At 39.4% G+C, this 144,179-nt stretch overlaps 3 protein-coding genes across 7 annotated transcripts; 1 reads left to right on the top strand and 2 right to left on the bottom strand.

Moving 5' to 3' along the window:
- Nucleotides 1–2,219: 2,219 nt before the first annotated feature.
- Nucleotides 2,220–15,680, bottom strand: ndnfl (neuron-derived neurotrophic factor, like). Its single transcript, XM_012863947.3, has 4 exons — nt 15,429–15,680; nt 12,769–13,021; nt 8,096–8,220; nt 2,220–4,347 (listed from the first exon to the last, which is right to left on the bottom strand). Exons 2-4 carry the CDS (start codon nt 12,936–12,938, stop codon nt 2,897–2,899), a joined length of 1,746 nt encoding a protein of 581 aa, XP_012719401.2. The 5' UTR covers nt 12,939–13,021; nt 15,429–15,680; the 3' UTR covers nt 2,220–2,896.
- Nucleotides 15,681–31,684: 16,004 nt separating this feature from the next.
- On the bottom strand, nt 31,685–40,945 carry LOC105927272 (SPARC). Its single transcript, XM_012863951.3, has 9 exons — nt 40,413–40,945; nt 39,891–39,961; nt 39,250–39,322; nt 38,024–38,135; nt 36,971–37,089; nt 36,729–36,883; nt 34,295–34,407; nt 33,254–33,348; nt 31,685–32,151 (listed from the first exon to the last, which is right to left on the bottom strand). The coding sequence occupies exons 2-9, from the start codon at nt 39,945–39,947 to the stop codon at nt 32,087–32,089; spliced, it is 789 nt and encodes a 262-aa protein (XP_012719405.3). The 5' UTR covers nt 39,948–39,961; nt 40,413–40,945; the 3' UTR covers nt 31,685–32,086.
- A 6,823-nt stretch (nt 40,946–47,768) lies between these two features.
- ccser2a (coiled-coil serine-rich protein 2a) lies at nt 47,769–120,081 on the top strand. 5 transcript variants are annotated; one of them, XM_036126819.1, is made up of 12 exons: nt 47,769–48,349; nt 64,823–66,272; nt 66,353–66,573; nt 81,978–82,071; nt 86,294–86,402; nt 86,645–86,825; nt 89,091–89,156; nt 89,276–89,401; nt 94,947–95,090; nt 104,740–104,824; nt 107,195–107,234; nt 111,560–111,726. In XM_036126819.1, the coding sequence occupies exons 2-12, from the start codon at nt 64,865–64,867 to the stop codon at nt 111,618–111,620; spliced, it is 2,535 nt and encodes an 844-aa protein (XP_035982712.1). In that variant the 5' UTR covers nt 47,769–48,349; nt 64,823–64,864; the 3' UTR covers nt 111,621–111,726. The 5 variants fall into 5 exon arrangements, with proteins under 5 accessions (XP_035982712.1, XP_012719483.2, XP_012719482.2 ...); XM_012864029.3 differs by lacking the exon at nt 107,195–107,234 and having other exon boundaries at nt 47,770–48,349; nt 111,560–111,752; XM_036126818.1 differs by lacking the exons at nt 47,769–48,349; nt 104,740–104,824; nt 107,195–107,234 and adding exons at nt 57,445–57,663; nt 57,781–57,822 and having other exon boundaries at nt 111,560–120,081.
- Nucleotides 120,082–144,179: the final 24,098 nt, after the last annotated feature.

The following is a 144,179-nucleotide window of genomic DNA, read 5'->3' as shown; positions in this document are numbered from 1 at the left end:
ATTTGTACTGTGTATACAGAGGTAAAACCAGCTAATAAAGTGGGATGTGCTCTGCTCGGATTGCTAGGTGACGGGCAATGCCTGCTGATTGTGACGTAATAATGATGAGGGTTTTGAAGCGGTTTGTCTTCCAGACACCAACTTACTTACACCAATTTACTTATTGCCAAAAAAAGTTTGGGTGTTTTTTAGTGCTTGGAATGTTTCTAGAATCTGTAAATTGCATTACAAAAACGTGCAAAGAGTGAATGTTGCATAATACGACTCCTTTAATAAATATTTACGGAAAAAAGAAGGTTTTTATTCTCAAGCAGAGATGGCGTATCAGTAGAAGGCGTTTGCAGGAAACTGTGTAGACACAATAAACATAAATTACAATTTTGTTTTACATGTTTTGTGTTAAATACATATGTTTCATTGGTAATGGGCACCCTGCGACAGACTGGCGACCTGTCCAGGTTGTACCCCGCCTCTCGCCCATTGAATGCTGGAGATAGGCACCAGCAACCCCCACGATCTCATGAGGGACTAAGCGGGTTAGAAAATGGGTGGATGGATGCTAATGGGCACTTGAAAGATGAGTGCGTTATATGTCTAAATCCTTTTGGCTTCCATGTGACTTCATCCTGGTCTCTAATTGGATACTTAAAGATTCTCCTCAGGCCGCAGCTCTCAGTGCGGCGTGAATGTAATTTAAATGCAAACAAGAGAGTGAGACAATAACAACGTCAGATGAAAATATTATTTACAAAATACTAATTCATTGAGGGTTTTTTTGGGAGAAAAAAAACAGATACAGGAATTTAGCAGTAGCCTAACCATGGAGGGCTTTATCTTTAAGCAAAGTTTATTGTTATAATTCCCGTACTGGTGCCCCCCAACCCCAAGACTCAAACCAGTTTCAATCTTGTACATAACATAAAACATTTCTGGAAACCAATTTCACATTTTATGTCTAATACATTCTGTATTCCCATAATTTTGTAAATGCAACCTTCAACTTTTTATTTCCAGTTGTGAAATACATTGGTTGATTAGGATGTGTTATGATTTTGGCCATTAGCTGTGTTTGAAGTCCCCAGCTCTCTTTTTTCTGAGAAACCTTTTTGTAGTCTTTCTCATAGATGCAAGCAAGGAAATGAAAACATATATATGAATTACAGAAATGTTTTGTTACAACAACATGCTTGAACATGCTTTCTTTTTAGCTAAAGTTACCGCAACAAGAATAATTAATATTAACAGTACTTCTGGATACAAAATGTAAATTTAGCACATCTGAACAAATTTCTAAACAAACCCAAAATCAATAAACAAGTGCAACTGAAATTCGACTTATAAATTAATAAACTTAATTTATGTAAATCTCTGGAGTTTATTGAGTGCCATCAGTTCATCAATAGAAAATTGCCATTACCAAAATTCTCTGTTGAAGTCTGCAGCATAGCGGGCAACGCTGAACACTGTTTGTATGCTAATCCTATCCAGGACCCATACAAGAACAAAATCTCCTTTCTGTCCTACCATCACAAACATAACAATAAACAAACACTCCAGGTGGATTTAATGTGATAACCAAAGATGAATGCTGTGTCTGGAAAAGCAGTCATGCCCATTATAAAGTGTAGTGGGATATCTGTGATGTGGCACTAGGACCTGTTTCTCTTCCAAAAGTCAAAGACAATATTGTTATCATTTCACCATAAACACTATTGAAAATTTTAAAATGGGTGTTCAACTTTTTTTTCCCAACCAGATAGTTGCCATATCAACAAGGAAATAATTTATCAGAAACAAAACTAGCCTTCCTCAATGGTCATGACTGTCTCCAGATCCTACAGAGAAAGAGGAAAAATAGGGAGATTTTGCAAAGAGGAAGGATCCCTCTCCCCCTGTCTGTACCCCCACTGAGTAAATATGCTCAAACTAAGGGATGTATTCAGTATTTTCAGTGTGAGAATGTGTAACCGGGATAAAACCTGAATTCAATTTCTTTATCAGGACTGACAAAAAATGCCGTACCCTGTCCAAATGAGACACCTAAAACCGAGTATCTAGATGTTTCATCTCTCTTACAGCATATTTGTTATCACCAGTTGCAATCGTTCTGAACTGCTCCGGCCAGAACAGAACAGGTAAAAGTTAAAAGCTAAATTGAGCTGTTTGTTAACGGATTTCAGATTCTGGGGGATTATGCACAATAATTCATCACTCAGTTGTATACAGATACTTTAGTATTTATTGATGACTTTGAAGCACCACAAGAATACATCAAAGACAATGAGGCAAGTCACTAGAAATTTCACACTGCTTCATGCAAAAGCAGAACACAAAGACAAACACGGACTGAATTTAGCATCTTCTGATCGTTTCCACCTGTGTTTATTAGCCTGTACAGTATGCAGCTCTGGAGAAAGACGCTGCGAATCCCTCCGTCTCAGATCTTCTATTCATTATTGCCCCATCTGCTTCTGTTGCATATTTGGCACAGTCTCCTTTGTTGTTTTTATAATGACTCTTTGCCATTGCAAACCTTGTCCGCTCCCTTGTACACGGACACAGAAGAGAAGCACTTGAGCGACTGGCATGTCATTATGATGGCCAACAACAAGAAAAACAAAATGACAAGAGCACAAAAGTTGTTTTGGAAATGTTATGAACTTTTGCTGGTGTATACATCCCTCCAACATTCTTGCCATCCCCTTGCACTGATAAAGTGGAGTTTGAATGTGACCGCTGTTTCTTCAAGAGAACATTTCCCTATTTTTGAAAAAATGTCTCCCAACAACAATCAAATGGCTTTGAGCTCTTGGTCTGTCTTTACAGCATGTCCGGGGGCTGATGCGCTTTCCCATGAACCGGGACAATTTGTAAGCCTCCTCTAGGGGGCGGCAGCTCAGCATTCCTTTCTGGTCTTCACCATCTTGCTGGCATACTTGATAGGGATCCCCCAGCGTCTCATTAGATAGACATCAAACACGTAGGCCACTCCTGGCTCCAGGCCCCCGATCACAGCTGTGGTTACGGCCCGTCGAGGATTCAGCTCTTGGAAATACTTGCAGAGAACCCTTTCAGTGTCAGAGCGGGACTCTGGGCCCAGACAAGGGGCAGTCAGAGCCGATGCTCCCCCAGCCTCTTCATCAAAGCTACTGAGCTTTCTGCGATACACACAGTACAGGCTTCTTTCCTCTGTACCCATCCAGGCCAGGGTGACGCTGTTGCAACCGCGCAGCCGGTTGAAAGACTTTATCTGCAAGGTGGAGGGCAGAGATGGGACCCCTCTGCGGTGGTAGGCGGATGAAACTTGCATCTTGACGGACGCATTCAACCCTCCTAGCCGAGCGGCGTCTGTAACTGAAGTTCTCTGGCTAGTGGTGGTTCCTTCTTGTTGCAAGAGGATGAGATAGGAAGGACTTCCTTGGAGCCAGATGTGGGCTAAATCTGCTCCCACTCCCTGAGAGGTCAAAATTTGTCCCTTACTGGACACAGTTACCGTCGTCTTTTCGCCGCCCCCACAGCTCTGCAGGGTGAGAAGGCCGCTCTGCTGCCATCCCCGGGGACGGAAACTGAAGAACTGCTGCGAGTTGGAGCCCCCGTCCTGAAAGTCCACCCACCTTAGCTCTCCTTCTCTTAGGGGAACGACTGCAGCTCGAGCTTCCTCGTGTGTCCTCGCAAACGCCCCCTTGTACGCTGCGCTGGTCCCGTTCACCTTATCTATCACAAACACGTCAAAGTAGTACGAAGTGTCAGGCAGGAGCTCAGAGACGGTGCAAACGTTCTCTGTGCCCTGACACAGGCACTGAAGATCATCAAAATCATCTGTGAGTGAGGAGGGACCAGTCTGGGGTTCAGGGTAGCTGTCCCACTGCTCCCACCACCAGTCTTTTAAAACCGGCCATGGTGTCGCTTGCCTCTTTTTCTCCTTCTTCCCTTGATTCTGGTCTTGCTCCTCTTTCTTCCTCTCTTTCGCGGCACAGAGGCTGGGGTAGTTCTGCAGAGAGTTAATGAGGACGCAGTAATCGTAACCGTCGTTTGCTTTCGGGAGGCTTGTTATTGAGGCACTGGGTGCCCAGCTGAGGGTGACACTGGTCATACCCACACCTAACGTATGAACCCGCGGGTCTGCTGGCAGTAGAGGGAAGACGCCGAGGGGCCCCGGGCCTTCGTGGAGGAACACTGTGGCTTTAGTGGTTTGCTGTTTTGAGCGCAGCCTCAGGATGTAAACGGAAGCACGGGGATGGGAGGGGCCGCTGTAGGTGTCCACCGTATCACCGGCAAAGCTGTAGATTTTCTCTTCTGTGCCAGGACCCCGCCACCACACCTCAGGCGTGCTCTTCTTGGTGCTCCCTAGGAGGAGAGAACATAAGTGTCATTCTGCACTGAACTCCAACTCATGCCAAAAACCTATTTTGCTTGTTTTGAACCAAATTATGACTTGTCTTAACTGTTTTCATGAACACTAAATATGTAAGACTACTGAGCATTTCAGTGCAACAAAGAATGCCATTAATTAGCTTAAATATCACAAAGTCCACGCATGTTAGAACAAAAATTGTTTGTATCATCTCTGATAAGTTGGCCCAGAAGGTTCAACAAAATACAGAAGCCAACCATAACAACAAAAGCTTCAACACAGCACAAACCACAAAACGAAAGCTGCAACACAACAACATAGCTACAGCAGACCAACAAGCTCTATTTCATTGAACCTTCTGGGCCACCATAACAGTCATTATTATTATGTCTCAAATAACTCTTTTCTATTTTAGGCTTATGATATGTTGTTCTCGTCCATCCAGTCACTACTCATATGTCTTAGCCACTGGCATGTATTACTTCCTTGAATTTGACTCTATTATGGTTTTTGGTCCGCATGTCACCAGGGCCCCATTTCACAAAGTGGGGTTTGTGGAAAACCAGAGTAAGTTCTGGGGTAAATTCCTGCATACCCTGGCTTCTCTGTTTCAGAAAGCTTGGAAGCCGTGACCCTGAGTCAAATTATGACAACAAATTACTCCATGAAACAACCCTGCCTGGTAGCAGAGTTGTTTCAGGGTTGCTGGAGCGCAAATCCTCCACAGAAATCTCTGTCAGGGGAGTGTGACCAGATCATGATTAAACGTCTTATCATATGTTGGAGCGTTACTGTTTTTTTCTGCAGTCAATAATTGATCTTAATACTCTCAGCTGCACATCGCTCATATAACACAATGAGCGGACACTCTCAGTTCTGAACAAAGTCTTTGTGCTGCACTTCAGCTTTTTATGTAACGTAGGTGATACAGAACATCTCTCAGAGGCAACTGTATGTCACGCTGTCAGGACTGTTTCCGTTGCATACTGTACAATTTACAGTCACAGACCCACAAGAATAATAAAATAGCTACACAGAATTGCAAATGTCAGTGAAAGCAATAAGTTATTCCATATCAAATTTTGAGACTTCAAGCATTCATTTTCTTTTCATACATTTTATGATTTCCAGGCATAAATTGCTGCATGGGTGGCACTCACAGTCCTATCACTGCTACTTCACTAAGTAGCTACTTTCATCATTAACATGCTGCCGGTGGTCAGAGGGCCCGGTGGCGCCAATGTATGGCAACTTAGCTTCTGTCAGTCTGCCCCAGGGCAGCTGTGACTACTAACATAGCTCACCTCCGTCAGGGTGTGAACGTGGGCGTGAATGGGTGAATGACTGACTGTAGTGTAAAGCACTTTGGGGGTCATTGGACTTGATAAAGCGCTCTACAAGTAGAGGCGATTTACCATTTAACCAGATAAACCTTAACCCAACAAAGCGTTCATTGGCTATATTCAACATATGCGATTAATGATGGGATAGTGTGAGTTACTGAAATAACTGAGATGTTCTGGCTCTATGACAGCCATCCATCTGAAAAAGTAGTTGATGCTGATTTTCTTGCAGGTGTATTATCTGTGCAAACCTCACTTTTATATTAATTTAACATATAGATTTTAATATATATATATGTATATATATATATATATATATACACACACACACACACACACACACACACACTGCTACCGAGCAGGGTTGTTTAACGGAGTAATTGGTTTTTGACTAAGGGTATTGACTTCCTAGCTTTCCGAAATGGTAAAGCCATGAAATGCAGGGGTTTACCCCAGAACTCTGAATTTCCACTAACCCCACTTTGTGAAACGGGACCCAGAAGAACTTTAGTGCTTCAGTGAAGGTGTATAGAAGGAAGGGTATAGTTCTTAAAAACAGTATGATATGGATAAATGTCTGCTGAAAAAAGTCTGATTTCTAAGGTAAAGGTATCCACTCTGATGGGATATTGTGGCAATAGGGTAGACCAGGGAAAAGGGGGTGCAGCTGGCCACTCTACCAACTGTACAGAAGTATAGGTGATGTAATCTAAATAAACTGTGCGCAGCAAGCTTGATCTATGAATTTTTGTGTGCACAAGTATGGAAATCTAAACCAACAGGTTTCTCTCTATTCAAAAGAATTTGGCAAAAAGTAAATTTTCTCTACTTTGTTTCCTTCCACATCAAATAGCTTATTTTCCTGTTATGACTGTGATATAAAGTGGATGATTGGAAACTTAAATCTGCACCCTAAAAACGGTCAAACCGATTGACACCGTGTCCTGCAAGACTACTGAAGGCTATTGCCTCCTGTTTATTATCCATTTGCATACTCTTGTTGTTGTCGTATTGCCTCTTATAAAAGCCCAATGTATTGTTGTTTACCATGTTTGTACCCAAAGGTAGGGTTTTAAAGAAAATATAATAGCAGCTATACCTGGACACTGGCTTGAAATGTAATCAAACACTTACTGTGTACATATCCACAACATGCCTACTTATCTTATAAAAGCATAAGCTTAGCTGCAAACCCTCTTCAAATTGTATAAAGCACGTTCATAACCTAGATGTAGAAAACCTCCCCTGTACCTAATTAATGAACCAAAGCATAAAATGTCAAATGCCACTTCAAAAATTATTGCCTTTCATTCAGACAAAAGTGTTTTTGTTTTGGACGACGCAAGCTCCTCATCTGAACGATGCAATGGACAAACAGACAAGCGCAAAAAATAAAGCAAACAACGCCACTTGTTTTCTCAGTTGATATCTCCTGGAGCTGAAAAATCCCTCCTCTGTCGAGACCAAATGTTACAGAATCAAAGTGAATAATTCACGCTGGCGATGGGAGACCCACAAGCTCACAGTCTGAATGATTTATGTGTCATTTTAGAACTTCATAATGTCATTTTTCGCATGTGGAAAAGCTTGTTTAGGTAACCTGGAAAGACGCGCTTGGAAAACAAAATGAAGCAGGTTTTTTTTTTTTTTGTCTAACAAAGTTTGCCTGCTTATGATCAAAAGATGATTTTTTAAAAAATAGTTTTGGACTCCTTGATTGCAGATCTTATCTAATGTGGACTTCTGTTCTGTACTATCCTCTGGGTTTCTTTATTAACCAGTTTGCTTTGCAGAATCTTGCAGCATTGCAGAGCACGGTTGTAATTCATTGCTCTAGCAGAATTGGCTTCAAAACGATGGTAGCCGTTTCCAGACTATGTTTTATGATGCCTTAGAAATAGCAACCTGGGGTAAAATATACAACAAAGTGACACCCAGATATGATCATGCAATCACTGTCCCTGTCTTTGAAAGAGTAGATTGCACTTTGAAAAATGTGTACCTTTACTCCTGTTTCTAACTTGAACGATTGGGCAGAATTCACTGATAAGGACCCAACTGGAAACAAAGATTTTTGGAGACAATCACTTTTGAAAACACGCAGAAGTAGCTTGCCGGCTACAGAAAAATGACCGTGATGTAGTGGTAGCAGCAAATAAAAGCCAGGATGTTAAACAATGTCAGTAAAAATTATGCTTATAATCCTTAGAGCAATGGCTCTAAGAAATTCTCCTTCCTAAAGTCACCTCTCTTCTTCAAACACAACTCAGGGTGAGATTAGATGCGTTCTCCAGTAAGCCCATGATAATGCTCATGATAATATCTAATTGATCATTTCAGCTTAGTCAGATTTGGTGACGATCTTCAGGCTACGGGAGGGTGCCGTTTGTGTACTCACATTGCAGGGTTTTGAGCGGTTTGTCCTTCAGGGTGCGAGCGGTCAGCCTCCATTCGACGGGGAGGTGACAGGGGCTCACGGTCACCGACATCGTAGAGGTCTTCTTCTTCAGAGTGAAATATAACCTGCGACCAGGTAGCAAAAGATACCCACAAGACTTGGTTTCATTCCTCATGGCGAATGTCAAAAAGAGATAACATCTTGTTTCAGATTCAGCTGCAAACACGAGATATTACCCGGTGAAGGCTGCGTGCAATATTCTTTCACTTTGGTAGATGGGTTTCTGGTGAGTTAGGCTAGTTTTGTTTTTAATTAAGCAAAGCATGATTTGATGTCACAGACTTTTTAAGAAGTTCCACTTGTAAACCTGTTGTTTCCATTTTTCTACATCCAAATTAAAACTATCCAGCATAGTCCATAGTCATAAATCATAGTCAAATTAACCATCTCCGCTAATAAATTCACCAGAAACCAGAATACATTTTTTTGTTTTGTTTATATTGATGTCACTTTAAAACAAAGCCATACACTATAATTTATGTTTGGTTAGTTTTGCTTAATGAGAATCTATAACTGCCTCAGTGATTCCTAATAAATATTTGTTCTCCTTAAGCAGAAACACAATTATTTATGATCTCCCGCAGATGGTAGTTACTTCCAAACAGATGTGAGACAATGTCATTTGCAAGGGCACTTAGTTGCTTATTTAACAGTGATTAATTTCCTGAATCTGTTTCTCTCCGTTATTTGCCGTCCGGTTCAGCATGACTGCACTGGTGGACAGACTGCAGCACACGGGGAGACATCACTTTCAGCTCCCGGCTTTCAGAAAGCAAAGCGGGAGCTCTGTTATGAAGTGTTCAGACCAAATGGTTTCCTCGTCTGTCTGCTTTCTTTTCTGTAAAGACGGGCGGTTATCGACGTGTGTCCAAAGAGTATTTTCTTTGATAAAACAGAAGACAGTGCAAAGATTGTAAACTGTATAACTTAATAGTGCGGAGAAATGAAATTCACATTGAATTTGGATCACCAAATGAAAATAATTATCAAACACAGGGGGTACAGCTTGGATTGGCATTTGCTTAATTTAGCAAACAATGAATTTAATATTTTGGGGTTTGAGGATAATTTTCTGACAAACTGATTTTAAGACCCAAGCTATTTTCAACAACAGAAATGGACAAGTCTTCTTTTGGCAGTTGCCAGGAGAACGATACTTGTCTGGATATATTGGGCCAAGTGTAACGTTTGGTGGAGGTGGAGCTGGGCTTGGTCCCTTAGCTCCACTGAAAGGATCTCTAAATGATTTAGAAGACAAAGAGATTTTGGACAACTCCACGCTCCCAACTCAGGGGGACCAGTTTGGAGATGAGCCCTTCCTCTCCTAACATGACTGTGTATCATCGCACATGGCAAGATCCATAAGGACATGAATGGGAGAGTTTGGTGTGGATGACCATGAATGGCTTGCCCAAAGTCCTGACCTCAACTTGACAGAACACCTTTGGGATGAGTTAGAGTGGAGACTGAGAGCCAGGCCTGCTCATCCAACAACAGTATATGACCTCACTTTTGTGCTTCTAGGAGAATGGTCAGAATTTCCTATAAACAAACACCAGAACCTTGACACAAGTTGCCGAAAAGAGCTTTCTCCAGAGGGTGACTGGGCTCAGCGTTATCGATAGGGTGAGGAGCTCTGTTATGCAGGGGGAGCTCAAAGTAGAGCCGCTGCTTGTCTGCCTCTAAAGGAGCTAGTAAATGTGGTTTGGATGCCTCCCTTTGAGGATTTTCCTGGCGTGTTTCATGCACCGGAAGCAGACCCTAGGGAAGACCCAGAACACTGGTGAGACTATATATCCCTGGGAATGCCTTGGGGTCCTCCGGAATGAACTGGAGGATGTCGCTTGGAAAAGGGAGGTCTGGATTTCTCTCCTGGACCTGTAGCTCCTGTGACCTGATCGGATACAGGGAGAACAATGGATGGATGGCTGGATGTTATTGCTGCAAAGAGTGTACTTGTTATGGACCGATGAGCAGAGAACCTAACATTTGAGCCAGACGCACTGTTTGGCTTAAAAGGTTTATTAATAAAACAATTAATTAACCCCTGGTGCATGCAGGGAACCGTCTGCAGGAATGTTGAGGCTGAAAGTAGATAGGTAGACAAATCCAAAGGGCCTAGCAAGGTTCATGGTCGTGGTTCATTCCAGCTTGTGTCCAGAATACAGAAGGCCATGAGCTGTCCTTGCAAGGGCAAGGTGAGACAGAGAAGTTGGCAAACCAGGCAAGGAAGAATGCTGGACATTTACTCACCAATGGCTTTAAAATAATCTGGCCAGAGGAGGCTGTGGGATCCCAGTATATAAAGGCAGGTAAATAGTTGCAGAGCAGAGTTGAATGAATTATAGTTATAATGGTGCGTGAGGAGAGTGAGGCAGCAGCCAGACAGCCAAGCCAGAATCATGACAGGACAGACGTCATATTGAACCCCATGGCTTAGCTACAGGATGTTACTTAAGTTCAAGTCAAGGCAGGGTATTAAATGCTTTTGGCAACATACTGTATATTTGAAAAGTACTTTTAATCTAACAAATGCGCCTGATTGGATCACATATTGTAATTTATTGAATATGACCATATTATAACTTTTACGGCACTTTTCATTTCCTTGCTTTTTTTGTACTGTCTAAATTGTTTTATAAAATTGAAACTTTACTTGTAGTAAGCAAGATTTTAATCGTATGGTTTGTTTGATAATAAAATAAATAAATTTGTATTTAATATATATCGTTGCAGTGCAGTACTGCATCTCATGAGACAGGTAGTTGTGTTCTCACTCATAACTTGTGGGAAAGTGACTTTATGTAAATGAGAAGCTTCATGTGAGAGCATCATATTACTCCGAACTGGAAACAAACCAGATGTTTTTTTGATTTTATTTTAGACAGACACTGCTTCCACGTAGCTTATTTCTAGCCCCAAGCGATTTTGGATTTGCATTGTATTGACCAATTTCCACGATGCAAAAAAACAATATAGGTTTAAAAATGTTGACAGTGAGATTTGAAAGCAAGTAGATTGTGAGTGAGGGTATTTACCCAGTCCTTGTGTGTGAGTTCGTTTTTTATTGCTGCCTCAGGAAGGAACGCCGCAGGTTTATCATATTCCGCACATTAACTTGTGTTCATCATGAAACTTCCAGCCAAAAAAAACCTAATGTCAACACATACTGCTGTGTATATGTAGGGGCTGAGTTGCCAAATTTTGTGATTTCACACTGAATCTATATGTCATAGTTTTGTATAATTATTATTATTTATTTTTTTAAGAAGTTTATATGTTCTTCTATTTTGATTATTTTGTGTTTTATGCAATGTTTCATTGGTGCCCAGTGTTTAATGTTCTTATTATGTGTCTTCATGGAACCTGGTTTGTTTCACATATTTTGGTTTTCAGGTAAGAGTTCACTGATAGGTTATGTTGTTCCTGCTCTGTCAGTTAATCACTCACTCAATATATTCTTAGTTTCAAGTTTTTATCTATTTTTGGCCAGATTTTCTGTGTGCAAAATTTGGGACCTGTGGTTTCCATGATTTTATTCTTAATCAGCAATTTTGGTTTGGTTGTGACTGAAGGGAGAAAACAAGCTTTCAGCCAAGTGTCACTTTATTTTTTTCAACTTTTCAACTCCTAATTTGTGTTCAGTAAAGATTTGTTATCTTAGAGATTGTTTAAGGGTAATAAATTGCTTGTTGTTTAGGTGCGTTTATTATCATTTCAATATTATTTGAATAAATACTTTACCAGTTACTTTGAGGAAAGATTCAACAATGAAGTATCAGGGAATTTTGTTTTAAACAATGATAAAAAAATAATTATGATTAGAATTTTTTTAATTATGATTAGAACTCGTCGATCTGTTTCAGGTCCACCAATGTTATTTATTATTAATAAATCGTATTAGTTTTGCAACAGACTGTCATTCATGCAGCAACATGAAAAATGTTACATTCAGATCAAATAGTTGTTTGAAAATCTAGGATGCCTCTGCCACGGCATTCTTCCACTAACACAAGGATGAGGTTCAACTGAGAAACAGTGACAAACTTAAATGCCTCTTGTAAATGTGAATCTACAAAAATGCCTCCCTATTATAGCTGGCATCCTCTAGTCGGCAGCTGACCAAGGCGTGGTTGGAGTCCAGTAATCTGTTCTGCCTTGATCAGTGCTATTAATTTCTATCTTAAGGCCAAAGTAGATAAGTTGGAAGTGCTTGTAGGCCACATAGGTTGGATTTATTTCTATTGTCCCATTAAAAATAAAGGCATGCAACTTTTACATGAACATTTTTGGGATTGATCTTCAAGATTAAACTGCCTGTTTCTAGATTTTTCAAGCTCGTCATGGGAATTTAGAGGAATAAGGCAAAGAGATTGCTTGTTTTCTATTTTTAAAATTCTGCATCTTCTTTGGTGTTGCTGTGAACAATCTTTGCCAAACCTTGGTAATCGTTCCTTCAGCGATGTGTGATATGTTGGCAGCCTTTTATATGGCTAAACTCGAAATCCACACCCCCTCCTTTGCTGTTTTGAACATTGACCTAATGTCTATACATTCATTTCAATTCCAAGTCAAGTTTCCAGTGCCTTTGTGATCTGCGTTGTGCTTGTTACCTTCGAGTCCGCCCTTTAGGAAGAGTTACTGAAGTGATCTTTCCTTCCGGTAACCATGTCGTTGGGCGTAGTGGCACCTCGTTCTCAGGTGCCAGTGCCGGGTGAACCGGGGGCAACAAAGATCCCCAAACCAGCATCAAAGTCGCCCAGAGACACAAGGAGAGTGCCATCGCTGATTCTGCGTCTCCTCTTTGACCCGGTATATTTTTTTTCACCGCCTGCACTGTGGATATATCTCCCCGGCTCTGAAAATCTGCAACAAAAAGGTCAGGACCATCAATCAGAGCCCATCACCAACACACACACACACACACACACACACACACACACACACACACACACACACACAGCAATGCACTTAGTTAAACTTCTACACTACCATCCAGCCAGACCCTAAAGAGCTGCACTGGCTGATGATTCACTCATATGGAGAAACATCCCATCCTGTTCACACAGAATTATTCATGTCGAGATTCAGAAATTGCTGTGCTTTATTACTCTGGGATATGTGTGTAGCACAGCTTGACATTCGCTGTAAAAAAAAAGGGGAAAAAAATCATCACACCACTTCTCAAAGTGTGAAGTGGGTAGCTAATACGACTCAGAAGTCGATGCCTTTATAGCTCTATTTCTATTTTTAGTTGGTGGATTCAAATCAGGTCTACTGTTCAAGCATCTTTCATTACGGGCATTACGAGGGATACGCAAACGCCAGCAGGGGGTGCTTAGATGGCTTCTTGTTTTTTGCGTTTTCTTTGTTTTGCTCCCTTTATATTAGTGTTTCAGCCTTCTCTTTTATGTATACTGACATGTGCGTGTGGTTCAGCGATAGCAGATAATTGCGGGTCTCGGCGTGTTTCCTTTTCTCTGGAAAAAGCGCATTTGTTCAAAGTCACACAGTCTTCACAGAACACCCTCCCTGCCTTCACCTAACAAGGTGGATTATGTCAGTGTGTGTCCCCCTCCTCCCCATGGATCAGAAGACAATCGCTGTGGAATCACGAAGGCAGCGACAGAAAGTACATCAGAAGCTCCTGGGCCCCGGGACGCTACGACATCCAAACTCGCAAAACAGTCGCACAGCTACAAAGTCGCCGAGAAGCGCCTTGCTCATTATTTCACAGAAAGAAGGGAGTGAACGACCCATAAAGCTTTAACTGAGAGAGACAGACAGACGGAGGAGAAACAGATTTAGAGGACGGGGAGGCTGAGGGAGGGAGGGAGGGATGTGGAGATGAGGAACAAGTAGAGGATGTTGGAGTAATTAGAGGGAAGAAGACAGAGACGGTCAAAGTGGGGGAAAGTGACAGTGAGAATTGTGTACAGTGCAGTAGCCATGGCAGTGTAGCAGACATATGAAGCCCGCTGGTGTTTACTTAAGCCCCTGTGCCAAATGTCCAGTGCGCCACACATCACCAGACGGCTTCACAACCTCGCATCCCCTCTCACACACTCCCCCTCATTCAATCTTGATAAAGATGAAGATGCAGAAAAGGCTTCGCCGGGGCCCGTTTCTTCAAAACGCGCCGCTGATGAAATATGCATACGGCTTCTCGGCAAATTATGGCCAACTGAATTTTTATAAGGCAAAAAAAAAAAGAAAAAAAAAAGTCTGGGTCTTTTTGCTTTAAGAGAGGGAGCTTAGTGAACTTAACTACCGCCCTCTATAAATAAATACACACTCCACTTTAAACACAGGCGCTCCTGATGGTGCTTTGATGGTCCTGCTCACTCACAGCTCAGCTCTTTTTTTTTTTTTTCCTCAGTTCCCCTCTCTCCATTATGTTTATCCCAGACTCTCAAATGTCAGCTTTTATTCTGGATACTGTTTGGGTTTTAATTAACTCTCACTGCGCTCCGTTTGGCCCCCAGAAGCCGTGGCTCTTTTTCTGTCTGCTCTCCACTTTTCTCCCCCCCCCTCCTCTTCTCGTTTTGGAAGTTGATGCAGGCTCAGTTTCAGAGGGAAAGGTTTATCCGTCTGCACAATGTATTAGTGATCTTATATCTTCCTGGACTCCAGCGGGACCATCTGCCTTCTGTTATCTGTGAGCAGGGACAGATTAAATGGCATGGGGTGGTCCCTGCAGGATCCGTTGTTCTCTACCCCCCACCTCCCCACCCCAACACCACAACCTCAACAAAACTACAACGGGCAAAAGGACTGGCCTTTGATTCACTGTGGGGGTTGACGAGACGATGGCGAGGAAACAAGCAATGTCACTAGAACTTGATAGGATTTCACGGCTGGTTTTCTCTCTCGCCACAATAGATTGATCCTACTTCTCACCGTCCACACGTTTTGTACTTGCATATCTCATTCTCCTTATGACTTGTCCAAACTTTTGCACAGTATTAATACATTTTTGATATTGAATTTGCTGCTGGGTGGACTCACACAACCTTTAAAACGACATCATACCGTGAATCTGTCCGGACAGACCGAATCTTGCCGAATGGTAAAAGCACCTTGCATCTTTTTCAGCGCTTTTAAGCATCCTTGAGAGACCGCAGACGCTCTTTCCCCAACGCAAAAAAATACCTGGCTTACGGAAACAAGTTCCAAACCAACTTGCCCGGCGTAAATCTGAGAAGCTGAGGCACTTAAACAAACACGTTCTGCATGAACAATGTACATGCATGCATGCATTCATCCCCCTTACCTTCTCTCCGCTCCCGCTCTCCCTCTGTGGTGCAGGGAGTGAGGGATGGGATCAAATGCGAGACGGGGAGAGGATGGAGGAGGAGGAGGAGGAGGAGGAAGAAGAGGAGGAGAGGGGTGGGGATGAGAGCCGGTCGCGAGGAGAGGAGGAGCAACAGCAGGTTGTTGTTGTGGGAGTTCCACTGACTACTCTCGTGAGGCTCTTGCTTGCTCCTGTAGTTCAGAAGGTGTTTCGTCCCAGCTCAGGTGGGACGAGTCCTCCCCCACCCCCACCCCCACCCCCACCCTTTCCTAGACCCCCACACTCAGGCTCATCCTCCTGAACGCTGTGTGAATGTCACCCGGTAGGCAAGGCCTCCATCCTCACTGCCTCTTCCCTCCCCCCTGTTGTTTTTTCCACTTGTTCCCACCTCCTCCTGTTTGTGAACACAGCTCACTTGCAATTCTAATGGGCTTCATGTGTGACAGCGTGTGTTTGTGTATCTGAAAATCCTCCAATCTGAGAGCGAAGGAAAAAAAGGGTGGATGAGTTGGTGGGGGCTGACGGTGAGGTTTGGTGAACGGGGGTTGGCGATGAGAAGACAGGGGGCGGAAATATTGTCTGGAGCAGCATTAAGGAATAGCTAGTTGACGGGAACGTTGGGTGGATTTTTGTTGCCAGTGTCCTGCTGATGTCTGACTGCTCAACAGTTTGCAAACGATTCTCTCTGAACCAAAGAGGCAACAGGTGTGTTGAAACAACACAGCTGAACCATAACAAGAAGAAACAGCACAGACTCACATTTAAAAGCTATTTAGAGAGGTCAATTAAGCTTACATCTTTTGCGACGGAGGAATGAAACCTGAGTATCTAGACAGAACAAGAAAAGCATAACTTAAGTTTTAAAAATGTTTTGTTATTCTTTTGTGAGATTGGTTTTTAAGGGTATTAATGGTCATGTCGTTGACATTGTTAAATGTATGGTTCAGAAATGTCACAATCCTGGCTCAAGTATAAGGGGAGCAGTAAATGGAAACTGCAGACCATCCCGATGTGAAAACATCTTTTGGACAGAGCACGTTTGCTGTGAAAGGGCCACACACCTGGAACACAATACCTGCTGAACTAAAATCTTTTCCCCCAGATCTGAACACATTTAAGGGTAAAAATCAAACAATAGCTCAAATCAAATCTGTAAACATTAATCTAGGGTTTTATTGTTTTGTGATATTATTTATTATGATTGATAAATGTTTTTTTCATGTACTAGGGACCAGGTCCAAAAATTAGCTACATGGCATCGGTTATTGTAGCAATGCTTCTTGTTCTGATTTACTTTATTGAGAACTCTGGCAGATTAAGAATTACATTTGTTTTCATTGAGAAGTAATACTGGCAATAATAAATGTAAAAGCAGTTTAAAATAAATAAATAAAATGATTCATGGTCTTCTCAATTTATTGCCATTACAACAATACAATTACTAACCAACATTTTCCTTGTTTCCACTGTTATTTTTTGATGATTTATCTTTGGTGCTGAGTGTCACGTCTGTAGGTGTGAACCTGAAATCCAGCCAACACAGAATATGTTTTAAAAGGTTTATTGAGACTTATATAACAGGCAGACGAGGCAGGCAGGAAGGGGAAGGAGACCCCAGAGGATGCAGACACACCAGGAGGTGAACACCTGCAGTGATGAGTTTGAGCCGGTGGCGAATGTAGGAGGTGACTGGAGCAGACGATGCAGGCCAAAGGTTCACCAGAGCAGGTGGAGCCAGCAGCAGGACCTCAGGGTAACAGAGCAGACAAGCAGCATGCAGACTCTGTGGAATCCTTCTTCGGTCTGGGCTGAACACAGGCAGAGTTTCCACATCCAGCAGGTTGCACACACAGGACTGGGAGCATTATGATGGAGGAGCACATGTTAGGAGACCAGACAATCCGGCAGTGAGTGGGTGAGGCAGGTAAATGAAGGCTGGGGAACAGGTGAGCAGAGTAGGGACTGATTGGTGGCAGCAGGTGGAGCTGGTCTGGACTGATGACTGGTGACTGAAGTAGGTGGGGGTATGCACCTAAAAGCTAAGGTTGCAATCTGCCATTAAACAAAAAGAAGAAGAAGAAGAAGAAGAAGACTGGTGGCTGAGGAGTGGAATGAGATAATTGGAGGGTTTCTGTGGCCGAGAGGTAACAGAGCTGATTCTAAACAAGTCTGGAAATGCACAAAAAAACAAACAAAAAAACTAAATAGTGACACTGAGCTCCAAGTCATTGAGGTTGGAAGGCCTCATTCCCATCGCTCTAATCTTCAACACAATTCACATTATCTAGATTCAAGTCAGGACTCAGGCTAAGCCAGTCCAAAGAGCAATTGTTGCCTCTGGTCATAAGAAACATGTTGGCAAAATTAAAAGATAACTTTCAACCTACATTTGCAAGGGGTATAACAAGGTTAGGATTTAAATGTAGCAGCTTCATATGCTCTGAAATCTTCTTTGCAAAAAATTTCCTTAGACACAAAGACCTATGGAGACCATTGTTCTTTAAATAAAACAGGGCACCCACTCACACCTGACTACCATCCAAGTAATTAAAACCCATAACTATAATTAAACGAGGTGTTTAATCCTTCAGCTTCCAGCAATTACTTTGTACTGGATCTCTTTTCTGGTTTCATGTATAAAGACAGTAAGATTTAAGATTCTCTAATGTGCAAGCAATATATTTCTAGCTTTAGTCACATGTTTCAATATTATTATAACTTTAAGCTCAAATTTTGATTTTCAAAAATGGATAACCATTAAAAAAAAGAGAGAGAGAGAGAGAGAGAGAGAGAGAGAGAGAGAGAGAGGATTTCAATGTAGGTGTATCTCTGTGGTTATGTACTTGGAATCTGTCATTGTCTGTGGATGCATTACGATTACAGTCTGTCCTCCCAGAGCAAAGGTTGCAAATTAATCTTCTGTGAATTCTGTAGTAGGGTTAATTCCTGATTTTAGGGATTTCAGTGAGGTATGACTTCAAAAAGGTAATGTCTGATTAACACATAAATCTGTTTGTATTTTAATATCCTTTTCTCCAGATTAGTTGAGTTTGAAGGTTCAGTGTAATGGCTAATCCTTGATGGTTTAAGATAACTTCTACCATCTTAAAACCACTTAAATTGCAAAAATATCACAAGGGTTCAGGGTTTACGCATACTATTTTATGAACCTTTTAACACTCTTTATGTTTGAACTGGGAGGGTATTTATGGAGACCACAGTGATTATTTATATTGGAAATAAAGGAGATGGTGTACTACCAATGAGCGTAGTCAGAGTCTTAGCAGTCAGAGTAGCAACCTAAAACAACATTAGCTATGCTTACATGGACCATAGTAATCGGAATAAAGAGCAGATCAGAATAACAATGTGACTTGTAAACACGGCAATATGAATATTATGATCAGATTAATCTCAATTTTAAGGAAATTGTATCTGGAATAAGGGGTGGTTCATGCCGATGGACAATCCCATCGCCATGCATGTAAACACTTATTCTGAAATAATAAGTGGTAATCTGACCTAAGTGTGCCCCATGTCAACGTGATGTATTTCTGCTTTGTGTGGCTGGATGCTGTGTTGGGAAGCAAAACTGTCTGTGATCATGATACAGCCTTTCTATTAAAAACATTAAAAGAGCTCAAAATTATTACTTATTCTGTAACGTCTCATTTCAATGTCCATTGCTCTGGTGTCTGTTCCTATATTTCCCTCTGGTTTTATTGAACAAGATTCTTTTGTAAGTTTCCTTTATTTTTCCTACCAAACATACAGTCTGACTTTAGTTCATGACAGAGGCAGAGAACAGGCACAAGGGGAGGACTGCAGCAGAACACACATGCAATGCTTGACAATGAAAAATAGCAAGATATTATCTAAGTTATCAACACTGCCTTCACATGAGAGCCAATTATGCAGTAGTCATACTTGGGATGTATGACTACTTCATCAGGGGGAAGGTTTGACACACATAATTTAAAGTATTTTATCTAAATGTTGCCCTGTCATTTCTCTGTGATTATTTCCCAAAACGAGACAGTATTTTGAACCAGCTCCTTGAAAGGAACAGATCCAAAAGATTTAGCTCCTTTTAAATAGCTGTAAACTCCGTCTCAAATCAAGATGCCCAGAAAGTTATGAACTGCAGATAAGCCTTTAACTGCTAACCTTGTAATAGAACTGCACTTTGAAAACCATTACCTATCTCTCTGAAGGCCAATTAAGATTCTGCAGGAACAGATACATCTGTTGTCTCTTCCAGAGCCACAAGAACAAAATTACATCATTCTGTCCTTGATGGTTTGGATGTTCTTATTGAGACATCTGGGCAGAACTTTCATGGTGTCTGAAAATGATCATATACAAAAGCTGAAAACTATATATAAAAAAAAAAAAAACAGTTCTGGTGAAGTATGACATATACCAGCCTGAGTGAACTTTGTTCTTGTTTTTGCCTCTCAGTTGAAATAGAACAAAATAGAAAACTATAAAAATCTATTTTTGTCCCACAGTGGGGAGGTTCAGTAGTACCAGTGATACGCATAAGAATAAATACTGTAAAATTATCAGTTATTGAAAATAGCACACTCAAAAAATTCTAACCCTAACCCTAAGTGTGCTGCTGAGTAAGGTGATTTAGAAAACAGCAAAACATGAATGTATGTTTATGCTTAAAAACATCAGCCTCATGCATAGGTGGGAGACATTGTCCAATAGTGATATTATTTTTGCTAGAGTCCTCCTGTCCCCTTCCACCTGCATTGGATCAAGGGGGCATCCTAGAGCAGAGCTGGCCTTTCTGAGGAGTCGATTCTTTCTGCACAGCTCTCAGCTTGTTTCTTGGTCCAAAGTTTTTGTTCATTTCTTTGAGAGCCTTTATTTAAGGGTTGGTCCAGGGCTTGTTCGTGGAGAAACACTGTCCCTTCATAAGGGACACCATGTTGTCCACTCAAAAGTTAATGTGGATCATGATGCATTCTTTGATGCTGTCAATATCCTCTCCATAAGAAGCATAGAGCTTTCAGAGGGTCTTCAGTCTCCTCAAACCTTTTCCAGTAATGAATGTATCTGTTCTTGTAACGTCTGTATTTGCCATAATACACACCCGTCTCTGAATACCTGACACTAATAAATTTTGTGGCGTGCCACTGCTGATGACAGTGCCCAATCGTTCACTGCCTTGATGAGCTGGTGGCTACCTTTGCCGTGCTAATCTACAGCCGGTCTGAGTTACTGAGGCAGAGTTAGTCGGTGGCCAAGCACTATCAAACAAAGATCTGCTGGATGGCCAACTGGGGAAGTTGATGAGATACAGCCAACCGGGCTCTTGACAAGGCAGGAAAGTCAAGAAGCAAGGCAGAGAAGGCAGCATCAGGCACCTATCACTGCCGTCCGTAATTCAGGTTAGTTCATTAAGTCACAAACTGGATGATCTACATTCACCAGTTGAAGTTGGTTTGAGTTCAGTGAATCTGAACTGATGCCGTTTACAGAAACCTGGTTCAATGAGGATAGCTTTATAAAAAAGATAATAGGTTTACACACACTTGGACGTAAAAGTAAACTCTGGAAAAAGGAGGGTGGGGTCTTGTTATACACCCGGAACAGTGGTCACAGTAACTTTGCTATCAGAAACATGATGTGCAGCTTTGATCTGGAGCCCCTTTGTGTTACACTGTGCCCTTATCGTCACCCAAGAGAATTTACCAAAATATTTATGTGCATTGTCTTTATTCCTCCAACGGGAAAGATTTCAAATTTCAGACTGTGTTCCTTTCCATTTACAAAATAACCCTGATGCCCCTATGTTCGTCCTCTGTGATTTCAATCATTGTAAATTAGATAAAACCCTGCCTCGCTTTTATCTGTGTTAAATGTAGCACTAGGAATAGCAATACTCTTGATAAGAGTTACGGTAACATATAGCATGCTTAGACAGCCAGGGCAAGACGTCCTCTCAATGACTCAGACTATAATGTGGTTCATCTTCTTCCCTCCTATTGGGTTTAATCAAATAAACTGGAACTCCACATTGTTCAAATGTGGTCATCAGACAAAATAGAGGAGCTCAAATGATCCTTTCTATGTAAAGACTGGGGCATTGTCTTTAAGGATATAGATATGGCTACAAAATCAATTACTGCATTTCTTTCTTCCTGTGTGGACTTAAATCTACTTTGGTAATCGTGTTCAGAAACACTTTTTTTATATATTGGGTAAAATGGTCCTTCCATCCTAAAGGTAGTCAATACATTATGTATTTAGAAGAAAGGAGGTTTAAATATGATCTCTGTGGAAATGTACTGTGAAAACTATGACCAATCCCTGCTTCTGTCTGAAGGGCAGGGATTGGTCATAGTTTTGGTCCTGCTCTCACCCCCCTCTGTCCATCAAGTTCCAGGGGTATCACTTATTGGTTGTCCCACATGCCAATCATTCTGACACATTCACATAACGCTATTGTGCATGCAAGTTCCTTGTTTCTTTCTGCTGGCTGTACATGTGCACTTCTAGTGTTTACGTATCCGGTTAGCTTAGCGGTTAGCTTCGCTGTTAGCCATTCATAGCTCCGCTGCTCTCACCATATATTTTGAACATGGCTGAGAGTTGCGAGTAGCAAACTGCGTACAAGTTTATGAGAAGAAGAGGAAGGCTTCAGTAGAAAGAAATAAGACCAGAGTGGATTTGGGAGATTTTTTCCACACCCTGAGGAGTGGAAGAGCAAGGTAAGACGGTCTTGCGCATGTGCAATTATTCAAAAACGGACTTGGAAAAACGTCCGGATCAGAGCTATACAAACGACTTAAATCAACAGATGAGAACGGCCTGATTACAATCAAAGGAGCATGTGGAGAACAACCTGTCTAAAGTTGACAAAGAGACTGTAGGAATCCATATGTGGCATAACCAACATGGAAACAAAAAGAAAACCTTTGTCTGCCCCCAATGAAGTCATTTCAAAAGAGCTAAACAACTTTTGCTGCTTCATCTGACATGAATGAGGACAGAATTTGAATTAAACCAGATTCTGTAACCAAAGTTTTTAACGCTGCACGCGTTAAGAAGGTGACTGAGCCAGACAACACGTCTGCATTCTTCTTAAAAACCTTTGCAGAGGAAATCCCTCCTGCATGGCATCAACTTCTTCAGTTTTCAGTTGACACGACACTGCCAGAATGCAGGAAGAAATTCATTAATTCAAAAAGTCTTCCAAGAGAATAATGATCGTGGTTCTGAACTTCCAATGTTACGAAATCTTTTGAGCAACTATAACTACATGTTCTGCATTCAGATGTTGAACCATCCCTTGATCAATATCAATTTGCCTACAACACAGTACCAACTATGCCATTTTAACAATAATGCATTTGGTTCCTAAACACGTTGAAAGCTCCTCTTCAAATTGTAGATTCTGTTTACTGATTTTAGGGCTCAGGGATGAGTAAGTTTTCTACTTTTGTTTACATTAAACACCAATGACTGTGTTAGTTCTAAGTCCGACCAATATGTGGTTAGATTTTCAGATGATACAGTAGTTCACAGCTTTTTAACAGCTGGCTCCGTTACAGGCAGCCAGAAAGCTGCAGCGGTCAGATTTGTGGTCTGGTTTGATGCTCTTCGACTGCATATTAACACAAATAAGACAGAGGAGATGTTGATGGACCCCAGGTCAATAGGCGACTGAACCCCTGTGGTCAGACATGGTGAAAACATGAAAAAGGTTGATCCATGTAGGTGGTCACATAGTTAGAAAGGTTGTGACTCAGCAGGGGAGACTAATAAGAGACTAAGAAATCTTGAGTCTTCAAACTCTGCACATGAAAAAAAAAAAAAACATTTTTAAGTCTGCCCAGTCTGAGAACAAAAGACCTGCCCCTACACAATTCTTCTGTTTTAAGATACAGACAGCTATTTTTTTCCCCATAATGTGGGCTATATTTGTTGAATTTGCTTGTCTCCATACTACTTTTGCTGTTATGGTGTCAGAAAGCCAATGGTCCTTTACCACAACATTGTAGCAGTTAAAAAGTTAAAATAAAATCAGTCAAATTATGACAAAGTGATCTCGTCCGCCAAGTTTTTGTATCCCGAGAGATGTTTCTCTTGCCTTTGATTTCTCCTCCTTTTACCCCTAGTCTCAGTTATTAATCTGTTAGTCATTATTTCCCTCACTTCCCATGTTTCCGTGTTTTTCCTGTTCAGTTGGAGATTCATGTCATAATACCTGCTAATGTAGTGGTCACAGTGCAGAGACAGTTCTGCTTTCTGTTTTTGGATTCTCTTCCTTTGGCAGCGCATATAGATTCTTAAAATAAAAATGTATTTTGGTCAACATTAAGTCATCTGCCTCCTAGTTCTTGAGTCCTGCCATTGGGTGTTCTTGAACAACAGACAGTGAAGTGCAAAAGTATACTGTAGCAAAACAGGAAATGCAGATGCATAGCGGTACGTTTAATTTACTGGAAAATTTATACTACAGAAGCCTTGTATATTATTTTCTAGGAATTTTCAAAAGTGTTTTTCTATTTTAAAAAGAATAAATTAATCTTGGGGAACAAAATTTCCGTGTTGTCCACATTGAAAGCTAGAGCCACCAAGTTAGTTTAACAATTAAAAAACATGAAAGATAAAAACCAGAACCAGTTAAACCTAAAGAGTTAAAAATAAGACCTTAAAAAAAACAAGATTTTTTGCCATGAAAAATAGTAATTTTGGGTTCATATAGGATAATTTAGCTGAAGTTGAAAGTACAAGCCCCGTTTCTTGTCATGTTTGAAAGCTAGCTTCTGGTGCTAGCATAATACTAACTTGAATAACTGGTAGGGTATTATTACTATATTTTATAGGTAAAGCATCAACTTTCTTAAGTACTTTTCTTACATGGGGTAAATTGTTAATGCATACTGGATATTGTTTTAACCAAATATAGTTTTTCCTAATTCTGCTGAATTTCGGAATAAAATATCTCCTTCTGAGCACTTCACATCTAATTTGTGCATAATGTAATAAACTACTAACCTACAAGCTGGAGACATTAAACATCTTTAAACAGAGTAGCCATATGGAAAACTCTGGTCCTCAACATAAAGGTCAAGTAGAAATCTTGGAGGACTTGAGACATTCCCATCAGTGGCCCTCCAACCCCATCCAGCCCTCTCATCTTCACACAATGGTGGGCCTCATGTGTCCAGCTCTTTCTCTTGAGCTCTTTAATCAATATCATAAGGAAAAGAGAAAAAAACTGTGAGCTAAATCCCCCCTTTCCACTTTCTGATGGGCCCTTTTCTCACTCTTTCACTTCGCACTCCAGTGTAGGGCTATTGAGGTCGCTCTGAATGGGACCCACTCCACCCAGAGGGAATATTGTCTAACCGCAGACTAGAGTCTGAGAGACCCCCTCTCTCCCTCACTTATTCTCCCCCTCTCTCTCTGCCTGCCCCATCACTTCAAAGAAGAATAAAAAAAAATGTGGCACATGAGCACTATTAATAAATGCATCGCTTCAGCTGCCCTTTTTTGGGTGATGACCCTGTGCTGCTCCAAAGCCACCAGTCTTTCACGGTATGGCTTAGTTTCCGTGCCCTACTTTTTCAGTCTAAGAGGTTCTGAAAGTTAAATAACTAGTTAGTAGCAGTTGTGTGAACAAAATAGTAAAAGGACTGAATTTACATAGCGCTTTTCTAGTCATACCTACCACTCAAAGCACTTTACACTAGCGCAACATTCACCTAATTGCTTTGACCAGCGGCACATCCATGACAGGAGGAGGCTGGAATTGAACCCAGATTTTCGGAATGCAAGATGATTACTCCTCCCACTGAGCCACGGTCATGTCTTGTTGATGTCAGGGGTCAAAGGAGAGTGGGCAGACTGGTTCAAAATGCTAGAAAGACAACAGTAGTTTAAATAAACACTTGGTATGGCCAGGGTGCGCAGAAGACCATTTCTGAATGCACGCCATGTCTAACCTTGGACCAGATTGAAAACAGTGGCAGAAGACCACACAGGGGGTAGCTCCTGTCAGCTAAGAACCTGAAAATTAAGTCGCAATTCATGCAGGCTCATGGAAATTGGACAACAGCATATCGGAAAATGAATGCCTTGTCCATAAGTCTCAATTTTAGCCTTATCGTTCAGATCGTAGGGTCCGAATTTGGGTAAAACAACAAGAAAGCGTAGTATCAATGTAATGGACTGGTGGTGGTGGTACACGGTGTGGTTGCCATTTTCTTGGCACAGTTATGGCCCCTTAGTACCAATTAGGCATTGTTTGAAAACCACTTACTAGCTGAGTGGTGTTAGGTGTGTCCATTCCTTAATGACAACAATGCACCCATCATCTGATGGCTTCTTCTAGCAGGATGGTCACCATGTCCCAGCTCAAACTGGCTTCTTAAGGATGACAATGAGATCCCTGTTATCCACTGGTCTCCACAGTCACTTGATCTCAATTCAAGTAAGCCCCTTTGGGATGTGGTGGAATGGGGGTTTTCTTTTCTGTTTTTATGGGGGTGCAGCAAACAGTTCTGCAACCACTGCGTGATAGTGTCATGTCTATTTGGAGCAATATCTCTGAGAAATGTTCTCGACACACTGTTGAATTTATGTTTCCAAGAGTTAAGGCAGTTCTGGAGGAGAACAGGGGTTCAACCTGGTAATAGCAGGGTGTACCTCATAAAGTGACCAGTGGGTGTATACAGTACACAGTTCAATTACATGTGAGATTTAACACCCATCATGATTTTTTTTTTTTACAATCGGCATATTTTTTTAAGCTACCTCAACCAAGAGAACTAACCGTATATGGTCATAGTAAAGAACTATTTTCTATTTTTGAGAGCAAAATGGAAAAAGAAAAGAACAAAATGGCAATGGGCGGATATAAAATCAGGGTGCAGACTTCATAAATATCACTGCTCCCAACCAAATAAAAAAGCTCACATTCCTGCTGCTTTATGCACAGTTTTTCCGTTTTTTTGGAAACAGGCTGTTGTTTTTAATACACCAGTATATGTGTCCATTTTGTACACTTTCATTTATCACCCTGCTCAGTTGCACATTTGAACTAATGTAGGTATGCCCATTTTGATAACTGCAGTGTTCTCCTTCGCTATCATTATTACCCTTACTTGCTGCTGATACACCTGAATTTCCCCTCTGTAGGAAACCACTATTGGGGAGTGGCAGCCTGGTGGTTAGAGAGCAGGGTGCTTGTGCCCCGGACAGGCTGCAATGTTCCTGGTTCAGCAACCACATATTGCCACTCTGGGTCCCTGAGCAAGACCCTTAGCCCCAAAAAGGGTCCCTTAGGAAGCCGAAGGCCGCACAGTGGCATCCCATGGCACCCTAACGGATGGGTTAAATACAGAGGACATATTTAATTGGAATGTACGTTGCAATGATTATAAAGATTTATTTAAATTATTTCTATTCTACAAATTGGTGAAAGCTCACTGTTTTTTTTTTTTTTTTTTTTTTGTAGACTGCTGACATCTGTCAGCCAATTCTCAGACCTAGATTGGCACATCTCTTCTGTTTCATCACTGCAAGCCTGGATATTTCTTTTCATCCAACCCCTCCACACTGTGTTTAAATAATTTAGCAATAAAAATGTAGAGAACAAATTTCAAAAGTGAGGGAAAGTGAGTGTAAAAATTTTATTTGGCATAATTTGTCCCAAAAAAACCCCCAAACAAACAAACAACAACAAAAAAAAAAAACTGCAAAACTGGCTCCTTTATCTATTATTGATGTGTTCTTACAAGCCAGGCATAATGCAAGGCTCTGTATGTTTGAAAAGCCTTGTATTAAATATCATGTGAAGGAGGTTGGGGGAGATGGGGGGGTTGTGTCTTGGGCTGCAAGCTTTAAGTGGTACGGTTAGTTGATTTCATAGTGTCTGAGTAACAGCCTCCACGGGTAGAGTTGCAGACTAAAAGCACCAAAAGAAGAAGGGACTGGTGGTGTGAGAAGACGATGAGAAGAGATTGACAGGAAGAGATAAGATGAGGTGAGGGGACGCGAGGGAGGGAGGGTGCGCTAGCTGACAACGGGTTAACAGGAATCTTTATTTTTAACAACATGTCATCACTAGCCGCCCATCTGGTCCTGTGCTGTCACAGTCCCTTGGGAACATGAATGTGTGTGTGTGCGTGTGTGTTTGAGAGAGAGAGAGAGAGAGAGAGGGATGAGAAAGGGAAAGATGTAAGCAATCCCATCATAGATCGCATCAGTGATGAGTAGCCAAACGAGAAACGGGGGAGAGGACAAGGTTAGAGAGGTGGGTGGCACACGGCTATCTGGCTCATCTAATATCCAAGGTGAGCTGCTGTGTGTCTGTGGCTTATTGAGATTAGTTGGGTCGATCTGCCACTGCCCTTTCTGCGTTTGGATGGGGGATGGAAGGAGGTGGAGATGGTGGATACGAGGTAATGAGAGGGAATCTGTTAGCACTGGGAAGGAAGGGGGGATATGAGGACACACAAAGGCAGAAATTTGACGGTGGAGCTCCAGGGGTGGCCCCAATAACTCATCTTATTTATTTCTGTCAGGATAAAATGAGTTCCTGCAGGCGGTGGGAGTGATTGCAGAGAGATGTTTACTAGTGGACATAATCAAGGAGGGAGAACTAGCTGTTTTACGTACAGCGGTCCTTCGTTCTCTTCAAAGGTCTGGAGGAGTGTGTACTTTAATTATATCACATGTCAGGATAAATATGTGGAACAGAAACCGATGCAGGAAAGCAATCTGTCTCATAATCTGTCAAATTCCTGTCAAGAAGAGAAATATTTTATTTATCCCAAGAAATATTTTTTGTTACATATTTAAAGAAGCAAAGCGCCCTAGATATTTGTAGAAACTAGGATTTATTTAATCTTTCAAAGTGGTAAAGGATTCTATTTATTATTAATCACAGTAAGGACTACTTCCTAGGAATTTAATGAAGTATAAGAAGCACAAAATTACAAAAATATACAAACATTATTTTTACTTACCACTAAAACCAAAAGGGATATAGGTTTTTATCTTTAACCGACTAAATGTTTTAAATATTTTCTGAGCTGAAAGAAAAGTCTTAAAAGTTTTACTGACTCTGGAGTTTAAAGAAAGAGCTTTGAACCTTATTTTGGGTGATAACATATAACGCTAATTTGAGTTTGGGTGAAGAGAAAACAAGAAGTTTCTGAGACAGCGAGACATGTCAGTTTCTGAGCGTGGAGCTGCTGTAGAAGAACGTGAATGCTGTACTGTGATACAGATCCTGTTGTGTTACCTATCAGTCTCCTGGCCTGCCTGCTCGCCATCCTCAGCGTTTCTCTCACAGCTGACAGGAATGTCAACATAAGAGCTGTTCGAATGGCCCTAAAGGTTGGGCTGCGGTAAGGAGGTAACTGCTGAGTTATCTGACCCAGTTCATTTGATGTTTTGGTGGTTTACCAATTTGGATTGTTTAGGAACCAAATTCAATTTGAAGAAGAAAAATGCTCCCAAAAAGTCCCTTAGTGATACTTAGGACATCAAGGTGTAATGGAAAATAAAACAACATTTACAGGAATTATATTAAAAAAAACTAACAAAAAAAGCCACACAATTCACAAAAATGCCTATTGCAATGCAAATGTTACAAGTTGAGCATTTTTGGTTTTGATTCTGGTAGGTAGATGGACATCACCGGCCAATCAGAAGATGGATGGATCGGAAGATGGATCAGAAGAAGATGGTGATGGGTGGATGTTGAGTGACACAGCCAATAAGATAAATGTAGTCTGTTTGTTCATTGTTTTAATACATTGTTTAAACTCAGACAGAGGAGAATGTAATGCATACAATTGTTGTAGATAAAATGGCCTAATACTAGAGCTGTTCACCCCATTCATGTTTCACACAAGCGTAATCATTCATTGACATACATTATTATTTGTTTAAGTCTATAAAATATGAATTTTAGAAAATATGTTTTTTTTAACCCCTCAAATAGTAAAATTAGGTTGATAAAAATAATAAATACTTTGAAACATATTCACAGTTATTTATACAATACTTCTTCAGAGCTTGATACTTCAGGGCTATACAGAAAAATCATTCATGCATTTCAAGATTCACAGGCATCATCAGGATGATATGTAATGTAGTTGAAGAGATAGTTAAATGTTAGTGAAAGGTCATGTTAGGTTTTCATGGGCACAACATATAGGGGAAAATAATATTCAAAAATGTGTGTTGACAGACCTAATTCCTCATTTATCATCTAAAAGACAAAACAAAAATTAAATGAAACACCAATAAAACACTACTAATTATATTTTATAATTAATTATAAGTATATTTAAGTTATGCTTCAGTATACCATGATATTTTGAGGAATTCCATTCTTCTAACTTTGTGGGAACAATTTGGGGATGGTTGATTTTGGTTTCAGCATCCCTGTAAACATATGCAAAAAAAGTCCATGAAAAAAAAAAATAGCTGAGCAAGTTTGGTGTTGAAAGACTAAACTGGCTTGCACAGTTTCCTAACCTCAACCTGGAAGAACATTTTTGGGATAAATAGGAGAGTAGACTGCGAGCCAGAAATTTGATCCAGCATCAGTGTTTGACCTCAGAAATGTTCTTCTGTAAAGTAAGATTCTATTATTTGCTGTGTAAACGAAAACAAAGACCAGGATGTGTTCAAAATGTTACACTCTGGAATCTGTTTTCCATACACAAATAGCAGAAATGCAACAAGAAGCTTCAGTTTTGTCATGTGCATAAGGCCTTAAAGCTATAGTGGGTAATTCTGTTCAGGAACACTTTTTATTATACTGGGTAAAATCTTCCTTCTATCCTGACAGTAGTAAATACATTATGTACTCAGAAAAAGGAGGTTTAAATTAGTTTTCTGTGGGAGCTGCAGGGCTGTAAAAACCAATCCCTGCTCTTCACTTGCTCTCACCCCCCCCCCTGTCCCTCAGGTTCTGGGGGTATCACCTTATCTAATGGTTGTCCTACAGGCCAATTATCCTGATGCGGTTAGGTTAGCGGTTACCTTCTGTGGTAGCCGTTCATTGTAGCTCCGCTGGTCTCGCCGTATACTTTGAACATGGCTGAGAGTCCCAAAAAGCAAACCGCGTTCATGTTTATGAGAAGACGACCAAGGCCTCAGTACAAATAAGACCAGAGTAGATTTGGGAGATTTTTTTTTCACACGATCCCCCTGAAGAGAGGAAGAGCAAGGTAAGACGGTCTTGCGCAAATGCAGTCATTCAAAAAGGGACATGGGGAAATCGCCAACTCTAGCTTTAAAGTATTTTTCAAGTTGCTCTTGATTCTACTCACACTAAATTTCCTTTTACAGCCTTAAATCAGATTTTTTTAGGTTCCTGTTATTTACATTGATTTATCACATCATCATCGTGCCTGCCTCTTGTGTTTAATTTGGTCCTGAACCACTTCATCCCATGGCACTGTTGCCTTTGCATTCCAAGGCAACGTTGATCTCCTCCGTGGTAATGATAAACTAACCTTTTGTTGTTAAAACATTTACAAGTACGATTAGCCATCACGAGCCACATGTCTGGGCTGAAACTGCATCTCAAACCGAGAACTTAAAACTCTACTTCTTCCGTTGTCTCTCTTTCTTCGTCTGGTTTTACAGGCGGGGAAAAGTTGAAGGCTAATTAGTCCAGAGAAACCAGTTATCCCTGAAAAGTCTCCTGCAGGCCAGACACTTCCTCCACCATCTCAGCCTCACAGAAACTTACACTCAAAGTGTTAACAAAGTTGCAACAAGAGTTTTGAAAGCACTGTTTTATATTTTATTAATGGTGTGCACACACACATGAAAAGTCAGTTAGCTTGAATTATGTAAATAAAAAGCTTTCTTAGAGGTCAAGCGTTTAAAATGCTCAGCTTCATACTCCGAGACACTTTTTTGCAGAACAGACTGGCAGCAAAGAAAACGTTTTGCAGCATTCATGATTGTTCTTCTTTTCTTGGATTTGGTGTCCCTTCTTTATCAGCCACCACCACCTCTCTCTCACTCTGTTCTCAGTCTTTCCCTCATTTCTGATCCATTTTTTATGCATTACTCCATTACTCTCACTCCCATTTACAGTGCATTACCTCTTCCCATCTTTCACAAACGCACTTTCTCTCTCCTTTTCCTCCTGCTCTTTCCTCCCTCGCTTTCCCTTGATGCACCGTGACTCTTTTCAGCATTTCTCTTCTTAACCTCCTTTTATTATCCTTTTATTCTTTTCTCTGGCCACGTCACCTCACACGAAGGTTTTTCTCCTACACATATCTTTGTCTTCCATCTAGCTTCTTGTGTCTTTCTGTGAACACCACTGCGGCTGCCCTTGCTTCTAATTGGCTATTCGAAGCATGCCAAGTTCATTTGGTTTCAATGTTACCCATTGTCTTCGCTCTTTTACAACACAATTGTACAAATGTCAGCAAAAGTAATTAGCAGTAAATGTAATTGGGAGAGGAGGCCTGTTCGGGCATTTAGGGCATCCTTACTATGAACAGACAGCAAATAGCATCAGTGTGATGAATCACCATATTATAAGCAGTGAAATGGATAAGTGAGCATTGTTTGTTGAGATCCTGTCGTTTTATTTCTTTTTGGTATCGGGTAGCTGTAATGATGCAAGTTCAAAGGAGACGCGGGAGTCCATGTTTGGCTGTAGGACACAGCTGGTGGGATCCCATTTCCACAGCTGCGGACAAGGTACAAAAAATATCATTGTGATTGGCACTGTGAACAATAAAAAAAAAACATGCTTTATTTTTCAGCTCAGCAATGAATGGATAAAACTGATCTCATGTTGCAGGACTTGTGAAAAATTGTTTCACTTTTGACACGGATGTCTAGCCTCCTTCTCAAGCCTTCAATTATGTAGGATTTGTTCCCTCGACACCTGAAGCTTCGTAAAACATGAGGCTGATGACAAGCAACAGGCCGGTGAACTGTTTGAATGTCCTGTTTGCAAAAACGTAGTTTGTTCAGATTTACTGATTGTACCTCGCTTAACGTAGCCCCGGGGCTCCCTAGCTGAGGGGAGATAGGACATCACAGGTTTTATTGCACCCCAATCCCACTTAATTGACACCAAACACAGATACCTCCTGAAAACCTATCCAAACCCAAGAAATTCTTTGAAATAATGCATGGCAAAAATGCTGTGTAGCCCGGTCATGTGACGTGCTTTCTCTGCGAATTGCAAGCAGGGTGTGCCTCCTAAACACATGGGGGCGCAACCTCCACACTGATTGCACATAAGACACTCATTTCTCATTCAGGATGCAACTGAAAAATCTAAATACTTGTTTTTAATTGGTGCTCATGCACCCTCTTTCTGAATGTCACCCTGTGAAACTGCCCATTTTACTCACATCAAAAACTGCCACTGCCCCAAATTCATACCTATGCACTGCTATTTCTCTCTAACCTACCTCTGTTTTAAATAAGTAAACAAACAATTGAATATTCGTGTATTTAATTCTTGCATATCAGATCATCAGTATTTTCTTAAATTCTGAATAGAAATAATCATGACAGAGCTCAAATTAGTGCTACGCCACACAACGGCAGCAGTGAGGATTTAACACGGGGCACAATGGCCATCCTTACAAACGTACTGTCTCTGTCCTCTTCCCCCTTGGCCAAAACGTCCTGCATGCATTAAATCATTTATGAAAATTAAATTCAACAGATCAGCACCCTTCTGACGAAACCTGTATGCCTGTTTGTCTCTCTTGAGTTTCTTTTTTTTTTTAATCAGCGCTAACTTGATTTAAAAGAAAAGAGTTCTAACTAACACATGAAATTATAAAACCAGGCCTCAGAACGATCCACCAGACAGGCTGTCCACTCTTTCACAGTAACCTTCTTGTTCTTGTTGCGATCACAGGACCTGCAAGCACAGCACAATATAGTGACTTCAGAACATGCCACTTTTCACAAATTTCAGCAATGTTGACGCCTCAGATTTCAAAAACAGAACCAGAGATTTGCACGGAGAGACAGGGAGGTGTGCTTTAAAGAAGCATCGGTGCAAATCCGACCGAGATGGGGGGAAAACACAGCTGCCATTGTCTTTGAGTTCACTGTGCAGCGTTATCTCTGAAGGGTACTCCTTCAATTTGTGCTAATCCGTGAGCGGCGGGGGACACAATGGGTAATAAACATTATCATTGCTGGGAATGGCTTGACATTGACACAGACAGTCCCGCTGCCACAAAACCTGTCACTACAGACTGGCAGAGAGGGGCCTGGGGGGTGGAGGGAATGGGAGAGTGGATTGTGGAGAAAAATAGCACATGGAAAGATGACAGAAGAGATAAAATGAAGGACAGAATGACATAGGGAGAGGATAAATGTATGAGTTAAAAGGCAAGCAAATGGTAGGTTAGAGCAGGAAGTGGAAAGAGGAAACGGTAAAGAAAGAGTAAGTTAATGGAGAAATTGTGTGGTCATATGAGATCAGCAGGGAGGACGAGACAGGAAACATGGCCCGGCATGGAGGATGGACGGGTGGATAGATGGCATGCAGAGAGAGCAGCATGATGGGAGGTGCAACTTGATCAGAGTGGGGGAGAAACATCGCCCCGTGACATATTTAAACCTTGTCGTTTTGGTGATTAGCTGAAAAATAACATATTGCAAGAGACAGAAGGTTTCCACCATGAACCTCTGTGTGACATGAGATCATGGCAGCATGAACATATGAGCCAAGTTAAATGACCACCATGTTGCTTTATAAAAATAGATCATCATTAGAGACATTTTGCACTGATCTTAGCTGATTGCTAAATATCTGTTTGTTTTACATATTTGTAAAGGGTAGAGATGGGACTAACAAGAAAAATGGTGTAGCACACTGCTCCAAAGGCATCTTCTTGTAATATAGCTTCCTCAGGTCCCTCCAGCTCAACTTTCCATCTTTGTTCTTGTCCAGTAAGGTAAATCTTTCCTAAAGATGGAAAAAGATAGATGTTGAAATAAGAGGCTTATCATTGTTGGCTGCATATCATTAACTATTAGAGTTAAATAAAGTTTACATAGAAGGTAGAGCACATTTTATTAAAAGTGGTGTATCTCAAGGATATATTCTTAGACTGCTGTTCTTTTTATCCTCATTCATTTCTACTGAGGAAACAAAACAAACAAAAACAAAAAAAGAAAGCAGTTTCAAATGAACATCTGAGCTAGAATTGTTCTATGAGCAAATGTAATTTCTTATTTTTTTTTCTAGTGGATTAGAAATTAAAAAGTGTATTTTTCTGGTCTGTAAAATGACATTAAAAGCAGTTGGTATTCTAAGTAAAGTTAATTTATTCATGAACTGTTTCATCGTGGAAGTATTTTGACACAGTTGTATGCATCATTGTATCAGCTGTTGTAAAAACATCTTGTAAAAAAGCCTTCAGCTGATCCAAAATCCTGCAGCAAGAGTTGTGATGAAAATCAAGAGGAGAGATAATATTTCTCTTATTTTAGCTTCTCTCCCCGTTAAATCCAGCATTTATTTTAGATTTGTCTTTCTCACATATAAAATCCATACAAATCTCACAGTATAGCAGAGATGGCTTTAATGGCTCCATATGCTCCCAAAAGAGTACTTGGCTCTTGGTTCCTAGAGTTTCTAAAAGTAGAATGGGAGGCAGATCTTGTAGCTTTCCGGCTCCTCTCCTGTGGAACCAACTCCCACTTTAAGCCTGTGAGGCAGACACCCTGTCTACTTTAAAAACTAGGCATAAAAGATTCCTTTTTGATAAAGCTTATAATCAGAGTGGCTTTGGTTATCCAGAACAATCTCTGTAGTCAAAACGCTATATGCTTTGGGCTGCTGGAGGACATAGTGACCACTTTTTGTCACTTTGGTACCTTCTACTAATACTCTCCAAATAAGCATTGTGTGCTCTTATTGCTTCCAATTAACTTTGTCCTTTCTCTGTTTTTTTATTTTTTCTCTACAAAGAAATTACACCTAGTTTGCCGTTTCCGCTAGCTGTGACACTTTCTTGGAGAAGGGTATCACCGTGCTGTTGGTCACATCATCTTTTCTCTCAATAGATGATGCACTTGAAAGGCATTCATCTCCATTGACGTTTTGTACGTTTTTTCACATAACAGCCACACATTTCAATGTATTATTTTGGGATTTTATATGATAGACCAACAAAAAAGGAAAAAATGTGAATTAAATGAAAAAGGATACATGGTTATCCAATTTCCTTTTTTTTTTTAAAGTTAAACCTGAAAAGTTTAGCGCATTGACATCCATCCCCCCTTTACTCGTTAATTAAATCCATTTCCACAAATTGCCTTGTAAGGTTGCCTACTTCATAAATAGAGTCTATCTATGTGTGAATCACTCAGTGTAAAGTTGTTGTGTGAAGTTTTCAAAGGTTTATGAAAGAACCTTATCAACCTTAAACCCAAGTAAAGTTGCTGAGACATTTAAAGTGGGATTGGGTTACGAAATAATATCTCAAGCTTTGTATGACTCACAGACCACTGTTTGACCCATCATCAACAAATGCAAAGAATATGGCCAAGGGTGCAAAAACAAAAACAACAACAACACAAAAATACACCCCACACATTTCAGATTTCAATTTATAAAAATATCCTTTTTCACGCACTTCCAAACTATGCACAACCTTGTGTTGGCCCATCACATCAAATCCTATTAAAATACAGTTCATATAATGTGACACTATAATTTGAAAGAATTACCTCAAATCTTACCTGCAGCTTTGTAATTAACGTAAATAGTAGTTTGAATGCTCCAAATACTTCTGTTCTTTCACATCAAGTATCACTCTCCATATATTGAGAATAACGCATAGGTTTTCACTTAATTTATTTGAGGCTCTAGGTCAAGGTTGCCAGAGAGAGGTTGTTAACTTATCCTTCTTTCATCATCTTACTGAATAATTCAATGAATATTGACCTAGCCCTACTTATACACTGTGTTCCTGAGAGCCCCTATCTCGGTTTGTGGGCAACCAGGCCACAAGCAACAGAAGAGCATGCCTCTTACAGTATGTTGTTAACATCACTCACAAGGCACTGCAGAAAAGGCACCAGCATAGTGGTGGTGTCTGCTTTAAAACAACAACTTTGTGTTCGGCATAGGGTTACACTGGGTGGGAAAGCGATCTCTTAGCGTGTCGTTCTTCCCGTTTTAGTTCCTTAAGCAATCCAATGTGAGGTGGATATTGATTTTCATTGTGTCATCATTGGCTGAGTCTCATGCATTTGGTCACCAAAAGCACAAAGTTTGACCTCTGCCAGTTGGGTCCTCTGGGCATGGCTGAGACAGGTTTGCGGCAGAGCTGCGGGTGTATAGGACCCCCCCATTCGCCTCAGGAGAAGAAACCAGTCCAGGAGACGGTATGGAAACTGGCCTAACTCTTCTCCGGTGCATTCGCTCTTGGGGACTGATAAAGGGGAGTAACAGATCAGATTTAGAAAGCTGGAGAGCACTGTGGAAATTGTGCGATTTGTTGCATGTTGTGTGTGTTTACCCAGACAGGGTCCGGTGTGAGCCAGTCTCGTGCGGTGCCTCCTCCTACAGGCGTCTTTGTGAAGCAAGCACTCATTCCCGTAGGTCTTACCCAGAACACTGCACACTGGGGCCTTCTGCCTGATTGAACAAGTCAGCGCCCACATGGATGACAAAGTGTGCAGATAAAACACTTGTAAACACAAAGATCTTGTGGCTCTTTTATCGTAACTGAAATGGTGTTTTTGTGCAGTGTATCCATGCATTTCATACATTTCTGTCTCGTCGCAGCTGTAATCTTTAATGTTCCTATTGGGATTTTATGCAATAGACTGACAATAGGATTGTCCACAAAGTAGTGGACAATCAAAAGTGGAAGGAAAGGGATACATGTTTTTTTGTTTTGTTTTTTTACAGTAAAAATATGAAAAGTGTTGCCGAAATATTTATTTAACCACCATTTAATATAAAACCCCTAAATGTGATCTGGTCCATCAAACTAAAACTAACATTAAATACACCACCCCTACAGTGATACAATATAGTGGCAGAATCATGCTTTGGGGATGCCTTTCTTTAGCCTGAACTGGGAAAAAGGTCAGAGCTTATTTGAAAATTGACTGAGCCAAATACACGGTAATCTTGGTAAAAAACCTGCAAAAAAAAACAAAACTTGAAACCTGAGTGGAGGCTCACTTTCTAGCGGTGCGCTGACCTTAAACATACAACCCAAGCAACAAAGAATGGTTTAGATTCAAAAATAAAATAATCAATGTCCAGATTAAGATTCAGTTTAAAAAATGGCTAAAAGCTCCAGGTGTAGCAGCTTGTTGAGGCATACCCCTAAAGACTCACAGCTCTAATTACAGTGAAAGATGATCAGATACAAAGTGTTGACTGAGACTGAACACTAATGCATGCAATGCCACAATTCAGTTTTTTTAAATACATATCCTTTATCTTCCAGGTCACAGTTTTGCAATAGCACATGGAAAGACGGACGGACAGACAGACAGACAGACAGACAGACAGACAGACAGACAGACAGACATATATACATACATACATAGTTTACCGTGGGCATGACCGGGGACAAACACACTTGGGAATGAGAATTCCCTTTTCCTGAACTACCTGGCACCAAGATCCCACCGGGCTGTGGCATTTAAGCAGTTCGCAAAGCTTTTCTGAAACAGTAAAATGAATACATTAGGTATTATTTACACACCTTTTATTTTTTTCTGTATAATATAAGTTGACAGTTTTATTGACATACAAGGTTACTGAGCTTTCAGTGCTGATCAGCGAAGTCTTGACCAAAGTGTGTCAAGATTACGTTGGAATAAATAGTGTAATGACTATAAAGTCGAGTAAAGAAGGAGCAGCACAAAACAGCATTATTTTCATGTCTCATCATATGAAAGTGTGCTCTTACCAAACAATATTAAACAGAAATTGGAGGTTGAAATAAATAATACTAACACTTTCCAAGATTTAAAGGGTAACTAAGGCAGTTCTAGGGGTTCGGGTCTCCAAAAAACAACCGTAGAATTAATGGTTTTGTTCGATGATCCGAAACATTTTAATGTTACAACAAAGCAAAAACAGAAGAGATCTGTAAAGCGGACAATCCTTTTCCCTTTGCTCATGAACCTTTCTAATTTTAGCAAGACAATGGCCTTGACTATTGGTATTTTTAATGTGCGCTCATCTCTCTTTTCTCTACAAATGTATTTCACTGATTTGTTTTCGTCTGTGGGGGATAGGTAAAGTGCTGATCTTTCCTGACTCTACGGGTTATTACAGCACAAAGACCAGCTAGGTTGAAAATGCAGTCAGTTCTGGAGGACATTTATCAACAAAGACTTTGCTCTCATGCTCCAGCCATCATTAACTTCTCCCTTCTGGGAGGTGCTATCGAGCAATTTAAATCGGGGACATCGCATCACCAATAAAAGCTTCTTTCCTCAAGCTGTGATTAATTGAAAAACAAAGACTCTATGATGACTGTTAAAAGCGCTTTTAGCTCTTTGTTTTATTTTATTTATTAGGGTTTTAGTATTTGTTTTCAATTTTCTTTTTAATGCGCCCCTCTCATCATGTTTGATTGGGCAGCTATTGTTTTCGTCCCTTTTTTTTGCGTGAATGTCGAACCGTGCACTGGAGCTACTTCCTTCTCTTTTCCAATAATTTTTTTATGCCACAAATGACAAATAAACGGAATCTGGTAAACTTTTAAAACTTGAAGGACTTTTTCATAACTGACATGTCGTCACAAACGGGTCCACAAATGGGTCTCACCTGGGTCCACCCTGCCGATGTATGGCGTCAGCCTGTCCTCCGCCTGTCTCTGTCTGCGCTGAGCTCTTCCTCCCTGGACCATGAAGACACACAGACAGAGATCTGAAAGCTCAGTATAGAAAACAAAAGGTTCACGAGTGTCCATTTAATTTCAGATGCACCAGAAGCAGGAATATGTAATAATGCAAACACATTGTAAAATTATAACCTAACCTGCACATCGGTTTGTATACCTCAAAAGAAATGTTTAAAACCACTATGAAAATAGTAAGTATTCTATCTTGATCAGATGAATTTCAAGAGTCTTTGTGCTTTATGCCAGGACCACATCTGCCCCCCAAAAGTTTCCCCAGATCATATGTGTAACAGGTGGCCGAGTGCTTGAGCCAGGCTTCTATAACGCTGGCATTTTGTGTCTTAAAACCTAGAACCAAACAGTCTTGGTTGCAGAATCAGCAAAAAATTGTTTTCATTTGCGATCTTTGATAAACAGTCTTCTACCAGTAATTGTGGTTGTGATCATAGCCTTGAGTACGCAAGTCGTTTTCACTTTCCAAATATAACGTGAGCAAAACTGACTGTTTCTAAATCATCCGAGAAAATCCTTCCTTTGATGGATAATCATATTTAGGAAGACTTACCATGGCCGCACAAGGGTAAATAAGGAGAAACAAGGCAAGCATCAAGCTCAGCTTCATGACTGAGGCATTAACTGCAATAAAGAGGGACAAATTAGGAAAATATCACCACAGAAGGAAGATAAACTAAGACATAGTTCACTGTGTTCTGGTAAATACGGACATGCTATAAAAGAACCGTTATCTAAAGACTGCATTGAGAATGCATCTGAGTTTGGAGCAACACAATTATGCTGCGGTCTGAATTTGACAGTTTAGTGCGGTGAATAGATGAGGGCTTCTATTTTTCTTCTGCTGTGGTTTAATTTACCGATTATTACGTCAATCTGACATTACAGCAGGAAACAAAGTGGCACTCTGAGGCTCCAGAAAACAGAAAATAAGTATTTTTTTTTTTCCATCGCAGAGGAATTAAAGCATTGACTTACACTGAGAGCACTCTTGGCTGGGGAAGTTTTTACAGTCAAACAATTGAATTTCTTTCATATTGTACTGCTTTGATAATAGAGAAATAAAGAAACTTACCGGGGCCCTTTGTTCCACCTTTTTCTTGCTGCTCTTCTGCCTCACCCTGTCTCCAGATACTTCTCTTCTCTCCGTTTCTCCCCTCCTCCTTTCAGGCTGAGTTGAAACTTGCCTCTTTCGTCTCTGTTTGATCCATCTACACATATATTTTTCACATTTCTTCTCTATCTAAACACCTTTCTGCTTTGATGTGTCAATATAACCCTTTCCAGAGAGAGAAAGTGAGGAGACTGCTTTTATGAGCGGAAGATGGCATTCATTGAGGTTGGGACTGGTCCACAGAGTGATTTATGTACCTGAGAAAACTTTTGAACACACTCCGTTGTGCTTTGTGCTCTTAGTTTAAAACGTCTAATATATTCCAGATAGTCAGAAGTACGAAGGATGGCACTAAATGGAAGGAATGTGAACAGGAGGATGCTGAAAATTTTGACTGGCCAATAAAGCTACCATGCTGCCACCTAGCGGTCATAGTTATGTATAACAGCTTTACAACGACGAGAAAATATTCTCATATCTTTGCTTTGTTTTACTTTCACGCTGTAATGGGAGTTCCTTTGGCTTTACTATTGGCTTCACTGCTTCTAAAAAAGGTTGAGTAAGTGTTTACATTGGACCAAAAAAAAAAAACATATAAAAAACAAAATAAAAATAAAATAAAATAAAAGTAATTAACAAAAAAAAAAGTAAACCAAAATAAAAGAATTAAATATAGCCAAATTTTCTTTGGAAAATGTTCTGTATCTTTTGCTAACAAAAAACATATAGAGCATGCTTTGCTCAGTATGTGTCATTAACTAATTATGTCTTTTTTTCTTTGTGTTTTAACCCTCCCAGAACACCCAGTGAGGTCAATAACTAGTCCAGGACCCTGGGTTTCAGCAAACGGCCAGAACGGCTAAACTTGGACACTGTAGAACGAGCCCCGAACATCCTGCCCTGATGACGAGGTTGAGGGCGACAAGGCGGGGCTGAAGAAAGGTTGAACTCTGATGGGCGAGGGTCTCTGGAGGGAGGAGAGCATTCCATTAATACTGTGGAGGGAGTCTGGGCCGTTACCTCCTGGTCATCTGCCAGGACATGAGCGTGTCTGAGCCTGTCAATACAGACTGTCTCTTTACGGATTCTGAAAGGGCCATCGTAACGAGGCTGTAGTGGTGTTCTGTGTGCATCATGTTGAACAACTAAGCTCTTTGGGACAAATGACTGGGGCAAACAACGGTGTACAGGGCCAGGAACATGAAAAGAGTCCCCCTTGAGGTTAAAAAAACATGTCGCACAGGTGTAGTGAACTGTGGTGAGGGGCCCTCAGGTAAAAAAATCCCCAGAGAATGCTGATTCCTCCAAATGTCCACCAGGTTCCTAGATTTCAGTAAGTTGTTCAACAGACGCACAGATGCAAATTCAGGTGGAGGCCGTGAAGAAAACCTGTCTAAGTAAGGATCTAAATAGCAGTTCAAATCTCCGGCAATTATTATGTTTGAGTCACTGTCATCTGGCAACAGGTCCAAAAACTTCCTGAAAAAACTTAGGATCATCAATGCTCCCTCCGTAAAGATTAAAAAGAGTTAAAAGAAATGTATTAACACTACCAGAAACCAATAGACATCTACCAAGAGGGTCAGTAACTACAGAAAGTATGTCTTTTTTATTTTTATTTTTTTGACAAGTTATAAAAACCAACCCACTGAGGTTATAGGATGCCTGTAAGTGCATATATTTAGATTGTTTTCATTTGATATCTTGTAAAGGTTCTGAACACTGGATCACGTGTGGAGAGCCAGAAAACCCCAGCAACCTAAAACAAAAACAACTGAAGTGATGGATGACAACTTATCTTGCAATACATAACATTAAAACACTACAATCATAGCAATGCAAACTATAACCTACGAAACGTCTGCATTTCTAAAGTGGTTTAAGACAAAGACGTCCATATTCTCTCAGACTTTTTCTCTCATCTTTGTAAACCAAACTTGATCATCTGCCAGTCCAGGTGTATCATCACATCTCTCAACCAGTTTGTGAAGGTCGGAGGCTCTGCTTGCTTCCAGTTCAATAAAACACTCTGCGTTCTGGCATATTTTTCACTTATCTTAGAGTTTACTGTTCCCAAAATTGCAGTTCGAGTGTTTGGGTCAATAGGTCTGTGTTGCACATGTGATGTGACAGTAATAAATATCTGGCCAAAAGTTAGATGGCTTAAAGCAACTTCAGAACATGTGGGTCAGAGTAGCTGGTGCTTGTTTACAACCTATACACAGAGGATGAATGTCTGGAAACATCGCTCAATTTATGTCTAGACCAGTGAAGCCTGTGCACTACAAGACCATGTCTAGTGCAGATAGAGGCCCAGTGTACACAGCCAAGGGCTCTTTACCACTGCTCATCTGAAATGTTCATGCCTAGTTCGTCTGACCATGCTTGCCTCAAATGCCTCAGGTATTAATGTCTACGAGCTACGACAGTTTAGTGTATATGATTGTTACACCTTTTTTAGTAGCTGGATTATTCAATAAAAACAAATCCATAACCAAATATATAATGTATATTATAATGGAATATATAATATAATATAATATAATATAATATAATATAATATAATATAATATAATATAATATAATATAATATAATATAATATAATATAATATAATATAGTACCCCGCCTCTCGCCCATTGAGAGCTGGAGATAGGCACCAGCACCCCTTGTAACACCACAAGCGATAGATGTGTTAGAAAATGGATGGCTGGATAATATAATATAATATAATATAATATAATATAATATAATATAATATAATATAATATAATATAATATAATATAATATACATAAAAAGAGTTGGGTAGCTTACATTTTTAGTTAAGTTGTTCTAAAGAAATGAATTGCTCATTTCTAAATAAATCCATCAATCCGCAAATGCATTATTCACCAGAGAGGGTGCAAACAAATAGTTTTTCATGATGGGCCCCAGCAGTGGATTGACATGGAGGCCATGATGCTTCCTTAGTTGTCTCCATATTTTAGGTGAGTGAGAGACCATGCGTTGTCAATAATACAGAAGATTGTTCTACAGCAACTCTGCTCTATTTCCATCTCTGTTGTTTTTTTTCTTATCCAGAGCCAATGTGACAAACTTTTAAACTTTAGGTCTTTGAAGAAACTCCTTTCTTATTCTGGCCTACTTTAAAATTCCAAACAAATTCTAATATTGTACCTCATAGTTTCTTAAAGAACAATTTATTCAGGTAAAATGGTATACACAGAAAAAAACAACAACATAAAAACATAAACAAAAAACAGGTCAAATGGTCATTTTAGAGCAGCTAGCCAGAGTAAAAATGCATTTTTAGTTTTTTTTCTTTAAAGATTTAAATAAAATATTAATAAGCACAAAATAAATAATAAATGAACAACTAAATAAATATAATATCTTAAGCTCAATGGGTCTGGCAGCCTAGTAGGATTGAATTACTAAAACACTAAAGGATACCAATTACTTTGGAGTAAAAATCTCAATAAGATGAAAAAAACAACAACAATAATGAACCCCAGAAGCTATTCAAGAATACATACTTAACTTTTTCTTTCCTTTTCTTTTCTGTAATAGTATGAAAAGAGTTATATGACAATGCAGTTAATACAATGAAATCCCAACACATTGAGAGTGTTGCACTTTGCAGCAAAAATACCACAATGGAAAAAAGAAAGAAGAAAGAAAAAGTGTTTCAAGCCAGAAATTCCCGCTGTTAAAATATTACATCATCAATATTCTTATTATTATTGTTTTTATTTACAAACGACTGACTCTCCTTGATTAGTTTCGTATTCTCTTTGCTTGTACTTAACAGCGGAGTTGGTAGCATTGTTGCCTTGCAGCAAGAGAGTCCTTGTTTCAAATCCTGGCCTGAGGTTTTTCTGTGTAGTGTTTGTGTGTTTTCCATGCGCATGCGTGGACTATGAAAACAAACAGCACATTTCAACAAAAAAGGATTTTAGGTAACAAAAAAGGATTTCAGTTTACTAGCTGCCATTATTGAAATGTAATATTTAGAGTGAGGTAGAAGAAGCTTTTCACAAAAAGAAACATTTCAATAATTATGGTGGACTGGCTTTGACATAACTAAAAATAAATAAAGAAATGAATACAGATAAATACCTGCTCAATAAATAAATAAGAATGAAATAAATGCATAAAAGTACAGCTAATAAATAAATGTAAGCAGTAATTATATTATACAATGAGACATTACTGTAAATCTCTCTTTTTTATATTTTTTTGTGGATCTAGTGGCTCGCTTTTTATTCACAGTAGACTAACAGTAGGGGGGCGAAAGAAGGGGAGAGACATGCGGCAAAGGACTGTGGGTTGGATTTGAATCCGGGTCGACCGCATTGAGGACTAAAGGCCTCCACACATGGGTTGCGCTACCCGCTACGCCACAAGCACCCCCTAAATATCTCTTTTAATAGCTCATTTATTTATTCCTCTTTTTAAAAATATTTATTAATTACTTAGTTTTTAAATGTAGTTTCTTCTGTATGTTTTAATATTTTTGTCTCTACTTTTCCTTTCTATATTTTTACCCCATTTATTTCTTCAACCATATTTATTTATTTATGCCTGTCCTTTTCCCATTTCTATATGCATTTCTGCTTTATTATGCAAATGAGGAGGGGGACAACTGCTCCCCATTGGTTGGTTATCATCAGACCACCATAGCAAGAACATATAACTCCTGAATTGGCTTCATTCCAGTCAGCTATAGGATTCGTTTTAAAATTTTGCTAATAGTTTTTAAATGTTTGAATGGGTCAGCTCCCCTCTATCTTTCCAAGCTTTTGTCGGTCCATGTTCCAACTCGTTCAACAAGACCAGGAAATAAACTGACCTTGTTTGTGCCAAGATCATGGCTGAAAACTAGAGGAGACCGAGCATTTGCTGTGGCTGCGCCGAGTCTCTAGAACTGTCTTCCTTTGAATATTAGAACAGTCCAGTCGCTCTGCACTTTCAAGTCTTTTTTTAAAACCCACCTGTTTGCACTGGCTTTTAACTCAGGCTTAGCAGATTCTTTTATCATTCTTTTATAATTTTTCTTTAAGTGTTTTTAGTATTTGATCTTTGTCATTTTTAACTATTATCATTCCATGTTGTGTACTTGCTATTTTGTATGTATATACGTATTTATATGTTTTTTTTTGCCACTGTGTACAGGACTTTGGACAGAGGCATCTGTATTTAACATGCTATATAAATAAAACTGACATTAACATTGACATAGTTTGAATCTACATGCTGCTGCCATGAATGGCTGCCGCTACCGGCCGCTGTCAAATTGGCTACCCAGGTTATTATTTAGCTGAGGGATTTAGCAACTTGATTTGAAAACAACACTGTATGTGTACTGAACATGTTTCGGTCACTGGCACGCAGGGACGCAGATGTCGGCAGGTGTCGTGTCAAACATGTTCTCCCTGACAGAAACTATAGTCCCTGTGCTTGGAGCAGCAGATCCAGTCCATCTAGTCAGAGCGTCCACATGGCATAATAAAGCGTTGCTTTCAAATCAAGTTACTAAATGTTTCAGCTCACTGATAACCAAGGTAGCCAATGTGACAGCGGCCAGTAGCAGCGATCACTGATGGCGGTAGGACCTAGATTCTGGCTCATACCCTTATAGAGTAAGGACTCTTTAGCCAAAGCAGAAGTGTGTCACTAGTCGCCATGATAAGTGCTGTCCGAATAGTGCAGTCAGTAAGGAAGGGGGGAGGAAAAGTAGCCTGCATGCTCCCTCCCATGGCTAGTTTTGCCTACACTGTACGATATTTTCAATCGTGGTACTCATGTACAGCTCAAACTGTACGACAAAACCGCAGGGTTTAAAAGTTCACTGCTCACGATATCTGTTCTTACACTGTGTGGCCCGACGCTCTGATGCAACCTGACTGCTCACACTGTATGTTAAAAAACCACACGTCGGACTCAACCCCGTAGAGAGATGCCGCTACTCGGACTCATCTACCGGGAAGCCAAATGTCAACAGTAGAAGAAGAAAAAGGCGGAAGTGTCGATGCTCACTGTTAAATATGAGGCTTACCAGAACAAAACACGCTGCCTTGGCAGTTCTACGAGTTGCTCCCCCGTAGTTTGACTCCATGTCACACGTACCGCCGTCATGCTTCTCTCCTTTCCTATGTTTTGGTTTGAGAAGACGAAGAAGAACTTCCTTGTTTGAGCGTGCGCAGTGCGCGAGGTGGGGGGAAATCGGCTCATAGACTGTCGTAACTCTGCTTTAACAGCAGGACGCGCTCTCGATCGCTCACGATCACTCACGAGGGCCGACTGAAGTTCAAACATGTTGGATTTTCAACCGACCATCCGATTCCTGATCGGGAGGTGGTCGTGAGAGGCGAATCGCCCCTCGTTACCCCCTGTATACTACAAGATGCAGGACGCACGATCAAGCTGAAACTTGGCCTGATCCAAGAAATCCTCACCACTGAAGAATCGGCCCGAAAAGGGCAAAAACCCATACAGTTTATGCCCGGTTTTACCGGCACTAAAAACCCTTAAGGTATCCCACAATCCTTTGTGTGACATGACGTATCAGGACAGCCCCCTCACAGAAATCAACGACAGTTTTGACTTTGTAGTTCATTTTTGGAAGACCCGGGTTTGACTCGCATCATCCATATGCATTTCCGTTATTTAATGACAGCGGCGTTAAAGGCTGTCCGAATTCGACACAGTAGTCTGAAGCTCCTTTCCTCCCCACGATAGGCTTCTTACTGTTGACCCCATGAAAGGTCAAGGAACAGGGGCTATTAATAGGAGCTAGAAGGTATTATTAAACGTATTCAGATGGAGCCTCAACTACGGAAGGCTGATGAATTCATACAGAAATGGAAAAAGGAACAACATAAATAAATAGAGTTGAAGAAATAAATGGGGTAAAAACATAGAAAGGTAGAATAAAACAGACAAAAAATAAACAAAAAATAAAAACATACACAGAAATAAATACATTTAAAAACTATATAATTATAAATAAAGTTGACAATTATGAAAAAATAAATAATGAGGTGATTATTAAAAAGAAGAATGAATAAATCAGCTAATTAAAAGGGATATTGACATTTATGTGTCATTATTTAATCACTGCTTTATTTCATTTATTTGCTGTACTTTTGTGCATTCACGCTATGCTTATTCATTTATTGATCGTGCATTTTTGTCTACACTTATGTTTAGTTATGTCAGAATCGGACCTCCATACTTATCAGGCATGAAGGAGCTGTCAGATTAGAGCGCGCCGCCACTCGTCAGCCCCGGCTGACAGCTCCAAGCTCCGCCCAGCAGGGGAACGAGGGAGGGCGGATGTCCGAATGAGAAACTGCTGCTGCTGCTGGAGCAGGAGGGGGGAGTCCGTGTCGTGTTGGTAGTTTATCAACAAATCACCGTTGTTTCTTCGAGGACTTCACCATCTTTTTTTTTTTTTTACGACACTTTCCCGTCCTTCGCTCTTTAGACCTCTGCTGTTAATCCGTTTAGTCGCTCTCTGCTGACAACTAGCGGATCGCAAACAGCTTCGCGGTTTGTTTGTTTGTGTGTGTGATTTAACGAGAGATTATTGTTTGTAGAGAATCTCAAATCCCTCGCTAAGTGTGTGTAAACACCTTAAACTTCCATCCCGACGTCCTCTGCGCGAGTTCCTTTAATTGCTAGACGCGCCGGATCGCTTGATGCTTGTCAGTGAACTTCTGCAGGCGGAGGAGGCTCTAACTTCTTCACCCCATCTCGGCTTTGATTTTAGTCGGAGATCAGCTTCCGCCGTTCTGCAGCTTTTATCTCCATAACATGGTGATGTTTACAAAAAAAAAACAAGAGGACTGCTCGCCCACTGTGGCGGTGAGGCCATGCTTGATGCGTAATTAAGGTAAGACGACCACACAGAAAACTTAATGGAAAATGTAAATAAAGTGAAACTCATGATGGCTCATGGTGTGCTATTACAATACAGAGATCATCACTGTGTGTGTGTGTGTGTGTGTGTGTGTGTGTGTGTGTGTGTGTGTGTGTGTGTGTGTGTGTGGTTTCCTGCCAGGTTGTCCAACGAGGCTGGTTGTTTTCTTGCATCATCATCCTCATTATCAGCCCTCCACCCCACCCACGATACAGTCATAACATTAAATCATTGTTCCATGAATTGGAGGGCGGCCAAGTCTTTATGAGCTCACAGGGAGAAATCATTTATAGGAGAAACTGTGACTGCTGATCTGAAATAGGAGGACTCCTTAAAAGCTGAGTCTATTGAAAGAGAGAACTTCTGTTCTGTGTTTTTACTGACTTCAATTGACCCACGCTGGGCTCTACAAAAAGGGCAGCATCTGATGGCAGTTTGTTGCACAGGATTTCATGGGATCAGAGGAAAGGAGGCCAAATACAAATGCACCTTTTTAAAGAGTGATATTTGCACAAAAATGTGAAATTATACAATACTTTGTGTTGATCTTTGACTTCTACAGGGCAGCCTACGCTGCATGTGCACATGTCAGGAATCGAGGCCAAGCGAAGATGACTTGCACAGTATAATAAAGTCTCAGCTGACAGAAGTTACATTTTAACCAGTTTTTTTTTATATATACCACGCGGTCATATATATTTTTTTACAGCACAGCTGAAGTTGCCGGGGGTCAGGCCTTGTGCCGCGCCGTCTGAGCGTGCATATGTGTGCTCCATTTAAAGCCGTGACATGTACAGGGCAGACGGTGTAAAGCGCCATGGCTTCGGTGCGCTCATGGTCGCCGGATAAGGCGGGACTGATTTACTGGCCTTGTGAGTAAGTGAGATGGACACCTGTGGTTTATGTGGTATTAGGGCGGCGGCGCTCACATGCTCCTACATGCAAATCCATGTGTGCTCTCCTCGGGCACCTGTTGACAAGAGCCACGGTGCACCACCTTGGCGTGTGTTTACAGACGAGCTGCGCCAACTGCAGCTGACCATCCACAATGACTATTAAAGACCACCCAAAAGTGCAACGCAGAATGTGCATTTTTCTTTTTTTTTTTTCTTGGCTGTTGTATCCCCGTGGACTGAGCCCTTACAGTGTGCGTCTCTGCAACGTGGCCATGTGTGAAATCACACACTTCTCATTACGCTGTGCATTGCAGTCATTCCAAGACAGCATGGTGCCCTGGAGGGGCTCCCCTGACGCTGATGGGAGGTTAAAATGTGCTTTCATCATGCTCAAAGAGGCTATTTACAGCGGGGTGATGTGTGAAGTCATTTGTTTGACTGTGGCAGAAATCACAGAGGCTGAGAGTCACCATGGAACACGGTGAAGGTTTATCAGCATCCCAGGCAATTGGCTACATGTAAATCTGTTTCCACGTCAGGTGTTTGTACTTGTTCCATGCCCTTTTATGTTGCTTACTGAATTAAAGATGCACAGACCTGACAAATAATAACTCTTGATAGCTTAGTGTTAGAAAACCATACAGCATATCCTTCTGTAAACGTTTGGTCAGAGGGTTTGCCCTTGTCTGCCGGGATGTTGTCGACTTGAGCTACTTGACTTTGACTTTTCTCTTATCCTCCTTGCCCTCCTCTGCCACCGCATGTGGCCTATCATTAGAGCTATTCTTAGCCACGCTTATCAGCACTGTCTCTCCCTCGGTTAAGACCACAGATGTTTAAAGCCTTGGAATAGCTCCCCGCGCTCAGAGTGAAACACAGACACGAGGTCTGAAACTGACAGACATTTGGAACGGGTGTGCAGAGATTAGGAAATTCCCCTGGAATAAAAAAAAAAAAAAAAAAAAAAGTCCATGTGACAGATGGCTGGTATTTTGTGTTAAAACTGTTGCTTGAAGAAGCGAAGCAAGTGTTTGGCTTTTTTATATTTTTGGGTTTTCACTGCAGAGAAGTTGGTTCTTAAGGTGATACAGGGTTTTGGAAAAAAAAAAACATGTTTTGCAGGTGAAATGCAATGCAGACTTGTAGCACAATTTTCTTTGGTCTTTTCACTGTCTGTGAATGTCAGCAAAGAGACCTTTTTGGACCCCAGAGGGCCCGTACAGTTGGTGGCATTTAAAAGGACCTCGTGATTCGGTGGACGGCGGAGCAGAACGGGAAGCATAGATTAACTTAGCTATTGCACGCGTACCTGTAACGTGCAGCCATGGCAGACAGAAGCTACTCTGTTTTATATCAGACAAATTACAACGACTTATCTACTTAAAAGGACCTTAGAAACCCAAGAGTTAGGCGCAGCTTAATAGGATTAACTCAGCATCGCTCCCTGCTGGTCAGGCAGGCGGCGGGTTGCATAAATGAATCGGTTTAGTGTTTCGTTAGTGTCACAGGACGAACAGCGCCCGGCTGAGTTCAGCCTTCCTTTGCTTGTTACATCCTAAGTATTTGTTCGAGCGATGGACAAACTACTTAGGTACAATTTGAAATATATGAAACAAGTTAGTATTTTATGAATTTGTTTAATGCTGACTCAAATGGTTATTGTTCCTCACCTAATAAAGTTTAGTTAAAAAGCAGGCTCGCCAGCAGGAAGAAGATTTCTTGACTTTCTAGACTTTTATTTGTCAAAAGGTAGTAGGATTAACACATGGACTTTATTTTCTAACAAAGTATCCTGCTATTCTTTTCCAAAGGCTCAAGGTTTCTGTGTGTGGTCTAATGATATATTTGTGTATTTATATACTGATAGTGATGAAAGGCTGCCTGGTTGGTCGCTGCTCTGTATACTGGTTTGAATACCCTGGTCATTATTACTGATATTTAGAGCATAACTATGTAGTGGCATGTCCCGTTGTCCCCTACTCCCTTACTGACCCCAGATCTCACCAAGTATCACTGATTCACACCCCGATACTTAGTCTGTTGAGTTCTCAGAGCAGGTTGCCATAAATGTGGTCCGACAACTGCACAGAGCACTTGAGGAAGGCCGCCTTTCCGCACCAGTTGTCTAACTGTGCTTTTTACATGCAATGGCCTGCTAAGAGGAAGAGGTAAAGAGAAGGCAACCGTTGACAGCCGCTCATCTTGGAAGACCCTGCTTTAAAAACATTATAACAAGAAATCCCACTGATGTCTACCTCCATTACCTCCAAGCTGCACCAATAGCAGTGAATGTTGCTACTTTATCTTTTTATGGGTGAGATATGGTGGGTTCATTCTGTTCTGTTTATTTTCAAGGAGCAGCTGTTATACATACATGCCATGAAGCATGAATCCCAAACAAGCATGCTGACTTTGGTGGTTTGCATGCATAGCCCTGTAGAGACCACGTAGTTACAAATTTACAGTTATTACAAAAGTCATAGTTCCACCCCTTACGTTGAACCAAGAGAGTGGCATAACTTGATCATGTGTACAAGTAGCCCAAAGGCACTTGAAGCAACATAACATATTTATGACATTAATTATTAAGTCCAATGTTGCTTCTGGTTGCTACTCTCTGAGTGTCAAAGAATGTTATAAGCTCTTTTTAATTTTTTAGGTTGGATGGGGATCCAGGTTTAGATCTTTAAGTCTCACTGTGTAATCCTTCAAGCCTTTGTGCCATGTGATATGGTCTTTATGTCCGTCGGGTCACATACTGAACAAGTACAAAAGACTGCGGGCTTTGTTATGAAGCAGAACATTTGGTTTAAACGGCATCGCCTGAACTCTGCTGAGACATTCAAAGTCACAATATGGGTCCTGCTTTGATTTGCAAGCATCTGTCGGAAATATGTGTTATATTCTGACATGTTAACGAGTAACTCTAGTTTCTGCATGGGTTCCTGTTTGTTGTTTCTTACAGATATCTTACAAGGTATTAATCTCATATTTTAAATAACCTCTTACTAAATAAATGCATGTGTTGCATCTTTTTGAACATTATGTCCTGTAAATAAGTTTTGGAGCTGATGTTTGAGACTACAAGGTGCAGCAACATTTGACTTAATGTTGTTGTTGTCAAGGGCAAAAACAAATGCTTCCCCAAGTTTATTTAGCTACATGCACCAGTATCACTGTCATATTCAAATTCGATGTTTGCATGGCAGATTAACCGCAACCTTGACTGGAATTAGTGCCTAATAGATTTATAGTCCCTCCCCCCATTGTTCTTCAAACTCAAATAAAAGATTAAATTTGATACACTTTTTGATATTAGCCGTTTCAGTTTCATCAGCTCTGACATAGCAATTTTGATGCCCATAAAATGGCAAAAGACAAACATATCGGCGGCCTTGATTTCATGCCTCAACAGGAACGGTTTACTACCAAAGAAAAACAGTTGAGAAGTTCCAGCTGTGAGAGCTGCTTGGTAGAAAACGTCTTCTGGAAATGAATAGGAAAACGAGGAGACACAGGAAAATGGGACCAAAAGGAAGCTGACCTAATTGTATGCTATTGTATTTACCCACACAGGATGTATCTGCTAGGAATATTGTGCAAAGTACCAGTCAGCCAGCAATTTTGTTTACTGACCTTGTTAAATCTGGGTTTATTGGAAATATGAGAGAAAGCGATAACCCAGAATCAAAATATATGCACAACAGACAACACAGTTCTAGGAAAGGCTGGTGATTTCCCCCCACGTCCGTCTGAGGGGATGTTTATACAGCAGATTCTGGCATATTATTATCAAGACTACTGTTAAAACATGTTTGTTTTTGAGCAATGAGTTCACACTGACTGATGGAATGGCTGTATTGGTTTACAACTGCAACAGGATGTTGTCGTTTACAGTGCTGTGAACAACATATTCACCCCCTCATGTCTTCTGATTTCGTTTTTTGGTACATTTAAACCCCTTTAGATGATCAAAGACATTTTATTGTCAGACTAAGATAATCTGAGTAAAAAAGAGCAGCTTTCAGATGATGATTTCACATGCAGTACTAAGGGAAAAAGGCTGCCCAAAACCAGCTTGCCTCCATGTGAAATACAACTGCCTCCTAGTTGGTGAGGTAGGTGAACTGACCTATACTCTGTGTAGTTAAATCAACTTTTGTGAAGAGTCATGTATTTCTGTTTCTCATGTGAAAGTTTACCTTAACAATAAACCATGGATAAATAAGTCCCTGGAAAAAAATAATAACAGAGAAACGTACACGTTTTAAAAGTGGGTAATACCGAAAAAGGAAAAGAAATCAAGAGAATGGTTAGAACAGAAATTATTAAAGCTAAACATGTTTATAAGGAAAAACTACAACATTTTAACAGTAATAATTTAAGAACAGTGTGGAATGGCTTGTCAGCGATGTCTGGGACTCAGTACATAATTCACACATCAAAATAAATGGACTTCATTCGGACAACGATCTAGCTAATACATTTAATACTTACTATCTCAGGTTTAATAGTAAGGATTTAAGAGATCAAATTAATCATATCAAACTGGATATTTCTTTTTCCCCTTCTTCAGATTTTATGTTTAATGTTCAGGATGTTAAGGAAGTGCTAAGTAGGACTAAAATTACCAAGAGCCCGGGTCCAGATAGTATTTCAGGACGTCTTCTCAGGCACGCTGCAGACCAACTTTCTAGTGTTTTTCATTATATTTTTAAGCTTTCATTAGGGCAGTAAAGGGTCCCAGCACTGTGGAAAAAAATCAACAATTGTTCCTGTACCAAAGAACAAGTCCCCTAAGGACATAGTGATTTTAGACCTGTGACTCTTACATCCTCAGTTATGAAAGCTTTTGAAAAACTAATTAAGAAGAAGCTGATTGAATCCGTCAAGGACAAATTAGATCCTTTACAATTTGCTTTTAAGTGTGACAGAGGGGTTGACGATACCATTTTAACACTTCTTAATTTAATTTTTAAGCACACTGATGGCCCTGGCAGTTACGCTCATTTACTGTTTGTAGACTTTTCCTCTGCTTTTAATACAATTCAGCCTCATATTTGAGCTCGTAAATTATTGACTGATTTTAACATGTGTCCTACTATTGTTGGATGGGTCTTAGACTTTCTTGTTGATAGATCACAGCGTGTCAGGGTACATGGTTCTATGTCATTTGAGGCGTTTTATTCTACTGGTTCTCCTCAGGGCTGTGTTCTTTCTCCCCTGCTGTATATCTTGTACACAAGTGATTGCAGGAGTAAGCACATAGATAGACACATCCTGAAATTTGCAGATGATACAGTTATTGTCAGCCTGTTAGAAGGAGAAGATAACTCAATTGGTCAGCTAGGATTTTATTTTGTGGTGTGGTAATTCCTAATTTAAATGAAATGTCTCTAAAACCAAAGACGTGTAAAGGTTTTGGGAACAAGTCCAGTCCAGTGTCTTCAGTTCTCATTAAAAATGAAACTGTGGTGAGAGTTCTGTCCTACAAATATCTGGGAGTTGTCATCAACAACAAGCTGACATTCAGTGAAAACACCGATAAGATTAGTTAAAAAAAAAGCTTGCCAAAGACTCCACTACCTACGTAAATTAAATAAGTTTGGAGTGTGCAAAAAAGTTGATGACCATTTTCTATAACTGATTTAATCTGTCCTCACTTTTGCTTTTATCACCTGGTTTAGCAGTTAATCAGCTGGAAACAAGAACAGGATTAAGCAAATTGAAAAAATTGCTGAAAATTTGTAGGAGTGAGATTACCCAATTTAGAAGAAACATTTTTTTTCTTTTGAAAAAGCAGTCCTACAAAAAGCACAACACATAACTCATTCTTCACGTTACCCACTTCATAGTGAATTCAAGCTACTACCATCGGGGAGGAGATTCAGATATCCTAAATCAAACAAAAAAAACAAACAGATGGAAAAACTTTTTTCCTAGCCAGGCCGTCAATCAGATTAATTTTAAAGTTTATCAGACTTAATTTGTTGTTTAGCCTGTTTTAATTGATAATTGTACATGGATGCTTACTGATTTTATTGTTGCTGAATTCATGATGTGATTGTTTCTGTGTGCATCTATGTTTTGCTGTCCCACCTTGCTGTAAGGAGAATTTCTCTTAGGGGACACAATAAAGTGACACTTGATATTTTTAGTTTCCCAATGACGTTTTATGCTGCATGTATTACAACTCCCATCAAATAATAATAAGCACAGAGAGCCAGAATGCATAGCACAAACATAATTGGCTCATATCTATTGCAGTCCAGGCAGTTTTCTGAGAGATGAATGTTGCATATGGTGTTTTTTTTTTAAATTTGACATCATGCAGCCCTAATATAAGCCTCTAGGAAAAAGAAAATTATTATAATGATAACTTTAGTGATAAAAGGGACGTTGTAACTCGTGAATTAATCACTCTTTTCCTGACGGATAGCTTTGTACACTGAGATCCCCTGATGCTTTTGGCCCTCCCAGAAAACTATGGCTTTAACTAAATGATACTAATGTGGAAAAGTCTGGAAAACCAGAGTAGGAAAACGTATTTCAGGTGGAAAGCCACAGTACATCTCCAAAAAGGTCTCACCATGCTAGCGGGAGTAATTGGGCCCCGAGAAGAAAACACCCCCATGCCTACAAATCGAAGTGCAATTAGCTAATCACACTGTCTATCTGTACTTATAAGGACAATAATTTCGACTGTCAGGACATTCAACAAAGTAAGCAAAATATATAGAGTGCATGAAACTGTTCCTGAGCACCACACAGTTTCCTGTTGGCGTTGACTGCAATTTCTTTCAGACAGAAAATTCTGTATTAAGCTAATTTAAAAGTGTTACATTACAGGGCAACAGACCTGCTATTGCTTTTCTTTATTGAAAAAAAGAATATTAGAATAAAATAATTTTCTAGTTTAGAGTCCTGAACCTTGCTTGAATACAACAAAGGCTTGTTGTGGATTATTTAGTTACCACTGTTGTTTTGTCTTTTCATTTCTAACCCGGTGACATTTCCACCATTATTTGCCCGTATGGCCCGTCGGATTGTGAAAACTAAACGGGGATGTCTTGTCACTGTGCGGTTCAAGCAGAGGTCCTACCCGGCATCAGGAACACGGTGACGTGTCCGTCTCTTTCAAACTTGCACTTAAGGAGCCGAACAAAAAGTGGTGGTATTATCACGATGATGGCGATGGGGAGACTTGACACCTGAGCTGCTAATTAGATTTTGCAGAAGCTCTGCCAAGGCTCTCAGCTCTCATCATTACACCTTGAAAAGAGCTCAGGGGAGGACTTTTATAGGATGAGTCAGGGCAGATTAGGGAAACTTGTTAAACCGTATGACTCTAAACTGCAGCCTGACTCATTTCTGTGACAGGCTGTGCCTTGAGTCACTGTGGTATATTTTAAAGTAAGGTCATACTATGGGAAGAAAGAAAAAAAATCCATCTATACAGGCTTCAACTTGCAGCACTACTGTAGTTATGTAGATGCAGAGCACTACTCATATTGACTCATTTACTCATTTAAAGCATTAAATAAAACCTTCAAGACTAAATTAAATCAGTCCCTGTCTATCCTTTTCTTGCCGTTGGTTCTGCGGCGGATATAGCAGGTGTTGCTTTCGACTCCTCGCTGTGATCAATGAAGGTAACCTAAGTCTCAGAAACCACTGGAGACTTTGAAGAGCTGGCACTGCTCATATGACTTTACAGCCTGAGCAGAAAATAGTTGACTGAGTGGAACCAGCAGGCTGTCAGCCATGAAATGATGAGGGGAGAAATTAAATTCAACGCTGAATCTTTGTGAGCAGCACAACAAATAATCTTTTTTATGCTCAGCTGAGTGCTTGGCAGGGTCTGTCTCCTTTCTTGGCCCCTTCGGTGGTCTCCTGATATCAGCAAAAAATGCTGTCGACGCTGCTGCTTGTTTAGAATATTACACTTGGCTTCACGCTTCTTAAATTTCAGTCGGCGAATGATCAGTTTCTCATCGGAAATTGTTTCGATAGATGTTTTCTCCAAGACGTTTCTGTGCATCTCCTCTTACGCTAGGTAGGGCTTCTCAAAAAAAAAAAAACACCCTCATCAAATATGAATGCAGCCATGAAAGCTTTGCTTTCTCCACCCACTCACCCCTCCGTCACGAGCTGCACAACTGACGTTATGTTTGCACACATGTGAGGATCGAGGCAGGCAGCAGGCAGCTCGACATCTGAAGTCTCTTCCTTTTTCCTGTGCACGGTTTTCCATCCGGGTGCAGCCCCAGTTTCTAGTTTAGATGATGGCGGATACAAAGTGGCAGAGTGAATAGATTTGACTTTCTGTTTGATGATTGATTTTGTCAAGAAAATGTCTGGAAAAGTCATCAGAAGTTCACCTGTTTTAAGGTAACATTTATTTTTTTTACTAACCTTTCTAGGATATGTTTGTTTGGTACTTAGACAATTGAAATACATTTTATGAGGTTTTTTTTATTTTATTCCCTTTGTCTTTTTCATGCACAGCTCTGGGATAATAAAGCCTGTAATGGATCCCTGACGGAGCAGGTTGCCACACCTTATAACTTTCTCTCCTCCTGCCTACTCACCGTGTCCGCTGTCGGCTCCCTGTCATTTGAGCTACCACTCTCTGTATACAACATTACAGGAGCATTTATGCTGTCTCATTGCGTTTGCATCTTTTAGCATCAGGGCAGCTCCATTCAACACTGCCTTACTTAGTGCACATTTGTCTAGCATCTTCCCTGTCTCATTCTATTAGCCTGCTCTAATGGCACTCTGGTAATCTCCTCGGTGAGAGAGCAGTGTTCCACCGCTACCCTGCCCAGATGACTGGCCTAGTTTTTACCTCACTGCCTCATTTGGCTTCCTCAGAGCACCAGGTTGCATAGGAGATTGCCTTCGTTTTGATATAAAGCCATTTACGCTGTGTTATATTCAAGATATGCTTACCATAAAATCATTTTGGTGTCAGAATAGAGTCTTTGAAATAAATGAGGACTTGGTTTGCCTGTTTTTTTATCTTGAAGATGTGTATCATGTGTGCCCTTCTTAGCGACCAAATTGTCTGTGTTCTGTATCGTGTGGGTGTTTATGCACAATTCTGGTCTCTAAAAGGTCCTCGGACGAGAAAAAGTTGTTTTGTTGTTGTTGATTTTACTTGACGAAAATGCACCTAAAAAGAAAGAGAAGTTATACGTTACAGCCATTTTAAAAGATCTCAAAAAACAACTGGGGCTAAACACAAGAGGCTTTTCCCATTTTTATTCATGACATCACTTCTTTCACTGTTGTTTTACACTTATATTTGTATTTCACCCATCCACATCGCTGTTTACCATTATCTTTGTGCCCTGGGGGGATAAAATTGCTCATGCCCATTCCCATTTTTAGGTCATTCGTTTCCAAGCCTTGTTATTGTGTTTAGAAAGTAATTCTGCAAATGTGACTTTAAGCTGAAACTGCTTCAAACAGGAAATAGCCTCTGCAAAGCTGAGAAAAGGGTGGAAACCCATCACAGGGATCGGATTTTCAACCCGATTAAAGAATTCTCCAGATTGTTCTGCGCCACTTCGCAACATATGATATCTCAGGGCACTTAACAAAATCAATTCACTCGAATCATACAGACAGATTTTATTTAAAAGGTCTTATATCTAAGAAAACCCAGCAGATTGCATCGAGTCTGACTTGTAGCATTCACTCCTCCTGGATGAGCGCGTAGCCACAGTGTACAGTTGCTTTCATTGTGTTGTTAACTTTGCAGCAATCCCTCATTTTAAGCATGCACGTAGTGACAGTGGAGAGGAAATCTCCCCTTTAAGAGGAAAACACCTCCACCTTTGTTTGACTGTCGGTACAATTTTCTTCCAGTGAAATGTCTTATTTTCCAGTTTCTTTCTTATTCTTGACCTTACTGACCTTAACTAAGATAAAAGAGGCCTGCAGTGTTCTAGTTGGTGTTTTTGATCTGGATGAGTCAATATTGATATTGACTCTCATTGTAGTTTGCTGGATTCACAAAGCCTTAGTAATGGCTTAGCAACCCTTTTCAGACTGACAGATGTCAGTGACTTTGTTCCTCATCTGTTCTTGAATTCCTATAGCTCAGGGCATGATGTGTGTACTTCACATTATTCAACATGTTCTAGCAAAATGATTACTTAATTCTAAGGGTCTGGTAGTAACCGGACCTGGGTGTGGCCACTAAAACCTATAAACATCTTGGTTAATTACATTTTAATGAGTTAGCAGGGAAGCAGGGAATTGTACCTTCATAGAGCAGGTTGATTTGAATTGCTATTTTTTCCTGAATATATTAATTAACCATTTTTAAAATGCTAATTGTGTTCACTCTGGTTATCTTTGTCTGGCATCAACATTTGTTTGATCTGAAAGATGAAAGTATGACAATAAAGCAACAGAAGATCTGAGAGGGGAAATCACTTGACTTTTCCAAAGCACTATATGTATTGGTAAAACTCTACAGCTTCTGTGTGAGTTTGACCTTTTATCTGGTATTTTTAAAGCGTGATGATATAGTCCTTTTATTGATTGTAAAGTTGTTTCTTCCAGTTTGTAACCACCTGGTTAGACAGTATTTCATGTGACTGAGTCATTGGATTCATGTACAGCTGTAAAATGAAACTGATGTCTTTTTTAACATTTTAAATTGCGTTTTAAAAGGAAGTTGTGCATCTGTTATTATGCTCTAATACTCATAATAATGTGCTATTGACAGTCCTTTCTCTGACAGTATAAAATCTTGATCTAGAGCTCAACAGAGACCCTAAAAGGAAGGCCCACAGGCAGTGGTAGCAACACTTAGATGCAAGCATGAGTTACATAACCAGTTATTTATCTTAACCATCATAAGCTGATACGCATTTTGAAATATCGCATTAGAAAAGGTTGATGAAAACGGCAAACTTTGAATTAATTCACAAAATTTAGCAAAAAAGTTTTTACGCTCACTTGACTTGACTTTGTGACTTTTTCTAAAAATGTAAATGCACTAAAGAGCAGATGGAAACATTTGTCAGCTGTTTCTGATGCCGGCATCTTCTCGGATATTCCAGTAATGCTCGAAAACAGATCTGGAAGCAACAACTGGTATGTTTGGACCAACGAAGAGACGCGACCACTTCTCATCCGTCAAAAAACTAATTATAAATCAACGCATTCATTAAAGCCCCGCTCTATTACTGATCTGTGGTCCGTGCCAGTTACCAACTGCTGCTTCCTGTTTATGACCACTAACGTCAACATATGACCACATTACGCTATGCGTCGGCTAGGTTAATTTGCTATAAACCAGCTGATGGAAACATTTTCTTTTTTGCAATGTTTTAAAAGTTTGCTCAAAATTCAAACAAGCGTTGGATGGAAACTAGTTTATAGTTGATTGTTCTGCAGCCTGCTGCTTGTTCTCTCTATGAAAATAAAATGGCAACATCTGCAAACAGCTGACACGATGTGTTGGACAAACTCCATGAAAGTCATTAATATGCACATTTTCAGAGTGAATAGCTTTAAATAAAAGAAATAAAAAAACATGTTGCTCTGCATACTGCTCCACTGCAGCTTTGCAGGGAACTCTGAGCACTCACATGCAGATATAAATTGACTAAGGGGGATAAACAGCAAGAATGGGGGATTTGCTGTGTCTCGTGAAGCACTTTCATTCATGCGTAGCCCCAATGACCCAATAAATCATCGCCCTCAGGCTCTTGCATCCCATCTGCATCCATCCTGAGCCTCCACAGTTTGTGAGCATGTGCAGATCAATTGTGAAAGCTCTCCCTAAGGGGAAGTAGACAACTACAGTTTTACAGGTCTGAGGTTCAGGCTTTCCTGCCCCTTTACCGGGTATCTTAGGGCAGCTGTCTGCTGAGTAGAAAATGAAGTAAGGCCCAAATCCTTACTGTCAGACCAAAATAAAGCTCCTTTCCCAGTATAGCAGTTGGAGTAAGAAAAGATGTCATCTCACCTAACGGTTCATTTCACAAACTGTGCTCGCTGCTGATATGCTGAGCTTCAGGTCCTACAGAAAACCTCTCTGAGGGAAAAAGGCTGTCCACAGTCTCTCTGCTTCTCAGTATCACTCTACTTAAGAATATCTTTTTTTGTCCATCTGCTTTTCCCCCCCTTGTTTCACCCAGTCTTCAAGTTGCTGTTACATCCATTGCTGTCTCTCTTGAAAGTGAAGCTACTGTATACTAAAAGTCAATAAGAAATACATGGTTATTGTTGCCGTTAATCTGAAACACATCACTGGCAAATTCTTTGTGGACATTATTTTCCTTTTTAGGGCTTTCTCTGTGTCATTGAAAGGGTGCTATCTATATCTATCTATCTATCTATCTATCTATCTATCTATCTATCTATCTATCTATCTATCTATCTATCTATCTATCTATCTATCTATCTATCTATCTATCTATCTATCTATCTATCTATCTATCTATCTATCTATCTATCTATCTATCTATCTATCTATCTATCTATCTATCTATCTATCATATTTTATATTTTATATATTTTTGTTGTTTAACATAATTGAACACACATTTCATAACTATACAGAGAGGGAGTTAATATAAGACAGGATATTGACAATACTGATCTCCCTTAAAAATAATAAAAATAATAAAAAATAAGTAAATTATATATACATAAAAAACACCCAACAACAAAAAATTATACATACAAAAAATACTTTTGTATTTTCTTTTCAACTTTTTCAAGTGTGAGAGGGTGGCGCATCCCACAATATTTTTCCTACTAACCCTGCATCAGTTCTGAACCACAATCCAAACAAAAGGAGTGTAAAATAAACCGACCCAGTACCTTCTCACGTAGTAGTGCATAATGGGCTTTTCTTGTACCATAATGTGTTCACCACACAGATAATCCTTGCTGTAGTATCAGTGATTTATTTCCCTGCATTTAATGACATTGTGTTGCAAACATGAATTTTATGCAAGCAACATACTTGTTTTTTTTTTTTTTAGTGAAGCTGTGGGATAACTGTTTATTCAGGGGGATGGGCAGACCTGAGTGTATGAGGGCTAGACAGATGGCCTGTGGTGTTTACTATACCTCTGGATATATTTCAGTCAGTTAGGATCTTGTTTATTTTGTTGCTCATTGACACTGACCTTCGTATCATTGGGAGAACATTATCATTGCACAGAAAAAAATTGCAGTCATAATTAAAGGTTCAGTTCTTTTGGGATTGTTTTTGTTCAGAACAATTACAGGCTGATGGAGTTCAGCTTCGTTAAAAGGCAGTTTTTAACCACATTATTGTTTATAATCACTATTGTTTAGACACTTACAACCCTAATGCTGCCACTAACATTTATTTGTTATTCTGATTTTGATTAATATAATTAAGCAAAAATATTGAACAAAAAACTGCTAAACTATAGCAGTAATTCTAAAGTGCCTTTTGCACAGAGCATTGGGCTTTTTGCCGTTCTCTCATTTATGGATTAAGACAAATATTAAGTAGCTGATATCGGATCTTTCTTGGAAGTGAGGGTTCAAGTATATGAAGACTGGTCGCTCCAACACTTTCTCCCACATCTAGTCAAAAGGACTTTAAACTGTAGGAACGTTATGGCAGAAAATGTTTGTAGTTTTGCTATTGGGATTTTTTTCTTCTGTCCCTAAATATGTGGGTATTGTGAATAAAAGCTGATACAGACAATACACGCTATGATGACAAACCACTAGATGAAATAGCTTAGATGTTTTCAATGACTGCCTTTCTATTGTTGTAGGTCAGTTATTATCAATAAAGTAAAACTACAGTATACCTGAGAGAGAAGCTGCTGTCTGAATCTTAAATCTTAAACGATTAAAATATAACCATATAAGAACTAAATAAAATCACCAGCACTACACATTTTTTTATTTTCTTATTTTGCTGGGTGAAATAGAGATGACCCTGATAAACGAGTGTTTACCGCCAACAGTGCTCTGCCACTGTGGATATGAATGAAACTTGAAAGGCTCTGTGGACACTGAGAGTTGTGAAAGCCCCCCAGTCTTCCCATTAAACACAGGCATAGTCACCGACCCCTCCTCGGGGCCAAAGAGGCTTTGGTAACCCAGTCTATGCATGTTGACCTGATTTGGTTTGTGTGAGTGTGTGTTTTTGTGTTTATATCCATGAGTGTGTGCATGAAACGGATTAGGAGGGTGGGGTGAGTGGGCCTTTGACTGCACTAGATGGAGATGTAGGGCACTGAGAGTTTTTCTCTCTTTTTTTCCAGAATAAGAGATCCATATTTTTTTTTTCTTTTGAAAGTTTTTTTTCCAAGAGATTTACTCCAAAATGATTGCTGCTCCGGACGTGAACAAACAATAGGTTATGTTCTGGTGTAGGGAAACAGCTCTTCGTACATCGTTTATAGTCACAGCGTTGCCCACTCATGCAGATGGTTTACTCTCTGCGAACCAAAGCAGCCATCTGGAGATAAGCAACTGTTCAATTCTTAATGTTCCAGCAGTGGCCAGATGGATGTAACGTGCAGGTGCACAGCAAACACATGTATGCTTGTCTCATGGCTGATTGGAAATGAACGAATCTAAACGAGTGGGAGGAAACAGCCTTGTGTTTTTCCTTCGTTCGCTTTCCATGATACACATCCTCCGTTCGCTATTCACAGCATCCTGGCCACCATCCCAGCATAGCCTTGTCTCTCAGGGACTCTGTCTGTTTCTCCCTTATTTGTTACTTAGCCAGGTCTTTTTGCTTCAGATCTGCCAAAACCTAGGTCCAGCTACAAGGTTGCATCATATCTAAAATTATAATAGTAAAAAAAAAAAGAAAAAGTAATTTATTTTCTGTTCCTTCATTAACTGGTTTGAGGTACCAAGTCATCCGACAAGTGGGCAGTAATTTTAAGATTCCTTTTTTCCCCCAATGATGATATTTGTCACGGCCTTCCAAGTTCCAAGAACCCAGATTTTCCAAGAAAGGCCATGGGTGACAACAGGTGGTTTGTTTTTGAATGCACTTCTGACTAGATTGTTTGAAATAATATTTGTTTTTTATTTCCAGCAAAAATATGAATAAAATAATAACAAAAAATATTGTACCACTTAGATAAAAACAAAAGTTAACTTAATCTGATATTAAAAATATTTTTTCTACCTCCTGTTGGACATTTGACAAACAAAAATCCGTCTCCATGCACCACGCCCTATACAGTGTGTTCTTAATCTCTTAAATTAATGGAAGGGTCTAAAAATTACCCCAGCAATGTAAACAGATCTAAATATAAAATTATAGCTTTTGTTTTCAAACTAACTTATTCTGTCTAGAGAAAAAAACAAAATAAATAGAACTTATAATTTACAGAAATTTGACATAAATGCCCAGAACAATATTACATTGCAAGACCATTGAATCAGTGCTGATGTTGGATAGAGTTAATCTCTTCTAGAATAAAAAAACAGATCTATAAAATTGCTTGTCAGTCTGGTGCGTCACTTTTAATTTTAATTTCTTTTTTTCTGTTTTTTCTCTTCACAGTTATGCATATTCCTAAATTTCTTAAGCCGTTTTCAAAATCTGATGGAAGAAAAAGCATTCCTTGGGCCTGCCATGGTATCCAGACTGCCAAAATTCGGTGGACGCCCCTCAGCTTGTGGGAATAGTCCTGGATGCAATGGTTCGACAGAGACGCCTACATCTATGCAGCATGGCAAGACCAGTTCATCCGGAACACGCCCGAATGGTCTTATTCGACCATCTCCATCATGCATTAAATGGAAGAAAGATGATAGCATGACCTCCTCTAGCCCTAGCATACCTGCTATTCCAGGGGATGGAAATGAAGAGAAGGCACAACACCATGCGCCCTCATTGCCAGAAGTAAAGAATAGCTCTCTTTCAACACCTAAAATGCGTAGGTCAGGTGTTTTGATGGTGGCTGCCTCCAGCCCCAAAACTGTCCCCAAGCAACTGACTAAGATAAGTCCCAAAACGGCGAAAGTTGGTCAAAACCATCTCAATGGACTTTCTAAAATAGCCTATAGCACTTCTGGTATTCCTGGTCGAACAGGGTCCGAGTCGCGCCTTGTGCGACCAATGTTAGGCATCGCCTCTCCTAGAAGTATTTCTCAGGATAGCCTATCACCATCCATTGAGCACCAGAAGATCTTGACATTGGACCACATGGTGCGTTCAAACAGCTTCACTCACTTCAAACAGATTCCCTCGCCCACCTGTGAGCCGATGACTCGGTCTTTCTCCTTCAATCGGGCTGTGGAGTTAGCCAAGCCTCTGGCCAACACTCAGCTTCGGCCCCCTCGCAGTAGTTTTCTCAAACCTCCAAGGGTCAGCAATGGGAGATTGTGTTTAGGGCTGAACGGCAAGCTTGGAGGTGCAGGTTCAGGTTTTCACTACAGCAAAAGCCTTCCGGCTGACTCCTCCCTGCCCAACCCATCTTTCCCTGCAGTGGCCACCCCTCCCCGAGTCTTGAGGAAACCTCTGCTCTCCAGTTCTGGCCTGACAAAGCCATTGGCTAACAGTGTGGGGTCTTTGGGTCACAGATCGGCTCCAGCGGCACAGAAACAGCAGAAGTCTCCTTTATCAGATGGGCTCAAAGAGGGCATTCGATCCTCAGTCTCATCTGATTGTGATGGACCTCTGAGGATATCTAAAGGTGCTGAGTCAGCTGGTGAGGGTGGAAAAGCAGACTCATCCAGTGACAGTGGTGGAAGCTCTGGAACTGGAAATGGACCAGAAAGAGACGTTCATGACCAGAGCTCTGTCCAGATGGCGACTGAGACGCCGGAGGATATGTCTTTATCTTCTGTCTCTTCGTTGGAAAGAGGTGACATCAGTGAAGAGTTTCTAGATGATTTTGACTACGCAGGAGATGTTTTTAGTGATGGAGACATGCCCGGCAGCACTACTCAAACCCTTTTGCAGAGGTTTCCCAGTGAGAACACAGACTGGGAGCCTGCAGAACTGACAGGTACAAAAAGAAGCAAGGAATTTATTGTTTTATTTGTGTGACATTTATTTTTAAACCCTATGTGTATTTGATTTTAATAGGCAATAAAGAAGAGACCCCTATGCAGGAGATGCAAGAATCTACGCAGGAATCGTTGGTGTTGTCTCCCGTGCAGAGTGATGCTCCTCAGGGTTCCTCAGTTGAGCTATCACCCTCCAATAGCTCTGGTGGGACCTATATGTGGGATGAAGAAGGTCTTGAGCCTCTAGGGGAGCCCAAGTCTCCGTTAGAAAGCTATGAGGATTCAGAAATCAACAGCATGGTGAGTCCCTAATTTCTTTGTTGTAGAATTCGATTTTATATAGATATTCTTAATCTTTGATCATTTATGTGACCCTGATGAGGTAAACAGTTAACAGTATTTTTTGTTGACTTTGTGGTGTACATGTGCAGACTGTCATGTTTTGCGAAGGAGGACCCAAATGCAGACTGCAGTAGAAGTGAAGGTGGTATTTAATGAAGAATAAAAAGAAATGGCCGGGAACAAACCGGAGGGTAGAACCCAGCAGAAACCAGCAACATGGACAGGAAATAGAACGGCTTAAATACTGGGAGGAGAACGAGGGAACAGCAGGAGGACCAGGTGGAGTCAATCGGATGATTAGGGGACACAGGTGATGGCAATGAAGGGGGAACAGAAGGAGAGGATGAACAATGATAGGGAGGAGACAGAAATCTAACAGGAAAAAGATAAAAGAAAAGCTTAAGAAAATCTACAAACTAAAAAATTAAAACTGAAGACCACACGATCCCCGGAACATAAAGAATAAATACAATCAAGCCTAATTCCCGGGAATGGTGACACACACTGGATATCCAGAGATTATCCACTCCGGCTCTCTGCTTTCAATAAATCTTAAATGTACGCTTGAGACATCAATGATTCAGCAGAGAAGGTAAATAGTGTCTAAAAATAAACAAGCAAAAGTTATTTGGGGAGAATCATAATACTAGCAGTGCTTTAGCCATTCTCAGTTTATTTTTTTCTAATTTAACAATAATAATTTAATCTATCGATCGATCTATCTATCTATCTATCTATCTATCTATCTATCTATCTATCTATCTATCTATCTATCTATCTATCTATATATATATATATATATATATATATATATATATATATATATATATATATATATATATATATATACCCAAAAACTGCTTTATTTGACCATGATTATGTGCACATTTAAGTAATTTGACTTGGGTTACAGCACTCACATTTAACATTGCACTCAAGTAAAAGAAGTCTTCAAAGTATTATTATTGCAGTAGAAGTAAAAACTAGTAAAAAAAAGATAGACTAAAGCTACTCCTAGAAGTACAATAGTTTTTTTTTTTTTATTAATCATTAAAGGTAATTACTACCCACCTCTGGTATTGAGCAGTCTTCTCAAAATACCTAAAGTTGAAAGTTCTGACTTTACATCCAAGAAAGATCATCCTAATTTTATTTTTGTTTATTTTTAGAAAGTAGAACTAAAGGAAATTTAAAGTTTGAGGCATTTAGCTTAGTCTTTCATGCGAATAGCTAAGTGGAGGATTAGAAGCCTAATAGAATAGATGTGAGTTTAAATTGGTGTGTTATATTTGAAATCCCTTGGAGGCAAAACATATCGTCTGTGATTCTGTAAACTGATTAAATGTACCCTAATCTTCACCTCCAAGTATTTAAATTAATCCAAATAGCCTTGAATTTCCAAGCTCTGTAGGATCTGTTTTCAGCTCTGTATGAAAGTTCAGTTTTCATTAGTGGATTATGCATAAATTATGTTTTGCATTTATATTTCACTTCTTAAACCTTTTCAGTTGCACATTTGGCTATGTACAAGGCCATTAATCCATTTAGAGGTAATTTATATCAATTATGTAAAAAGTAATAAGGTAAAAACAAAACTGTGAAGAGGATCAAATTGCCATGATTCTCTGCTGCAAGTAATCACTGGTGTTTTGATGCCAAGGCCTCTCCCTCTCTTGGAAGGTAATACTAATCTGCTTGGCTGGCCCTATTAGTCTCCCTTTGTATCATGTACCAGGGTATCCGATCCCGGTAATTATTGAACAGCTTAAAAATGAGCTCGAATTTAAGTTATATAATAAACTTTGTGGCGTTAACTACTTTCATGTTATGATATATATATATTTTTTGACGCAGACTTTCCCTCAGATAGTGGCGATTATCTCACAACAATGGACTTGTAGTAGCCACAAAATCCATTAAAGGATGACAGGTGTGCAATATTTTTCTGACCTGTCTGTATTTACTCATGTATTTGTTACTTTGTGCTTTCGATAAAGGAATTTCGCAGCATGCCTCAAGAAGTCAGTGCGTGCTAATGTGGTCGTTCTGTTTAAGTGTGCTCATAGCTCGGGGTAAAACAAAGCGCTCATTTACAATCCAGGTATAATGAAGACAGTGTCTAACACAACAACTGCTGTATTCTGCTTTCTTAAAGTCTTTCTAAACTAATCAAATCTCTTCAGAAAACAATGCAGCACTAATGTTTACATAATGCCACTATTAAGGCATTAGCAAATACTAAGCGGCGTGCTCTAATTCGTCTATAAAAGGCGTGTTATACTGATTACAGCGCTCAGAGGAAGTTTGGCATTAGTAAAGTGCTGTATCACCACAATGCTGTTTAGGATTGCGAGTGAGGTTAGAAAAACAGAGATTGTAGATGGATTGAAGAGATATACAGTAGAAACCAGATATTTACATACACTGTTCCTCACTGCCTCTTTATTACCTTGCCTCTTTGTCCTGTATTCCAATTGTAGGTCAGCAAAAGGAAATTATTTAGTAAAATTACTTCTATGCTAAATGTCCCATCTTCCTGACAGAACCGGTATAGTTGAGACAGGTTTGTAAAAACCTTTTTAGCTCTATACACACATTTTCAATGGACTTGAGATAAGGGCTTGGTGATAGCTATGCCAAAAAGCATTGACTTAGGTCTCCTCAGAACATTTTGTAACTGATTTGTTTGTATGCTTAGGGTTGTTGTCCGTTTGGATGTCCCGATTGTGCCCAAGTTTAACCATTTAACTGTTAATGTCTTCAGATAGTACATCAATCTGAAGTGCACCAGTTCGCTTTGCTGCAAAAAATTCTCAAAACGTTATGAATGCCACCTCGTACTTCCTATTTGGGATGTCATTCATAGACTTGCCAGCTTTCCCCTTTTTCCTCTAATTCAAACAATGCTGAAAATGGCTAAAACCTTTCAGCTTTAGTTTTATCAGACTACAAGGCCTATCTTGTTGTAAGTGGTGTGGTGACTGGACATTCCTATGCTGTTTATACCTGTGATTATTGTCTAAACAGATGAACATGACACCTTCAGGAAACTGCACCCTGCAATAAGCTAGGGTTGTTGAGGTCCACAGTTGTCTTTCTGATATCTTGGGGGATACTGTTTTATTTTCCCACAATGTCCCTCGAAGGAGGCAGTGTGTTTGCGCTGTTATTACTTTAAAACACATAAGTAGGTGTGACTCGGATTGTTTCCAGGGTCGTGATTTAACCAATCAGAAGCTTAGGATGCCAAGACGTCAACATAATCTGGACTTTCCTAAAAAAAATTTAAAGACTTATTGGTGTACGTAAACGTTTGGTTATGAAGAAAGGAGAATTAAATATCTGAAATTTTCTTTCTCTGGTTATTCTGGCAATTAGCAAAAATGAATCCTTTTGATAATTGTAACTGAGCTAGAAGGGGGAAAGCTTTATTTTGGGTTTCACGCCAGAGTAGGATTGTTAAAAAAAATGGTTGTATCTTTTTATACATTGTATGTAAATATCTGGTTTCAGTTGTACTGTGGTAACAGACGATACGTCTCATGTTGAGCTGACGGTAGGCCTTTTCTTCATCAGTGGTAATGTTCATTTCCACCCATTGGTGGAGCTGTGTTAACTAACATCCAATAAATCAGCAGAGAACTCATTTAATGCACTAATGTGGTTTTGGAAGCTTCCTTCCCTGTTCAGAGTAGAAGGCAGTCGGGGGATACAGTCCTCGCTGTAGGGTAGTGAAGGTCTGATTAGTGAGTGGAGGCTTAGAGGTGAAAAAGAAGCAAGAAAAGGAAAAGGGCAGAAGCAAAGGAGAGCAGATGCAGTGGCTGATTGCTGATGTGTGAAGATTGCCTCTATGGGGAATCTGCCTATGAGATATTTAACCATGCTATTTGATTAGAGGAAATGAATCCACTTACTGTAATTGGATGCACTGAGCTCCTCTTATCCCCACCCTTTTTTTTTTGCCATTTCCTCTCCCATCTGTTTGAATCTCACCCCTCATCATTCCCTTGTTCGCTGAGTAAATAGTTGTTTGCAATGAGCTAAAGAAAGCAGCAGATATAACTCTGTAGCAAACTGGTGTTTGTGTCACAAATGAGCTTCAGTTGTTGAAGATTTATTCAGTTCACCGTGATATTGTGGTTTCATAACCCGCGGAGGTGAATGCAGATAAGAAGCATCTTGCAGAAGATCTTTGCTTCATCTTCCTGGCTCTGAAAAGGATGCTGGTAAAAACGGGAGCGGGTTGAAGGCCTGGTTCATAGCATTCATCTACCTGAAAATTGTTTGTCAAACTTCTATCTGGAGAGAGGGAGTGAATTAGATACACCTCCCCCTCTGTGCTTCAGTCACGTTGCCAGACTGCGGTTGCTCGTGCAGTCCACTTGGAGGCACTGTGAATCCTCAAAACAAAAACAATGTGGGAGTGTGTTTTCCTTTTTACGCTTCTGTGTATGCCATCCTTTTTTTTGTGTTGATTTGTGGTTGTATCTGCATTCATAGAGCTCTGTGCAAAATTGAGGAGTGGGCTACCAGAGCTCATAATGAGATTCCCATGGCGTGCCATGTGGAAGAGCACAATACCAGCCTTGCAAAATAGCAGCTGAAACTGAAAGCTGCATCTCACAATCACTGAGCGTTTCTCCAACCCTCAGCTCAATGTATCAACAGTATCTGCTGCCCTGCACAAGTTCTAAAGTTAAGCTTTCAATAATTTTCAAACGTAATGACGTTTTATTTTCCAAAAGTGTCACACATCCAACGAGATGTGCACCAGAAAAGGATATTCTAGTAGATGTTTTCTAAAGACGCCCTGACTGATTAAGCTTTTACTGGCCAATGACCATTTCCAGTTCTTTAAGGTCCCACCTGCTGATTGAGCTTTTTTTTTTCTTTTTTTTTTTACCAACTACAAAGGATAAAATTGGAGAATGATTGTATTGCAGTAGCTTTAACTTCGGCTACAATTACAAGATTACCCCAATTTATTCATCTAAGCATATGTCCTTAACGTTTTATTGGATTTCATCAGCATTTATATCAACCGATAAAGACCGCACAACAGTAAGTGCAGTTATGTGATGCCTTAAAAGTGGAACTCACAAAAATCCACTATTTATGCAGATAAACTACAAAAACTGGGCCTAGGGGTGCTATTTTAATGTTACTGTTTTTTTTTTTTTTTTTACATTTTTATGTGAACTTGTTTAGTTCTTCAATATTTGTCTCAAAACTGTCTTAGTGCTGCCCTGTTAGGGTTGAGCAGTGGAGTCATCGAACTGATATGGCTCAGCCCTGCTGAGCTCCACAAAGCCTCCCTCAACCTCTGGTGACGAGAGGAGTGAAAATCCTCCACCTCAAAAGACCGATCAGTGGCGACACCACCAGATGTTGCCCTTGTCCCTCCGTGTTTCAACATGCTACTTTCCCTCAGCCTGACTGCAGCCCAGAGCCCCGCTTCACCTCCAACGCTCATCCCCACACTTAGCCGTATCTCTTGGAAGATGGGTGGGATTTTTCTAAATGTAGGGGACGTTTTAAGTTTGGTTAATTCAGTGAAACTGAAGTGAAAATCACAATTTGACCTGCAGATTGTAATTCAGAGCCCATCAAAAGGGAATTTGCTGATTGACTGGTACATATCTGATGTTTTCTTCTGTTGACCCGTTTGTGGTCTCAGAGTTAATGTTTTGCCTATTTTTGGATTGTAATACATTGTATTATCATTATTTTTATTCAAGGTGTTCATTATTTTTCTACCCATCAGCCTGTTCTTGACTTTTTGCCTCGACTCTGGTAACATCTGACTAAAAGCTCAAGTAAAAAATAAATAAATAAATAAATAAAGACATACTGTGGTTATGTATTACTCTGATTTCCTTCAGTACCTTTTCTCAGAGCTTCAGAAATACTGCTGCTCTGTTTTCCCTGTTTTTCCCCCTCTTATATTAGGCTTTTATAGCCCCAGGTTGAGACAAGTTAAGTCATTAGTGTTAAAATGAAAGAATTTCTTAAGCCTTTTTTGTCTCCTGAATTCTCAGCCATTTATTGAAAATGCTGCCAGTGTGCAAGCTTCACTGTTGCATCGATGAAGCTTGAAGCTTGAAGCTTGACTGCTTCTGTTTGTTTGTTTTTTAAAGCGACAGAAGCAGCTATTTAAGAGAAACGTTAGGTTTTATTAGTGCCACCGCCTTTCATCACCACCGTGATGTTCCTTCAAATGGCCATTTCTTGGACTAATGTCAGGAAGCGGAATGGCAACAACAGCAGATTGGCTAGAAAAACACCAAACCATTTTCACTGACAATCAAATCAAGTGGTCTAAATAAAATCAATAAGTACTGGCCATAAATTTTACAGTTACTGCTGTGACTGACCATCATGTTTTCAGCCTCTAGTATATGACTGTAGAGAGTGTTTGCTCAAGCTTAATCTGGCTAAAAACATTGTTTTGGGTAAAATAAACGTAGCATGGTTACTTTAGATGATGGATGTTCACCAGGCAGCCAGAGTCATAGATATATAACAACTAACAGGGTGGGTTAATAACCGTCATCTTGTTCCAGTGTCAGGCTCAATCAATTCAGTTCCAGAAGTAGCGTAGTAGGTGCATTAGGTCATACTTTAATAATAATAATAATATTTCTATTCAAAATAGTCAAAACTAAAAACTCATATTTAGATTTGTTTTGAAGGAATGCAGTTTTTAAGCATTTATTGTTTTGATGTTTGTTTTTAGCTTCCAGCTAGTGGAAATCTTAAAAAAAAGAGAAAATTAGAATATCATATCAGACCAAGGAAAAATATTTCCAACACAGAAAAGTTATTGTATGGGCATGCTATAGCCTACACGTTCATCGAGAAGACCGCTGACTTCCAGCAGACATGCATTGGATTAGGAGTGTAATGCTCAACAGGTCAATGCTAAAAAAGCTGGCCATGTACAAACATATTAATGGAAAGCTCAGTGGAAGGACAAAGTGTGGCAGGAAAGGATGCACAAGCAAGAGGAGGAACTGCAACCTTTAGAGATCTGTGAAGCGAAGCCCCAGCTAATTGAGGTCCAGTCAGTGGGAAGTTTCCACAGGCGGTGATCATTCAGGGATCTGTGTCATGGCGGTGGTCCGCTGTCTTTTATCAAGTCCAAAGTAAGAAAAGCATTTACCAAGACATTTTATGGCACTTCATGCATCCCTCTGCTGAAGAGCTTTATTGATGGGCTTATTTCATTTCTTTTAAAGCTGGACTCCAGCTCCTGCCCACACTGACAATAGTGAATTAGTACTTTAATCACAATCACCGATTGACCACTTAACTATAAAACAGTAAGGATCAAAATTTAAAATATAACAGGGTGAACCCCGCCTCTCGCCCATTGACAGCTGGAGATAGGCACCAGCACCCCTCGCGACCCCATGAGGGATAAAGCAAATAAGAAAAAGGATGGATGGATGGATGGAATGTCACTTTTTGAATTTAAATAACTGAAATAAAATGACTTCACAGTGGTATTGTAGTTTTTTGAGATGCGTCTAGACATGAGAAGCCTTCCTTCTTCTCCCTCCACATACTCAGTGTCTGATACCTGAACCTGTGTGCAAAGAAGCCAAAGCTACAAATGATGTGCCTGCCTTTGAAATTACATCCCATAGCTGGAGATGTACTTTAATACACTGTTTTGTTGCAAACAGTGGGGGAGCTGAGAGAGAGAAAAAATGGAATCCTATACAAGCATTTTCACATAGCATAGCGATTACTGAAATTGTAACCATTTGGGCACATCATTATGCTACATTTCTTTCCCCTTTCCGTCTTATTCAACATGCAGCAGTGTCATTACATTTCATGCTTGCTATTCTTTTATATGTAGTATTTCAAGGATAGTTGTCCTCTTTCATCAGTATTGCTTGTTTTAGCATGCCTTGTGGACCAGAACACAACTTGAACGCAAGTCAACGTCACTTTCAGATTACAGCCCAATAGGCGGTGATTTGATGGATTTAGCCGCTATATTTCAATTTTGGCTGTAATTGGTCATATGCCTTTTACCGTTTTCAATGTTCTTTGTATTACATATAAATAAAACCGCAGAAGAGTAGCTCAGTACTTGATGTTTTACGTACCTCCAAAACTCTGGCAAATCCAATCCTCTTGGATTGATAAAACAATGTGTAAACATCTCAGACACCTGCGTTTTCTGCAGCGCCTTCTTCCAGCTTCCTGTCCTGGCACATTTCATTTTCTTATCTAAAGGTCACTCTTGTTTGTGACTAACGTTGGGTTTTTATCACAACAGTACATATGTGGCAGCTCGGTGCGTACGTGCGGCGTTTTCACTGTGGCGTAACGGCATGTTGTTATTCTGTCAGCAAAACAGAAGAAAATGTGAAGGATAGATAAATCGTGGAAAAACATACAGCAGAATCAATGGTTCTCTAACTCTATTTTATTCCCTGCTGCAGCTGTCATCATTCATTTAACAGTTTGGCTCAGTATGCTTCCTCTGCATCGCCTGTGTCTGTCCCTGAATGTTTGCCTTGCACACTGCAGAAACAAAAACGCGGAGGGGGAAAAAATGGCTTGTTTTAAACTTCAGTATCCCAATACACAGATGATCATACAATGATTTGTCTGATACTGATTTTCTTTATTTCTTTACTTCACTGGTCCTCTTTTGATGCTTTTCAAATGTTTAGCCAAACCCTTGTGCATTGGCAGTGATCAGCGGTTGGCGTTGAATTTGAAATAGATGAGTAACAGTAACTCTTATGTCTGTAAAACAAATATAATATAGTGAGCTGCAACACTCCTATCCAGATTGAATAACCACTATGACTTCACAGAGTCCAAATGTACAAAACTCAGTGTATAATATTCAGATTATACACTTTATTGTCTATAATGGGAATTATTCGTCTCATTCCCTAAACACTGTGTTCCAGTGTGACTATTGTTTTTCACTGCTCACAGACCTATGTTTCTATTTGGACATAATGTTCTAATCAGAGAAAACTGTCTAGTTTTGGGAACCTCTTAGCTTTGCCAATAAACTGTCAAGATTTTTGACCTCTCTCCCAGCTTGGTGTGTTGACTGCATCATAGCAGCTTAGGGTGGGGGTGTCCAAAGTACAGACCGTAGGCCATTTGCGGCCCCTGGACTGGTTCTGTGCGGCCCCCAACTGTAATTTAAAAATAATTTGGCTGCCCACCAGCACCTATGGTTGAGGCAGATTAAGACGTTTTATTTTTAAATGGGGGAAATTAAAATTATAACATTAAGTATTTGTCATTTAATAACCTCCTTTTTTATGTTTTCTTTAATTTCATAGTAAATAGGGCCGCACATATCATTACTTTTTACTGAAATACAGCCTTTGCTGCCCTGAAATCTGCTATTAATGCATTTATTGAACTTGGCTAAACACAGCAAGCAGGTTCAAAGAAAGACTGATCCAAATTATTATCGTTATTACTGAGAATAGACACGCACACACAAAAAAATAAAATAAAGCCAATGAGATGTTGCAGACTGGAGGACCATCTTTCAGTCAGTCAAATGTGAAAAAACATTTTTTTAAGATTTGGACCCATGACGACTTGCACATCCCTTTCAAGTACAGAAAATCTGACTAATATGTTTTATCACAATATCACATACTCACATTTTTTGGAGCGGGTAAAAAAATGTCTGATATAATTTTTGGTTGATTGTCGTTTTTATTATCATTATATTTTTCTGCCCTTCAATACTTTTCACTTGGGTGATAACCTCCAGAGCTTGTGTCACACCCACAGTTGAGTTGTTGATTGTGCTCGCCCACTTTCAGCTACGTCCTACACATTTTCCAATACAAAATTCCATTCCTTTTTTTATGAACTCAAATATGTTTTCTATGCGTTTTCCAATCATTCTACACAACCTATTGACTTTTTATCTGCTTCTATAATGGTAGAGTGTTTTCTTTATGTTTCAGGTGTTTCAGGCCACTGCTTTCATAGAATCTGGACTGTTTCAAAAATATAAAAGTGTTGGACTTATCAAATATGTTTTCTGTTTTTAAACTTTATTCTTCTTCTCCTCTTTCAAATAGTGGGCAGACCAACGCAGTACTGCCTCCTTATAGAGAATGTAGTGAAGACTGAACATAATCTGAGTGGAAACAGAGTTGTTCAGCCGAGCTGAAAAAAAAAATAGTTTGACTAAAAACGTGTGCTTCCTTATGAGGTACAAGCACCTCAAGGCCTCTAACATGAAGAGGTATGCCAAGACCTTAAATCAGGTGTGATGGAGCAGGAACATTTTTTTAGCATTAAAGAAAATGGGTTTGGAGACTCAGCTCAGAAAAAAACAATTCAACATATCTTTCATGGATGATAAAGTGTCGTAAAATGTCCTTATTTATAGCCTTCAATAAAAAATACCCTCTCAAACGACCAGAGTGCAAAGCAGATGTGAAACACGGCTATTTATCTATCAGTTCAGACAGATAGAATTAGACTTTGGATGTCTTTGATTGAAATGGTCCACCTCACTGTTGCTACAACAGTGTCTTTATACTCATAAAATAGCTGTTTTGTTCTGCATAATTGGTTTGGTAAGTGGATTAGAGCGGCACACAGAGAGCACTGGGGCAAAGGACTCGCTCAACACCAAGACCAGTAAATCCAAAGAGGCTGACAAGAAAGGATTATACTGTATGTCAGACTGCTGAAATCCCACAGGATATACATGATCTGAACCTCAGTTTTGCCAATCTGTGTCTCCCACAATATCACAGCAACAGCTCAGCAGCTATTCCTGAGTCCTGAGCTCTAAATGCGTTATTAAATAACATACTAATTTATCCAGATATTTGGCAAAATGATATAAATGATGTTGCTGAAAAAATGCTTACTTTTTCTGTACTGTGTGTCTGCCATCAATGACCCTGACTGAGATTTCTTCAGACAGTAATCGTTACTCGATTTAAAAAAAAAAAAGCCTTCTTAATCTTGGAGCATAGCAAACAGGACTGAAATATCTGAGAAATACATTTTAAATATTTCTCCTCTGTGCATATTGATTGTAAACACAACCCAAGTTTAACTTGGTTCTTTAGATGGGTTCTTGATTTTCCCTAAATCTAATTTATCACGGTGGGATGAAAAGCTTCTCCTGGAAATCTTCAAAACTCTGGGTTTTCAGTGTTTAATGTCAGCTCTGCAGATCTATGAAATCAAAAGCTTGTTTACATCGTCAAGAACTGTGTTTCAGTTGGAAAGTTGTAGCAGTTGTACGTTTTAAAATTAGCTGGCCTTTTAACACCTAATCAAACTATGACTACTAACTTTCATATTAAAAAAAAATACACCTTTGTCTCCTTCATTACGTTGTTAGTGTCACAATTTGTATATATAGTTTATGCTTGACATGCAAAAAGATGATTTTTTAGAATAATCTTCAAGGAAATAACTGGTTATCCATTTTTTATGTTCTGAGCTCTGCACAAACTGCACCATTCATTGTGCTTAATGCATTGAAATTAAACATATTTTAAATGGATTTGCATTACGCTGTGTACCGCACCGCTCATGGGAAGATCAGAGGCCCGTACTACAAAGCAGGATTAGTAGCTTACTGAGGTAGCTTACGGTTCAACTGTGGGCCTTTAGTGTCACAAAGCTGGTTCACATCGTACAGGCCATGTTGGTTTTTTCATTGAACTCCCTTTCCTGTTTACTTTTAAAGATTTTGAACCTTATTTATTTCATGTTTTTTTTTTTATTAGGATTTCTAAACTGTCAGTCATTTTCCTGGCATTTAATCATTCATCCCAGGAGTCCACAGGCACATCAGGCTTGCCATATTGCATGAAATCACAGTCGTTTTCATTTCTATGGATATTTTCTAGCACGTTCAACATACTAACATGATATAAATGAGCAAGTGCATTTTCTTTACCAAGATTTTCAAAGTCTGCATGACATGAACTTGAATATAAACATGGATGTCAACACCACTGAATAATATACATCCTTTTTTTGTTTATTTGTTGCTAAAGAGCATTTTACACAGCACATTTACACTGTCTGACAGGCGCAGACAAAAATAAAAATCACATCTCAAAAAATACCTGAAACACATTCAGTAGCAAATTAAAAAAAAATACAATCATACAGGGTCAAATTAGGTATTTACAGAGTAAAATGGAGCTATTCATTGACAAGACTCATTGATAACTTTACTGATTCATAAATTCTGATCGTTTGTATCCATTTATCCATTTATCCATTGTATCCATTTTGTTTTTGGCAGCTTCGAATGGAGCATAGAGTAAAGCAGCAGAGCTCTTTTCAACCTTTGTTGGTGTGCACTGCTTGATAGCTGGAATATGGGCTAATTAGTTTTTTCTTGGCTTCCAAAAAAGACAAAGAAAGCACAGTTTTGTTTTAAGCAGACAACTAAGGCAGCCCCAGTAGGAAATCTGATTAAATAACCTGATATTATTAGACCTCATCTTCTTATGTTACTGTGTAATGAGCAGAATAATTAGATATTACACATACTTTAAGCATCCAAGCAGTTTTATCAACTTTAGCGGATGTTTTGCTCAGATGTTCGGTGCAAACTCTATTTCTGGTGTCTTAGTAATTTGCTTTTAAACTCCTGTGTCTTTTTCTACCTTCTCTCTGGCAAACCTAATTATGTCCTTCATGATATTATTTCAGAGGAAAGGCTGTGCACTTCCCAAACAAGCTGAACTTGACTGCTGTAGGTCACTTGATCACATTTTAGGGCTTTGGAGGCTTATTTTAGCATATTGGATTCTGCTCTTATGACGAATGTGTGTGGTATAAGCAGGGCGATCCTCTTTCAAAATGTATTCTGACATGTATTTTTAACTAACATAAAATAGGAATAAATGTAGTAGGTGTCCTAATTTATTCCTAACCACAACTTAAAATTACATTTTACAGAAAGCTTCAAAAGCTCCTTTCTTCAGTTTGTTAACGTTCATGATCATTTATTTCAGACATGTAGCACTCAGTTCCAGCAAATCAGCAATTGTACCAATTATACGAATAAACAACAATGAAACAAAATTAGCAAATGGACACAAGGTATAAGCTGAACATCTCTGAAATCTTTATCTATATTATCATAAATGTTATTGCCAAGACAATGGCATATAAGCCTTTTTTGGTGTCAGACATATATATATATATATATATATATATATATATATATATATATATATATATATATATATATATATATATATATATATATAGGATACACATGCACCTTATTCCTGTATTGCTTTTTTACATGTTCAGTATAACGAAATGCAATTAATATCAAGCAGGGAAAAGGAGCATAGTTTTTGTCAAGCTCTTTGCATTACTGTTTATTTATTTTTTATTGTTTTTTATTTATTTTTTATTATAGGTTTGTCATAAAGTGTTTATCCTAAAAACGAATTTAATAAGGTTAGAACTGAAGATAGCAACAGGACTGAAGTTAGGGGGAAGGCATAAATCAGAGAATAAGCAGCAGAGGGAATAAAACAGATGAGACAGGTTGGTTTGTACACACACTGTTCAGAAACAAAGATTCCACCCACGTCTCCTCTGACATTATTTGAAAGACTGCAGAAGCATTTTTTTGTTTATTCTCCAGCCTTAATTGATCCTTCATCATTAAGTCTGAAGACAGCAGTCAGTTTTTATGACACACACAAGATTTTCAATAATGACTGATTTTTGCGTTGTGCATTCTAGTCAAATCTTGGACTATTTAGTTTCGTAGAGCAGAAAAAAATGCCTGGGAAAAGTAAAGCTTTGAACTATTGATTCTTTTCTTTGCTTTTGAGATGCTTTGAAATATTTGCTACAGAGCAAGTCAGACTGCTGCATAATTTGAAGCTGATATGAGAAGTGTTTGTGCTTTTCAAAGCGAAGTGCATTATCATTCATAATTGGGTGATATTTTTTTGAAAAGCCTGCTCTGGTATCCATATCTTGATGTTTGGAAAATCGTCTACTGGAATGCCTTTTGAAGAAAAGAATCATCTTGAAACTACATATAAATTGATGCTAATTAGCAAAGTAATTTGGGAATGGCAAGACATTTGGCTGTGTTCAAATAACTATTGATATTCAGTTATGACGTTAATTATGACCACCCTTCTTTGAAAAAAGAAGTATTCCATAGATCTTCAATGATAAATGAAACTCACTTACCCGCAGTTTTATCATCTACACCTCTTTAATCTCTTGCTAGCCCAAATAGTGAATCAGCCAATCACCTGGTAGTAACTAAATACATCACTGCATCTAGACGGGATGAAGACAACTTGCTGATGTTCAAACTGAGTATACGAATTAGGAGCAAAGAGCATTTAAGTACTTTGAACGAGCCATGGTTGATGGAGCCAGATGTGGTGGTCTGACTTTTTCAGACTCTACTGGGATGCTCGTGCACAGCCAGGTTTACATAAATGGTTTGAAAAAGGGGAAATATCCATAAATGGCAGGTGTGTGTGCAATATGCCTGTTGATGCCAGTAGTCAAAGTGCGTTGGGCAGGCTGGTTTGAGACAACGGACTCGACCATTGGTTGAAAAGATGTCTGCAGAATACCCATCTCTGAAACACATTGAAGCAGCAGAAGACCACATTAGATAGACCCCCCTGTCAGCTGCGAACAGGAAACTCCGGCTACAATTCCCACAAGCTCAACAATAATTGAAAATAACAGATTCGAAAAAAGTTTGCCAAGCCTGATTAGGCTCAATTTCAGCTGGCACATTGTGACGGTAGGGTCAGTGTTTGGTGTCAACATGAAATTGTGGATTCACCCTGTGTTGCTTCAGAGGTTTAGGCTGCTGGTGAAGGTATAATGGAGTTGTAGACATTTCACTGGCACACTTTTGGCCCCTTAGTACCAATTGAGCATTGTATGCCTCAGCCTACCCGAATGTTGTTAGTCAGTATGTCCATTTATTACCTTAGTCCACCCATATTGATAATGAATACACTTTACTCCAACAGCCTTCATAGCCTTCAGATTGTAATTCAATAGAGCTCCTTAGGGGTTTGGTGGAACAGGAGATTTGCATCTTGGATGTATAGTCAACAAATCAGCAACAACTGTATGTTGCTACCAATTTCAATATGGACCGAAATCCCTGAGGATTGTGGCCAGTATATGCAAGGCATTATCAACTGAAACCAAACACTGTGTATTCTGTCAGCCAGCTGTCATTTTATCTTTGCTGCAGCTTCCTTTGCAAAAATAATATGACTGTAATGTACTTACAGTGTCTCTACTGTGTTGTGTAATGTGTTCTAATGAATTATTACCTACAATTTTCTGTTTCGCAGGACATCCTGAACAACCTCGGCCCTCTGGGAACTGGAGATTTGGACGATAATGATCTCATGCTGGATGTGGACCTCCCAGAGGATGGCTTGCTCGGTCAGCACACACATACGAATATATTTCCTGGTGTTGTTGCGATTACTCCACATAAGGCCATGATGAATACTTAAGTTTCTGTTGCTGGAGGTTGTCCATTATTTTTGAATAAGCGGATACCTCCAGCAAAACTGTCTTATCATAAATGTAAATTAATGCACTGCCAAGGCTTGTGCTTTCCATTTCCAGTAGAACCCTTCTGTGGGATATAATGGTTTGAATAAATTGAATCCTGCTTTGCCTTGGGTGCATATTTGCCATAGCAACATCCATTAAAGTAGTTTAATAGATGCCTCGTTTTGTATTGGGTCCTGTCACTCTTTTAATATTTGTCTTTTTTTTTTTTTTTTTTTAAGAATTATTAAATGACATCTCCAGACTTTGACTGAATGCTCCGCAGCTAACTTGGGGTAGTATTTTTATCCAGCTGTCTGGCTTTGTTTTTATGAACAGATGCACACAGATGTGCATGATTGACAATCGCCGTTGCGAGAAAACCAGAGTGCACTTGTGTAGAAGCGGCTCAAACATATGTTTTGCTTGATGACAGAAGTGTGGCGTTGGCGTGATTACTTTAATAGCTTAATATCCGCCCCTTACATAAACGACTTCCACTTAGATATCATATCTGTCAAAGTTTCATAAGTTTTCCTATTTTCACTTTTCAAATACAAACAAGTAGACAGCAATCTCATTAAGAGTGAATAAATGGCTTCTTTGTGGGTGTTAAAGGTAATCAGGTCATAGTATTACTCTATAATAACAATGCTGACATCATTTTGCCCCTTTCAGGTTGTGTTGCATTATGTTGTTTGGTGGAGTAAAAAGAAGGGTCAAGGATTGACCTTTTCCTGTCATGAAATATAATGAATTCTGGGAAATGAATTTTCCCTTGTCAGTCTTGAAGCCAGGCGATTCGTTGCTAATGGGTTTGATGCACTAGCTCACTGTGAATGAACCTGGCAGGCTTAGTTTGTACAAACAAGGCTCCCTTTAGGCAGCATGAAATTCAATATACAGAGTATGTCTATATGCTGTTGTGTGTTCATGTGAGCGTGTAAAGGGGCATCAGGACACCGATGGCTGCTTATTAGAAAAACTCTGGGAATAATTACTTGGTCTTATGTTAGAGCTTTGTGTGTTAAAGCCTGTTTTTATGATGTCGGTAATGTCCAGCTTTTCTAAAAGCTGTTTTAAAGATGTGCTAAATCCCAACCGAAGTCAAACTCCTTTATTTGCTATGGTCTTCATGTCCAGAATGATTTGATTCATGGAAAAAAAAAAAAGATTGATTCCAGGGGTTTAACATATTTTTCTACATATGTGTTTGCTGGGGCTTACTAATTTTATCATTAACATTTCCAATTTGGCTTCCCTTTTTTTCCTATACCCATGAACTTTTCCACATCTTCTCACATTGCAACCACAAATTTCAATGTGTTTTGTTGGTATTGTATCTGCTAGATCAGCTCACGTTAGCCCATAGTTTGTGAAGTGGAAGGAAAAGATACAGGTTATTTAAAATAAAAACGTAAAAGGTGGGGTTTGTTTTTACTTTCAATAGAACTAATAGAAGCCATATGTGTGCAACCTCATTTCAGCACATACCCAACCTTAGAGGCTTGTTAGAGAACAGTAGTAAACAAACTGCATGATGAAGACCGAGAGACATCCCTGACCAAGTTTCAAACACGGTTAGGCGAGGTGGGCGTGGTGGTAGCGCAGGGATGGTGCGAACAACCCATGTATGGAGGTCTCTGTCCTTGACCCGCCTGTCCCAGGTTCGACTCCCGGCCTGTGAACCTTTGTCACATGTCACTTCCCTTTCTCTCAAGCCTGTTGGTCCTCTTGAAACAAAGGCTGCTAGTGCCACAAAAACACAAAAATAGAACTACATCAATAAAGCTAAAACATCTTACTATTTATAAAAATATAACTACAGAGAACAGCACAAGCCTACCAAGACATGTCCATTCACGTAAACTGACAGCACAGGCAGTTGTGTCCAAAACTTATGTCATGTGTGCCATAAGTATTTGTAATTAAAAAGAAAACTGTTTTATGTTTAACTAGGTGTTTTTTAACTGCTTAACGAAAAACTAAGCATTCGGTATTTTAATTGAATTAAAAAAAACTTTTTTTTTTTTTTTTCGTAGTAATGGCATATGTAAATAATTGTAGATCTAAAGTTTTCCTGCACATTTGCTTCATAAAATAAAGGCATCAAGTTGGCAAATTCTTTTGACTCGATTAAAAACAAATCTCAGCAATAAAAGCAAAAATCACTGGTACATGTGGCCTGATCTAATATATTGTAATATATTGGAAATATATATAATATATTTTATTATATTGGGAGTAATTTGGAACTAATTAACAATAAAAAATGTCTCCATCTTCATCCACCAGATACAGAGGAAGATAGAGGGCGAAATTTGTGTGATTCTTGAAATTCGATCAGGGGCCGCACAAAACCAGTGCAGGGGCTGCAAATGGTCCCCGGGCCGCACATTGAACACCCCTGGGTTAGGCGGTGGGATAACCAGTGAGAGAAGTAGCAAAGAGATCTAGGGTTTATCCGAATGCAGAGATGCAGTGCTGAGGTCCGCTGAGAGGGGAACTATTAAATGAACTTTGTTGAAGAGGGACAGGGAGACTTCCAGGTGGTTCTACACATCAGTGACTCAGGATCGATGAATACAAACGCATGATGCCGTTGAATAACTTAGAAAAGCTATTATTTTTTCCCCCATTTCAAAATCATGTGCTATTCAGAAAGTCTGTTAGGTTTGGTTTTGTTATGTGACAAAATATTAAAATATTAAAGGCACATGAACAAATCCTTTACACTGCATACAATATACCATATACCTGAATCATTTTTTTTTTTACCATGATGAGTGTATTGTATTGGCTATATTTTTCTTCTAGTTCCATCAGCAGTCTACTTCACCTTCCTTACAAATTAAACTAAGCAAGTTAGATTCTTAGTGGTGACTAAAGAATTGCATAATTTGGGTTAAACTAACTTTTAGTTAGTATAACTTTTAGACATGTGGAATATATCTAATAAAACTGCTAGCTCCTTTATGGTGCACATAAACAGTCGTTTCCTTGTTTCTGAGCACGGGACACGGTGAGAGGGAAGGGAATGTTCCCTCTGCAGGAATGTCAATTGGAGCGTCATCTCTTCCTACTCCTTTTCGGGTAGCAGCCATATTTATAGCTCTCTGTGTCACAGGGAGAGTTCGTGTCACGAGAGGCAAAGTAGCTGCAACACACACCGAGGAGTTCAGTTAAATCCAGTTACCAGGGCAGAGATGAGACGTGGCAAAGGGAAGGGACACTTACACAAAACAGGAAAAGGAGTAGAAAGAAAAGGAGAGGAGGGCTTGTGTTACGTTCTCATCAAGCTGTCAGGCCGCTCGGAGGGAGAATGGCCGCAGCTTTCCTCTCCCAGCTGGCAACTTCCTTGCTTGGAGAGAAACCAGTCACCTCCCCTGCTCTCACCAGCACCACCACAGCCCACTCTCTCTCCTCCTCCAGCTCCGGCTCCCAGGGAGTTCCCAGAAAAACAAGGGTGTCAACAAAGACGGGGTCAGACAGCCCGGGAGCCGGCCTCACTTTTCCCCCAGCCTTTTAACAAATCATCAACTAACTAGACAAGGGTGTCGATTTTCTCTACTCTGCTCCCGACTTTATCTACGTTTTGTGGACTTTTTGTATTCAGTTTGTATTTCTCTTCTGATGGAATATATCTGAGCTGAAAAAGAGCCAGCGGAGGCTCGTTGGTTCCTAGGAATGTAGCGGCTGCATGTCAGACCGGCTGTCTGCTCCTCTGCTATGCGGCGACGCTCTGGGTAAAGTAAGTTAAGCGCGGCTCCTGAACTCATTTGAATGAAGATTGCACACTTTATCTGCTTTCCTGCTTATATGAGTGTCTCACACATAAAAAGGCAAAGGTCAAATTGATTTCCCATGTTTTCTCAGCTGTCGGTTTGGCTGCTTTAATAGTTTAAGGACACAGCTGTATACTGTAAGTCTTGCCAAGTCTTGGGATTTTGTTTTTCCAAAGAAGAGCAAGAAGAAGCGCAATCTCCTATTTGCATTTAGCTTTTTTGCTTTATAACTGCGTCATGCTTTATTCCCCCTTCTTGTCTCTTTGGTATATATGTATCATGTTGTTTCTGTCTCACCCTTGCTCTAAACTCTTTCCTTACAGACTTTGACAACATGTCTCTCATGGAGCGGCCAGACAGAGGTGGCCGGCAGGCTCAGCGACGCAAACAGCATCGCTGGAGTGGTCCAGATCACTTCTTCCATGACAGCAGGTGGGTCAGGCTTCCAACAAAGAAGTGAACAATGAAATGGAAGTTATAAAAAAAACTATCTATCTATCTATCTATCTATCTATCTATCTATATATCTATCTATCTATATATATATATATATATATATATATATATATATATATATATATATATATATATATATATAGTTTCTGTGTATATATATACACAGAAACTAATGTTGTGACCAATTTCATTTTGACTCGTGGATTTTTTTTTTTCAGGCTTCATTTCTTTAATAATTACGATTGTCACAAGACGCCAAGGTTTCCATCTCGGCCCGTCCAGTCTGAAGGCAAGCAGCCAGGCTTCAGACCAATGCTGGATGAGCTCACTCTCGAACACATGACACAGGACTGCAGCGTGCTGAGGAATCAGCTGCTGGGGCTCAAGACGCTACTGCAGGTTCGACCCACATTTGCAGACCACCACGAAACATATCTGCCTATTTAGCGTGCTGGAATATCTGTTTACGTAATCACTAACTCTGTAAAAACAAAGTTTATCGTTTTAATTTTGTCCGATTCAGATTTGTTTTTAAAAGCCAAATAAAACATATGGAAAAGCATTAAAATAAACACAGCACAAAAAGTAATACATTTTATGTTTGGTCAGTTTTTCAAGGTAGTAAAAATGCTTCTTGGCAGAAAATATTGCAGTTGGAAAGCCAGTTATTTCCCCTTTTAATTGTGCCAAATTTGGAAGTAAAATGCATCTTTAGGTTGGGCATGTGGGTTGCACCAATGAAAGACGTGCAACATTCTTCCCGTGAATGCAGATTATTCTGCTATTTACTCTTGTTTGGAGTTATTTGACACCAGGGGCTTCAGTGGTGCATGGATGAACTGTACACAAGTCCTACAGCTAGGAACTTTTCCCAGATTGGTCACTAGCTTGGTCACACACTGCTGGGGATGGCATGGCATTTCTAAACTGATATCTGCCCAAGTCTGCCAATCTGGTGTGTTTGGTCACTAGTATGAACGAAACACCCAAGCTGATCCCTCAAGTGTTTGTTGGGATAGAGGTCCTTTCCACTTGCAAATTCTGGAGTTAGTTTCTGATAAAAAAAAAAAAAACTGCTCTAAAGGGGCGAGCAATGGCATCTTGAGAGGATGTTATCATGTTATCTCTCTGCATTGAAATTTCCTTTAATGGGGTCAAGCCTTGTATTTCTAGTAAGGGACATGCCGCTCCACACCATCCCACTGCCCCAAAAAGAATCAACTGAAACAAAATCTCCTTACGTTTTGTGCTAAGTATAATTTTATTTTATTTTTTTTGCCTTCCTGCTGTTACCCGTCATAATTATTAGAAGCAGGGGTAAAGTTGAGCCATGTGTGTGAAAGAGAAGCGGACATTATTAAAATATTAGCATTAGAATTAGCATTTTATGCTTTCTTCAGCATCTTATTTTAACGATTAGCGTGTTCAGTCTTATTAAATCTTATTAAATAAATTTTTCTATACCATTACGTTAACACTGAGATTTTTTTTGGGAATGGATGCCAACATTTCCAAACCCAACATGTTCCATGACAAGTCTTGCTCTCTCTTGCTCTCTCTTGCTCTCTTGTAGCCTGAATTGACTGCAGACATGTCTCAACATATAGAACTAACTTCTTCTAAGTAGCCTCATCTTGGCCTCGTTTTGCTTCATTTTTTTTTAACATCCTACGTACTGAAAAATGTCTAACTTTCAACCTGTGTTCCTTAGGAACACGTTCTACAATGAAGAGCGTTGTTGTTGACTTGCTAGTGCTAACGCACGGTGCCCCAACCAAACAGAATCGGCACGTTCCTCCACAAACATTGATGTTTGCATTTGTTTTAAAGAATTTCACTTTCAGTTTTTTCTCTGCAGTAAGTCAAACCCTTCGATTGACTCGCCTCAGGGTGAATAATATTTTCTTAGCCTATGAAAAAAAACTGTCTTCCTGATTTTTTTTTTTTTTTTACTTCTTTTTCTTTTGATCCTACTTTGAGCTGAAGGCATACACCGGCAACAAACCCCATCTTGCCGAATCTAAATTTATCTTTGGCACATTGCGCTGCAATTCAGAGGCCTTCTAACTTTTGCACGATTCAGCAGCATGATTCCAGTGTAACTTTAATGAGCATCTGGTTTAACGTGCTGTTGAAGCAAAGTTTCTCTCGGCTGATTGACAGAAGTATAAAAAAAAAAAAAAAACTGGATTCATTTTTTTGTCTCCTAGGGGCATAAAATATGTCATTTCAAGCGTTACATTTTGACTTTGTATAGATATAACTGGCATTTGGTCTTAAATCTTTGACAAGCTATTTTTAATTTTGACAACAAGCTAAGAATGTTTTTTTTGGAGTGCAAACCTTTGAACAAAAAAAGAAGCCTGGGCTTGTTGTTCAAACCACACAGCTCTTATGTAAGCTCGCTGAAGTGAGGACAGTTTTTGGATTTAATAAAATAAATATATTGAATATTCGGTCCCATACTGTGCCTCTGGTATGTGGCACCGGTGGCTGGCAGTTCAGGGTCAGTGGAGAATCCGCGCTAAAGAGTGAGATACTTTCACGGTTGTGAAATATTGCTTTTGAGGCACGCCTGAGGCAATTGATTCAACTCACTTTGTTCCCTGCATCTGTTTGTTTGCACCCCCCCTCTGTGTGTGCGTGTTTTTTTTCTGTTTCAAGCTTGAGGAAACAGGGTCTCCAGCAGATGTTTGCGAGCAGACGGAAGACAATGCCGCTGCGCCACAGGTGAGAAACTTTTCTGGGATTACACAGTGTAGTGCAGCAAAATAAGGTGTATGCATCAAATATATAATGATGTAATTTCTCCTAGTCATATAGTTTATTGTATGTGTGTGTGCTTTCAGATTGAGGCCCTGGTTAAGGAAGTGCAGGTGCTCAGGGAGGAGCTGAGAAGTAGAGACAAGACCATAGCTCTGCTCACTGTGCAGTGCCAACAGCTACAACGACATCATCAGCAGCGGGAACAAATGGTGAGCTGGAATGAGAAGGAGTGACACCAGGTTGTCTGTGTGTTTTATGTTGAGTGTTTTATCATGATCTTATGATGTACTCTGACGTTGCGCCACATGCTGTTGGCAGCCAGTGTTTTCCTTCAAGATAAATTTCTTCTGGACAACGACGATAATCCAACATATAAATTCAGCGTGCCAGCTGATTATTATACGTACAATGGACTCATTAGACCTCAAAGAGAAACACTGTTTTCCTGCCTTTTTTTTATAGGTCGGAATAATGTCCAAAAGTGTATGGATCCAAATGAAAGTTAACAGAAAATAAAACGGCTTCTGTTTTTGTTTTGTTTTTTCAGTAGGTAAGATGTGAATACCTCCATGGGTACAAAGTTTAGAGGTTTTTAATGGCCACCAAGCAAAAATTGTGGACGATCTGGAGTTTTTGACATGTAATAAAGATGATCACAGTAGAAATGAGAGAAATATTTGTTTAAAGACTGGGATCTATTCGGACTGTCCGCCATTGTACTCAGGGTGGAGTACAGCGCTAGTTTTCTGCCACCTGTGGCGTTTTGCATGTGGGTCGTGAAGTGCTGTGTTTACTTGCTAGATGTTCACTTATTCGCAGGTAGCAGACTGCAAACAGGACTACTTATATTTTTCTTTTCAACAATGACTTTCTTGTCGCTACTCTTTTATGCAGGCGAGATTTGTAGAGTGCAGAGTTACTAATGTTCTGTCAACATATATCTTCCCACCTGGGCTGTGGACCCCTGCGTCTCTTTAGAGTTACGATAGACCTATTGGCTGCTTCTCTGATTATCGCTCGCCCCTGCCTGCCCTGTCAGTTTAGCTGAATGGCCGTGTTTTGGAAGGTTTGCAGCTGTTCAATGCTCTCTTCATCTTTTGGATGGTGGCTGGAGGAGTGCTTTGTGAGATGTTCAAAGCTTAGGATATTGATTTATAACCTGACCCTGCTTTAAACTTCTCCACAGATTTATCTCTGACCTATCCGGTGTTTTTTTTCTTTTTCTTTTTTGGTCTTCATGGCGCTATTTGTTCGGTAATGTTCTTAAATCACACACAGATGGACTCTGTTTACAAATTGCCATTTTTGAAAGTGAATGGCTGCACTTGATTTATTTCAAGGTGTTAGAGGAAAGTGGTTGGAAAAAAAATTCCTGTCCACTTTTCAGACTTATGTTTGTAAAGAAAGTTGAAAACCATTTGTCGTGTTTCCTTACTATGTGCTTTATTCTGCTGGAGTTTGTGTTGGTTCGCAACGTGAACGGTGAATCCATTGAAATTTGTTGTTTCAAAGAGGACATGAAACCATCAATTTTACAATAATTCATCTCAATGACACATTAATAGTTAATGGAAAATGTCATCCACTGCTTGTGATTTCATAGGAGGTTATGAAAATATGTCACTATGAATTATGTTCCTAACAGCAGCAATGTAAAGACATACAGTATAAGTGATTGTCTTTTAATATAAGAATCCACATTTCAGAACCATCCTAAATAATCTTTATCTGAATAAGATTTGTATATTACCCAAATGAGAAAAAAACAAAATTTCAAAACCAACATACTTTGCAAATCCTAACCCTAACCCTAACAGAATATGTAGACAGTAAGTAGGCCTATATGTTTGTTTGTTTTTTTGTCATATTCTTTTTTTTAATCTTGCTTTCATGTGCAGCAAGCAATTTGTTTCTCTTTCAGTTTTTCACCTGCTTTATGTTGGTGTTTCCTGGAGAACCAGTGTCAAATAAATAGCCTTAGCCATCACAGTTTATGCTGTTTTGATTGTACAAAAAGAAAGTTTTAAAGCCAACACTATTATTACATCATCCAGTATGACAGGGCTGCTGCTTAGCTGCCTAATGGGTAGAGTAGACCGACAGCGTCGCTGCTCTTTGTGTGTGGGAATTAAATTTATGGCTATTTTGCGGCACCCCTACATACACTGTCGCTCATACCTACAAACAACATCTCTTCTGTCTGATTTTAACTGGCTCCATTTCCACTCTAACCTTCATTAGTGTTTTGTTGTTAGCTAAAAAAAAAAATCATCATATGGCTGACATTATTCAAATCACTGCCATACTGAGAAATACCAAAATGTCAAAGCAGGACCTATCCACCAGCTTATCGGGTGACATGCTGTCGAGCCAATTAGGATGAACACCCACCCACAGCTCTTCAGTCTGCACAATATTGTTACACCCTTAACTCCCAACAATCAAAGAAAAGAAATGGTCATGTTTTTAGTTCTCTAGCTGGCTTTAATGAGTGTAGAGGTTGTAAGCGTGAACGTTTCAGGGGAACGAGGCAAAGAAAAGAAAAGCTACTTCACCGACTCGGTGCTGAGGCTTTGTGCGGGAATCCAAGCTGAGAGAAAATCAGAAGACGGTGTGTGTTTTCCTGCTCAGATTTCTTTAGATTTAAGGACGGATTCAAGAACAACAGCGAGGAGAGAGAGAAAAAAAAAAAGAAACAAACAGCAGGGCGATAGAGTTTAATGTCTAGGCTGGGCGAAAGAGAAACTAGCAATTCCAGCAGGACTGTTTTTGAGTCCATGAAGACTGCTGGTTCAACTTGAATTAGCGAGTCAAAGTCTTGGTGTTTGTTCCTGAAATTGGTGTGTTGTTAGAAGCTGTTAGGAGGCTGAGGTCGGTAACAGCTGACTGAATGCAACATAATGGAGAAAGCAAACAAATGGAGGTGTGTGTCGCAGCAAAATGTCTTTTTCGGATCAAAGTGTGTGTGTGTGTGTGTGTGTGTGTGTGTGTGTGTGTGTGTGTGTGTGTGTGTGTGTGTGTGAGAGTTGGGAAGGCTGAGATTGAAAAATGGGAGAGAAAAGCAGAGCTATTAGAGACTGAAAATTGTTATTAAAGTCCGACTTGACCGCAAGCTGCCTCAGGTTCAGCCAGTTGTTCCCCGGCTCTTTAAGACATTACCGCTAAGTTATAATGTGATCATTTTTCTGTGAAACTGAGATGGCTCTGGTTAAATTTCCAATCACGTCCTTAATTTCTAATCAAAGCTTAGATAATGTACTGACTCCTGGCTTTCTTCTACATCAAGTCGATGCTGTATCTGAAGTCTGAAATATCTCTTCATCGCTCCACATGTAGTCTGATACAAGATACAACAGATGAATCTAAATAAATCGATGTATTTTCATTTCATTGCATAACGAATAGGGTCCAGTAAAATACTGGAGTCGACCATAAATTCCAGTGCGTAAAGGTATAATAAAGCAAAATATAAACAGAAAAAATAGGACAGGACAGATAAATGTATTTAATAAGCAGAATAATGTAACATGCATAATCTTAGCAGTAGTTTATGATTTTAACATTGTGATGCAGAAAGCTGTGTAGCAGTCTGCTCTCGGTGTGATGGCACCGTTTATCTGATGACTGGAGTTTACAAAGTTCATGCAGAGGGAATGAGGAGTCGCTGATAAATTTCAATGACTTTAAACTGATCCTAGATTGAATTGTTGTATTGTGGGACACAAACAGCTTATTATTTGTTATTTAAAAAGCTATTACAGACCAAACAAAGGGGATGAATATCTTTAATAATGGCTCACATTCACCTTGACTTTATGTGTTTAAGGCAACGTTCCTCTGCCAGTCATGGTTCCTCTTTCACCAAGATATTTACTTAATGATCGACAAACCCAGAACGTTTTCTTCAGCCTATTTCAACAATTCATTGTCTGCTTACTATTTACAGTGTCTGTCAGAACCTTACGTACATGCATCATCTGCATTACATTTTAGCCTTTAAATTCTGATGTTTTGTAACAGTTTTTCTGTCCACGATTCAGTGAATATCCAACGTATAATTTCAATGAATTAAAAAAAAAAAACAATAATTAAGTGCACAAGTTTGAATTTAATGTAGCTTAATCTAATCCACACAGGCTCAGGATGATACATACAGGCTCAAATGTTGTCATATACCCCCACCGATATTTGATAAATGTCCTTAAAGTTGTAGAGAAAGCAGACACCTTTTTTTTGGCCATGATCTTGTCATAATTCTGGACGGATATTTGAACGCTCTTCTTGTCAGAATTGTTTCATTTAAACTGATTGGTTTCCTGGCATCAACCTGCCTTTCAAAACAGTGTTCATACATTTCCAATGGGATTAAAGTCAGGCCTTTAGACACTTCATTTAGGATGCCTTCCAAGATGAATTTGTGTTTGATATCATTGTGCTGCCGGAAAACCTTAAATGTGGCAAACCTTAAATCATCTGACGCAAACGTTACGAAATGAAAGAAAGAAAGAAAGAAAGAAAGAAAGAAAGAAAGAAAGAAAGAAAGAAAGAAAGAAAGAAAGAAAGAAAGAAAATTAGCTTAAATTATGAGAAACAACCCATAAACCACTAAGGCTAGAGCTGATCTTAAAATTGAACACCAGTTTCCCTGTCCACTGTGAAGGGAGCTTTATATGAAATATAATATAGTGTCAACCAAGAAAGTGAAACACAAAATCAACACCTTCAAACATGACTGACATCTGCAACCAAATTTGCACCTTTATGTACAAGCTGAAGGCCTTTTGAAATGATTGCATGGTATGATGCAACAAACATGATGGTATTTGTTCCAGTGAGAATTAGTTTCAGTAAGAATGTTTGTTGGATTCTTTGTGTGGTTTTTAAACCTAACAACAGTGCACCAGTGGTCAAGCGTGGCGGTGGTAGCATCTTTCAGAGTGTCTGTTTCCCTACCAATAATACTAATAGTGTGTTGCACAAACTGGGTGGAACAATAATTAACTTCCCAATTTTTCAGCTTTACCTAAAATCAGCCGCTAAAAGGATGAAAATTGGACACAACAGTGTTGCAGCAGGACAATGATCCTAAACACAAATGAAAACTGGTTTTGGAATGAAGAAAGCAGGGCGACATTAAGGTTTTTGGAATATTCTCAGCATCAGAGTCACTAACAAAATGTGTGTACAATGCCTGAAAAGCTGCTTTTGTTTTTACCTGCACATTTTGCAAACGTTTTGTTTAATGATCCTACTCGGTTTTCTTCGAATCTGTGCATGATATCTTCAATAACCATCCATTGTTTTTTGTTTTTTTGTTTTTCTTATTCTGTATTTGCCCTTACTGTACAGTTTCTAATTATTAGTTTATATTTCTATATATTTACTTCTGTGTGAATCTGCATCTTCATTTTGCCTTTCACTTTGCTGCTGCTAAACCTGAAAACCACCGAGGGACCATAAATGTTACTTCTATTCTAAATGCCGGGTCCGTGCCAGGAAATCAACTAATTTAAATTAACTCTACTATTTCTAAAAGTAAGAGTGATGAAGAATCCAGCCAGAGTCATGCCAGGACCTCACTTATCGCTATAAAGCGTTTGATTTCTCTGCAACTTGCTACACGACATTTATCAAAGTATTAGCAGGCATGCATTCATTTGTTTGAGCTTATATGTATAGTTCTGAATCCGGGTGGTTTACTACATATAAAAGTGTCTTGTGCGTCTCAATTTTCTTTCCCTCCCTCTCTTTTAGCCCCATGAGGGACGACAGGTTAGATGTCAGTGCCGCCACCAGGAGGATCCTTCTTCACTACAGCGGGATGAAAAACGGACGGACAAACGGATGCAGCACCATGACAAGGCTACCCAGACAAACTGGAGAACACAGAGCCATCCTGTAAGTCCAAACAATGTTCAATGTAATTATTTATTCTTTAGGAAAGTCTAATTTGAGTTGCAGAATAAAATCAAGTCACTTTGTGTGGAGAAAACCACAGCGAGACCCTTTTTTAGTGAGTGTTCGACGATGCTGATGCATCAATTTAGGGATCGAATTAATAGCACATATGATGTATAAAAGCTCATAGTTGGTCCAGTCATCTCCCCTCAAATTTACAATGGGCTCAGACTGGTGACTGACTGCAACTTTGCAGCGAGTTAATCAGTTGAGTGCCTCTCCACTGGAACGGCCCCCCAAGGGGGTAAATCACTGCCCCCCCACCCCCTGTCTTTATGCTGTTTATTAGACTGTCAGAGTCACAGTGTCTCCTACTGTAAAACTATCCAGACCCAATTTAACTTGGATCGTAGTGTTAATGTTGGAGTGATGAAGAAAGAAAGCAGAAAAGCGATGAAGAGAATGGGAGAGTATGATAGAAAATGTTTATGTACGTGCTTTCTGTTTGCAGTATCATGCTTCAGTGGCACGCAGGGTTCCAGCCAGATATTGATTTAACAGCAGGAGTGCCACAGGCAGCATGCTTAGCAAACAGTGCACTAATTGATCTGCTCCCAGCTAAAAGGGCGAAAGACACACAAACACACAAAACAATGCGGTTTTTTGTTTTGTTTTATTTTATGATTTAAAAAAATTCATTTAAAAAGGTTAGATCACCCCATTTGTCTGTTTTATTGCAACACACTATTATAATTATTATCCAAAGTGGTAAAATCTATATTATTTTGATTTATGCCACAAATACAAGCAAGACTACTATCTACATTTCAGAGCAGTCTTGATTGCAATGGTAGCTTATGGTTTAATAGTTTCCATGGCAACTATCAAAGCAGACTCGGCGCTTGATGGGCTTTATCTCTGTAGTGAGAGCATCTGTGTCTGACCTGTTGTACCTGGCACATGATAACGCGGTAAAAAACACAAAATGCATTCAATGTTTTCTTTGTCAAAGCTCACCGTTTCTCTGAAATGCTCTCTACTAACCTTTGTTACGTTGTGACAAGCAAAAAGAAAGGAGAATACTGAATAAAAAAGGGGGAATCAATGATCTGTAGAGGCTTTCTGCATTGCATAAACATACAAGTAAGCTTGGCTTCAGCATTCTTCCTCCAAATGAACAAATGTTTATATAATTTAAGTAACAGATTTTTTTCTTGTTACTTTTTAATACACGTTTGTTTTGTTTTTTATGCTATTGCATCTTATCGTTGAATGCCATTCTAAAAAGATAAGGCGAAAGACCAGAAGCTAATTTCCTCTTCTGCCTTTGCACTTTATTCACAGAGCCAAAGTTGTTGGCACCCATTGTAAAGATGAATAAAGACCTAAAATAAATTAATTTTCATCATTCTAGCCTAATCTCAAACTAAAGGACTAAAAATATCCCCACTTCCATGTGAGCAGATTGATTCAATTGACACTAGGGACTTATTGATTTGAACAAAATCACCTGAGGCAAACTTACTGGTAACCCTTAGAAATGTAACGTTCCTTTTTTAAATTGATCACAATCAAATGTCTAAATTCAGGGTCTGCATCATTCAAAGGCCACATTTGTGGGTTGATTACGTCACAGAGAGGCGACAAACGGTGTAGAAATGTAAAGGCTCCTCCAAATTTGGCCAAAGAAAAATATCTAATGACTTCACTGTTGGAGAACTGCAGGGCAGAGTGTCCGGTTGTTTGGGAAGAATGCAGGGAAAAGCCATTTCTGTCCATACATATCAAGTGTAAACTTGCAAGATTGCTGAATCCTGCTGGGACTTTAAATAGAGATTGACCATTTTAGCTGCAAAATCACCAGCTGGGTTTGGTGTGAAACAAAGCATGAAAATGCAGCAAAGCACCTCATGCTCACAGTTCAAGTATGGTGGAAGATCGTTGAGGCTGTGGGCCTGTTTCTCTCCCATGATAATGTAGACATTGTGCAAAGAGGAATGGTTAAATATCCCTCCTCCACATGCTCCAACCTTATAAAAGTATTATAGCAGAATAGTAAGGGTTCTATTGGCCAGAGAGGGTTGCACAGGCTATTGACGGCATTGGTGCCAATAATTGTACCAGCAAAGATTTGTTTATTATTTCTTAACACAACATATTCCTTACTGGATAAATGTACCAAAATAAATAAATAAATAAAGTGGGATTTTGCAACTACAATTAAAGATTTACATACTCCTTTTATACTTATCTTTACCAACGATGTTGTGCATGTCTATATCTGCCTTATCAGTTCTCCAGAGGTTAAAATGTGCACTGAGAGGTCTGGAATCCCTGACTTCAACCAGCATCTTAGCAGTAAATCCTTTCGCCTCTGTAGCTTGTGTTGTGGGGGTCTCTGTAAATTGTGCTTGCCTCTTGCTGATGTTATCAGGAACAGATAGAAATCGGGAGAATTTAGAGGGTAGATGAACACCTCAGACTCTTTGTTGACTCTTCCTAAACGGTTTTTCGCAGGGTCCACTGCTTTCCTGGAGAGATATGTTTGCTTCTGTAGGGGAAATAGTAATTCGGTGGCAGGGAAATGTCAATCTAACATCCATGTAAATGCATGGAAACAAGATGTTCCCTGCCGAACAATGTTTTTTGTCAACAAGACAAAGCTTGCCTGGAGTTGGTTTTAGTGTTTTAGCTGAACAGTAAGCTGGAGTTTTCTCACAGTAGGTACTAATTGTCGCTTTCGCTATTTGAGAGGCACATGCCACGCAGTGACAACGTGGAACTTTCTTTATTCTGCCTGCTACTAAGATCTGTTTGTGTCAGTTTCTTTTAGCCTGAATTAATTTCTAGCAGAACTACAGACATTTATGCTGCTGCATTCTCTTGTAACACGGAGATGATGCAGCATTGACAGAATGTCTCAGGGGCCGCTGGGGGGAGACGAGTTTAATTTGTACTTGAATACAGAATTGTCATTAAAACTCTGCAGCAACAACAATAAAGCTCAAATGTCCTGTTTGTGCCTCGTTATGTGAATCATCAATTATGCAGTTGTGTTGTTCATCTTGTGGAGACCATGTGTCAGTAATTAAGGGGTCTTGGGTTTGAGTGAAGCTCACTTTGTTGCGTTTATTATGCTTGTCAATCTCAGTTAAAACATGTCTGCATTGAGGCTTCTAATAAATGTCTAAAAAACTGTTAGGGCAAATGGATACCAATTTTAGCCTAGAAGACAGAGTTATTTAGGCATTGTTTGAATGTATTTCCAGCAACAACAGAATGAGCCCAGTGGAAACAGACCAACACAGACAGGTAGCATTGCTCCTGGAATAGGCCCTCTCCAGGCAAACCTCTCGCTGGACCTCAAGCTGTCTGGATTCGGCACCTTTCCAATGTCCCTGTAGACTCTGGCTCCTGGATTTCCATAAAAATATTAAAATAAAGCTTAATCCCAAAAGAGGAGCAATAGTCCGGTCACTTTTCCCTTCAATCCAGAAAAGACATGTCTGAAGTTGGCTCTTGTTTAGGCTTAACATAAGAACAGCAGAAGTTGTAACCCATGTCCTTTATGGGTCTAGGTGTGGTGGAGACCTGACTTTCAGGCCGAGATTTCTTGAATAGTTTTTTTTTTTTTTTCCCAGTCCTATCTAGGCTGTGGTTATTCTTCTTGCTTGTGTACTTAATTCAACCAAATTTTTCCATTCCAGTCAACTTTCCATTTATGTGCCTGGACACAGCGCTGTGTGAACAGCCAGCTTCTTTAGCAATGACTATTTGTGGCTTACCCTCCTTATGGACCGTCTCAGTAACAGTCTGCTATCATGCCATCATTTTTCTCAAGATTATTTATAGGTCATAACACAATATTATAGTACTAAGGAAATCTCTTTATTCGTCTGATATAAAACTCACAATTTCTGATAAACTGAATATTTACTCTTTACCAGCTCTTAAATCATAATCATCATAAGTCACATAAGCTAACTCCAACAATACTGCTGTTTGTAAGTAATACATTTTTATATGATTTTCACCTTTCTAAATACACAAAAAGGTTATTTAATATTTGTCAATTTTAAACTACAGAAATTGATCAACATTTTTAATAATTTTCTCATTATAGAGAAATATGTGTGCTGTTAACCTTTCCATGTGAGCGTCTGATATTACATTCTGTTTAAAGGATTTGCCAACATATCCTAAGCAACTGTATTAGGGACCATTTAATGCAGCATGTTATTATAATCTACAATCTAACTTGGTTTCTAGCAGAACATTCAGGGAGAAGAAAAAAGGCATTCATTAAAATGGAAGAAGCTGTATGTCAATGTGCAAAATGCACACAATATTGGTCAGGCGTGTTGCAGCTCAGCGCACACCATGCACCGCGTTAGAAGCCACTTAAAAGCCCCTTGTAGAGCAATAATCTGTGCGAGCAGCTTCCCAGAGGAATCACAGCAGCACAAACGCTCTCCCCGCCGCCTCTTTCTTCCGCAGCGAATAAAACCTAGGTGGTATCGTTTGAGTCATTTCACATTTACCACAATAGGAAGCTGCGCAGCTTTGTCTTCGTCTGCCTGTGTTCCTCTGGCCCGGGTGTGAGCGGGAGAGCAGGATACGCCGCGCGTATCTCTTGTGCTGGAGTGGGGAGCACGCTCGATGAATGTGCCTGAGCAGTGAGTTCAGCCGAACGAGGACTAGAGAGCCGACCTTGCTTATAACCCAGATAAACAAAGATGCAGATGAGCAGCCGCAGCGACACAAAAGGCAGCAGAATAAGCAGTGTTACATCAATGGCAAACAGAGAGGATAATTACAGCCACCCTCCTACTCCCTCTTTGGCTCTCAAACATCCTCTTCTCTTCTCAAAGCTCTCATGGTGTCTGTTTTTATCACGTCGGCTCCTTCTCTCCGGCTGGCTCGCCTGGCTTCAGTGATTCGTCTTCTTCTCCGTGTATGTCCCCATTTATGCCTGAGATTGTTACACTTCTCGAATTCTTAACTTTAACCGTAATTGGATCAATTTGCTGTCACCAGCAGTAGGGAAAAGTGCAGATAATGATCAGTGTTTAGCTATAGGTGCAAGGTTCTCCCCTCCCAGATCCTGTTGTTGTTTCTGCTCTCATATTTGCAGACAGACCGCCACACATGCACCCGGGCCTTGTGCGCACTTGGTGGTTTGATAGGTGAGGATTTAATTGCTAAAGTCAGTGAAGTGAGTCACTGTGGTCAGACCTGAGAATTAATAATAGCCTGATACGTAAAGCTCGGTGGATTAGAGGAGCCAAACAAGCAGAATAAGATTGTTAGGGGAACTGTGTTGTCAAAGAAGGAGGTGTATGATTGATCACACGTGGAAACTTTTACTTGGCTTTTAAATTATTGTTCTACTTTTACGCAATTGACTCCAGGAATATAAGAGGCTGACTAACACATCTATAAGAGTAAGGGGCCTAAAACACCAAACCAACAATCTGCTGCAGGCAGAGATTATACACTGGAGGAGGCAGCTGGCGGCTGGTGCCTTTGTGCGTTCAGGTTTTTTCTTTTGTTGTGTTCAATGCTTATAGGACAAGAAGCTGAACGGGTCCTGGCTCTTTAACACATTTCAGATGCTCTTTCTATGTTGTATTATTGCATAATAGACTTTGCAAATAACAATATGAAATAATACAGGTCTTGTTAGGAAGCTGTAACAATTATCCAGGTTGCAATACTTTTGCTTATGTTTTGGCTCATTTGCATGTAGGAAATGACATGTACTAGAGGACAACTTTTAAATGTGTTGCCTAGAACTGAACTGTAAAATCGTACTGCAGAAATAAAATAATGTAGCCAAACAGGGGTCAAAACATTAAAACTGTAATCATTTAACTCTTTATCAGTGCCTTGCCAAGGTGTTGATACATGTTGAGTCTTTTCACATTTTGTCTAATTAAACAAAAAAACATCAAGGTCAAAAACCTCAAATTTCCAACTAGTTCAATCTCATTCACATATTTATGAGAGCCTTTATCGCTACAGTTTCCCAACCCAATAGAAGTCTGGAGACTGCCATTTTAATACATAAATGTCCCTCAATCTGAACCATAGAAGGTGAACCTCGACTCTCAAGTTTTTTTTTTATTTTTTTATTTTGTTAACCACTAGCAGGTTTTCTTACAGGATTGCTTTTCATTCTGCTCCATTCATCAACTCTGGCTACCTTCTGTGTTCCCGCTTAAGAAAAGCACCCCTGAGCAGGCCTAGCGGTTACAGCAGCATTCTTGCGTTCTGACAAGGCTGCAAGTAGCCGTTCAAACTCTGCAGAACGCCACTATAGGTCCCTGAGCAAGACCCTTAGCCCCTGATTGCTCCCCGGGCACTATAAAGCTGCCAACTGCTCCCTATGGGATAGGTTAAATGTAGAAGACACATTTCATTGGAATGTACAATTGCAATGACAAAGATTTCTTTCTTTTTTTTTAAAAGTATGTTCTGGGTGATTAGCAGCAGTACTTTTCAGCTGCACATAACGTTCTGTATGCAAACTAGAAAGTGACCAGTGACTACTTCCATGCGGTGTCCCCTTACATGGCTTACCCCCTTTCCACAAAGGCTAGATTTGTAAAGTGTACAACTATAAGGTTATATATCAGCAGTCTACAACCTGAGCTGTGGGTCTATGCAGCTCATCCAGAGCTACCATGGGCCTCTTGGCTGCTTCTCTGATTAACGCCATCCCTTCTTGCCTGTCAGTGTAGGTGACCTCCGTGTCTTGGTAAGTTTGCACTTGTCTTGCACTCTTTCTATTTAAATTTCAGATAAGTTGACTGTAAAAATATTAAAGCTTGGAATGCTTTTAGATAACCTAACCGTGCTTTAAAATGTCTCCATGACCTTTATCCCCAACCTGTGTGATGTGTCTCTTGTTCTTTATGCTGTTCGTTCACTAACAAACCTCTGAGGCCTTCACAGAACAGCGACGTGTAGAAATCAAATTACACGTGTCTAATTACTAAGTGAGTGACTTCTAAAGGCTGTTGATAGCACTGGATTTTATTTAAGGTTATTCAAGTAAATCTGGCTCATTACTAATAAATAGTGAACCTTTTTTCAGATTGTAATATGTAAAAAATGTTCAAAACCATGTATAATCTCTCTTTATTTTCCTCACCTCACAGTTAATAAATTACAGTTTGTGGCCATAGTGTTACAACATGTGAGGTTAAAACACTTTTGCAAGACAATCTTTGAATTTGAAAAGTAAGTGTTGCGGTACTGCTGGATTCTCTGGATTAGGTGAAGTAGGATGGAATGCCAATTTTATCAAGGGTGCCCCCTTTGTGCCAACACCATAGTTCAACTGGACTGTTGAGGCCCAGCCAACCACACCAAGTTCTGATAGATTTTACTGACGGCAAATCAAAGGAACAGCTACAAAACTCCTCTTTTTGTCACCCTGCTCTTGCAATGTTCTCTCAGCCCTTCACTGGGGAGCATTTACGATGACGGAAAATACCAAAAACTGGCAGCCTGAGCTGCCTCACGGTTCTAATAAAGCTAGCAGTTCCTGTCAGGTTCGTTCATAAGCCCTCAAACCTACTCTTTAGTTCTCATCGACTGGTTGTCTGTAAATGAAGCCTTGAAGTGAAGTTTCTGCTGGGACCTCCTGCTGAGACAGTTGTCGGTGTTCGATAAAGGAAATGGACAGACGCCCCCCCACCCCTCCCCTACAGTAGTCACACTGGGAGGGTTCCATAATGGTGTCAGCTGTACTGCTAGGGAGCTGAACACTTTTTTTTCTCTTTGTGTGTGTGTGCTCCATGCTTATTTTAGGAGGTGGCCATCTGCATAGATAATTAGAAGGCTATGTATTATGGACTTATATAACAGTTCTAGTCTTTCAATCTGCCTAACATGACTCCTGAGAAAGCTTGGAAGCTAGATTGCTTGCACCATGCATATGGCACACAGATGGTCAATATTCTGCCAACTTTGAGACCTGCCACCTATGCGAATGTCACTTGAGAATGTGTACCACCCACCTACCTAAGCATCATCTGTTTCAGTTTCACGTTTGTCGTCGTTTCCCGGTATAATTGAATTCTTACTTTTCTGTACACTCTAAATACCAAATAAACACGAGAAGTAACGATACCAACAACGCAAATATTTAGAGAGGCAAAAAAAAGAAAAGAAAAATATGATGGCGTACCAGCAATTTACAAAAATTATTGGGAAAATGTGACATAACTGCTGTGTGCGATGAGCAGAGGAGGATGAGCTAATATAAACAGTAGGTTTTTCTACATGGATGTGGGGAGTATATACAGTATATGATTACAAAGAAGTATTCAGCTGTTTAGAAGCCTTATGGCAGAAGGGAAGAATGAGTTCTTCAGTCTGGAGGTCCTGCATTTCACACTTATGCACCACCAGCCTGAGGGGAGAAGCGTGACGAGTCCATTGCAGAGCATGTCCCCCGCTTCAGAGAAATGGTATTTCAGCAGGATGATCCACCCTGCCACAAAGCAAAAATTTGTTAAGGAAGGGTTTAAGAGGTACAACACGTTGGACTTGATGTTGGACTCTAAATTTCCCACTTTATAATCTAATGGCACATCTGTGCGATGTGCGGGGCAATAATGTCCAATCCACGAGGCCCCAAGGCACGGGTCGCAGCACTTCTATCTGCTGCTAACATCTTGTTGCCAGAAACCTGCATAGTAAATGTTGCAAGTCTAGTGGGGCTCATGTCACGATGGTCAAGGCTGTTTTGGCAGCAGTAGGGAAAACAACATGCAAGTGGTCGGTCCTGCTATGCCTAATTTGTAGTAGGTCTTTGCTCTTTCAGATACGATGATTCTGTTTACGTAGATCAGATTAGCAAGCTGCTCTAAACATTTATACGTTATTTATTTATTTGACATATTATATCCATGTGTTTGAGGGGTGTGTAATAATCCATGCTTCAATGTGCCAAGGCTATTTTGGCATCAAAAGCTGGCCATAATTTTATGCCTTAAGCGTTACGACCGCCATAACAGGAATCGGTGGTTTTCTGGTCCTTTATGATGTGATCACTCCAGCTTGAAAGGATTTACTAGAAAAGGTGTCGGATAAGCTCTGTGCAAACAATGCAGACATGGCCAATGCATCAACACTCTTATGTGCGTCATGCCAACAGTAAAGTCATCCGCAACTTAAAAAAAAGTATATAACTTTCAGGATCTAAACCAAATCTAAACTTTAGGGAAAACTGACCATAAGTGCCAGTAAAGTCTTCAGTCGGCCTTTTCAGTCAACACGTCCAGAGATTAACCTCAACTGTCTCTTCTGCAGCCGCCATTGCATATTGTGCCTTATTGTCAAATGAGTCCCTTTGAAAGAAAAACAAAAAAAGGTGAAATAAAAGGGTGCGTGGATAGTAAAGGGGTTGATTCTGTTTTAATGTGGACCAACATGATGCATCACTCTTTGCCTTGCAGAATGTTTGCATGTACTCCTATTTGTTTTTGTGCAACGTGCTAATTGGACAGATCATGCTTGTTGAAACAATGCCTTGGTGCCTGTCTATTATTTCTAAGTGTGTGTGTGTGTGTGTTGTGTGTGTGTCTGTGCTTGGGTATGTCATACCTTTTGTCCTTTGTGTTTTTGCTCTGCGTAGGGTGTGCTGCCCACCCCCTTCCTGTCCCCTTGGCAGGCACAGCACCAGGGCTTGATCCGTACCAGCATGCCCCAGCGCAGACACAGTGAGTCACTAACGTTCGTTGCTGCTGCTTCTCTAACACGCTAACAAAACTCATACTAAACAAAATTAACCATATTTCCTATTAATTGCATCTTTATTGCAGGTATATGGCATGTGTTTTATGGCTACGGGGGCTTTTAATGTAATCTTTCAGGTACATTTTTGTCAAGCCTTGAGTAAAAAGAAACCTTAATGTTGTAGTAATTATTGTCTCACTTTTGTCCATCTGCCAAGTATTTTTCCCCCCTATTTTTTTCTAAGCCTCTTTATACTTGGAGTCAAAGTAGTGTCAAAGCAAAAACAAAAACTCCCATTTGATCTGCAAGGTTTTGCAGGGTTTTCTGACTGACATCACAATGATCTGAGGGAAATCTGTTTGTGTGTGTTGTGCTTGCCGTTTGACCGGACACCACACACTGTACGAACAAACCTCTGAACATAGGATTTTATATTGTCATCTTTGGGGTCTTTCAGGTTCTGAAAATCAGCCGACACTTCTAAAATCTTGCCGCGTGAGCCAGGCCTTAGAAGAAAGGGTTTATGGGTTATGTAGTCTCGTGACATAACAATGCAGTTCCCAGAGAGCAAGAAGGTAAATCATGCAGAAACCTAATTGGCCTTGAGCATATACCAGATATAGTTAAATTACATTCAGTGTAAAAACTGAAAAAAAAATGTACAAAGAAAGGCAAGTAAAAATCGGATTGACTCTCAATGTACATTAAGAGAACAATAATATTTTGTCAGGAAAAACTGCACTTTGTGTTATTTTTTTCATTTAGTTTCTCTTTTGGTTTGCTGCCTGCCAACACTTTTCTTCAGTGTGGACACTGTTGCCGAGTGAAGGAAAATTAAACTTTGCTATTTTTAACTTTAAAATGAAGTCGGAAGACGTACGGCAGAATTTTCTTTCAAAGGAAACTATTTTCTATGACATGTCAAGACATGCCTGTGATTTCCTCAGACTGAAAGAGAGCGAGAGAGTCCTTAATGGAGTACATCAAAGTTACTCCTTTTGATCTTTTTGAGCTTTTAACCTTTGTCATGAAACATGCCAGATCTACAGATCTTGCAGTAAAAGTCAGGGTACTATACATTCCTGAGAGAACATTCACAGACACTGATGTTTCAGTAGCATTAATTGTTAAATATCCTAATCACCATGAAAATTTTAATTTTTTCTTTGTTTTAAATTATAGTATCTGCAGGACGGCTACAAAATATCTTGAATGCTGTTTTTAAAAGACAGTTTGTAAAAAGAAATCAGAGTCTGCAAGTGAACGCTTTACTGGAGATCTGCAATAAGATTCCTAGCGGGGCATCTCTACTACCTTCAAGGCCTACATTCATTAATTTAGCAATACATCTACTACAGCTTGTAACAGGGGTAGTTTCAATATGTGATGACCATGAATGAAACACCATCTCACCATCAGTCAAAGTATATTCAGTCTTTGAAGAGTAGTACACGCAGAACACGCTGTTTGTTGTTGGATACAAAACCGAATCTTCAAAGTAAAACGGTGTGACTTTATTCAAAATGACAGGACTGAAGAAATGTTGGGATTGTTGTCACAACCACCTCGACGTATTGAGTATAACAACAAAGCCTTCGCGTCTGCAGTGAAGACGTGTTAGTGGGTAGACAAGGTAGGCAAAGAACAATAGGAATGGGTGAATAGCCCTCTGAAAATGCACGTATGTGAGCGAAGAACACAAAGTAAAGAAAGAAACGAATAAAATAACCCACGCTGCTTTCCTTTTATGTTTCTCACCAGGACTCAGCCTTGCGTCGATAGGGAATGTGAAAACAAAAAAGTAGCTGGGGTGCATTTATTCCAGTGCATTTCAAGTTATTCCGATATCAGATGTTTTTTTGAGTTTATTTGTAATTATTTTATAGATATATCAGTAGTTAGTGAAGGTGCATTTATTTGCCTGTCTAATCAGGCCTATACTGTAGTGTACATTCCGGGTTAACTCCCCGTTTTGAACCAAGCAGAAATGAGATCTTGCCAAATTAAGGACACAACATTGGAATCAATTAAGATAACCATAACTACAGTTGACATTGCAAGGGTTTGTTTCCTTTCAGCTAACGTGTGACCTTGTATTTGAAGCAGAGGCTTTGTTTTACTTCTGCGATAAAAAACATATCCAGCCCAGTAAAAATGTGTTTTATGTACACCGTTCTCTTTAACCTGCAGCTATTTTTATCCACGCCGCCTGTCTTCTGAAACCCGTCCTGTCCTCAAGGCTACACCCTCGGTCTCTCAAAAAAAATAAAAAGCAAAAAATCTGAATGTGATTGAACCTCCCTCATTTTTTCTCCTCTGCTTTTGCCTCCTCGCTGCATAATGCCTTTGGCTAGGAGTGGAACATCTAGTGCAGTACTTCACTGACACAGCGTGGTACAGTAACCCTTTCTTTAATGTGAAGTTGCTGCTCTCTCAGACCCACTCACCGATCTGGAGTCTGGCTTCACATGGCATGACAGAAGCATCCCTTTCTACATCTGCTGGCATGATTTGCTTTTGGGTTTCAGTTTTCATTTTGCATAATTCTCCATGGATTGGTAAATGTAAGGAGTGCTACAGTGTCTTGCGAGCCTTTTTTTCCTCCACATTTTATTCACATTACCCTTACATTTCAATGGATTTCCGTTTGATGTATCAACATAAAGTCGTGCACATTCATGGAAGGAAGGGGATAAATGGTTTTCAAAACTTTTTTACAAATTTTAGCCTGCATTTGTGTTTAAACCCTTTTACTCTGATACCCCTAAATTAAATCCAGTGTGACGAATTGCCTTCATAAATCACTTAATCTGTAAACAGAAGAAATGTGCGATTTAATCTCATTAAATCCATCTGATCTGTGAAGGCCTCAGAAGTTTGTTACAGAATATCTCTGAACACTAAACGTCGTAGAGACCAAAGAACACAGCAGACAATGAAGACAGGTCATTGTTGAAAGAAAGCAATAAGTCCTGTTTTTGGTTTGCAACAGGCCATACAGGGAACAGCAAAATCTGTTAAAAACATATGTACATTTGAAAACCATTTCTCTTTTTCCTTCCATTTCACCATCATGCACAACTTTGTGTTGGTCAGTCCCAAAAAATATGTTAAAGTTTGTCTTTGTCTTGAGGTCAAAATACAAAAATTTTTTAGGTAGTATGAATATGTTTGCAATGCACAGCAGATTGTCTTTGTTGGGTTTTAATATAAGCTATTTTTTGTTGTTGTTTGCTTCTCTTGTTAATTATTCCATCACATCAAGTCCATAAGAACTCGTCTGCATGCTTCTTTTTTTTCAAGTTATACCATTTAAGTTACAAAAGGCACCCATATTTAATGATGAGCGTGTGTTAATGGGTCCGGATGCATTTTACACCTGAATTCCTCTGTCTGAAGCAGTAAAGCATGAAACTAATTATCTGTTCTTTTAACTCTAGTCTAAACTTCAGATGGCGTGCCATTATGTTGACTTATCCATCCATTTGCTACGCTCATGTGTTCTCCAGTAAACCCTCACCATGTTTCAATCCATATACTCCCTTTGGTGGATTCTGTCCCCCAGTCACTTGCTATTCCTTACGGTGACAAAATGGATCACAGTTGGCCATGACATCATCCAGGTGCCGCAACTTGGCACTTGGGTGAATTTCTGTTAATGTGATAGCTATCATTAGAAGCTGAGATATTTAGCTGCATGACAGCACCGCAGAATGCTCAGAGTGATTCCTGCAAATTATTAGTATCTCAAGCAGACAGCTGTAAATGCAAATAATTACTGCCTGCAAGCCTTCAGACATGTAATGTCGCCATCACACGCCATCTTCCCCCAGCCTGAAGAAGGTATAAATACACTGCATCGTGTGGGCTAATGACAGACCTTACAATTAAAGGTGCCAGGTTAGTGACACACTTGCATTGATTGACTCTGTCTGGATTTGTTATGAACTCCAACTGAAGAGTGGAACAAAGTCCGCTTTTAAAATTTCCCAGCATGAATGCAGACAACAGCAAAACATAAAAGAGGACAAAACTTGTAATTTATCCTCTACGTTGATGATGCTCATGTCACTTTTTAACAAAGTGCAAGGTGACATCTCATGCTAATTGGGATTTTTCTATTCAATTATTAGAGCCATCAAGGAGTTTTTCCTCTCTGACACTGAATATGAAAAACAAGTTAATAGCATGCTGGAAAAGCAAAACAATGTGCCCTTATATGAGATGCACCTCAAATATTTATTCATAAGACAGTTTGAGTTAAGCTTTGACAAGAAAACAACAGTTTCAGTTTAGCAGAATTGGTCCAAATAGAAGATGCAGTGTGACTGGGGACCAGGAGATGGAGCTGTGGTGCCGAACATATGCCCCGACTTGCAGTACGAAATGACCATTGGTTGAAGTATACACAGTAAATCTGACCAGTGCAGCTATATAGATATGTGTACATCCTCTGAGATCATCTCACTTCCCACTCAGAGGAGAATAGTTGTGCTAAAACAGGATTCAGGCTCATTAGTAGCTGCACATGGTTCAGGTGGGTTGAATACTGTAGGTACTGCCAAGGCACAGAGTTCCCAGAAGACCGGTTGCTCAGATATCCAGATGAAGAAGCTAACTATTGCTAGAGTTTACAAATCTATTTAAAACCAAATAGCTAGTGTTAATACAAGCATACAGCATCTTTATAGATACTCTGGGCTTCTTAGAATTTGTACCTGTTGACATGAGGATATCAACATGTTGTCTTATTCTGGCACTTTGCTCTCACTGATGTTTTCATGAAGAAATCCTAAGTCGTCTCTTGTAAAAGTTTAAAGTCAGAATGTTTTTTTTATACAGTGCCTTGAATTTAGCTGCATTTGTCACATTACAACAGCATACTTCAGGGCTTTTTTTTAAAAGCATCACACTATATATCATAATCCTTATTGCATTAAATATGTGCAATATTGTAATTACAAATTACTGCTTGGATGCATTATTTGGTAAGCCCCTATAGTTCATTCGCCATGCATTCAAACTGTTGAATGCATGGCTACGCTTGTCAGTAATTCATTTGGACAGCTGAATGACCTGTGAACTGTCCAAATCTGATTTTAAAGGGGGCATATCAAGAATCTTTACCGTCACCACATATTACCATACTGACAGTTTTTGATGAGACAGACACCGGCTCAGGGTGCACATAGATTAGATATAACTTGCAGATGCTACAAGACATAATTTTCCATACTTTATTAAATCCTTTGATTGCACTGACCAACACCACAAATGAATGATTCCAATGTGAAAAGGAAGACCTGAAAAGCATTAAATGTCCCCTTTAAAGCTAAATGACCTAAGTGGAGAGTGGTGGGGACATTATGATAATGGGAGAAAAAACACCTGAATGTTGAAACAATGTAGATTAATCACAGAAGAGGTTGTCATCATTCCAGTATTCAACAATAACCTTGCAATGTTATGCTTTTCTAAATAAAAATGTAAATAAAAGTCTGGCATGCATTCATATTCCGCTGTCCTTTCTATACCCTACCAGGGTACGTCTCTACCGACATTCTGCATTTAGAGATTGATTTCCTTTTCAAACTTGTTAGCAAAATAGCTGAAGTTCAGTCATGTTAGGTGGAAAGTGTCTGTGAATGCTACTTTTCAAGTCTTGCTATAGAGTCTCGATTTAATTTACAGATCTTGACTTGGCCCTTCTGACTCATGAACATGTTTGATCTAAAAAAAAAAAAAAAAAAAATCAAGCTCAACTTGCAACTCTTGTACGTTTCTTTTTTTCTGACCTATTTCATCCCATATAATTCATTATACAGGATTGCTACCTTGGTGGAAAGTGAAACCTGCCCTAGGTTTAGGAGTTAGTTTTAACATCCCCCAACAGGTTTTCTTTACAAGGGAAAGCTTGCCTTACTCAGCTGAAAAGAAAGAATCTCCACAGCATGATGCTGCCACCACAAGGTTTCATAATGGGGACAGTGTGTTAATTTGATGTGCAGCTTTAGTTTCTACCACATGCGTGTTATTTTGTATTTGTCCAACCCACAAAATATGTTAACGTTTGTTGTTGTAACATGACAAGGTGTGGAAAACGTCCTTGGGTATGAATGTTTTAGGAAAACCACTATATCTTGTGTTGTAAAAGCAATTATTTAATGACTAGAGCAGTAGTTTAGAAATATAAAGTCCGAAATGATATATCAGCAAAATGGCTGCTTGTTTGGACAGTCAGCTTATGTTTAAAATTCCCAGCTTCTAAAGAAAACAAATAGATTATCTATTCAGCTGCCTTTGGGATACATTTTTCTTTATCACAGTTGCAGGCTGTTTAACCCATAGTTTGATTTTTTTTACAATAACAACAAAACGGCTCAACAGGAACCAAAACAGGAGAACCCCACATGAAAAAGTTATTCCCCTTTAGTTTTGTAAAACTTCCTCTGTCATTTGCTTTCCCATATTGGGAAAGCAATTGTTCAGAGCCTGTCAAAGAAAACACCCCTCAATTTTAAAGAGTAAACAAACAAGTGGGAAAGGGAAGCATGTTTGTATGCTTTTTGATAAAGAAAAGTAACTTACAGCAGCAAAATAACCAACCGCTTGGTTACCCTGGGGATCAAAAACACACAACCTCTGAAAACAATGACTATTCGCTGTTTTAATTTGTTGGTTTATTAATATACCTTTTTTTCCCCCTTTTTCTCCCACAGCCTCGAATGCTACAGCCTTTCAACCCCTATCTCAACGAGCAGCCGCACCAGGAAAGACTAATAAAAACTCCCCCCACCGAGGGCCACAGTGAGCTCACATGGAGCAGATCAGAGGAAGCGACTTGCATAGATAATGACCGTCCTCTTGAAGCTGCCAAAGTAGATGTGTCAGGGGCGGCTGGCTCTGACAAGCTGAGTCATCTGCCCAGGACCAACCTGCGCAGCCTCCGCTCCCGTGCTCCACAGGGAATAAGTGGCAGAGACGGTCGAGCATCAGCACCTCAGTCCGCGTCGCAGTTTGGGAGGAGAGCTCCTGCTGTGACAGCGCAGAACTCTGATGCTCCGAGATTAGCTCGGTCAGCCCGCCCTCGCATGCTGCAGTCTCCTCGCATCCACAAGCTAATGTCTCTGCCTGCATCCGATTCAGGGGGTGCTGGTGGCTTTGCCTCTCTAGAATCAGGGCGCTTTTCAGGGCCTCCGGCTTCCCAGACAAAGCAGCTGCCTCCTCCGACGAGAGGCCTTCCCTGCTTTAACGCTGAACCCCAGGTGCAGGCTCCGAAACTGTGTCAGACCTCACTCCTTCGGCCTCTCAGAACTTCAGAGCCTCGCTGAGGTTCACAGCAAAAGTTGAAAAAGGTGTCGTTCAAAGTATTTGGGTCAGCCAGGATCCCTTTGAATCCCGCATGTCTCCCAAAGCCAAAGATATCCCAACGAACCCAATGATATTGTCATTGAAAGTCATCCTTTTTTTTCCCATGTCCATTTTAGTTGTGGATTTGTCTTTTACCTTTAACCTATCTGGATAACTTAAGGTTGACAGTAATTTTTGTTTTGTGACTGATTATTGGTCTAATTTTTAAGATCGGCTGCCAAAACTGGTCCACGTGCATTTTGTAAATCATCGAAAGGTAGCATGTGTTAGATTTAGACGGGATTTCAGATTACGAGTCAGTTTCATTAGTTTTGCACATGTTCATGAGTACTGAAGGTAAAAAAAAAAAACACAAAACTTTCACACTTTGCACTGAAGGCCGCCTTTCTTCAATTTGTTTTCTTTTGCAACAGGCCTCAGGCTAAAGTCCCCTTTTAAATTCGAGGACTGGTTGTCCTCAGACAGCTCTGCCCTTTGACACACAGGTGCGTTTGCTTTTTAAACACAGAGGTGATGTGATTGTGACCTCTGTTGCACTTTAGAGGGCCCAGGGGAAAATGGGAGCGAAAAAACAAACAGTGGGACTGTATATATATATATACACACACATACATACACACATATTAAAAAAGGAGGGTGGAAGGAAAAGTGAAAAGCACGGCAGCAGACTGAGAAGCTAATTTGTCAAAGCGCTCTAAAGCTTGTCACTTCCACACAGAAAGTATGTGCATGTGTATACATGAGTGAGTAATAGTGTGTTAATGTGTTTTGTGAAGAGGGCTTTGAGGAACAGAGGAAAACGGTTCCCATGCTGTAGCTGCGTGCAAGGTTTTAGCTCATTTCAGTATAATGCACTTGTACTTTTGGTAAACATCGCAAACTTTACAGATATTACCAAAAGAGTAATCAACCCTGTGTTGAAAAGCTCTGTGATGGAAATTTAGGAACAGAGAAAACGAAACTCTGGTAATGAAGCTATAGCAAAAATAATGTGCAAGGGAGAATTTCAGAACAGAGCACTATAATTAGGCTTTCAGGCATGCAAGTGTGCATAAGTACACTACGAAAATCCAGCGTCGACTAGTTTTGGTACTTTGTGCATATTTTTAGAGGAAACGTAGTGAAGAGTAAGTTTGATAGGAATGGAGTCGATGTATGAGAAAGTATTTTTCACATCTAAGCTATGAAATCTGGTCTACAAGGCAAAAACAAAATCTGTTGATATTGCAAATTAATTTAAAATTGATATATTAAATAAAATTCATAACTGCTTGTCCCAGTGTCCCAAGTAACCCCCTCAAAATATTTGAGATTGTAAACTTTTTATTCCTATTATTCAAAGATTCAATCACATTCAGTTCAGTTTAATATCCTAGCGAAAGAATAAAAACAAATATAGTCTCAAGGGACTTCGAAAAACACCAGACCCAGCTTCTATTCATAAATATCAAAGTCATAAAGGGTGTCTTTAAGATTATTTCCTTTAACAGCTTATGCTGCATGTCAAGACGACACTTTGTGCTTTTACATTTGTGGTTGTTCGATCATCAACTGTGACAACTGATGATTTCAAGTAGTTTTCTATATTCTACTCATAGTCTTCTATAGGGTTATTCAACTAATTTCTTCCAACGAGGTCACTTTGAGAAATATTTCTTTAATCGGGGGTTATGATCAGACATTTCATTGGAGTTAACTGACCTTAAACTGGGATTTAACTCAAGTGAGGAATAGACTACAAGTAAGATTTTTGATTTTATGACAATTTCTCATCATAATTGCCTAAAATCTTTACTAAAATGAAAAATAATCTCATATGACAGGGTTTAAATGCATCGGTACGAAATGTAAGTAGAAAAGGACAAAACTGACTTGGAGCCAAAAACTTAAACTTAACCTTTGTTTTTTCACTCCTTCCTCCAGATTTCCATTAGCAAAAGGCTGCATCACACAACTCATTTATCTGGTATGCCGTTAACACCTCTTTAGCTTTAATTACCTTGTAAAGTGACAACTTGCATAATAGCAACTGTTGATAGAGAAAAAACACAAACAAAACGTGCCATGTGTTGTTTATCAAACAAAAAAAAGGCATACTTCTTAACTTAAACTGCCTACTTCTAAAGGTACACTAAATGCAGATTGTTCTGTTATCATGTTTGTTTGTTTCTAAGCTGCTGTTCTTCTGTTGGCGGCTCCTTGCCATCATTTTTTAAATCCTGGGGGAACACGAAATCCTCATGAAATGATATTGGACATAATTTATTTGATTTTCATTTTTGATTATTTTTTATTGTCATGTTATGTGTCATTTTCTTCCTCTATACAGTATGTTAAAAAAAAAAAACAGTTGTATTTATTTCTACAACCAGACCAAGCTGTCCTGTTTTTGTTAAAGCTGCAAACCATGTTAAATTAAAATCATCTGTGCTGTATTATGCGCACAGTTGCAATGGCAAAAGGCTGCTTGGATGCAATACTTTGCTGGGTAATTAATATATCGATGTCCGCAGCTGACTTTGACCTTAATGACTAATATGCTAAAACGCACAGATGGTGGTTGGATGGGGGACGTTATCATGAAAGAGAAGAATAAAGAAACTGCAACTACAATTTATCCTACAACATTCCCCAACGAAACTGCATTTGCATGTGTTTCCTAATATCTTGCCTTCCTAGTTTATCCATAATACAGTTCTGCTTTTTCCTAAGAAAACTATTTTCAAATTTTATGGACAACCTCTTACTGAACATTTCTAATACTACCAATTTGTTCCAGCTAATGGTGGGCAGTAGCTGAAGATGCACCAGTCACTGCAGATCTTTCAGGATGTGTTTAAGCTAACTGCACACTGAAAACTATTTTATGGGAATTCTAACATTTCAGATGCGGAAACAGGGTCTCTCAAGGTATTGCAAAAAAACAAAAAAACAACCCATTGCCTCAAACAAGACAGTTGCAGTGGAAAGACAATGATAAGGAGGTAAACTCTGGTATAAATGCAGAACTTAGTAACATAACAAAAGTTGAAAGCAGTTAAATATTAAAATGTCTTCCCCCTAAGCCTAATGATCGTCCACTCATAATTGCAGTTTAGCAGGGATTGTTTGAAAACGTGAAGCTGGTGTCTTAGTATATCTGTGCATAGAGCATCCAAGCAGTTTTTTCCCTCTTTGCACATCTCTTTGGATAGATCAAAGGTATTAGCAGTGTGTTTTCAGGTAGCGAGCCTTTGGGGCTTCAGTGGTCTCTCTGCAGGTGTTTCCAGAGAACTGTGTTTATCATCCCTTCGCAGAGTCCTTTCGCAGTCAAGCGCTCCTGAAATGTCCCCGAATGGAGAGCAGCAGTGTGTTAAAAAGGCCTTCTGACAGCGACTGTGCTCTCTTCTCTGTCACGCCGCGTGACCGCTCAGTGTATGCCTCTGGCGGTGTCCGGTCTACTGCGTCCAATAATGCACCCCGCGCAGACAAAGTGAGACAGATCCACACGCACACACGGATCCAGCAAAGGGTGTGCGCTGTTAGCAAGATGCAGAGAGCCACGTGTACAGGAAGTCTTGCTAAACTGAAGGAGAGTTGAAAGTCAGAGCAAACGCACGCATCGTCTCACACAGCTTTCACAAAGGGCATCACGAAAGTATCCGCACCCCCCTAGAACCTTTTCACATTTTGTTGCATTTCAGCCTCCAAGCTGAATGGACTTTAGTGTGAGTTTAATAGAACAGTGTTTCTGAACAGTGTTGCAGGTGTTTGTATTCAGCCCCCCCCCCCCGACATTTTTAGAACAATAGCTGTATTTACAGATTCAAGTCTTTGTGAGACATCTCACTAAAAGCAGTGTCCTAGAGATTAGAAATGTTTTATATCTTTCCTTGTAGCTCAACTTTAGTCAGATTGGATGGAGAACATCAGTTTTTAAGTTTTGCCCCATGTTCTCGTTATGATTTAGGTCTAGACTTGACTTGAACCATTCTAAAACATGAAGACAGTGCAACTTAAACTATCCAATTGAAGCTTGAGCTGGGTGTCAGAGGTGGAGGTTGCAAAGGTCTCAATTCTTTTACAACCTTCAGCGGGTTTTCTTCCAGCGCTACCCTACGGTTATTGCAACCATCTTCACACCAGCTCTAATCAGCTTTTTTGTCCTGCTGGTAAATGTTTCCCCACAACGTGATGCTGCCATCACCATGTTTCAGAGTGGGGCTGGTGTGTTCAGGGGGTTTCTCCCACACATAGTTTGTTGCATGTAGTGAAAGCCAAAAAGTTAGATTTTTATCTTGTCTGACTAGAGAACTGTCTTCCATGTGTGGAGTCCGTATGGCTTTCTTTCGTCTATAGATTTTATTTATGCTTCTCTTCAATAAAGTCCAGATGTACGGAGGGCAAAATTAATACGGCTCGTGATAACAGATCTTACCACCTGAGCTGTGGATCTCTCCCAACTACTGATGAGTAACGGTGGACTTTTTAGGTAAAACGTTTGTTGAAAAGCCAAAGGAAAGTCTGGTTTACTCCAATTTAAGCCTGCTTGCTGTTGCCATGACCAGGATAACTGAGAACTTGCACAGGCAATGCTCAACCTGTCAGTTTAGACGGACATAATTGTTTGTGGTTGTGATGTGACAAAATTTAAAAAAAAAAGGTTCAATGGCTGTGAATAGCTTTTGGCAGACAATGTACAAATACAAAATCAATTTGTCTTAGAACAAACGGATCTTGCTCCAGATGAAAAAGAGTATTTTTCTAGAATGCCCCGGAAATGGGTAGAGACGTGTTTGCGAGAATAGGAGTGAGAGTTTAGACGGCAGACAGAGCATCTTTGTCGGAGGGAAGACTCGACATTGTGCCAAACCAGCCAAGCACTCAACAGTGCTCTGTGAAGCCAAGAAAAACATTTTTTTTTTCCTAATGAACTCGGAAACAGAGATTGAAAGATGCACACGGAGCACAGAAAAAGAAAAGAAAATGCACAGCGTGAGACCCAAAAGTGGAGCACGAGGAAAGAGCAGAAGTGATGAAATGCTGAAAGGGAAAATGATCACGATAGGCTAAATGTTGTGCGCAGGTAAACAAAATGCTCAAAATATTACCCGTGTTGTGGTCTAGCGAGTAGCCTGATCCCCCTCAGCTGGGTCGCTCAGCAATGCCAAATAGGAGATCAGTGTGGCTTATGTTTGCTCAAGTGTGTATATATGCATCTCCAGACACCTCTGGCTGCCAATATTTGCATGTGTCCGTAAGAGAGAGAGAGAGAGAGAGAGAGAGAGAGAGAAAGAGAGAGAGAGAGAAGGATGTGTTTCTCAAGGCTTACCCATGCCAAGTAAAATGGAGTTGTGCTGCTTTGTTTTGCCAATCTCCAAATCAATGACTCTGCAAATTCAACAATCAGGCCAATCAGTCTCGCTAGCAATGCTGTAACAAAACCACAAGCTGCTGCACCAAATTTGATTGATTAGAATATGGGATGTTGTCTTAAGGCCAACAAATTACTAAGCTGCTGAGCAAAAAAAAAAAAAAAACTTCAGCAGTATTGCACCTAATGACACAAGAGTGCATCATTTTTTCTTCTATTGTGGACCTCAGTCTCTAAGGATGCTTTCTTGCCATGCAATAATAAACTAAGTAACTGAGGAACGTCTATGAAGTTGTAAACCGCAAATCTGTGGCTATTTTGAGTTTAAAGAACATAAAGCAGTGGCATATGTTCACTTTTCAAGTTTTAGTGTCTTTACTGTGTGTCAAAGACGGATCAATAGACTGGGCACATAAAAGAGGGCACTTACATTTGCTGCACATCATTTACTTCAGCTTTACGATCCACTGTAATAGTTTAATATCTTTGAGCTTTTTGCTTTGCTTGAACAGCTAGTCATACAACTTAAATCAACAGTCAAAATCAGCCCAACATGCTATCCAAATGAAACTGTTTAATTTTTGGTAAGCGTCTGGAAAATAAAGAGATTATTTTGAATGTTTGGTTTGAAGGTTGCTATGAAACTGTTTTCCGCTCTTGTTTGCAGCCACCCCCCCCCCCACCAACTTGGCCAAGAGGGGGGGAAAAAATAGTTAAGTGATTAAATGGCTCTTACAATTTAAGAGGCTGTTATTTCATAGCCACCTCAACACCATTTAATCATTAATTTAAAGTTACTATCCAGTGATGTATTTTTATTTATTTTTACTACTAACCAGTGTGTAATTACAATTAAAAGCACAGCTGGATTATGATGTATGGGTTGTCATGGCAGTATGTCACAAAATACAATATAAAAAAAAGTATGAGGAAGAAAAAAAAAAGCTAATTCTGCTTTGAGTTTATTGATGTCAATGACATCACAAAAGAATCAAGCTAATCAGATGGCATTAGTTAACATTGTGGCAGACCGGTGACTTTTGACTAACTTAATCTGGGATTTGAAGCATTAAACTGTGGTGTGAGTTGCTAATGGTGCAACATTACACGTTTGAGCCGGGGGCCTGACACTTAAACCATGATAGATACTCATGTGCGTCGTCAAAGCCAATGTGACGACGGCAATGGATCTCAAATCGGTTTATATGCCTGTTTCAGTTTCGCGGACGGGTTTTAAAATCTTCGAAAATCAAATCTAGCAAGTCCAGTCTGCTCTGCTCCTCTTCACAAAATGATTCCATGTGTTTTATTGTTGCCAAATTTATCCTTTTTCAAACAAATAGTGTTCTGAAATATTTTCCTACAGCCGTACATCACGCACGTATTTGAAGGCTGGTCTTTGCTTTAAAGGAGCAAGCAAAGAGGGAGAAAACTGAGAACTGCATTATGATCTGTCGCTTTATCTCGTGTGTGATTTCGTCAGTGGCATGTACAGGGAGGCTTGGTTTCGAGGGGTTATATATTTTCTTGAGGAAATAATGATTTAGAAAAGGTGGTAAAACAAGTAGAAAAACCGGACCATGAAATACGGATCTTTAGGTGACAAGCTATAGCGGAGGTGTGAGTTATTCATTTCACAGAAAATACTGGCTAGCAGCTTTGAGAAAAACTCAGATCTGGACAATGAAAACATGCCTTTGCTCAAATTCTGGCTGCGTGCGCTCGCAACACTAGATTTTACATAATCTGCTATTACTTGTACATCATGAAATTCATTACTCAAAGGATTGTCTTGTCATGTTCCAGGGAGCCGAATTGCCAACAAGTAGTGTTGCTGTGTTCTCAGATAATGCTCCACAGTGAAGCTGTTCCTATATCCTCCCATATTATGCAAGGTTGCTGTATGTTACATCTAGTATATCCGCTGCTCTCAGCTATTATAAGGACTCTCTCCGATGTAGAGTGCAATGCTGTGTAAGGAAAAAAAAGTGAGCATATTAAACTAGATTTTTAGCACCAGTTTTATGCAAATGGGAAGAAAGCATCTTTTATCTTTTTTTAAAAGATATATACCTGAAGCACTTTGAATTGCACTCTTTGCACAAAGCAAATAAACAAACATCTTTGCTTTCCAGTACCTTTTTTTTTATCCTTGTGGAGCTTTTTCAGTTTGCAAAATCCGATTTTGTGTGAGACAAAAGCAAAAACCTAACCTTATAAAGAGACACACAAAAAGAAACTTTTTCATTTCCAATTGTAGCCGTTTCACCTTCTGTTTCTTTAAAATGCAATTTTAACTTAAACAGCTTATGTTTTACAGATAAAAAGGTGTGCTGTTGTTTTCACCATAAAGTGTGAGTAAAAAATAAATATGACGCTGCGGGATCAGCAAGACGCCACAGGTGAACGCACACAAGCCATTAAACTCAAAAGAAAATAAAGATGCTGATCTCAAGAAGTCTCTTTTTACTGTCTGTTGCTGGTATATCTGTAAAAATAAATTTTGATTCTGAAAGAGATGTGGTTGGAGTTAATTTCTTTGTCAGTGTTTTAGTTTTTTTTTGTATTAGTCCATCAAAACTTCTCTAGCAGAAGTTGTAAGATCAAATAAAAACCCTTTCATGAATCAATGACAGTAACCTCAACCTAAAACTTAAACAATACCATGAAGTTGCATTTGCCCCTTTATAACGTTCTTCTGTTGTAGCTTTTTTTCAGATAACAAATGCACATGCACTTTTCAGTTTTTCACATGTCCACCCATGTATATAAAATACGTTTAGACTTTAAAACACAAATGACACAGTTAAATAATCCTACACGAGTAAAAACTAAATGATATGAAATAGGCACATATTTTAGAATTTTTCATACTTGTCAGTGTAATTAAAAGAAATAACTCATCTTTATTTCTTTGCCCCTGTCCCTCATTCAGCTCCTCATCGTCACTCTTAACTTCTACTGAAATCCAAAATTAAAGTCTATATCCCTGAGTGGATTTTCAAACTGTAATCTGGGATGTGATGCTTTTGGCATAATTGCTTCCCCACAGAGCAAAGGAGGATACATTTTTGCCCGATTTAACATGTGTCAGTAAGGGGGGGGGGGGGGGGGGGGTGGATTTGCCTATAGTGTTTTTAAAGAGCAGGGTTTTAACTGTAAATGGAGGTGCACTATGAACATCCTCACATATATATAAAAGTGACCTGAATGCGTTTTTCACCCTTGTGACCACTGTGCATACAGGGGTCAAATTCAACCATGCCACAAGCCAGGTAGATATTTCCAGGCCTGATTTTATTCACAAATGAGGACTGGTAGCTTTTATTTAAAAATGGAAAACCATCATTTGGAGATAACATGCCGCTGGGTCAAGCAGGCAGGCTTGGATATGACTTTACTACTGTTTTTTATGTTGACAGGTCAAATTAAACTAAGTAGCCTGACTCATCCCTTTTCATCACAATCCAAGCAGCCTCTTTACACACAGCATGTAGTCAATTTAATAATGAAGTTCACACTTCAGATATGATGGGTGGGTACCAATTTGCCAAGCTCAAGGAGCAGAGTGACACTGTTATTAACGGGAAAACGTAGGAGATTGAGAGCAAACGGGTTTCTTTTGAAAGGTAAATGAAATTGTTTTTTATAGGCTGTCAAAAGTGTTGAAAACGTCCTTTGCTGTAATTTCTGAGCCGCAGGTTGCTCAGAAAGTGTCAGTTCAGTACGGTTATTTCAGAAAAAAAAATAGTAACAGGAGGGCAGACACTGGAGGACCTTTATTTTGAAAGCCCAGAGTAGAACTGAATAATGGCAGATGGTAAAACATATTTTTATGCAATGTCAGATAGCCAGCCTTATAGGTATACGTAGAGCGATTTATGGGGAGATAATGTTACCGTTGTTGGCTTAACGACCCAATTAGATTATTGTACATTTGCATTTCAGAGTGGATAACTTTGTACAGCAGGTGGAGGAGACTATTCTGATATCGCTCCATCCTCCAACTTAACAATATACTGAATCATTTACTGTTTTGCATTTGGGATTAATGAAATAGTAACAATGTTTATATCTTAAAATATTTTCCTAAATTGTAAATACATGTAATACACATTTGGACTTCCCCTTATTTTTAGGTGAGGTGTTTTTCTTGTGTGATGCGCTCAGAAAAACAAGTACAAATAAACCCAAAATGAGAGATTATTTCAAACAATAAGGAACAAGACACATTTTTTTTTCTTCTTAACACAAAACCTGTTCTTAAAACAGCAACCAGTAAAGTAATAATGGCTGTGGACCTAAACATTTTGGCCATTTTAAATATAAGTAAATTCAGTAATGTCATAATGCACCAATAAACAAAGGGTTTTGCCCAGTGACATGATATTTTGCTAATAATGGTTAAAAGTCTTCCATTGCGCCGGCCAGTTAACACTAAGCAAACACATCTGGGTCACATGACCACGGTCCTCTTCCTGGATTCTAGCACCTTTCACTAACTGCACTTTGAAGTAATGAAGAAAATAATATTCTTTCATATTGTTTCCCTGAAATTATATACTTATACATTTAGATATTCAATCAAATTCAAATAAACAATCTAGATCGTGTGCAAATAAAATTATAAATGTATTATTATTATTATTATTATCATCATTACTACAAAAACTGCTAAAGAAAAGAAAACTGCCAAAAAAAAAGCAAACAAAAAAAGTGGATTTTTTTTTTTTTTTTTATTAGCGTGTGCAATTTTCTATTTTGGCAGTAGTTATTACTTTTTCAAGATGTTTTTACACTAACAAGAAATGTTAGTGGCTTCAATACATTGTTGGAAAATTATAACATATTGGCTTTATTACATTTAAAATGGTCAGAATTATCACGCCAATGGCAGGTATTACGTTATTGGCCAATAACACATTGTTGGGTACAACAAACCTACTCAAAACTTGTTCTGTTAGTTGACCATCTAGATTGAAGGAAAGATTTTCTTGTCTATTTTCATTTGCATAATTTTCATTTTACTTTTTATTACCTTGTGAAAAGTGCACTGAAAACAAAACTGTCTGCTCATCTATTTGTGAACCTCCCATTTGTTATAGAGAGACATTACAGCTCTCTGCAGATAATCCCAGTAGGTGCAAACGGCGGTAATGATGGACCAATCTTCTTTGCACCAGAATTCATCCTGTGTTCACATCTGCTATGGTCCTCCCGGGAAGCGAAAAGCATAATTTACCATGAAAGCAATTTAAAGTTGAAACTAATTTCAAAAGTGTTATAAAAAAAAAATCCTTCATATGCATTTACAAAAATAGCATCAGGTATTTTATCACTTATACCTGAGATTCTCCTGGGCGAAAGGCATGAACTCTTTATATCTGAGTACAAATATTTTCTAGGCAGCTTCATTACCTGGGGTCAAACTGGTGGAAAGTGATTCTGTAGACACTGCAATTGCGCGCTCTAATAGGAATGTAGTACCTTCCTAAGCTTATCGAGACTCTGGCTTTTTGAAGAGGTCAATTTATTTTAAAGTTACTGCATTCAGTCAAGGCATTCTTTATTTATACCCGTTTGGGGAGTATGTTTACAGTATAGAAAAGCATCTTTGTTCATTGGAAAATCTTAACGACAAGTTTAAGAGAGATGTATGTTTAACAATGATTTTTACAAGTTTTCCCTTTAAGGTGTATGCTAAATCTCTTATGGCCCTCTATTACCATAGATAAAGAAACCGTCCAATGATCATCTATACGTAAAGTGTTCTGCACTTGTAGCAAACGCTTTAATTTCTCAACCAAAATGCAATGACTCTGCATATGCTCTTGGTATATTTCTTTAAGTATGCTTGCTGGCAGTGCTTTTCAAAATCTCCAGATTTGGAAAACAAAAATAAGTTTAACTTAACCTGATAATTAGTGCAGATGAGAAAACAGGATTAGCTCAGCTCAAAAATAAGGTTATTGTGATGCAGGTATTGCTATTTCCAAGTAGAGTGATTCAATTTTTACAGCTGCAATGTATGCAAGTTAAAAAATATAGGTGCAAATATAGGTATGGAAATATATTTGCAAATATAGATAGGACAGAAAATCCATACAGTGCTTATCCCTGTTGTTAGATAGTTTGAATGAAAAAAAAAAGAGACGTGTGACTCTTATGGAAAAGGAAAAACAGACCCAGCAATTTCACAATCACAGTCTGAATCCCCACTTGCTACACGAATCATAACAGCATTTTGCAACAAAAGGATGGATTTCCAAAGAGCCATTAGATGAAACAATCGGCTGAAGGCTGATCCATCTTACTGACCCTGCATTAAAACTTTGATGGCTTTTTTTTGTCTATTTTTTTTTTTGTCATGATAAAATTAAGACATTTTAACCTGACTCTTTTTTTTTTGTTCTGTATTTGTCAAATTTTGCCATGTTTTTAAAGTATAAACTCTACTAGATACTTAGGTGCAAGAGCTAAACAGAAAAGGGAGAAAGCAGAAAGAGGAAAACTTTGAGTAACGGCCAAAGAATTTACCTTAGAAACACAAACTGAAAAACCTTTTGGCTCAGCACCGTAGCAGTTAGAGAAACACAGGTGGGCCGACTTTCAGACTGTCGACCTCCTCGCAGTGCTCCCCTGTCCTTTGTGAGTCATTAATTACGTTATTAATTGCAGCTGTCACTGTTACTGGAACAAAGCCTGTGCGTGTCTCGATGCAAAGGTTTGTTACCCTGGAAACGCACCAAGCAACCAGGTGATTGTCCAGCCAGTCAGTGAGGGGGGAAGGTGACGTGACCTTGTTTGGCCTAGTCTTTCAACTTCTCAGTATGATGGCTGCCTCTCAACAGTTTATTTCGTTTAATTTATGGAGTGTTTTACCGAGCGCACTTGCTACTGATATTCATGACTTTCCTGCCAACATGAAGTACCAGGGGACGTGGTTAGAGGAATTATGATATTTGAGAGCCCCACTCTTAGTTGGAGCCTAATTGAAACAGCTGCGGCCTCTAACGGCACATCGAGCTGGAAGCAGCGTTTCCTGTTTTGCAGCTGAGACCAAAGTGTGAAACAGTAGCTTCTCTTCATCAAGGTGAATTTCTGCAGTTTCAGCTGCGGCGAGGCTTATTCTGCTGCTTAATGATTCGTTGGCTTTGGCTTTTTACCATGCGCAATATCTGTGTTGATTCTGACTTGTTATTCTACAAACTTTTTTTATGGGAGTGGTGGCCTGGCCTGATAGTTATAGCAAATAGCTTGCTGGTGAGGCCAGAAATCCCTGGGTACTGTTCTTGAGCTAGACCATTGTCCCAGAATCCTCTCTGGGTGCTGCACAGCAGCTCACTGCTCCCTGCAAAAGAGATTGGTTAACTGCAGAGGACACTTTTTATTGAAATGCATGTTGCAATGACATCCATCCATCCATTTTCCAAAACGCTTAACCCCTCATGGGGTCGCGGGGGTTGCTGGTGCCTATCTCCAGCGTTCACTGGACGAGAGGCAGGGTACTGTTGCAATGACAATTAAAGATTATTATTATTTGAACCGGTTAAGAGCCATCGTCCTATGGTTTGCCTTTTCGGTTTTGGGAGAGGCTTTTCCATTGTTTCACTCCAAGCCTGGCAGGAAACTGTTATGGACCCCAACCTGTTGGTAAGACCATTTCTTGTGATGTCATGGTTTTATAGCAAAGCTAAAGATGGCTTGGGGTGCTGAAACAATAGATGTGCTCATATCGTCAGGTTTAATGTTACAGCTCGCCTTTTATGTTCTTCATCTTGTAATTTCTCGCGTGGAACCGCTGATTACTGTTTACAGCTGCTGCATTTGTCAACTCAGCCTTGAGCTCAATCTGTCTGCCGCACCGCATGTTCATATGCTCATTATTTCTGTCCTGTTACTGTCTGCACAGTGCTGGGAGATTCTATGAATGCAGCGTTTTATTTTTTCAGCTTAACGTGCAAGTGAAAGATGGTAAGTTTGCAAGTGTAAAATGATACAATAGACTTTCATCATACACAAGTCTATTGTGGATAAAGGCTCCTCAGAAATGAGAATATCTGTCAAGTTCAATAATTCAGTTCAAAAGGTGAATTTCATATCAGATTTGTTACACACAGTGATACATTTCAAGCACTGCATTTCTGCTGAATTTCATTATGGCTTACAGCCACAGTCAGGAAAATAAAATGGTACATCACCCAACTTAAATTATTTTTAACATGGATATTTTGGCATTACACAATTAAGGAGGGTAAACTGCAGAGTAAAGTATTAAAGCATATCAGCAGAGGGTTGATTAGGAGGAAAAGGCGCAAAAGGAAAAAACCCTTGAGGGAACGAGTTTGGGGGCGATTCATGATGTGTACTTCAGTTGGAGTCTGTCTTTTAAGAGACACCACTATCCAGGACATGCCCTACAACTGTTTCCTTCTTTGTGTGAAACCACTCTTTCTGTTTGTATAGCACCATCTCATGTCATCTCAAAGCACTTTACAAAGTCAATTAAATCAAATCAGACAGACAGATTGGTCTACAGGTTTCCTATCTAACGACCCTGCAGATTGCATCGAGTCTTTGACTTGCAGCATTCACTCCTCCTGAAAGAGCATGTCGCCACAGTTGACAGTGGTCTGCGTTGTTGATGACTCAGCAGCAATCCCTCACACCTCCTGAAACAGAGACAATGTTAGAAATGTCTTACCCATGCTTAGGAGAAAAAGGACTGTAGTTGTATGACTTAACATATATATATATATATATATATATATATATATATATATATATATATATATATATATATATTTCTTATTCCAGTTGAAAACTGAAAGCATTTTACCTTGTATTTGTAATTGAGGTTTCAGAGTCTGGATGTGGAGCTGAGAAAACAGAATCCAAACCACTTTAGATCTGAAGTTATGTTTCCGCAGTTGGTGCTCATTCTTTATCTGCTAGTTTTTCCAATGGGTTTCATTAAGTCCGACATCAATTCAAACGCCTATCTGGAAAATTTGGGGTAATTCATGCTTAACTCTGCTGATGGGTGTTATGGAGATGTTGTGTTCATTTTCTACCTTGACACCTGCCCACACTGCCAAACGTACTAATACCTGCTTGAATTACCCATAGTATCACTGATTCTCTGTTTTTATTTTCTGAGAAATAGAATTTTTGGGTTTCTTTTGCTGTGAACCCTTATCGTTAAAATAGACATGAACTTTTGAAACACCTCACACCGTGTGTGATGAACCTGTGTAGTGGGTTTCGGTTTTAATTTTGAAATTTTGAAATGCAATTTTTCTAATTTGACTTGCATCTGTAGGTTGCCTAACCACAATCATCAAAAATGTTCGACAATTTCACATCTGTACATCTGTATATGTTCTTTTATTTATTTACTTGCTTTTTCGGGGGAAAGTTAACTCACCCGTTGCCCCTTTCTAGGAAATTTGGAAATGGCAGCTTCCTTTATATATGATATGGTGGCAGTTTTATTTCATTTTATTTTTTACAAACTTAATAAGAAAGAAATTTGCTGTTGTACCATGAAGTGTTTGGAACCTCTTCAAGAGACCAGGCATGACCAGTGGGTTAAGAGGGAAATAAGTAGGGCTGGGTATCATCTAGGATGAGCCGATTCTATACGATTCTCGATACACAGCTCACGATACGATACGATTCTCGATACATGGCTCAGCTTGCTTTGATTCCAATATCGATATTTATTACTTTGAATTAATGCTCAGTGATTCAATCACCAAAATCAGCCAAATATTATGTTTATGTTCTATTTATTGATCAATTCAATTCAATTCAATTCAATTTTATTTATATAGCGCCAAATCATGAAACATGTCATCTCAAGGCACTTTACAAAGTCAAGTTCAATCATATTATACAGATTGGGTCAGATTATACAGATTGGTCAAAAATGTCCTATATAAGGAAACCAGTTGATTGCATCAAAGTCCCGACAAGCAGCAGTCACTCCTGGGGAACCGTAGAGCCACAGGAAGAGTCATCTGCATTGTACATGGCTTTGCTGCAATCCCTCATACTGAGCAAGCATGAAGCGACAGTGGGAAGAAAAACCACCCATTAACGGGAAGGAAAAACCTCCGGCAGAACCGGGCTCAGTATGAACGGTCATCTGCCTCGACCGACTGGGGTTACAGAAGACAGAACAGAGACACAACAAGACAGACAAACAAGCACAGAAGCACACATTGATCTAGTAATCTGTTCTACATTAGATGGTAGTAGCGGGTGAGCCGTCTTCTCTGGATGATGTCACAGTTAACAGAACGCCAGACCAGGTGTACCTACTATGAAGAAAAAGAGAGAGAGCAAAAAGTTAAAAGCTGAAATGACGACAGTCATTTCAATGTAATACAATGCAAAACTGGAGAACAGTAGACTGAAGAACAGTAGAAATCAGTAGAGTGAGAAAATTAGACCCTGATGTCCTCCAGCAGCCTAGGCTTATCACAGCACAACTATAGAGATAGCTCAGGGTATGAGCCACTCTAACTATAAGCTTTGTCAAAAAGGAAAGTTTTAACATTAGTCTTAAAAATAGATAGGGTGTCTGCCTCACGGACCAAAACTGGGAGTTGGTTCCACAGGAGAGGAGCCTGATAGCTAAAGGATCTGCCTCCCATTCTACTTTTAGAGACTCTAGGAACCACCAGCAGACCTGCAGTCTGAGAGCGAAGTGCTCTGTTAGGAACATACGGGGTAATCAGAGCTCTGATATATGATGGAGTTTGATTATTAAGGGCTTTATACGTTAGAAGGAGAATTTTAAATTCTATTCTTAATTTAACAGGAAGCCAATGAAGGGAAGCTAAAATTGGAGAAATATGATCCCTCTTGTTGATTTTCATCAGAACTCTTGCCGCAGCATTTTGAATCAGCTGAAGACTTCGAACTGCATTTTGTGGACTTCCTGATAGTAAAGAATTACAATAGTCCAGCCTTGAAGTAACAAATGCATGGACTAGTTTTTCAGCATCACTCCTGGACAGAATGTTTCTAATTTTGGCGATATTCCGGAGGTGAAAAAAGGAAACTCTGGAAACCTGTTTAATATGGGATTTAAATGACATGTCTTGGTCGAAAACAACACCAAGATTTTTAACTTTATTACCAGAGGCCAAGTTAATGCCATCCAGATTAAGGGATTGATTAAGAACTTTATTTTTTGAAGACTCTGGCCCAAAGATTACAACTTCTGTCTTGTCAGAATTTAAATGCAGGAAATTTAAAGTCATCCAGCTTTTGATGTCATCAAGACATGACTGCAGTCGAAGTAACTGATTGGATTCATCAGGATTTATGGATAAATATAGCTGAGTGTCATCAGCATAACAGTGGAAATTAATCCCATGCTGTCTGATAATTTTGCCAATCGGAAGCATATATATAGTAAATAGAATTTGTCCAAGGACTGAACCCTGTGGTACTCCACAAGTGACCCTAGAGTTTGAGGAAGATTTATTATTAACATGAACAAACTGGAATCTGTCCGACAGATAAGATTTAAACCAGCCTAATGCTTTTCCCTTAATCCCTACAGTATGCTCAAGTCTTTGTAGGAGAATATTGTGATCAACTGTATCAAATGCAGCACTGAGATCTAACAGGACAAGTATAGACACAAGTCCATTATCTGAGGCCATGAGAATATCATTAGTAACCTTCACCAGAGCTGTTTCAGTGCTATGATGAGCTCTGAAGCCTGACTGAAACTCCTCAAGTAGGTCATTACTTTGTAAATGTTCACATAGTTGATTAGCAACTACTCTCTCAAGAATTTTAGATAAGAAAAGAAGATTAGATATAGGTCTGTAATTTACTAACTCATCTTGATCAAGAGATGGTTTCTTAAGTAAAGGTTTAATAACAGCTACTTTAAAAGCCTGTGGTACATATCCATTTACCAAGGATACATTAATCATGTCTAAAATAGGACCACTGATCAGAGGGAATACCTCCTTAAACAACTTGGTTGGGATTGGGTCTAACATACAGGTAGAAGGTTTAGATGAAGCTAAAATTTTAGATAGCTCAGAAAGCTCTACTGCTTTTAAACAGTTCAGACACTGCGCAGGTTCTAAGGATTCCTCCAATGCTGCCTCACTTACTGAGGATGAGGTAATCATGTTTGGGAGGATGCCAATTATTTTATTTTTAATGGAATCAATTTTATTTATGAAGAATCCCATAAAATCATTACTGCTAAGAGCTAAGGGAATGGATGGATCAACAGAGCTGTGGCTCTGGGTAAGTTTGGCAACTGTACTGAAGAGAAATCTAGGATTATTCTTATTCTCCTCAATTAATGATGAAAAATATGCTGCTCTAACTCTGCGGAGGGTCTTGTTATACAACAATAGTCTGTCCCTCCAGATTAAGTAGGATTCCTCTTGGTGTGTAGAGCGCCATTTTCTCTCCAATTTCCTAACATTGTGCTTCAAGGAACGCAGCTCTGAATTAAACCAAGGAGCCAGCTTCCTGTGAATAATCACCTTCTTTTTCAAGGGAGCTACATTGTCTAATGCAGAACGCAATGACGAAGTCATACCGTTTACAAAGACATCTATTTGTGAATTGGAAGAAACAACATTGCTGCCATCTACAGGGCATTTCTGCAATACGGAGGATATTAAAAAGGGGACAGACTCTTTAAGTTTTGATACAGCATTATCCGATAAAGATCTACTATAATGGAACCCTCTTTTGGGGGTGGAGAACTCAGTTAGATTAAACTCAAATGTTATTAAAAAATGATCAGATAGGACAGGGTTGTGAGGAAATACTGTTAATTCTTCACAATCAATGCCATATGTCAGAACAAGGTCTAAAGTATGGAGCCGAGAGTGCGTCGGTTCATGCACATTTTGAGCAAAACCAATTGAATCTAGGATAGTTTTAAAGGCTACACTAAGGTTATCACATTCTGTGTCAACATGGATGTTAAAACCACCCACTATAATAGCCTTATCAGTATTTAACACCAAATCAGATAAGAAATCTGACAACTCATCCAAAAACTGAGTGTAAGGGCCTGGTGGACGATACAAAACAACAAACAGAAGAGGTTTTATTGCTTTGCAGCTTGGATGAGGGAAACTGAGGGTTAAATGTTCAAAAGAACTGTAGTTATTAATTGGCCTGGGACTAATTAATAAATCAGACTGAAAGATAGTTGCCACTCCTCCTCCTCTTCCCACAGATCTGGGAATGTGGAAATTTGAATAATTGGAGGGAGTTGACTCATTTATACTAACGTAGTCCTCTTGTAGCCAGGTTTCTGTGAGACAAAACAAATCAATCTGTTTATCAGAAATCAATTCGTTAACTAACAAAGTCTTTGGAGGGAGAGACCTTATATTTAATAGACCACATTTAATTGTTTTATTTTTAGGTTCACAGTGAACCGTATGGATTTTTATTAGGTTTTTATGTTTTGTTCCTTTTAGATAAGTTTTTGATCTGTTAAGTTTTGGCCGTGGGAAAGACACCGTCTCAATAGGATAATGGATGGGTAACAGTACAGAAGCTGCAGAGAGGTGTGTTAAACTACGGCTCTGCTTCCTGGTCTGGACCCTGGGTTGTCAGCATTTAGGAGGACTAATAAATCCGGCCAGATTTCTAGAAAGAAGAGCTGCACCATCCAAAGTAGGATGGATGCCGTCTCTCCGGATCAGACCAGGTTTTCCCCAGAAAGTTCTCCAGTTATCAATGTAGCCCACGTCGTTTTCAGGACACCACCTAGACAACCAGCGGTTGAATGATGACATGCGGCTAAACATGTCATCACTGGTCAAATCAGGCAGGGGACCAGAGAAAATTACGGAGTCCGACATTGCTTTAGCAAACTCACACACCGAAGCAACACCAACTTTAGTGACCTCCGATCGGCGTGATCGGGTGTCATTACCGCCAGCGTGAATAACAATCTTACTGTATTTACGCTTATCCTTAGCCAGCAGTTTTAGGTAAGATTCTATGTCGCCCGTTCTGGCCCCTGGCAGGCATTTAACTATGGTCCCTGGTGTCTCTAGTGCCACGTTTCTGACTATTGAGCTCCCAATAACCAGGATCGGCTTCTCAGCGGGTGTGTCGCTGAGTGGGGAAAATTTGTTTGAAACGCAGACGGGTTGGTGGTGAACTGGGGGCTGAAATCTAGAGCTATGCTTCCTACGAACTGTCACCCAGCCGGCCTGCTTACCCGCCTGCTCGGGTGCTTCTGGAGGACCACTAAGTGAACTAACGCTAGGTCTATGTGGCTCCGCGCTAGCAGAGGGGCGGCTATCAGCTGGTCTTTCCATAGCACGGAGCCGGGACTCTAATTCTGACACCCTCGCCTCCAAAGCTACAAAAACACTACATTTATTACAAGTACCATTATCACTAAAGGAGGCAGAGGAATAGCTAAACATCTGACACAGAGAGCAGGAGATAAGGGGAGACTTAGTCAGAGACGGAGAAGCTGAAGTAATAGTAGGAGAGGAAGCCATTGTAGAGCTAAAGCTAGGCTAGGCTAAAGCTAGGCTAGCGCCCTTCTACCACGCCAAGAGAGCAAACCGTGAAACACGAGGAGTTCCCAAGCGTGATGTGCAGCAACAGAAAATGTTTTAAAAGTGCTTATGTGTTAGAAACAGATGTTACAGCAAAGAGATTAAAGATAAAAGCGAGAGAATCTGGAGCAACAAACCGTTGCTCACGCAGTGAAAACAGGAAGTGATACAATACGCCTTACCGCAAACAGGAAGTGACGTCAGCCAGCTTCAGATCCGCAAAAAAAAAAAAATCACAGACATATTAACAGGAAAATAAAGTGCATTTGCTTCAATGCATTTAACGTGTCACAGAAACCAAAAATGTGCCCAAACATCTGATTTTAGGGACAAAGGAGCTTCTAAAATCCTGTCGGCCGTTCCACAAATTCGTCTCACTTGCTCTCCTTCACTGTGAACTGTAATGGTTGTGCTGTAATAACGCCCCCTAGAGGTTGGGAGGTATATCGATATTGAAAGCCAGAATATCGATATTAAATCGTTTTTAAAAATATCGATATTAATCTTTATATCGATTTTTATGCACAGCCCTAGAAATAAGTGCCGGTACTCCCCTTAATGTCATACAAATACGAGCAGAAACAGAGACAATATTTTATGTAGATGTATCATTCTATAGCTCAATAGTTTTATTGTACAGAAATGGCAAAGAACAGGAGAACAAAGTAAGTTCTAAATCAAATCCACATGAACCAAACTCTGTCATGAAGCCACTTTAAGCCTCAGTGTTAACACGGACATGAAAGATAACACTAAAAATTAAAGCGGCGTCGATCGGCCCTCGCAGCCTTTGATTAGCTGAATCAGTCATTTCACCAGATAAGACTACGGTGTTTATCAAACCGTTTGTTGTATGAATCTGGCTAAATGAAAGTTGTCACAGATGTCTCTCCAAAAATTATGTAAACTAAATTGAGGAAGCTTGGCTGTCATGCTGTCAAAATTAATTGACGCTGAAAGTGCAAGCTCGTTGTTGTGCAAAATGTGGTGAAATGCTGCACGGAGCTCTGCAGGTTGCTGTGACCCCCCCTCACACATTATCCACAGGAGTCTGCACACACCGGAGAGGAGATTTTTGGCATACAGCAAACACGCCACAGGGTTCAGCGCATGGTGTCTTCAGTGTGGAATGGTCTTTGGTCTGCTCTGCAGAAAACACGGGTGCTAGCGCAGCAATCCACTCGGATCGCAAACTGAAAAACACCCTGGGATTACTTTTGCAAAAAAAAATTATTTTAACATTCAAACTGCAAATTAGAACTAAATAAAAAAATGTTTCCCACTGATACATTTCCATGGTTCATTTGGACTTAATTAATTATTTTCCATCATGAAATGGTCCTAACAGTTTCCTTGGCAAGATAAATAACAGCATAAGAGTTGCCTGAACTTGCCCCTGTTATGTAAGTGGCTGACATGAGGGCAGTGATCCATTTCTTTTTTTATATATCATTTATTTTCCAGTGTTTTGTCTCACCTGACATTCAGTCATATTTTTTTAGTTTAGCTGTGCAATAAATCAACTGTGATTTACTCTCGGGACAAGGGATGTCCTATCTCAGTCCAGCAGGTAGACATGTCCACCAAGTAATCTCCTGATAAACTGCTTCCCTCCATGGTGCAGGCAGAAAAGCCCAGTCAGTAATATTTTCCAAATGTTGGGGATTTAAGTTTTTTTATTGGACATTTTGGACAGATCGTTGATAAGCAGCACGAAGTAGCAGTTAGGTATATCCTCTTTAACATTCACATATGAGGAGTCATGCTTTTTACAATTAACACCATGGGAAGTATCTGGTAAATGCTGATGCTGAACTCAGTGGTGGCTATTTTTTAAAAGGAATGGGTGTTGTTTGCCGCAGCATGTGGTGAATGGTGCATAAAAGGTAAACGGGGCACTTTTAATGGTGTTTAGGACAGCTTGTAATTTTAATCCCTGGTGTGTTGTATCAGGGCTAATGTAGAGGAGGGAGTCGGCTGAATGAGTTGTTTCATAATGTACTCGATCATGTAGCAGGATGCCTTTGCTAAGGCCAAAGCTGACAGCTGGTATTCTGCATCTCAGTTAATTCAGATAGGATGCAGCATGGCCATTTGGCCAGTTTGATTACAAGTAAGCAATGGCATTAAATGACTGAAATGAAAGCAGCAAACACAACACATCTATGGCTATTAGTACAATCCTGAATCTGTTTTATAAATCGCAACTGTAAACATTTTTTGACAACTTTAAACGATCATATTGCAGACTTGGCTACGTTTGTGAACTATTAAAATGTATCTATACCAAAAAGGAAAAAGGCAGATTGATTCACCAGATGCTTGGTTTAAAGGTGTCTCTATTTTTATCACGTACTTGTATGTCTAAATAAATTTGACTATTGTGAAAAATATTTTAATATTTTTTGTCACTTGTTCCAAAAAAGTGAAACTCATTATCAAGTTTCATAACAGTTAAGTATTTAAAGTTTTTGTTTCTTATTTTCATGATTGTGGCTTAGAAATGATAAAAACCCAAATTTGGTGTGTCAGAAAATTTTAATATTGTGAGAAAGTTAAATATTAGATACTCATGGTGTGACCCTAATAGGCTAATTGACTCAAAACGCTGCAAATGTTTCCCGAGCCTCGGAATGGTCTCTCAGTCTGGGCCAGTAGGCAATAAATTATAGGGAAGACTCCTGACTTTGCAGATGTCCAGAAGACGGTCAATAACATCCTTCACAAGTAAGTCACCATCATTGCTAAAGAAGCTGGTTGTTTACTGTATCCACACATATTCATAGAAAGTTGAGCGGATGGAAAAGTGTTCCAGGAAAGGTCCATTTAAGAATCTGGAGAGAGCTCTCTTTGCTTGAAGGTAAGAGTGAAACTTCCACAGTCCGTGATGATTTTGGCTGATCATATGCTATGTGTTGGTCCACTGTGTTTCGGAAGTACACAGTCAATGCAGCCATCTAGCAGGAAATTTTCCACTACTTAATACTTTTTAATGTTGCCAAACCTTATGGAGATACTTTCATTTTCTAGCATAGTTTGATATTGGCACACGCTCCCAAAAGGTACCTAAAGCTGGTTCAATCGCTATGGAGCTACTGTGCTTGATAGGCTAGAAAATTAGCCTGATCTGAACCTTCCCCGAGGAAGAACACCTAACTATGCGGATCACCTGAAGGCCGCTATCAAAGCAAGCATTGGTTTTGATTACACCTCACCAGAACCACAGGCTGATCGGCTCCATGGTAATTCATGTTAAAAGAGGCCCAAATAAATATTGACATAGAAAAGAAACATACTTTTCAGAGCTTGTGTAATATGCTAATTTTCTGAGAGACTGAATTTTGGGTTTACATTTTGTTTAAGCCATATTGATCAAAATTATAAAAAATAAATATTTGAAATATTTAACAGATTTATCCATATAACATGAGTTTCACTTTTGAAGTGGTAGAAAATATTGAACTGTTCCACAGTATTCCATCTTGTAGCTTTTTGACCTGCTGCACCAAGGCAAATAAATGGGAGGTTCCTGAAGACTGAAGCAGTTGCATTTATATTTAACTTTTTTTTCAGCCAGAGACTATGACACTGTCGTACTGCTTCTGTTGAAGGAGAAATGCCAACCTCGCTCTTTTCCTGGGGCAATGCTTTTAAATATTCACAAACGCTGCAGGCAACACGGCTTTACTTAAATGTAGTGAGAATGTAGTTTGTGAATTGGCATCCAGGGTGGTACGTTTGGGTGTTTTGAGAGAGGAACGTGGCCATAATTGGATCCCCTGATGGCTGTTTGCCCTGTCTCCTACCAGAAAACAGTCTAGCTCAAATGCTGTAATTCACATTGATAGCTAATTGCTAGGTGTAGCTGTCCCACTTAGTTAGAAATGTATTGTGTAAATCACTTTCAATGAGCCTTGCATCGGTTTTCTTCCACTGGCATTGCAAACTTGGGAAAAAAAAATAAACCTCCCTCTGTTGGTTAATTATTTCTTCTAAAATGCTTTGCTATTTTTGTTTGAATTTAACTTCAATTCCATGAGGGTTAATTGTTGATTTCGATTTATCAGCACCCTATTTAATATAGTGGGAATCAAAAATATACATGTTAGATTTGCAAAAGTATTCAAACCCCTCAAACTTTATTACATTTTAAATGCTGAAATAAAAAACGTCAATGGATTTTATATGAAACACCAACACAAAGCAGTGCATATTGGTGAAAGGTAAATGTTGTGTATATATAAAACTCTCATGATGCAGAAAAGCTGCATAATACTAGGGGCAAAAGCATAACTTTTTCCAGTTCCTAAATAAGGCTACGTGTCATTATTAAAACATGTATTTTCTGTACTGTTGCTGAATGTTGGAGTCACAATATCAATTAAGATTAAACATATTGTGATGCTACCCAGAAAAACTGACATCAGTAGCTCTACCATTGCTATCTTGTTATCGATTTTTATTTTTTACAGGTTAGCGGTTTATTAACCTAGCATTTATTTACCTTGTTCTAATAGCCCAGCCTCTCGCATGTTCCCTAGTCCACCGGGCAATGCCTTCTTTAGATGCATTTTTCAAATATTAGATGTGGTTGGAGTAAGGCTCTGGCACAGGGGTTAGTTGTTGACTAAAGGTAAAGTTGTCGATTATTTTTATTTATATATTTATTTGGAAACATAAGTTCCATAATTAAGTCAGGTAATTGAATCAAAAATCCAAAACTCTATTTTTTTTATTTGCAGGGGCAGCACTGTTCGGAACCTGTGAAAACTCTCGTAAGCTGCCATGATGGCTCTGATTATTGAATGTAGGTCATAGCAGCTGTCACACTATGAGATATTCTTTCTAAATATCTGACACTGCCAGATATTTATTGCAGGTTATCTTTGTTCACAAGATGCTAAAAACAGCCATCCTTGAACCTGTCTGACTGTACAACGTAAGACCACACATTTAGAGCCACAACCAAAGATTTGGTTTACTGCCTAGGAAAGAATATTTAGAGTAGAATACATATTACTATTATTGTCCTTTAGTGGGAAAATGTACATGTCCCAGCAGAAAAGTGAAACGCATATGCAGATTAACACAAGGGCACAATACAGACCGACTTCTGGTTGGAATTGACTTCCAGCAATTTTGAAAGAGACTTTGTAATTCATGTTGTTCATGACTTCAATAAAAAAATAAAATAAAAATAACGATCAGGTGATCAGGCATATAAAAACAAATATTTTGGGATTGACTTGCAGTGACTTCATTAGACTTCCAATGTGTATTTCCGGCATTGACTGTAAAAATGGTAGCACCCTGCGACTACAATAGAGTACTTTTGTATTATCATGGTAACATACTCGGTGTGCAATCCAATTCCTACCATATTCGTAAATCTATTTGTTTGATGATACAATAGACATAAATTATATTTAAAGTATGGCTAAATGTAACTGTGTAAGGTTGAATGGAAAAGTTGGACTATGTAAGTAATTGGTGAACCACATGATAATGGGAGCGTTTTCTTATTTTGAGGAGCAGTATTTGTTCTTGTAGCGGTTTGACTGAAAGCTGTGAAAGCAGGGCTGCACAGTGCCACAGTGGGTAGCGCTGTTGCCATGCAGCAAGAAGGTCCTGGGTTTGAGTCCTACCCTTGCCCTGGGTCTTTCTGCATGGAGTTTGGATGTACCCCGCCTCTCGCCCATTGACTGCTAGAGACAGGCACCAGCACACTTCGCGACTCCAACAGGGATAATTGTTAATTGGAATATACAGATGCTAAAGCTTGGCATTTCCAGTAAGAACAACTCAGAGCAGTAATTAAGCCAAAAACTGTACAAAATTAGGCATATACACATTTTGCATTTAAGATGAAAACCCTTGTCTGAAAGGATGCTCTGTCCAAAACTTCTCAATCGGCAAAGTTTTTGCTTCACCTGGTTGAAATTCTGTAAAGGAGAAAAAAAAAGATCATAAGTAAGGACCCTTGCTATCTTATCAATACGCTAATCAACACTAATGGGCAACAGTTGAATCAATTAGAAAAATAGTCATTCTGTGTTGCCAGACAGGAATATATGTATAGAAAACTATAGATGTATATAATCTTGATAATTGACTTGCCTGTTGTAAACACTGAATTTAGTTTTTACATTTTTGCCATTAACAATGCATTTAAAATGTGCAATAAATGTTTTTTTTTTTCATTCAAAATATTTGTTTATTTTGCTATGTTTGTTTAAAACTGTATATCTTGCTAGATTAATCAAAAATATTCATTAAATTAACAAATCACTAAAATAATCAATAGCTGCAGCCCTATGCTTTATCCCTATATGACTGGTTTGGAAGGACAGGAAAGACTGTAGTCCTAAGGCCTTGACATAGCTCCTCTCATAGTGAGTCACTTCAACCTCTTGGAAAAGCACACATGCCTAACATTACTTTTTTTTTATTTTATTTTTTTTAGCTCAGTTGGACCAGAGTGTTCTGCTTACAGTTTTAACTAAAACCTATTAAAGTAAAGTGATTTACTGGTTTATACAGTTTTTACCATCAGAAGGGGAAAAAAGTTTGTATCCTTTGAATGAGCGTATAATGAGCTCTACTGATGTGCACAGCGGTCACAAATCTGTGGGTCTGCATGCAGATGTCCTGGGTGTTTTAGTGGAACCCAGTGGGTAAGTACAGATGCTGAGATTTACGCCATGTTTCTCAGAACTGGAAATGTGAATTAGGCTCTGGTCTCAACTCAGCTTTAATGTCTTATTTTCAATGTCTTGATTACACTCCATGTTTCCACTAAGACAATATCTGTTTGAAACTCCAACTGTGCTGTCCATTAATACGTTTGATTGGATTGTCCAAAACTGTGGAGTGACTGCCACTGTTTTCACTGGTTTGTGAAAGATGGTTTACTCGGGTAGTAAACCATCTTTTACCATTAGTTGACAGTAACTGTGGTTACCATCAGTGACGTGCAGTAGGGTTCACAGCTGGTCAGGCACTGACGTCATCAGAGTCAGATTTACAAATATATACACTCTACAGAGTAGACTTGTTGCAAAGTGCTGAAGGAGATTAATTGAGCCAAATCAAATCACCAAGAGACATGGAAAAAAAATATTCATTCTTGGATGAAAAAAAATAAAACTAAATTATTTGTCATTTGATTGGTAACAGTTGATGAGTTATGATGGATTTCTGCATTTGTAACACATTCTAAAAATATAACACACATTACGCACATTTCATTACAAAAACAAAACATGAATTATTATCGCTGTCTTACCTCTTCTTATAATTTAAGTCCATGCAGCGCTCTTTCTGCACAAAAATATCGGTCATTTTCCGGTAACAGTTCTCTTTATCTTCTTCAGTTTTAAAACTCTCTCAGTCTCAGTGGAGCTCACTGCCAGGGAGGAAAGCCTTCCTTGATCAGTCCTGTTCCGGCTGTATGTTTAGAGTCTTTTTAGTGATTTACTTGTTTAGCAAAACTCGCTAATAATACATCCATAACTTGCTGTCACTCTCTATAGTTTTGGGATCACGAGCGGTTCCCTTTGAGCGCCCCCTGCCTAGAGGCCTATGATCGCCCAGCAGCACACGAAAACATGTTACTTGCACACAGTTTGATGACCAAAACACAATTCGTAATCCACATACATTTAATTGTGGAAAATCAGTTCATAACTGTTTGAACAATTGAATTTATGATCTAGAGACAGGAAGATGCATTCACAGAATCGAAGCCAGCGCAGTTAACATAAGATTGCGCAATCCCCGGGGAGGCCAAGCTCGCTGCGGCCTCACCGGCTTTGCTATCAAGTGCACCAAGGATTTACATGAAAAGTAGCAAAAGGTCTGCGATTTTAAAGAGAATCTGATCAAAAATGAGGAAATTAGATTAAAAAAATAACTTTTATTACAAATGACTGAGTGAATCACAATTTGTATTATGTTATCATCATTATATATTTTCTTTCTTTCCATAATGACAAGTGAGGCCTGGCCTCACTTGCCTCCCCTGACTGCACGTCACTGGTTACCATCAACTAAAAATGCGTAAACATCTCGCTGAAATCAACATAAATGCAATTGTGAGAATGTTACTAATCAGCCCAACCATAAGCTTGTTAAAGTTATTTAACCACATACAGTATTCGTGTAGAAATGCCAACTACTGCAAACAATGAATCAAGAATATTTATTGTCAACATGTGTTACCAAAGGAAAAAAAATTGAGACAGACACCAGCTCAGGATGTACACATAACATAATACTCAGACATAACAGACGTAATATGTCCACACTTTTTTTAAGGTATCTAAATGAAGCCAGTTGATTGCACTGATCAAACACACTTTCTGAGTTTAAAGTGTGCAAATAGTCTTTAGGATCTGATAAGGATCGTACCAAGTCCAAAAAGTCATAACTGTCCCTTTGTGAATGATGAAATGGAACGATTGAATGATGAAACAGGAGATATATAATCTTAATTACCTATAAGCACACCTGTGGATGTAATTTAAGGCAACAACTTAAATAAACTGCCTGCTTGTGTGGAAAAATCATGTCCAGTCATCATATATTTCAGGAAGGAGACTGGATCTCTGTGTGTATCAACCCCAGAACAAATTCAAGATGTTGTGAAGTTGCTGGCTGATGCAGGCAAGCATTTGGGATTATCCACCGTGACATGAGTCTTCTACCAACACAGGCTTAAAAAGCAACTCGGAAATGGAGAACCCATCACTCCAAAAGCAACTCAAAAAGCCAAATTTAAGTTTGCGAATTCCCTGAAGGGAAAAGTGTTAGGCCATCATAACCATTCATACTCTTCAAGGTCAGAGGGTGAAGCTTGCAAGCCTGAGAACACCATCCCAGCTGTAATGTATGGGCTGGCAGCATCATTTTGTGTCAAGAAATCACTCTGTATGGTAAACCTTGGGCTCAAATAGTCTTCCAAATGGGCATCAAAACTAAGCATTCCACTGTTGTCCGTCCATCCATCCGTCCATCCATCCATCCATCCATCCATCCATCCATCCATCCATCCATCCATCCATCCATCCATCCATCCATCCATCCATCCATCCATCCATCCATCCATCCTGTGATCTCAGCCAAATAAAATTAAATCTGATTATTTCTGGTGCTATTAGAAGCTGCAGGCACCAAGGGACTGCCCCTTCACAGCCGGAGTCCCTCAAAGGAAGCCTAAGGAGACCCTTTTGTTCTCACCCCGGGATTCACAAGGGGTTAGACCAGCTGCTTCCTCGCCGCCGGCCCGAACTGCTTTCAACCGGATGCCCCAAAGTCAACCGAATGGACAACAGAGGCGAAGGTTTGGCAGAAACAAACAGGAAAAGTTAGGATGGGAATAATGGTAGGTTTGACTGAGGTTAAGACCTGCAGCTCACAGGCTAAGCTACTCGCTAGCAACCTTTGAAACAATGCTATGCTGATGTGTTTTGGGTTGTGTTTTACGGTTAACAAACTTTATTTCCATAAGGGGTTTTATGCAATGATTGAACATTAATGTTTGTGTTTTTCCGGTCTGCTCATTATACCAGATATAGTTTGAGAGTTTTTTTTTTTAAATTAGCAGCCTAGAAGCCTACGAACCTGATTTGATTACAGTAGTTCAGTTTGAGCAATGGGCCAAAGCTCTGGTAAACTCTTAGAAGAAGGTGTGGAAGGGCACACAGACCAGTTGTCCCAAACCATGCCATTGAAAAGGCACCTCAACTAAATGCTGAGGAAATCTACGTCCACTTTTGAATTGGTAGAAAGTAAAAATAAAAATAAAAAAGAGTATTATTCATTTTTCTGACACTTAGTGATTGAATTTAGTGTTGGACATCCTAACTGACTAAAAATAAGTTTAGTCTGATTTTCTGTCAGGAAGTAAGGAAGAGAAAAGTTTGTCTTTCTTCACACATTTTAGAATTTAGATGCATTTTTTTTTACTTAATCACCCACACACACACACCCTAAATACTAACACTGCTAAAATTCACTCCTAAAAGATACATTCTAACCAGGCAACACACTAAAATAACCAGAAAGGGACCCTGAACTCCAATGTGTGATTGAATTATAACTTGGCTTATGCAGAAATTCGTTTGAAATCCGAACAAATCACTTAAACATCGACAGAGTAGCTGTACCATTAAATAGCTTCTAGCATGTTACAAAGATAAAGGAAAAAAAATGTGAACAAGCTTTAAAATGGAGCTCCCTGGCCCTCAAGAGGATAGCTTATTGGTAAACTTGAATTAATCAAAGCCACTGCGGGTGTGAATTACCGATGAATGGAGATCTTGGGGATGAAATTTGAGCTGCACTTGCGAAGATGCAAATTTTTCACATACTGAGTAATTCAACCTGAGAACAATGGTCTTCTCTGCAAAGTGTATTAGCACTCTGCAATCTTCTGGTGCCAGTGCAGTAAAAAAAAGGGGGAGAAAGAAAGTCTAAGCTGCTGGTGTACAAAAAAAAAATATGTATATAATATATATATTATTATATATATATTATATATATATATATACGTATATAGTATCTATATATATACTATTAAGATATAATATATATATCTATATATTATACCTCTTATCTCTCTTATCAATATATAGATAATCATATATTCTCTTCCCTATATATATCTATCTCTCCCTATCTAACTTATAATTCCATACATTATACCATCTAGATATCTATTCCTTATAGATATATATATATATTACATCCTTTCTGGGGGGATGGGGTAAATTTTACTCCCAAGTTCTTTAGGCTAAAGAACACAGAAAGGCATATGTTTTATCTGGGTTTTTTTAAGGTAATGAAAGAATATGAACAATGTGCACCATTGAAAACCACCTATTAAATGTCATTGTATGCAACAGCAGTTGTAGTCTTGGCTCCAGATCCAGTGACGACGCTCCTGCTTTCTTATCTGAAACCTAACATCTTAATTAGCTCTTTTTGTCATTTAAGAATAATTGAACTAATTCAGGTGTATCAAACTGAAACACAAACATACAAAATGGTTCAAAATAAAAAAACACCAACAAAATTATAGAGAATTTCTGATATGTATTGAAAAAGAAAAGCCTAATCAAGGAAGGGAATGCAGAATACCATCTCTGAAACTCATAACACTGGTCCTTTGACCACAGTTGACCCATCTTCATCTTCTGGTGGCTTCTTTTAGAAGTATAATACACCACAAAACAAAGATAGTCTCAGGTTCCTTGAACATGACAATGAGCTCACTGTACTACTGCGTCCTCAACAGTTGCCATATCCAGACCAATCCAGAGGTGGAATGGAAGATTTGCCTTGTGGGCGTGCAGCTGACAAATTGGCAGTAACTGTGTGCGTTGTAGATATGGACCAAAATGTCTGATGCATGTTGTCTATGAAATTAATAATAAGGTGGTTGTTAAATAAAATAGTCAGTGGCACATTTCCTTTTCAACACCTGTACATTATATTCAGTAGCATACAAAAATAATGAACATCCAATACAAAGATACGCTAAAATACAAAGTATTTATAAAAGGTTTTTACAAACATGAAATGTCAAATTAGAATGTTCTAAGAGGACAATTTAACGCCTCTCAGGCCTAAATAAATATTTATTTTTGCAGGTGAACACTTTTTTCCTTTTTTATTCAGCCAACCTCTTCTTTATATGCTACAAGTCAGACTTGTCAATGGGGATTGTCAGTGGGCTGCTTTACTGACGGACTCGCTGAACAAAATAGGTGGAGCTGTCAGAGCTATAGAAGCTTTCCCATATGAGCCAGTGCCTGTCTGTTTAATCCATCGACTTTAACACAAATGGACGTTCCATTTCCATGAGAGTTGTTTTTTTTTAAAAACTTTTTGTTTCTAATTTAAAGGAGTACTTTCCAATGGAGTGAATCACAGGAAGCAACACATTCAGCCAGTGGCAGAACAGATGGAAAAATCCTGGTTGATCAAACTGAAAAACAAAATAATACAGTTTCCTGTAGGGGATTTGGC

This window comes from Fundulus heteroclitus, chromosome 22 (assembly GCF_011125445.2).
Source record: "Fundulus heteroclitus isolate FHET01 chromosome 22, MU-UCD_Fhet_4.1, whole genome shotgun sequence".
NCBI classification, from domain to species: Eukaryota; Metazoa; Chordata; class Actinopteri; order Cyprinodontiformes; family Fundulidae; genus Fundulus; species Fundulus heteroclitus.
This window is presented reverse-complemented; position numbering and strand designations above follow the sequence as displayed.

What these genes read in the sequence shown, in the direction of transcription:
- ndnfl (XM_012863947.3), bottom strand. Translation starts at nt 12,938, where the DNA reads ATGGCACTCTCCTTGTGTCTCTGGGCGACTTTGATGCTGGTTTGGGGA. An exon ending in CCTAAAGGGCGGACTCGAAG is followed by an intron (nt 8,221 to 12,768) that starts GTAACAAGCACA and finishes ACCTGGTCGCAG; the next exon opens with GTTATATTTCACTCTGAAGA. An exon ending in ACCGCTCAAAACCCTGCAAT is followed by an intron (nt 4,348 to 8,095) that starts GTGAGTACACAA and finishes CTCTCCTCCTAG; the next exon opens with GGAGCACCAAGAAGAGCACG.
- LOC105927272 (XM_012863951.3), bottom strand. Translation starts at nt 39,947, where the DNA reads ATGAAGCTGAGCTTGATGCTTGCCTTGTTTCTCCTTATTTACCCTTGT. An exon ending in TCACACCGGACCCTGTCTGG is followed by an intron (nt 36,884 to 36,970) that starts GTAAACACACAC and finishes CCCCTTTATCAG; the next exon opens with TCCCCAAGAGCGAATGCACC. An exon ending in CTGGTTTTATAATTTCATGT is followed by an intron (nt 32,152 to 33,253) that starts GTTAGTTAGAAC and finishes CCTTGTCCGCAG; the next exon opens with CTGTGGAAATGGGATCCCAC.
- ccser2a (XM_012864028.3), top strand. Translation starts at nt 64,865, where the DNA reads ATGGAAGAAAAAGCATTCCTTGGGCCTGCCATGGTATCCAGACTGCCA. An exon ending in GGCTCAAGACGCTACTGCAG is followed by an intron (nt 86,826 to 89,090) that starts GTTCGACCCACA and finishes TTCTGTTTCAAG; the next exon opens with CTTGAGGAAACAGGGTCTCC. An exon ending in GGAGAACACAGAGCCATCCT is followed by an intron (nt 95,091 to 111,559) that starts GTAAGTCCAAAC and finishes TTTCTCCCACAG; the next exon opens with CCTCGAATGCTACAGCCTTT.